This window comes from Malania oleifera, chromosome 13 (assembly GCF_029873635.1).
Source record: "Malania oleifera isolate guangnan ecotype guangnan chromosome 13, ASM2987363v1, whole genome shotgun sequence".
Classification (NCBI taxonomy): Eukaryota; Viridiplantae; Streptophyta; class Magnoliopsida; order Santalales; family Ximeniaceae; genus Malania; species Malania oleifera.
In genome coordinates, this window is record NC_080429.1 from 76,557,544 (window position 1) to 76,701,722 (window position 144,179).

At 37.3% G+C, this 144,179-nt stretch overlaps 1 protein-coding gene and 1 long non-coding RNA gene across 5 annotated transcripts; one reads left to right on the plus strand and one right to left on the minus strand.

Moving 5' to 3' along the window:
• The first annotated feature begins 3,555 nt into the window (after positions 1-3,555).
• Positions 3,556-58,772, plus strand: LOC131146797 (carbon catabolite repressor protein 4 homolog 3-like). Of its 4 annotated transcripts, XM_058096583.1 has the most exons (14): positions 3,556-3,946; positions 6,109-6,272; positions 6,831-6,896; positions 7,021-7,073; positions 7,180-7,261; positions 10,371-10,444; positions 18,648-18,738; positions 45,006-45,098; positions 45,197-45,229; positions 45,390-45,502; positions 56,961-57,069; positions 57,154-57,239; positions 57,351-57,435; positions 58,469-58,772. In XM_058096583.1, the coding sequence occupies exons 1-14, from the start codon at positions 3,658-3,660 to the stop codon at positions 58,517-58,519; spliced, it is 1,389 nt and encodes a 462-aa protein (XP_057952566.1). In that variant the 5' UTR covers positions 3,556-3,657; the 3' UTR covers positions 58,520-58,772. The 4 variants fall into 4 exon arrangements, with proteins under 4 accessions (XP_057952566.1, XP_057952568.1, XP_057952567.1 ...); XM_058096585.1 differs by lacking the exon at positions 10,371-10,444 and having other exon boundaries at positions 18,652-18,738; XM_058096584.1 differs by lacking the exon at positions 10,371-10,444 and having other exon boundaries at positions 3,564-3,946; positions 7,180-7,264; positions 18,652-18,738.
• Positions 58,773-113,817: 55,045 nt separating this feature from the next.
• LOC131146411 (uncharacterized) lies at positions 113,818-117,840 on the minus strand. The gene is made up of 2 exons (XR_009134370.1): positions 117,668-117,840; positions 113,818-114,178 (listed from the first exon to the last, which is right to left on the minus strand). It is a non-coding gene; the product is annotated as an uncharacterized LOC131146411 (long non-coding RNA).
• Positions 117,841-144,179: the final 26,339 nt, after the last annotated feature.

Below are 144,179 nucleotides of genomic sequence, written 5' to 3' on the forward strand. Positions count from 1 at the left end.
TTATGTTTTTCGCTGCGTATGCATTGATTTAAGAATTATCATAATTTAATCAGGTATAACGCACCGGATCGGGTTTAAGGGTTCGGGGCGTTACATGGGTAGTTGATTCGGGTTGAGTTTGGTTGAATTGGATCCGAGTTAGGTCGACTCGGATCTGAGTCTCTTTTAAGTCTTTTGGGTCATGTTGACCCAGGTTTTTTGGGTTGGTTTGACCGTGATATTCAGGTCAAAATTCGAATTTATTTGGGAATTTTGATAGGATTTTTGGGCAGATTTTCCTTTATTTTATTTTATTTTATTTTATTTTAGATATTTAGAATTTGTTTTTGTTTGGGGAGGAACTTTGAGATTAAATTTGAACTCTACTTGGCTGAGATTTTGGGATTCTGATTTTGAATTTTAACTTAAACCAATCCTAGGCAGATAAAAATTTTCAGAATTATAAAGCCTTTTCTTTTTAAAAATTATTTATGTTCTTAAAATAAGACAGAATTAGGAAGGGGTACTTACCTCTTAGGTCTCTTACTCCTTATCCACTGCCTCTACTTGAGTTCCTTTCTACAACCTCTAAATTTTGTTCTTGTTCCCCCTTCTAGGGGTGAGCAAACGGTCGGTTCGGCCAAATTCGGTTAATTAACCGAATTAACCGAAATTTTTGGTTAATGATTTCTGATAACCGAACCGACCGAACAAAGGAAGCTCACCGAACCGAACCCGACCGAATTACCTTTTTGGGTAATTCGGTTAACCGAATTTAACCGAAATAATTTGAAATTAATTATTAAAAACAGAATATAATTATAACTTTTTTACTAATTCGAGCTTAATTAAGCATCTCATCTATTAATTTTATTAATAAAAAAAATATTTTGATATTAAACTATAAGAGTAGAATCACTAGAATCATTAATTATCAATTCGGTTAATTCGGTTAACCGAATTGATAATTTATATTAACCGAACCGATAACCGATTAACCAAAAATTGGTAAAATCATAACCGAACTGATAACCGATTAACCGAAAATTGGTAAAATCATAATCGAACCGAACCGACCCTATTTCTTGACCGAACCGAACTGACCGAAATTGATCGATTAATTCGGTTAATTCGGGTTTCCCTAAATTATGCTCACCCCTAATCCCTTCTTCTGCTTCTGTATTGCTCTTCAAATGCCTTTTACCCTAAAGATCTCCCAATGCCTCTTCCTTTAGAACTCTTTTTCTCTCAGTTTTCTTTTTGGCCCACTAAGTTTCTTTGTCTGCAAGCTTCTTTAGAATCTACTGCAATTTTTCTTCTGATTTCATTCTCCGTATGCTCTCCTCTCAACGACTTTTGGAGTCTCCCCCTATAATTTTTCTTCACTTCTCCTATTTATAGGTTAAAAGTGGGGTCAGGGCCTTACTACCTTCGGATTTCTTTGGGCTACTGATTTTTGAAGGGCTGCTTACAGGAGAAAACCTAGGGGGCTAGGCTAGGATTTACTAGTGGTCTAAAAACAAAAACAAAAACCCTCAATTGGGTTTTAAGCTAAGCGAGGACCAATTCAAAACATGCCTAAATGGGCCTGAAATCAAACCCAAGCCCACAGTGGGCCTAAAGTTCACAATCAACCCACCTGGGCCTAAAGATTGGGCTTCTTTTGGGCTGCTATTACCCTGAGCTTGATTCTTTTGTGTGCACAGGGTGCAGGAACCCTGGAAGGCGGGCCTGGTCTAAGGCTTTAGTTTTTGTTTTTAGTTCAACACACTTACTAAAATGTGGTTCCAAAATGATCCCTACCTAGCAAAAATACCATCTATAAAGTGTGGGAAAAAGGTATGAGACAGAAAAGGCTAGAACTTGTATTTTTCAATTTGGAGATCTCGAATTTTGTATAGTCCACGCCCAATGAGCCTCTAATTAGGGTTTTGCAATTTGCAAGTTCAAACCAATTTAATTGACCTAATTGAATAATTTTGGTCTAAATGGTTAGGTTTGGCTTAAGTTTTCCAAACCGAATTCGAGCAAAATCAAACTGACCGAAAATCAAAAGTTTTGCAAAAAATAAAAATAAAGATAAAACTAATAAGAAAACAAATTTAAAAGATATTATATATAGATTAAATTTTCATACTAATTCTAGCATGTATGGTTTTATTAGTCTCCATATTAATATAAAATAGGATTCTTGTAATTTTAATTATTTAATAACATGATTATTTTTAAGGAAAAAAGAAGAAAAGAAAAGAAACAACATAAATTTTTGTCATTTTGATTTTTTATCATTGTCAAACTAACTAGTTCGGTTGATTTAGTGATCGATTTCTAATGAACTTTAGTTCAACTTGATTTTATATTTTATCCCTGAATCGACCGATTGCACAACCCTACGATTCTAATAAAGTCAATTTTTTTTTATAAAAAAAACTAATAATTCTTGATAAAAATCTCACATGACATTGTTGGTCTTGTGTGCATCATTAGGTTCCATTTACTTCTTTATCTCATTCATGTTTTTGTTATCCCCTCCAACTAGCATCTCAAGTTCATTAAATAAGTGAGGACTCTCCCCTTATAAAATTATGAACAACCAACTAACTTGTTGGGATGACACATAACATAATGAATTCATCGAAATGTCCAAGACACTTTCTTTATAAACAATAATTACAATGAAAGATAAAATGTCATTATATTAGTCTAAACACTTTCTTTATAAAAGTACAAACTGGTATGCAATCTGAATTTTTTTTTTTTTCCAAAATTCATCTTTTATTTTAACGATGTTCTCTATCTTTTGTTTTAATTTCAAAGCTTTTACATTTGAACACCCAAAAACACTCCTTTTAAAGGTTTTTACTAGATGACAAAAGTATTGATATTCCTTTCCCAGCCTTTCTATATTTCTTCTTAAAAATAAGCACACATCAATGATAGTTGTTCTTAGAATGGGTGGCAGTGAAGGTACCAACTAACTAGTCATTTATAGGTGGGTGTTGTTCTTTGCATGCAATCATACTCTCCAACTTATTCTTTAATTTTTTCTGTGTTTTTTTAATATTATCTTTTAAAAATAATAATAATAAAAAGATGACTCTACATTTTTATTTTATTTTATTTATTTATTCAATCCATGTGTTAATTCCCTTAATTGATAGAACTCGAATTCGAAGTTTTAATAATTTGAAATTGAAATTAATTTGGTTACCGATTTTCAATTGTGTAGAAACTAATAACATGGTATGAGTTATATGATATAACAATCTTAAAATTTTTTCGAACACTTTTAAAAAATATTTTATTCTTTTTTTGTAAATTGATAAGTTACTCTATTAGCTATAATCATTTTACACATCGTTGAAACTTAAAAAGTAATGAGTTGACACGTATGATGTAAGTTTAAATTAGTTTTGATACTTTAAAAATATTAAACAAAAAATGATTATTATGATTTAATATTTTTATTTTCATTAGTTAAAAGCAAGATAAAAAATAATTTTAAAAGTGTACTTATAGTTTAATTAACTCAATTGAGAGACACTCAATAAGAATAATTCATTTTAAAGAAAGAATATCTTAAAAGTCATAATTAAAAAATGGAACGGTGTAAGTATTCATCCAGTGCCATTGCTCTCCTTATCCGATACATCTCGGTGAGGAACAGCGTCTTCTTCGATGGGCTGCGCCCACACCAGCTGGCCCTGCGCGCGCGCGCCCATGGCCGCAACCACCACCTCCACAACCAGCTCCGGTTGGAGCTCCCTCAAACGCGAATCCATCTCCTTCCACAAACCCATCCTCGTATGCTGCATCGACGGTCCCGCGGACTTCTCCGCCTCATCGTCCTCCGCACGATCATACAGCCGTCGCTGGTACAATCCCCTCAGAAGAAGGAGACCGCTCGATCAGTCTCTGGAGATTGTCCGCCATTGGGTGGAGTCTGGTCTGCCCCTTTCTCCACGTGGTCGGTCTTCTTTTTTTCTTTGCTTTTTCTTTTTCTTTCTTGTTCTCTTCCCCTGTTAAAACTGTCAATTGCGCCTTGTTTGGTTGCCGAGAAAATGTAGGTAATAGAAACTGAATTGCAGATTTGAACTTGCGCCTTTCAGCATTTGAGAGTTGAGACGCGAGAAGTATAGTAGTATTCTTTGGTTCTTATGTTGGAGTTACTTCTCCTGTTGTTTGAGCTAAATAGGGGACTTTAAAAGGCAAGAAAAGTACTTCAAGAATGTTAGTTGAACAACTACTTTGACCTGCAACTTTCATGAAAAAGAAAACCAAAGAAAACACAAGAGTCAAATTTTTGGGGCTGTTAGTTATCACTATGTATCATGGAAACAAAAAACCAAAAATGAAAACTGAAGATCCCAAATTAAAACCTGAAAGCTGGCAACTTATTTGGTTTATATTTCCAAAACTAAAACAAATTAAGAACTTAATTGAACTCATGTTCATTGTTGTCTTCAAATTGAATAGCAATTCTAGAATACGATTAAAACAATGAAAAAATCGCAAGATCACAAATTAGAAAATATCATAATAAAAATATAAATTTATTTTTAAAATTAATGTAAGTATTATATTTTAAACTTACATGTATGTCCGGATGAATGATTCTATTTTATATGATTGATAAAAAATGGTAAAATTATTTTTTGAATGAATTTGATTTACTTTTCAAAATTTTAGAAATTTTAGAAATATTTTATTTTAATTATATTTTTAATTCACATGATTGTTTATTTTATTTTTATTAAATATTCTGTATGATATGATTTAATCCACAAAAGTAAGTTTTGGATATTAAGTTCTTATGAAAATATATTGCTACAACAACTAAAAACCATAAAATTTGGCTTACCAACAACAAAAATAGAAAACTAATAATGTAAACAAATAGATTTTCCCTACTTTTTTCTACACGCTATGACAGCAGAAACAATAACTTTAGGGCCATTTAGGTGTGGAAAATAGTTTTCATTTTCTAGTTTAGTTTTCCAAAAAATTTAGCTAATTTTTTATATACAAGATTTGTATGAAATGAATGAACAACAAATAGTTAAGACACCATTTTCGTGTAGAAATATTTTTATATTCCATTTCTAATTTTTCAAAATTACAAAAATGTCACCTTCTTTTCCAATTTTCCAAATTTATATATGCTCAGCTTGGAACTCAAAAAATACTAAGGAAAGGAAAATATGAAGGAATTCGTGTTTTCATGTTTGGTTATTGAGGAAAATGAAAAAGAAAATAAAATATACACCAAATCAACAAACAAAATTTTGATTCTACTCGTCATTAATATCTGACTTTTTCATATTTGCAATCATATTAAAATAAACTTTCTTTTTTAATAGTATTTAACTTAGAAGGAAAACACAGTGGAAAATGAGTTTCCTCCTCCTTTTCCTTTCCTTTCCTTATCCTGAGTAAAATCCTTGATCCAAATGGACCCGTAGAAAAGTTGGAAAAAAAAAATATATATATATATATTTTAGATTTTTAACTCTTATTTTGCATATGGGAGCATGCAATTCAGATCTTGGACTTTAATTTGTATGGATTATGTATAGAATTTCTTCTAAATCACACAAATCTAAATTCAAACCCCAAAATCCATGATCTCAAATATAACCTTATATAATTTTTTGAAAATTGAAAAACAAGTTTTCTTTTCTGTAGTTATTTTGAAATCTAGAAAAAATAAAATGAAAAACTATTTTGCACATTTAAACAAATTCTTTATTTTCTACCTTTTTTAATACTACTCTTGAAAAACTATAAAATAAGCTAAAATTTTTATAATTCTTTGAAAAACTAAAAATAAGAGAACAGAAAAAGTTTTCCACAGCTAAATAGGCCCTAAAAGATTTTGAACAATCCCTTATATTCTTGTTTTTTTCTTCCCTGTTTTCTCACCAATTGAATGTAGGGTATATATTTTTTTCCATTTACTTAAGATTGAATTAAATAATTTCTTTGCGCTATTTCATGTTGATTAATTTAAATACATATCTGAATTTTTTTTATGTGTTTAGATTTATTTGCACTTAACTTTTTAGTTTTAGCTGTGTGAATCAAATAATGCTTCGTATAGCTGTAATTAATGTATTTTGCTTGCTTCAGAGAGATTTACGGTTGTGTCCTACAACATTTTGGGTGATAGTAATGCTTCAAAACACAGAGATCTGTACTCAAATGTTCCTTCACTTTACATGAAGTGGAACCATCGGAAGCAGGTCATATGTGAAGAACTTATTGGATGGAACCCAGATATAATATGCTTGCAGGTAAGTCCAATATTTGTTTTGTATTGCCTTTCACCTTAAATACTCATCAACTTAAAAAATTCAAGTATGGATATTGGGTTTATATTAAAAGTTATGTATACATTGTCAATATTCAATTTGACACATCCCCAATCGAATATATAGTATGAGAGCATTAAAGTAATTAGTAAAATCAATGTGTACCTTGCACCATCAAATCCATTGACATGATTCCTTGGTTGGGGCTCTTGAGTGTGTGCATGCGTGCAGGGACCAAACTGCTGTCTTCTTTCTTTCTCTAGCTGCAGCTTGATGGGAAACCAAAATAATGCATTAAGAGGGCAGGGACCTCTTCGTTGTATTTTTAGTATGCCATGCAAACTCTGCCCATCACAGACCACTTCCCTACGAGGCCTGCCCTGAATCTAATATAATCAGTTTAAAATCCCAATGCTGAATATGGTGATCACTTACCATTATGGGTCTATGTTAATAGTCTGAAGTTTTTAGACTTTCAATCTTATCAATATATATAGTTCCAACAGTTGAGACTTCTGGATATTCTTGTGAAATTAATAGGAGGTGGATAAGTACTTCGATCTTGCAAACATCATGATAAAAGCAGGATACATTGGTTCTTATAAGGTTTTCTCCTCTACTCTTTTATTTTATTTTTCTATGAAGCTGCAATTTCCAAACACATCTGATCATATCAATGTCCACTGGTGTTGGTATGAGAGAACTCTAAGTCAGTTTTTTGCAATGGTAGAGACGGACGGGCAATGCTGTTGATGGTTGTGCTATGTTTTGGAAAGCTGATAAGTAAGAAGTAAATTTTTAGTAAATTTCTTGTTTTTTCTAATTTAATTTCTTGTCCCTGTTGTTTGGGCTGATTTAGATTGAATGGACTCTTGCTTTACTGTTTCAGATTTCGGTTATTAGAGGGAGAGAGTATTGAGTTTAAGGGATTTGGTCTTCGTGATAATGTCGCCCAGCTTTCTGTTTTTGAGGTAGTGATACGTGAGAAACACTGATGTTTTATGGTTTATGTTTTTAATTGAATATTTTGGATCATTGCTTAGTTGAAATTTTCATTCATATGCTCAAATTCTGATTCAAATCTGGAGAATAGAGGGCAGAATCAACTGTTAAACATTTTACATAAATCCTCATGCTTTGGCCAACATCAAGGAGGAAGATATTTCTTTTATGCATAATCTCTCAGCAAGCAAAATTCTAGGGACAAGCTTCCTTCTTTTAGTTGATATTTTGTTTACTAAAGTTAGATAAAACTGAAATGAAAAAATAGTTATCCTTTTTTTTTTTAAATAGTAAATATTGCACAAAAAGCTGTTGTTTTTGTAATGCCGTTTCAGCAACTTACTATATCTATCACTCAAGCACATCTACTTTATAAGGAAGTTTATATCAGTTATAGAGTTATAGTAGTTTTCATAAAAATACTACTATTCCATTGAGATTTTTGTTAATGAGATTGTTTCGTTGAAATTATTACTGTGTGCTTATGTTAAAATGACACGAGATTTTCCTACTCGAGGGAGTGGGGGCCATCACGGGTTCCTTACCTCAGACTCGCGAACGGAGCTGCTCGGTGTACCGGACCCTCGGAAGCAGCCATCCACGGCAGTTGGGAAATGGACACGTGTCCGTACTGCAAAGGATAAGCACCAGAGAAGTGTTGTTCTCATCCAGCCACGTCGTTTCTCTCTCCCTATTTGACCAGCCAAGCCCTCCTTCATTTTGAACCATTTTTTTATTTTTCGTTGCGGGCCCACATATAATAAGCTCACATTTTTAAATTTATTTAGTTAATACAGAAGATGATTTGTCATTTTTTGCAATTAAAATATAATTTGTAATTTAAGAAGAACTAGTTATTGGACGTGCGAGATTTAGATTTCTAAATTTTAAAAAATTGAAAATTTGTAAAAATAAAATTAAGAGTTATATAAGCTATTTCAATTTAATTAAGAGTATTTTGAAAAAATTATATTGGTGGTTAATCGATAACTAATATAGGGGCAAGTTCGGCATTCTAAAAAAAATAAATTAGAAACAAAAAAAAATTCAATTTTATAAGTCTATGATAATACGAATTCACGTGATGTGTTTTGCTGCATCTTAATTTAAATTTTAGAAATTTTATTATTTAATTGTAGTATTACAAATTTTTCGTGGCGGGATATGGTCCTTCGGATAAGATTCGTGTGAGCACGTGGCGCGAGGCCAACGGTAACTGTCTTCGGATTTCTTATCCTTTTTTTTTTTTTAATAGTAAATATTGCGCAAAAAGCTGTTGTTTTTGTAATGTTGTTTCAGCAAATTACTATATCTATCGCTCAAGCACATCTACTTTATAGGGTTACAAACAAGCCAAACTTTGGCTAGCTCGAGCTCTTGTCAAGCTCAAATCGAGCTTAAAGTGTGTTGTTCAAGCTCTGCTCATTTAACATATTGTAGAAATCCCTAAGATTATTAGAGGATTCCGAGAATAAAGGGTCAATAATACGAGAGCTTGTATATGGAGTTATTGGGCAGATTTTATGCATTTATTTTAGGAATTCTTTCCTTGTTAATATGCGAATGTATTATATATAAAGAGATGTGGTTGTACAAAAATTAATTTCAAGAAATACAGAAATTATTCATTATGATTTCATGGTATCAGAGCTAGAAGAGTAAACCTAGCTATCAATGGCGGAAACCGCCGGCCAAAGCAGAGGCTCGATGACCTCTGAATCTCACGAAGGGGAGAACGAAGCCATCTCCACCGTAGGCTTAACATGACTTGACAACTTGTCCTTCTAGCTAATGGTGGAGAAGATGAATGGAGAAAACTACCGAGAATGGGCACAATCGATCAAACTTGTGATCGATGATAAGGGAAAGTTGGGGTTTCTTACCGGCGAGGCACGGAGATTTGCCCCAATAGAAGCTGCTGCCCTTCGGAAATGGAAATCGAAGAACTCCATGGTCACGGTGTGGCTGATAAACTCCATGAAGCCGTCGATCGGGAGGGCCTATCTCTTCCTACCTTCAGCGAAGGATGTCTGGGACGTCGTTCGTGAAACCTACTCCGACGCCAAGAACTCGTCTCAGATCTTTGAGCTTAAGACGAGACTATGGCAAATAACGTTACAAAGTATTATATGGAGACGTCGGCTCTTTGGCAGGAACTCGATATGAGTTTCGAAGAAGAGTGGGAATGCCTGGGAGATAGTGTTCGATATGAAAAACACCTCGAAAATGAGCGGGTGTTTGAGTTTCTTGCTCGTTTAAATTGGACCCTTGATGATGTCCGTGGAAGAATTCTGTGTCGTCGTCCCTTACCATCAACACGCGAAGTGTTCTTAGAAGTGACACGAGAAGAAAGTAGGCGTAAGGTGATGCTGAAGGAGACAGTCTCTATTAATCATACGACCAGAAATGTCTGCCTTGGTAACTCGAGGGACTATTCCATGATCTAGTTCAAGACAACAGAAAGGGCGTCCCTTGTGTGAACACTGTCGAAAAACTAGCCACACTAAGAAGACGTGTTGGGAGATACATGGGAAACCAGCTGACTGGAAGCCACGGCAAGGCAACAAAAATCGTGGCTACCAAGCCACTGTTGACAAACAAGCCGAAAGACCTCAAGGGGAGAAAAGTAGTAATAATTCCAATTCAATTGGTGCATTTAACTTTGAGCAGTTGGAACAACTTTACAACATGTTCTCTACCTTTCGGATTTCGGTTCAGTCTTCCACAAATATTTCTTCAGGTTCTTTAGCCCAAAGAGGTAAGTTTTTGCAAGCCTTGAGTATAAATTCTAGACCCAAAATTCCTTGGATTATTGATTCTGGTGCCTCTGACCACATGACCGATGCCTATCATATTTTTTCATCATATTCACCGTGTGTTGAAAATTTGATAGTTAAAATTGCAGATGGATCACTCTTGTCTGTCGCAGGCAAAGGGACTATCTGATTCTTTGACTCCATCACACTGGAGTCTATTCTTCATGTTCCTAATTTATCCTGCAACTTACCATCCATTAGCCAGTTAACAAAAAATTCCAATTATTCTGCTAAATTTTTTCCTTCTCATTGTGTTTTTCAGAACCTATCATTGGAGAAGACGATTGGCAGTGATAAGGAATATGAGAGAGACTCTACTACTTTGAGGAGGCTACTGTGAGTGAACAATGTCAAATTGCTAGCTGTGATTCTGCATCTGTTCCTAAGGATAGTAATATTTTGTTATGCCATTTTAGAATGGGTCATCCCAATTTCTAGTATTTAAGACTGTTATTTCTTTCCATTTGTTTGAATAAAACATCCTTTTACTTTCAATGTGAAATTTGTGAAATTGCAAAACATCATCGCACTTCTTTCCCAAAGTCCAAATACAAACCAACCTCACCGTTTACTATGATTCACAGTGATGTATGGGGCCCATCTAACACTCTCAATTGTACCCACACAAAATGGTTTGTTAATTTAGTGGATGATCACACTTGTATTTGTTGGGTATACTTGTTGAAAGACAAAACTGAAGTGCGTTCCGTGTTTATCAATTTTCATTCCATGATTTAAACACAGTTTCACACAAAAATTCAAATTATTCATATAGATAATGGCACTGAATATTTTAATCGTATTATGGGAAATTATTTACAAGAACATGGATTAATACATCAAAGTTCATGTGTTGATACACCCCAACAAAATGGGGTTGCCGAACGGAAAAACAAACATACCCTTGAAGTAGCTCGTGCATTGTTGTTTACTACTAATATGCCAAAAATGTTTTGGGGGGATGCCATTCTCATAGCTACATATCTCATCAATAGAATGCCTAGTCGAGTTTCCTCTTTTGCTTCTCCTCTTCAAAAATTCTAGGCATTTTTTTCCAAACTCCCGAGCTCAAATCTCTCTCTAAAAGTGTTTGGTTGTACTGCTTTTGTCCATATACATCATCGACATAAACGGGATCCACGTGTTCTCAAGTGTGTCTTTTTTGGCTATTCTCCTACCCAAAAAGGGTACAAATGTTATGATCCCGTAGCAAAAAAGGTATTCGTTAGTCTCGATGTCACTTTCTTTGAAACTACTCCTTACTTCCAAAAACCCTCGCTTCAGGGGGAGACTGTGGTTAGTAAAGAAGCTCAAGTTTTGGATATCAATACCTTTATTACTGCAACTGAACCTGTCCCAAACACTGAACCTGTTACTGCACCTGTCCCAAACACCAAGCTTGTCTTGAAAAATGCTCCTAACCTACCAAATACAGAAGAAAACTTGAATTCAGGGGGAGATGCAGGAAAACAATATAACAAGGAGATACTTGTTTACTCAAGAAAGCCAAAATTAAAGGACACAGAGAATCTCATTCCTGAAGCACCAAAAGAGTCGGAATTGGTGATAGATCCAAGCAACCATGAGTCTTCATCCACTCTTGATCAGGTAATGTCTTCAAGTAACCTTGAGTCCTCCTTTGATAAACCTACACAGGATGATCTCAATTTACCCATTGCAGTCAGAAAACAAACTAGGTCATGTACTCAATATCTTTGGTCAAAATACATGTCTTATAAAAGCTGGTCTATAGAATATCGTGCTTTTACTTCTAACCTTGAGAGGTAAAAATTCTAAAGAATATCCAGGAAGCCTTGAAGATTCGTGAATGGAGGGAAGCTATAATGGAGGAAATGTGGGCTCTGGAAAAGAATGGAACTTGGGACGTTATGAATTTGCTGAGAGGGAAGAAGCAGTTGGTTGTAAATGGGTCTTCACAGTGAAATATAGAGCTGATGGGGCAATTGAACGCTATAAAGCCCGACTTGTTGCAAAAGGATTTACACAGACTTTTGGCATTGACTACACGGAGACATTTGCACTAGTGGCAAAATTGAATACAGTTTGGGTCCTCCTCTCCTTGGCAGCTAACTTGGAATGGCCACTGCAGCAACTCGACATTAAGAATGTGTTTCTAAATGGCAAGTTTGAAGAAGAAATCTACATGATGATGCCTCTAGGTTTCAGTAAGAGAGGTGAAGAAAACAGGGCATGCAAACTCAAGAAGTCCCTATATGGACTCAAGCAATCTCCTAGAGCATGGTTCGACAGGTTTGCGAAGGTGATAAAAAACCAAGGATACTGACAAGGGCAATCGGATCACACTATGTTTTTCCATCTGTCTGAAAGTGGTAAGAAAACAATTTTGATTGTGTATGTTGATGATATAATCCTAACTGGAGATGATACACTGGAGATGGAAAGATTGAAGAAAGTCCTTGCTGCTGAATTTGAAGTTAAAGACGTGGGACAAATGCGATACTTCTTAGGAATGGAAGTTGCCAGATAAAAAAAGGGTATCGTGTCTCTCAACGAAAGTATATCCTTGATCTCCTAACCGAAACTGACATGCTTGGATGCAAACTTAGTGAAACCCCTATTGAAGCAGTAAAGAGAGTTGAAGACTGCGGAATATCGGTTGAAAAGGAGAGGTATTAGAGTTTGGTTGGGAAACTCATCTATCTATCACATACCAGACCCGACATTGCATTTGCAGTTAGTGTGGTAAGCCAACACATGCATTCATCCAAAAAGACTCACCTAGATGCCGTGTACAAGATCCTTAGGTATCTCAAGGGCTCTCCGGGCAAAGGACTCTTCTTTAGGAAGTGTGAAAGTAAGGAAGTAGAAGTTTTCACAGATGCAGATTGGGCAGGATCAGCAGAAGATAGGAGGTCTAACACCACATATTGCACCTTTGTATGGGGAAATTTGGTGACTTGGAGGAGTAAAAAATAGAATGTAGTGGCCCGAAATAGTGCGGAGGCTGAATTCAGGGCAGCTGCACAAGGGATATGTGAAGGATTGTGGTTACGGAAACTCTTGGAGGAGTTACGTGTCATGGTAAAGTTTCCTATCAAACTCTACTGTGATAACAAAGCAGCCATTAACATCTCTCTCAATCCAGTCCAACATGACAGAACCAAACATGTAGAGGTGGACAGACACTTTCTTAAGGAAAAGGTTGAAGAAGAAACCATTTGCATGACCTATGTTCCTACCAAAGAACAAACAGCCGACATTTTCACCGAAGGACTACCTCGACAAAGTTTTGATGATTTCACATACAAGTTGGATATGATCGACATTTAAGATCCAACTTGAGGGGGAGTGTAGAAATTCCGAAGATTATTAGGGATTCCAAGAATAAAGGGTCAATAATATGAGAAATTGTATAGGGAGTTATTGGGCAGATTTAATGCATTTATTTTAGGAATTCTTTTCTTGTTAATATGCGATTGTATTATATATAGAGAGATGTGGTTGTACAAAAATTAATTTTGAGAAATACAGAAATTATTTATTCTTATTTCCCAAATATATATATATATATATATATATATATATATATATATATATATATATGTAACTCAATCTTGGTTCAAGCTCAACTCAATTAAAGATTTTTTCAAATCTATAAACGAGCCGATCTCGAGTATAGCTTGAAAGCTCAATTTTTAGCTCAAACTCAACTAGTTTCAAATTAATAAACGAGCTGATTTGACAAACAAGTTAAAGATAATTGACAAGTAGTAAAGATAATCTAAGAGAAAATATATTTCAAAGTTAAAAAATCAAATATGGCACAAGCCTAATAGCAAGTTAGTCCACGAGCTAGTAATGAGCTAGTAAATGAGCCAGTCCATGAGGGGCTCAATAAGCTGAAACAAGCCTGCTTTTAAGCCTAGCAAACTAAGTATGATCAGATCGAGCTCAATCTGTTAGTTGAGGAGCTTGAAATTTGAGCTTGATTGTGGCTTGTTTAACTTATAAATGAGGTCGAGCAAGCCATTATCAAACCGAACACAGAGTAGCTCGCGAGCAGCTCAGCTCATTTGCAGCCCTCCTACTTTATTGACATTAAATTTCATCCTAGATTGTTGAACAGACTACCTTCTTTAATTGAAAATTTCATTGAATAAAGGCTTTCAAAAACTTGAATTTCTTGAGCACACAGCAACCTTTGTTTGAATGGCCTTTCAGATAGTGATCTTCACTGGCCTGTGAGCAAATGAGTTATCTTTTACCTAGTTCACCATGTCTTATATTTGCATACTCTATTCCCCTATTGCTTCATGGCTTGCCTTGCTGCCTTCTCACACTGGCATTGTAAGGATTTTCCAATGTATACAAAAACACAGAAAGTTTATGCTGATGCCCAAATTTCTGACTTCATGCAATGGAATTAGAACTAGACAGTGAATTTGTTGATCTGTGTTTAAACAAGAACAATATAAATATTCCCTTCTAAAGCTTGATATTATCTTCATGCTATCATTCCTCAGGGTTAGTGTATGTGCTTTTAAGTATGGATAGACTCTAGAACCTCTGTATTGTTTAGCTTAGATGTCCATAGTTTTTTTTTTGAAAAACTATTACTATTATTATTTTAATTTCCTGGGTGCATATGTATTGCTAAATTTAGCTTACCTTCTCAATTGGGTTGATCTAATGTCTGACTTCTTGGGTACTTAGTACTTCACGAAAATGTCTCAAAAAAGAAAAAGGAGTATATTCATTCCTATTACTCCAATTCCTACCACTCCTAGAATTGGAGTAAAATTCTATAATGTCATGTTTTTAAATGTCAGTGCCTTAATAGAATTTAAAATGCCGAAGGCTTGATCTTGCCGCTAATTTAAATTTTTCTGAATCAATTTATACTTAAAATTTGCTGAATCTTGTTTAATCAATATTATTTCCCATTTTTATTTGGAGAATATGCAATGGACAAATCACGCAACAATCTTGATTATTATAAGTTCCAAAAGTGCCACCTGAACAACAAAAATAAAAAACAAAATTAAAGAAAATAAGGTGTCAATACATGTTCTACAGGGCCTCCATTGAATCTATGGCTGGTGTAGTGCCTCATGTCTTGTCCATGAGTAAAGAGGAGATATCATGAAACATTCAATAGAAGGATCCAACTCCATTTGAGCATAGCAGATCCTTGTTAACTGTGTTGAGGCTTTGTTGGCTTAAATTGACTTATCCTGCTACTGAGAAATGGTAACTTTGTTAAATTACTAGAAGAAACTAGTTTTTCAAATATGAATGTATTTGGAGTCGTGCTACAAAAAACTTTTTTTAATTTTTTTTTTTTTTTGAGATCACCAAGTCCAGAAAAATTTTAAGATATCAAAACTTTGAAATGATTATGGGGCCAAAAAATGATGAAAATCTATTGAATTTTATTTAAAATTTAAAATATTATTTACTGGTAACCAAGATTCCTCTGTGTGGGATGTTTGGCCAGGGAATGTTTGCATGTATGTTGGAAACCAGAGCTTGGAAAGTGAGAAATGTTGTGCATCTTTGTGGATTTATTGATATAGAGCAATAGAAGTTTGGGTATACCAATTATAGAAAGTTTATATCTTGTTTTTCTAATTTACGTGCTCAGTTGTTGCTTATGAAAATCAAATACCTTTTTTTTTTAAGGAAAAGGTAGGAAATAAAAATACTTAATGACTAATTAAACAAATATTCTATGTTATCATTCTGGACGTGTTAGAGTAGTATGATTGGTTAAGGGGTTGATGGTGATCAAGAGGGATTAGGTTGAGTTTGGATGATGTACATATCTCTCACTTACAGATTTCTACTAGTAACATTTTTTTCTTTTTTGAGGATATGGATAGTTTCTCTAACTGTTGACTCTTTTCTAAATTCTGAAAACATTTTCAGGTTGAGTATTTACATGTCCAATGGTGGGATTATAGGTTTGATATTGACCCCTTTGTTCTTTCCCATTATGTGCCAGTGGCAGGCTGTGGCATTTTGTGCTGGCCTTCTTTTAGGTGGCAATCCTTCAACTATTTCTTTTTGGGAGTTGGGACTTGGTGGTGGAGGTGTCTATGAGGTTGGATAGATGGAGAGGTGCTTACTTACATAAGGGGGTCACCATTACTTTAATTCAGGCTTGCCTTTTTCCATCCTTTATAATTATTCGCCCTTCTTAAGGATTTCAATCTTGTTAGTTAGACAAGTCGATAAGGAATTTTTTATGGTCAGGGGCTAGGTAAGAGCCTAAGAGGGAACATCTTGTTTGCTGGGAGATTGTTTAAAAGGCTCTTGACTGAGTTTGCTGGAGGTTTCTTGGTATGGTGTCGGAGAAGAAGGGTATGGTTGTAAGTGGCAAAGTTGGATTAGGAACTGCCTTTCTCTTATGGTGTTTTAATTTTCTTTTAAGTTAATAAGGAGCCCAAGGCTTGCTTTAAAGCTTATAGAGTGGAGACGAGGGATCCTTTATCGCCTTTCCTTTTGATCCTTGCTGTGGATGTATTGAACAGGATAGAGGGGTGGACTGGGGTGTAGGGTAGGGGATTGAAGTGGGGTCTGAAGAACTGTCTACTTCTTATTTACACTCTTCTTTTTTCTTTGAGAATCTGAACAGTTTTTCTAATGCTTTAACTAATTTGCAAATATTTGAGAAGGTTTCCAGTTTGAGAATCAACCTAAGTCTGGGTTTCAGGTATTAATGTTGATTCTAGTGTTCTTACCCATTATGCCTCACTAGTGAAGTGGTACTTAAGATAGGCGGCTCACTTATCTAGGTGTTCCTTTGGGTGGAAATCCTAATTTCATTTCTTTTTGGGATTTGTGTTGAGAAGGTTTCTACCAGGATAGGAAGGTGAAGGGTTTCTTATTTTTCTTCAGGATTTATTAGGGTAACTTTTATTTGATCCTGCCTGTCATTTATTCCCTTGTATTGGTTATCCTCTTTCAGGATTCCAGTGTGTGCAGCTTGTAGATAGAAAAAAATAATGAGGGATTTTTTATGATCTGCTGCGGGTTTTAAAGAGGGATCTGGTAAGCTGGGATATGGTCTTCTGTCTGAGGAGGAAGGGTTGAGCCTAGGCAGTTTGGTGATTGAAGCATCTCCTTAGTGGAAAGTGGTTATGATGTTTTCCCTTAGAAATTAACATCTTGTAGCATAAGGTTATTCATGGTAAGTAGGGTCTTCAACAAAGTGAATTGGGTGCTGTAGTTGGGCTGAATGTTGTCTATGTTAGTCCTTGGAAATTTATTTCTCATGTTTCACATTAGTTATGAAATTGCTACTGGCCTGAGGATTTTTTGGGAGTATCTCTGGATTGGGTTAGCTGCTTTCTTTTGAGCTTTTTCTCAGCTTGATTTCTTATCTAGCCTCTAATGTTCCCATTGTTAATTTCCTTCTTATGCAAGGGGATTTATTTTCTTGGAATTTTCATTTTATTTGTAATTTGAACAATAGGGAGACTAATGATCTTTTTCTTTTGATGAATTTACTTGATTTTTTGGTCTGGGTACTTCTCTTCCAAATTGTACACATGTTCTTATAGTCATCCTTTTCAAATAGACTCCTCCATTTGGAAACCTAAGGTTCCTTCCAAGATCAAGGCCTTTTGTGAACTGCAGCCCTTCAGAGCATTAATACAAATGGTGTCCTTTAGAGAAGAAAGTCTAATGTTTTGTCTCTAGATGTTTGTGCTCTTTGTTGTTAGGGAGGTGAGAATGCTTCTCATTCATTTTGGCATTGCTCTTTGTCTTGGGAGATTGGAGTAAATTTTTTGGTGTTTTTGGGGAAGAGCAGGTTTTGGCATTTGATGTTGGAATGTTGTGAAGGCTTGATATACATTATTGGCGCACAACCTAACAAGAACTTTTAGGTAAACTGGTACTCTAACATGGTACCTGAGCCATGGTTGCCAGGAGGGCCTGGTCTCTAGTACTGTTGCCTGTGTTTATTGGTTTGTTAAGAATTAACTTGTTCCTTGTAATGGGTGTTGTTTATTGGGTATTTATCTCTCCACGTGCAATCAGTCTGCACATGTGGGGGAGTGTTGAGGCTTGATATACATTGTTGGCCCACAACACAACCTAGCAGCTTAAGCTTTAACATAAAGCGGTAACCCAACAGAACGTAATGTCAAATTTTCTTGGGTCTTCTCATTCTATTGATCATTTATGGAGTAGGGCGGTGTTTGGTGTCACTCTAGGTTTACAGACAATGGTTAGTTTACAGGTGTTTCTTTGACTGACTTGCAAAGGGAGTGACATGCAGTTGTTCTTTAGCCTTTTGGATTTGTGTTGATTGTTTTGTTTTTTCGTTTTTTGTTTCTTGCTTCCTTTCTTTTTGGAGTATACCTTATTCTCCTTATTGCATATTCTTTTCTCCTTTCTAATATAGTCTGTGTGTGAGTGTGCTCAGAGACACAGGCCCACACACACCCCAAGCTTCTAATTGCAATGTGTCTTCTTTTCCTTGAACAATTCACTGGAATTATTTTTGCTTTATATTAGATTGCATGCTATCTTACTTCCTTCAATACAGGCAGACGTGTAAGGCTGAATCAAGGAGGGTACTCATTGGTAATCTACATGTGCTTTACAACCCAAGCCGAGGGGATGTTAAATTAGGTCAAGTAAGTCCTTTATATTGCTATCCAATATGTTATGCGTGAACCAACATAAACATCTTTCGTATGAAATTGAGCAGTAATGAGGTGAATGTAATATTCTTAATTTTATGAGTGTACCATTTTTCTTGAAATGCATCAAATGCTTGAAAACTGCATGCTTTCTCAGCAGCATAGACTATTTTTGTGCAGTAATCAGGTAAAATTTTGTAGGATTTGTAATTAAATATTTTATTATTAAAATTGGACCAAGTTACTACAGAAAGTAAATTACAAGGAACAGAATTTTTTTTTAAAAATTCTGGAAATTAAATGCAAAAACTGACATTGAAATTATTGAATACCTGCAGAGAAATTGCATTTTGGCTGTTGCATCCTCATAAATTTGTTCCCAACCTCCCTTTTAAAAAAAAAGAAGAAAATAAATAAATAAACATAACCCAGAGTAAAAGCCTAAAATGCCAGCATAGTAAGAAACAAGCTTGCTTTGGATGAGACCTCCCTGGTTTGCTGTAGTGGTGCAAGCTCTCAGGGCAACCTGGAAACTTCACCAACCTGAACTTCATTGAGTTGGTTTAGTTCTTTTGAGGGTTAATTTCTTTCTTGTGGTTATGTAAGTGAAGAGCTCTGGTTGAGAGGCTAGGTAAATGTATGATTGCCATTATAATCACCTGACTCCATAGGTTACGAAATAGTCCCCTGCTGAAATGTGTTTTAAATTTATTGAGTGTGAATGTTATATTGTTATTCAACGAAAATTGAACTTTATTGTGTGCGATGCTCTCCCTCGACGATCCCATCTCTCAAGTCCTCAAGCATGGCAATGCTCTTTCCGACACTCTTCCACCTCCTCCTCTTAGTCTTCCTCACCACCTGTGGAACTGTAGTATTGCTGCTCCTGTTCTCGAGGCTGAACCCTAGTCGACTGATCTCTTCTTGAAGCCGTACCTTCCTCTTCATCCATCCTTCTTCTCTTTGCTCGAAGCCGAAACCTAGTCAACCTTTTCTTGAAGCCGACTCTTGCTCGACAATCATCCTTCTCTGAGTTCTCTTGCTTGACCATCAGGAGAGTCTTTCTCCCAGAATCGATCAGAGGCTTCCGCTACAGTCATTGCACGTGAGAATCCACTTGATTACAACATCATGACCCCTCCTCAAACTCGATTCCCCTCCTTTTAACCAGAGAGGCTGCAAGCTCCTCTACTGCTTCGCTTCCTGCCTCAACCTCTTAATCCAGTGCTCTTTCGAATTTTTTGCCAGACATTTCCGTCTTGCTTGTGCTCGATGCAGGGATGGGAGAGTTTGCTACATTCAAAACTGTGAGAAAAGTCTTGTCAGTCGTACGTTTGGACTGAGCGACCTTTCCCATAATGGTATATGCAGGAAAACATGTCTCATATGTCATTTTGGATATGGAGGAACTCATGTGGGTCCTAAAGATTCTGGGTGTGCTCTGTGAGGCCAACGAAGGGACTGCTGCAAGTGGCCATGGCACCAGATTCACAAAGGAAGAAAACAAGGTGAGTTTGAAGATTTTTGAAAATGGCAGAGGCAGGTTTGTCTGCATGGAAAAGGACAGCTGCAAATGCCTCCTTGATGTTCGTATCCAGAGCGTGATCAGCAAAATTTTTTTTTTGGGGGGTGGGGGGGTAGGGAGGGTGTCCTAGTAATTTATCAAGGAATTCGTCAGGCCGCTGGGGAAGCTTCTAAATTTAATGGGAGGTCTTTCGGGAAAAAGAAAGGATTTGATGAGGCTGAGCCAGACACTCTTAAGGCCCAATACACATGGGAATAAGATATCAAAGTCAATGTGAGTTATCAAAGACAAAAGTACTGAACTAACAAGGGACGGAGGGAAAAGTCTGGTCCAAGATCCAAGAGACATAGCTACCTAGACCTGTGGAAGAAGTTGGGGGGGGGGGGTGGTTAAGAGTAGATTGCGCAGGTCCTGTGGAAAGATAGAGTGCAGAAGTCTCTAGGGAAGGTGAAGGTCGAGAGACCATATGCAGCGGAGCAGTTTTCTCCATGATCAGCAGGGGGCAAGCTAGCAATCCGTTTTCTCCTTCGTTATCAGTTCCAGGGGAGGAGAATGAAGAAGAAGAACTGTACTATGACTTGGAAGAAAAGATGGGCAGCACAGCTGAGTCTGAAAAGGAAGTTTTGGTTGATTAGATTAGAGCAGATCTCGAAGCCACAGAAGACGAGGGGTTAAATCCGCTTTTTGATGAAAACAGGAGATTTTGAGGGGGAGGAGATACTTAACAGCACAAGTACAGTTAGGACCCCACAAAAATCGGAGAGAGATTGTCTTCAGCTGGATCCTAAGAACGCTCAAGCAGGTATAAATTTTATTAATCATAATTCTGATCATTTGTTAGCTTTAAATAATGAGGGACCTTTCTCTTTTGATCCAGCATTGGGCCCAATATTTCTCCTTTGGTTAAATTGATTATTTCTTCTAGTGGTGTTTGGGGGGATGAGTCTGGGAAGGGTGATCTTCTCAAGGATGTCTGTCTAGAAGTAGTATAGGTATCCTCCCTTCCTTCTCAACACTTTCTTTCTTCAGATACATTATGCCAAAGGGAGGTTGCTCAAAGAAGGAAGGGCTGTGGTGTTTTTGAGGGCTGTAAACTCCTTGGGAGAACTTATTGTTGGAACCACTAGACCATGCTAGAAAACATGATGAGGGTGGGTTTAAGCCCTATGACCTACGAGAGGAGGAAAAGAAAAGTCGAGAAAGAGCTAAAGCACCTTGTTTCTTTGATTAACTATGAAGAAGGTAAAGGGTTAGGGAAGGGGGTTAAGCATGTTAAGTTATGAAGATTATTAGTTGGAATGTTAAAGGGCTAGGAGGGGACTAGGAAAACGATTCTGTTAAGGAAGTTTGGTCAAGTACTCCTCGAACATTGTCCTTGTTTAGGAAATCAAACTGGAAACTATAGATAGAGGGGAGGTAGTTAGGAGTATCTAGGGTGGTTGTTGAAGGGATTGGGAATGTCTACCCTCGTATGGGTTGTGCTGTTCCTTATTATTTCCGTTGATGTTTATTCATAATAATGGCAGTTTTTTTGGGTAATATATAGGGTCTTTCCTCTTATTTAATATTCTTCAAGGAGGCTACTCATAATTTCAGAAAAAAAAATTGTTATAAAATTCTGATCTGTCTGCTTGGCTCAGTTTGCAGACTTTTGCCTTCAACCACTGGTTGGGCAGTCATACCATTCACTACTTCTAGTTTAGACATGAATCAAAGCATATCTTGTTGATTCTGTCTTCATCATCTCTTTATATTTCTTTCAATTTCTTCCTTGTTCTCAAAAATTGTCATCTAGGTTTTGAGTGTCAATTAGGGTTTTCCTCTTTTTCTTATGTTCATATTGTGGCTGCACAGCATACTGTTTTAGATGCTTATGTTTGCTTCAAGATGTAATGAATTGTAGAAGACAAGCGCTCCCCACCCCCCCCCCCCCCTGGGGCGCCCTTTTTAATCTTGAGAACTTAGGGACTGTTTAGCATCACTATAAAAAATTGTGAATGCAAAAAAATGTAAAAACGAAAACTGAAAGCGCAACCTGTTTTGTTAGTATTTCCAAAATTAAAGCAAAATAAAAACCTACTTGAATGCATTTTCATTTGTCTTTCAATTAAATAATGGTTAATAAATATTTTACTTGATTTTATTTTTAAAACTTTTTTTAGTGTGTCCAACTTCTGTGTATGAAGTTTGAAAATGGTGAAAATATTTTTCCAACGATTTTTATTGTTTGTTCAAAATTATAAAAATTTTAGGGATATTTTAATTATAATTTTTTTTTTAAATTCATGTAGCAATTTTATTTTAAGTTTTTTTTTTTTCCTTTTTTTTCCCCATTGAAAAATTGTGTGCATGTAGATTTAATCTAAAGAAGAGGGGATGGTGCTAGGATTTTCATGCTAAAGGGGTTGAGATATAAATGATATCTCTCAAGTTTATATATATATATATATATATATATATATAGTAATAAAGACTAATTTCTATTAAAAAATACAATATTATATTTATAAGATAACATAAAAATTGAGAATTCTATTTAGTTGTGCTCTTTGTACTTTCATAGTACTAAAACCATTAATTATTGTATTTGTTCTAAATTGCTTAGAAATTTCTTGTTCAATATATAAAGCTAGATAATTTCTAATAAAATCATTTTCACCTTGCTACAAAGCGGAGTGTTGACAATATTCTTTGCTGAAAAAGCATATTCTGTAGATGTTATTGAACTGGAAGAGTCAAATCAACTTATTGATGAGTTGATACATCATTGATATCTTAAGAATTATCCTTGAATCTGAACTTTTAGATTAGATCCTTTGACATTGAAACAAAATTTATGGCATTTAAGATATCTCGAGAATGATATTGCAAAGCTTGACAATACATCATACATAAAATAAAAATGAACTCAGACGATCTCGCTTTACCATAAGCAGCATGGGCTTCTCTCTAAGATTAACGAGATGCACTACTTTTTGATGTTTTGAAGAACTACATCTCTCGCACTAAACCCTTGGCTATTGATTCTCTTCAAATGAGAACCCCATTGAATATCATGAGGCACTATAGAGTGCCAATTTGATTCATAAGAATCACAACTCCTCCAGTTTCATTGTCATCTATAGAAATTAATAAGAGATTTCAACTACTTGAGCATCTTTTAATTCATCATAATCTTTGTAGGAAGCATCACCAAGGTTAACATAAAACAAGTTTAAAAAAAAAAAAATTGACGCACTTCAATTACTTGTTTAGCTGCTTCAGCTAATGTTGATGCATAAAACAATGAACATTGTACGCGTTTTTACAATCATTAAAACCAATGCTTGTACTGCATTTGGTTCACTGCACAAATTATTTGCTTGATCATATCCTTGCCCTCAAAGATTTTGTGTATCTAAATTCTAATGAGAAATAACATTCAAAACTGCATTCTTCAATGTTTTTCAGTCACATGAAAAAATTCTTCCTCACAAATCCTTTTCTGACAACAAATCTTAAAATAATTGCCATTTGCTCCCTTTTGGAATCATCCCTTGCTTAACTTTTCATTACGAATTTCCTTATGGATAGCATCACACATCTTAGGGTATTGTCATATTGTGCTTTTATTGGTGGACATTTTGGGACTTGGGAGGAGCAAGAATTAAAATGTGGTGCTAGATCAAGTGCTAAAGCTGAATAAAGAGCCGTTTATGCTGGATGGGAGCTTCAGTGTGTTTGATTTATGCTCTCTGAGATGCAGTTTCAGGTGAAGGACCTTATGGGTATGGTCATGTGCTACAATGATCAAGCTGCTATCTATTTGCGAATAATCAGATCTTCCATGAGAGGACAACTGGACAAAACACATTGAGGTGGACTGCCATTTCATTTGTGATTTGGTCGTGTCTAAGAAAATTGTGACACCCTATGTCAATTCAAGAGAGCAAATAATGGCTGTTTAACTTAGGCCATTGGAAAAATCACTGTTTACAGAGGATACCTCTGCTCCAGATTTTTTTTTTCTGGGGAGGGATTATTATTGTTATTATTATTATTATTATTATTATTATTATTATTATTATTGTTGTTGTTGTTGTTGTTGTTGTTGTTTTCTTTCTTTTCTTTTCTATTTTTAAAAAAATTGAGGGACTTTTCTGTTTTTTCATATTCTGCCTGGAAGCTACTTGAAATTTGAGCAAATTTATATTATACAACTCTAGTCAGTCCACTTGGGTTGGTGACTTTTTCTTGCAGCTTTTACTGGTTGGTTGTTCTACCAGTCTGTCAGTCAGTTCAGGTTTGTTGTGTCGGGCACCCCACTTGTGCCAAACACCAATACTTCAACTAGTGCTATATAAAAACTAAAGTAATGCAGAAACTAATAATAAATGACAGTAAAAAAGAAAAATAAGACAAGAATTTAATGAGGTTCGGTACAGAATTACCAAAGTCCTCGGGTGTCACGAGTTAAGCTTGTTCAGGGCATTATGCTTGCCTGTGACCGCTTATCTCGTGTGCTTGGGATGGGTTTCTAGGTTTCCATCATGTAAAAACTAGTGTAGGGTTATTTTCTGCTAGTAGAGTCTTTGTAAGCCAAATAAGGCAGTATGACTCCTCAGTCACTTTGATGTTTCCTAGTGCCAGGATGATAATTACATAAAAACCTCTTTAGGGGAGGGTGAGTGTTCATTAGTCATTATAAAACTCACTAGGAATTGTCAACGTGCTTAGCCTACTTGCCTCCCTCGCTAAGTACAACATGTCAACGGAGGATTTGTTAATGAATTACGTTTGCTTCAATATTTACTGCTTGGTTGCCACGGCTTTCATGAATTGTTTATTATTTCCGCTGCTATCTGATTGAATGTTAATGAAAGTGCTTTGTGGATGAATGTTAGGAAATGATAGGCTGGCTAGTTAAGCAAGAGTGCTTTCACTAGTGCCGCACAGCCCTTCACAACGGTGTGAAAAGAGTCAGACCGTGACATTTGGTATCAGAGCCAAGTCGGTGACACTTGGTGAGAGCCCAAGGTTTAGTTGCTACGTGAATTCGATTGCCTTCGTTGTTGGATTTGGGAAGCTTTGGTAAGTGACCATGGCACCAAACAATGCTGAGAGGATCAGCGTGCTGGAAGCACAGGTTGAGGAAACAACCAACACTATGGCCGCGGAGGTGGCCCAGATGAGAGAACTTGTTGATGAAGTGATGGGATCACAAAAACATCAAGTAGGTTTGATAGGCGACATGTCAGGGGACTTTTGCCACACTGTGGAAACTTTGCAAGTCCGGATGGCAGATCTGGATGCAGAGGTAAATGTGATGGTTCTTGCTATGGGGAACTCCAACACTCCGGGAGTCAGCAAGACCAAGGTGCCAGAACCCAGGACGTATGGGGGTGCCCGAGATGCCAAGGAGTTAGAGAACTTCTTGTTTGATGTGGAGCAGTACTTTCGCATTGTGAGGATGGCCTCAGAACAGGCAAAGGTGGATACTGCGACCATGTACTTGGTTGGTGATGCCAAACTGTGGTGGCGTACCAAGTACAGAGAAATTGAAAATGGAAACTGTGTAATTGATAGTTGGGCAGACTTGAGGAGAGAGCTCAAGGCCCAATTCTTTCCTGAGAACGTTGAGTATAATGCAAGGAGAAAGCTGAGAGATCTCAAGCATACGGGGTCAATCAGCGAATATGTTAAACAATTTTCTGCTTTAATGTTGGATATTCGGGATATGTCGGAGAAGGACAAGTTGTTCTATTTTCTTGAGGGGATGAAACCATGGGCAAGAACTGAACTTCATAGACAAAGGGTTCAAGACTTGTCAACTGCACAAGCGGCTGCAGAACGCTTGACAAACTACGCTGGTGATGAGATCGCTTCGTCCAAACGGTTTGGCGGAGAGGGAAACAGTGGAAAGTCTTTCAAGAATGGCAAACCCAAGGGTGGGGGAGCCGACTCTAAATCATCAACCTCACAGGAAGCTTCGTCGTCTCAAGGGTTCAACACACCTAATGGAAAGGGGAAGAGTAAAATTGAGTGTTTCTTGTGTCGAGGTCCTTATAGAGTTTTTGAGTGCCCTCACAAAGCATCACTTAATGCCTTACAAGCTTCCATTGCAGAATAGGCAGTGGAAGACGATGGGGAAGAGGATGATGCCCCAAGGGTGGGTTCAGTGCGGTTGGTGAACGCATTGGAAAAGCAGACAAAAACACCGAAAGTTATATGAGCAAGAGGGTTAATGTTTGTGGACTTGAGGATAAATGGGAAGAGTACTCGCGCTATGGTGGATACTGGAGCTACTCATAATTTTGTTTCGCAGTTGGAAGCAGGGAGACTCAACTTATCCTTAGAGAAGGATACAGGACGCATGAAAGCAGTCAATTCTGTAGCCCAGCCTACTCTGGGAGTAGCCAAGCAAGTGGCTATAAAGCTTGGACAGTGGGAAGGTCATGCGAATTTCACAGCGGTGCCATTGGATGACTATCCGGTCATTCTAGGAATGGAGTTCCTAATGGGGACGAGGGCAGTGCTGATGCCTTCGGCTGGTTCCCTGTGTCTGATGGGAGATCACTCGTGCATGGTGCAAGTCGTTGCAACGAAAGGAGATGACGGGAAGTCCCTTTCAGCCATACAACTCAATGAAGGATTGGGTCAGGGTGAGCAGACACGTCTAGCCACGGTGGTGGTAGACAAAGAAGTAGGCCAAGAGCTGGAGCCTATGACCATCCAAGCGGTGTTAGATGAGGATAAGGAGGTGTTGTTGGATAAGCTGCCTCAAAATTTGCCTTCACGATGAACTGTGGAGCAAGAGATCGAGTTGTTATCAGGAGTGAAACCACTTGCTAAAGGGCCATGTTGGATTGCGCCTAGAGAGATAGTAGAGTTGGGGAAACAGCTTGATGAAGTGGAAGCGGGATGTGTTCGCCCTTCCAAAACACCATTGGGAGCATCGGTGTCGTTTCAGAGGAAACATGAAGAGCATCTACGGAAGGTGTTCGACAGGCTGAGGGGAAACAGTCTGGATTTGAAGAAGGAGAATTTCTCTTTCGCTCGGTGGAGCAACAAATTCCTTGGTCAAGTCGTTGAACAAGGTCGTATCTGGAGGGGTATGGAGAAGGTAAGGATGATTCAAGAACGGAAGATCCCCACGACAGTGAAGGAGTTGCGTTCCTTTCTTGGCCTTACCGGATACTACAGGAAGTTCGTTGAGGGGTATTCGCGGAGAATGACTCCAAGGACAGGACTACTGGGGAGGTATTATTGGCCGCACACGCGGGATGATGTGGTTGATTATACCAAAACTTGTCTCACTTGCCAACAAGACAAGGGAGAGTGGAAGAAGTATGGTACTTTCATGACCGCACCAAAGTACTGTTTGGCAGAGGGGACGACACAATTGTTCCTCGTGACTATTGTGAAACATTGGGGTGTTCCCCAAGTTATTATTTGTGACCAAGATTTAATGTTCACTGACAACTTCTTAACAGAGTTTTTCAGGATATTCAGGTCACACCTTGACATCTCTTCGAGTTATCATCGACAGACAGACGAATAGATGAAGAGATTCAGAGAGCTGCTAGATGAGTACTTGTGCCATTTTGTCAATGACAACCAGAAGAATGGCATGCAACTATTTGATGTGGCTCCGTTCTGTGGCAACGCCCAGAGGCGCTCAACAACCAACAAGAGCCCTTTTGAGCTTGTTACAGGCCAGTTGCCGCTGTTACCTCACACAGTGGGCGAGCCGTACAGACGAAAGAGTCCTAGGGCGTACATCTTCACCAGCGAAGGGAGAAAGAATGTAGAGTTTGCCCAAGCCTATCTGGAGAAAGCTTCTAAGCAGATGAAGAAGTGGGCAGATCAGGAGAGAAGACCGCAATTTCATGTCAATTGCCTTAAGGCATTCAACGCCAACACCAACAACCTAAGTAGAAGTCAGTCAAACAGCGCAGAGTTGAAGAAAGTGCAACCTGACAGACATGATGTTGAAGAGATCTTTGCAGACAGAAAGTTCATATCCTTAAGGAAGAAGCGGCAGAAGTTCCTAGTGAAGTGGAAGTGCCTAGATGACAAAGAAATCAGCTGGATTTCTGCGGAAGATATGAAGTCATTCGTGGACAAAGTTGAAGTGTACCTACCGCCAAAAGTCTACGAGGCCGTCGACCGCATAAGTGGGGGAGAACGTGACGAGCTAAGCTTGTTCAGGGCATTATGCTTGCCTGTGACTGCTTATCTTGTGTGCTTGGGATGGGTTTCCATCATGTAAATACTAGTGTAGGGTTATTTTCTGCTAGTAGAGTCTTTGTAAGCCAAATAAGGCAGTATGACTCCTCGGTCACTTTGATGTTTCGTAGTGCCAGGATGATAATTACATAAAAACCTCTTTAGGGGAGGGTGAGTGTTCATCAGTCATTGTAAAACTCACTAGCAATTGTCAACGTGCTTAGCCTACTTGCCTCCCTCGCTAAGTACAACATGTCAACGGAGGATTTGTTAATGAATTACGTTTGCTTCAATATTTACTGCTTGGTTGCCATGGCTTTCATGAATTGATTATTATTTCCGCTGCTATCTGATTGAATGTTAATGAAAGTGCTTTGTGAATGAATGTTAGGAAATGATAGGCTGGCTAGTTAAGCAAGAGTGCTTTCGCTAGCGCCACATGGCCCTTCACAACGGTGTGAAAAGAGTCGGACCGGGACATCGGGCGCCGACGATCAATCCACTACTTCTTGACAAAGTACAACTTTGAGGTGTGTTTTACAAAAGGAGAGTTGAGCTCTTTATGTAGCTTCAACCTCAAGTTTAAAAAACACTTCTCACCAATGTGGGACAAACAAAGAAAAAATTCAAAACAACTTTTCTACCAATGTGAAATTTTTCTACCAATGTGGTATAAAAAACAACAAATCTCCACCTTGATGATAAATTCAACAAAATTTTCAGTCACCAACATTCTCTAGAGTTCTACGTCATCGGCGCCTTCCAAGAATATTCAAGCTTGCAGGATATTGATCAAGTCCAAACAATGTTTGAACTTGATTGTTGTCATAATATGGGTCAACATATCTGCAGGATTTTCAGCTGTAGCAATCTTCTGAAGAAGTATCTTGCCTCCATCAATAATATCCCGCATAAAATGAAACCGAACGTCGATGTGCTTCGTTCGTGCATGGTAGACTTGGTTCTTTGCCAAATGAATAACATTCTGGCTATCACATAACACAACAATGTGCTTTTGAACAACTCCCAAATTTTCAAGTAAACTCTGCAACCAAATAGCTTCCTTAACAGCCTCTGAAGTTGCTATGTACTCTACTTTTTTTGTAGACAAGGCAATGGTAGACTGTAAGGTAGACTTCCAACTCACTGGACCATTAGCAAATGTAAAAACATATCCAGTAGTTGATCGATGTTTATCCAGATCATCTGCAAAATCAGAATCCACATATCAAACAACACATTGATCAATAGTATTATTTTTCTTAAATACTATACCAACATCAATCGTATTCATAATATATCTCAAAATCCATTTCACAGCTTGCTAATGTCCTTTACCCGGATCATGCATATACTTGCTCACCATACTAACAGCTTGTGAAATATCAAGTCTAGTACAAACCATTGCATACATCAAACTACCAACAACACTTGCATAAGGAACCTGTGACATATACTTACGTTCCGCGTCTAATTTAGGAGATAAAGTTGCACTAAGTTTGAAATGAGGAGCAAGAGGAGTGTTTAGTGGTTTTGACTGCTCAAACATGCCAAAACTCTGTACTACCTTCTTCAAATACTGTTTTTGAGACAAACTAACTCTTCCTCTCATTCCGTCTCTGCGAATCTCCATGCCAAGTATCTTCTTTGCTTCACCAAGATCTTTCATCTCAAACTCATGATTTAACTGACTTTTCAACTTGTTGATTTCTTTCTTGTTCTTAGAAGCTATCAATATATCATCAACATGCAAGAGTAAATATATAAAAGATCCATTTTGTAGTCTGCGAAAATAAACACAATGATCATGTTTATTTTTGATATACTTCTGACCCATCATAAACTGATGAAATCGTTTGTATCACTGTCTTGGAGACTGTTTTAAACCATACAACAATTTACCCAATTTACATACCCAATTTTTTTTTCTAGCAAACTGAAGTCCATCTGACGGAGTCATATAGATTTCCTTTTCCAAATCACCATGTAAAAATGCAGTTTTTACATTGAGTTGAACTAGTTCAAGAGCAAATTGTGCTACCAAAGCCAACAAAATTTGAATGGAAGAATGTTTAACAACTGGAGAAAATACCTCATTATAATCAATGTCTTCCTTCTGTGCGTAGCCCTTAGCTACCAATCTAGCTTTGAAGTGAACATTATTTGCATCTGGAAATCCTTCTTTCTTTACATAAACCCATTTGCCACCAATTGCTTTCTTACCCTTGGGTAGCTGGGCTAGCTCCCAAGTCTGCATCTGATGAAGAGATTGCATTTCTTCATCCATCGCTCTTTTCCACTTGTCTGATTTAGAGTTCCTCATTACTTCTTTGAAAATGCAAGGAACTTTATCATCCACAACTGGAAGTGCATAGGCCACCATATTAGTATATCGAGTAGGTTTTCGAATTTATCATCTTGGCCTCTGAGAAACAATTGTTTCTTGTTGCTGTGAAGATTCTCGAATTGAAATCTCTTCTTCTTGTACACTATTCCGCACCGTAACTGGAGAGTTACCTCGTATAGTCTCATTTTTCACTGGGTTTCCCAAAATTGTCTCAACCTCCACCTCTTGTTAGGGTACCACTGGTCTTCTCTAAACTTGTGACTCCTTGCGTATTGTTTTCTTCATCATCGCAAGTTCATCAAAAGTCACATCCTTGCTTAAAATCATTTTTTTTGTCTCTAGACACCAAAGACGGTATCCTTTGACTCCTGCACTTATCGCAAAAAATATTGCTTTCTTGACTCTTGGATCCAACTTAGATTCTTTAACATGATAATTAGTCATAGTACCAAATACATGTAAAGAATCATAATCACTAGCAGGCTTTCCAGACTATACCTTATAGGGTGTTTTCCCCCCTATTGCAGATGATGGTAGACGATTGATGAGATGACACGCATATCTAACAGTCTCAGCCCAAAACCTTTTGTCTAACCCAGCATCAGACAACATACATTGAACTTTCTCCAGCAAAGTCCGATTCATGCGCTCTGCCACCCCATTTTGCTGTGGTGTATCTCTAATTGTGAAGTCTCGAGCAATATCTTCATCCTGACATACCTTCATAAACGAGTCACTCCTGTATTCACCACCATTATCTGATCTGAGCCATTCAATCTTTCTGCCAGTTTGAGTTTCAACTAATTTTTTCCACTTAAGGAAAATATCACTCTTCATTTTTATGTTTCATAGAATACACCCAAATTCTCCTAGAAAAATCATCAACAAAAGTGACAAAATAATGCATACCACCCAATGAAGCCGTTTTTGTGGGCCCCCATACATCTGTATGGATGTGGTCTGAAATACCTTCAGTTTGGTGGATTGCAGTGCCAAATTTCACTCTAGTATGTTTTCCTAGAATACAATACTCAAAAAATTCAAGTTTGCACACCTTTGCACCCTTCAACAAACCTTCCTTAGCTAATTGTTGCAAATATTTTTCTTCAGCATTTGCCAATCGCATATGCCATAACCTGGTTGTATCTGAACCTGCATTTTTCTCAGAAAAAACAGCTACTGAGCTAATAACTGTACTACCTTATAAATAATACAAGTTATTTTTCCTTATTCCTTTCATCACCACCAGCACACCTGATTTAATCTTTAAGGTTTCATCTTTCAAAGTGATAGTGAACCTTTTAGATTCCAAAGCACTCAATGAAATCAGATTTTTCTTTAGACTTGGAACATACCTAACATCAGTCAAGGTTTTAATAGTTCCATTTTGACATTTCAACTGTATTGATCCTATTTTAGTTGTTTTGCAGGTATTATCATTTCCCATAAAAACAACCCCACCATCTAATTCTTCAAAATTAGAAAACCATTCCGAATTGGGACACATGTGATAGGAACAACTAGAATCCAAAATCCACTCACCAGAATAATGTGACGAAGATGTTCCAATAAGAGAAAAATCTGACTTGCTTCCATCATCATTGGCTATATTGACATTAGAATGTGCTTTGCCCTTATTCTTCTGCTGCAATTTAGGGTAATCTTTCTTCCAATGCTCTCTCTCATGACAAAAGGTGCATTCATCTTTAACAGGTCTCCCATGAGATTTACTCCTCATTCCAGGCTTACGACTCTGAGAACCTCCCCTTATTGTTAGTGCTTCTGTGGTTTCCTTATGGACCTTCTGATCCTTCTTTCTACATTTAGTACTAATCAATGTAGTACAAACAACATCAAAAGTAACTTTATCTTTCTCATACAATAAAGTGGTGGTCAGATGTTCATAATCATCAAGGAGAAAATTCAGTAACAGTATGACTTTATCCTCATCTTTCACCTTTTCATCCAAATTTAACAAATCGGCCAAAATTTTATTGAAAGCATTTGTGTGGTTATTAATCGAAATACCTGGTTGATACTGGAAGCGAAACTATTTCTTTTTCAAATAGAGCCGATTTTCCAGACTCTTGGTCATAAATGTATATTCCAATGTCTTCCACAATTTCTTTATAGATGTCTCCCTCATAACACAATATTTCTGATTTTTAGCGAGACACAAACGAATCGTACCACATGCCTGACGATTGATCTTTTCCCAATCTTTATCACCCATATCCACTGGTTTATCATCCAAAGTAATATCTAATTCTTGTTGATACAGGATGTCCATCACCTCACATTGCCACATACCAAAATTATTGGTACCATCAAATTTCTTCACCTTAAGCCGAGCATCAGCTATTGTCTTTGACGATGATGTCGAAGCCGAAGGGGTTGGAGTTCGTGTGGACAGTTTCTTCTACTGCTGCACTAGTTTCTGCCATCTTCTATATATTCAATAGCAACCAAGAAAGCAAAAAGCCTAGGATGAATAGTACGTACCAACTGTGTCTATTCTGTTTTATCTTATGAAATTCCACTTTGACCAGATTGACCTACAGGGAGTGACTGAGCTGTAATGATCTCTAAGCACTCGCTTAGACAAGGCCTTTCTTAGGCATCAAACGTGGAATCAAGGATCCTAACAGAAGAACACCTCCGTATCGACACTATTCAACCTAGCTCTGATACTAATTGTTGTGTCGGGCACCCCTCTTGTGCCAAACACCAATACTACAATTAATGCTATTGAATATATAAAAACTAAAGTAATGCAGAAACTAATAATAAAAGAAAGTAAAAAAAAACAAGATAAGAATTTAACGAGGTTCGGTACAGAATTACCTACGTTCTTGGGTGCCGATGATCAATCCACTACTTCTTGACAAAGTACAACTTTGAGGTGTGTTCTACAAAAGGAGAGTTGAGCTCTTTATATTACTTCAACCTCAAGTCCAAAAACCACTTCTTACCAATGTGGGACAAACAAAGAAAAAATTCAAAGCAACTTTTCTTCCAATGTGAAACTTTTCTACCAATGTAGGACAAAAAACAACAAGGTTTAAGAAAATCGGAAGTGAACTTGGGTCAGTTGAGGCAATAATTTCCTAACCATGGCAGAGTTGAACCTCTTTGCTGCAGGGAAATCTATTGTGGGTAGTAAATCATTGGACAATACTGATGATACCTTGAGATAAATTCTTCACTGCATGTTGTCAGGGTGTTGGCTGTGCCAGCATTTTCCTAAGTTTTCATAATTTTACATGTTTTCGGAGTGTTGACTGTGTTCAGAATTGAAGAATTGATCTCAAAATGTGCACTTTGATACTGTATGAACCATTATCTAATGCAGTGGTAAAGTATGAACTCAAAACATACAATGTGAAACTGTAGTTATCATCTAGTGCAATCGTAGAGCCCTCGGATCTTACAACACAAGTGCAAGTGCACTGGATCAAGCTTTGAGAACAACCACTCTATGAAAAAATGATTAAGGTTAGGATCATATCTACATCACCCTTCCTAATACTCTGCTTAGTGAGACAAGCACTGGGTAAAAGCCCTCTACACTGCTGAATGTGTTGGGCATGTAGGGGGTTAGTGTCCAACATGTGTTTATTACAACCACAACCATTTGCAGAAGTGCCTATGCCACTTACTACTTTGTTTGTGTCAATTGACTCACTCTAAAAATGAGCAATGCAAAGGCTATCTCATGTATAGGAGTTCAGTCCTGTAATAATTAGCCCAAGGGCCAGATTGTCTCCTCAGGGAATGCAGTTTAATTCCAAACTTCATGTAATCCCAAAGAAAATAAGAAAAGAAATTTTTACTGAACACAGTTCAGATTTAGTTCCTGGGATTTTTGAGATTTTGTGACGAAATTAAAAAGAAACAGGACATAAACTACGGACATCTCACGAATAAAATTAATGACTAGAAACTAATAACGATAAATAGACCACGGGAAAAATTAACACAATTAATATCCCTACTCAGTGATCCATTCACATAATAAAATAAATGATAACAAAATTAAATGCGGAACACAATCATACGTTTAACCATTCAAACAGGAAATAAATCCTACATTCGAAATTTCGGACAAAAACCTAAAGATCAAAACTTTATTGACCAATTTAAGTATTCAACCACAAAATCATCAGTTAAACACCAACTAAAAAGTTAAACTTAACCCAACAAATATTTAAATCCTAAAAAAAAAACTTTAAATAAAACAAAACTGAAGTTAACAATAATAATAACTTAAACAAAGATTTTAAATGCAAGAGAGAGATTGAAGAGATTAAACAAAACTTTATCTAATAAAAGGTTCTTAAATTAAACAAACTCTCTTAAACAAATATTTAATCCAAGCTTTGAATTGAAATAAACTAAAATCTTAATAATGAAAATAAATTCTAACAATATTTAATTCAAGGAGAGAGAGGGAGTAATGAGATGAGAGAGAGAGAGAAAGAAGAAGACAAGCCATGAGGAATGGAGAGAACCCAAAGAGCTGCTGCACATGGCCTCCAAGGCCCCAAAAAGAAGACCTCCCCCAAAGAAAAAGAAACCATACCTTCAATCCTAAAGAAATAATAAACTAAAGAGCTTCCCTTTGTTGACTTTTCAAACATGCCATCAAAAGCCCCAAAAACTTGACTTTTCAAAATTGCCATGAAGAAGGAGAGGCCCAGCGCACGGCTCCAGCGCCTCTTTGCATGGCCTCCCACGTGGTTACATCATGGGCCTCACATATGGGCTTTTCCTTTTAATTCAAAAGCACGTGGCCTGTCCTGCACTTTCAAGCCCGATTTTGACCTTCTTGCAGCCCGTATCTCTCAAAACTCTCAACATGAAAGTTGTAGAGAATTTTCTTGGCTTTCTATATCATCATGAATCACCTCAATCGGAGTTTGAATGAGAAAGTTATGCCCATATTACAAAACAATGTCGAAATAGTCCATAAAAAACAGCGTATGGTAATTTCATGTCTGATATGATCTTGATGCAGATCTTGACGCAGCTAATATCTCTCAAAACGCAAAACATGAAAGTTGTAGAGCGTTTTCTTAGCTTTCTACAGCATCTTTAATCATCTGAATCGGAGGTCGGATGAGTGAATTATGCATAAATTACAAAGTAGTGTAGAAACTGTCCATAATCGCCCAATTAGTTTCGTTTTGCGCTTAACGCCTCCATTTGCATCATTTTATTCTTTATCCTCCATGAACCCCACATATGTGGCTCTTTCAATGAAAAGCTACGGCCCTTACGTGCACGGTTCACTTTGCATGTATGGCCTGGTTTCTCTCACGCATGACCCGCGTACATTTTAATTTCAATTTTAATGTCCAAAAACATCCTGCAATAATAAGATACCAAAAATCCATAAATCATCGAATAAAAACCCAAATATTATAAATTGAGCTCACTGTTAAAATATTGAACAATTTGGCATTTAATTAAAATTATAATTTTTAATGCATGATTTTAAATGCCTAATTATGTAACTTTGACGCGTAATCACATGCCCATTTTTGACCCAAGTCTTTTACAATAACCATTGCGCTTAACAGAGGTTTAAGCCCCTTTAGGGGGCTTTAACTACAAGTCTGCAATTCAAGGCCTCTTAGGGCCTTCCAGGGCTTTATTGTGTCTCAGGGCATTCCAGGGTTTTTCACTATGTCTCAGGGTTTCTTAGAGTTTCATTGGGGGCCATAGGGGCCCTCATTCTATTTAATTGGGTCCTTGTTGGGCCTCAAGAGTGCTCTCAAGAACTCCGCCCTCCCCCCCCCCCCCCCGAGAGGGGGGAAGAATGTAATTTTCGTTACCCGCAGGGACACTGGGATTTTTTATTTTTCACGCAACACTAGCAAGAAGGGGAACCTCATGGAGGAGAGGTGAAACTCAAGCAAGAAAAAAAGAGAAGAGAGAAAGAAAGAAGTGAGAAAAGAGAAAGAAAAAGAAAAAGAGAAAAAGAAAGAAAAAAGAGAAAGAAGAAGAATGAGAAAAAAGAAAAAGAAAGAAGAATGAGAAAAAAGGGAAAACAATAAAGAAAGAGAAAGAGAAAGAAAGAGAAAGAGAATAAAAAAAAAAAGAGAAAAAGTGGGGAAAAGATAAGAGAAGGGGACATGGGAAGAAATCCTTGGCCGAGCTCTGTGCTCCCCTCCTCTGCTGCCTCTGCTCCCAGCCGCTGCCTCCACCACCATCCTCTCCTCTGTCTCCATCTTGCATGCGTGTGTGTGAAGGGGTGTGCATCACCTCTCGCACTTCCATTTTCTTGGGAAAATCTGCATTTTTCCCTGTAATAAACGGGCCATTTGTCCTTAAATCACAGCCTTCCTCAAGTTTCAGGTCCTTCAAGAAGGGCTTCGGGTCTTATAGAGGTTTGATTCTTTAGTAAAAAATATTAAGATTTTGGTTTGTTCTGAACTGTGTTCTTTGTTCTTTAGGTTTTGTGGGCCCTTTTTTCTGCTAGTGTTGAATGATCTTTGTGTTGATCTTTTGGCTTTGATGTATTTGAGTAATTACATCTGCTGATGGAATGATGGCCAACTGACTAGTTGAGTTGTTCAGGCTGAAAGCTAATTTGTGGAATGAAATTCTACACAAGGGGACTTGATTTTAATACGGAGGATATTGATGTTAATGACTTTATCATGGGCATTCGTATGGATGCAAAATCTTCATTGGTTGGGTTCATTTGGCAATAACGAGGATATTTTGATCCCGGTATTTGTTGTGAGCGATGAGGCTTCCCATTTGATGACTATCCTAGATCCGGGATTACGTTGTATTCGTCTGTTTTTGTTTGATTACATGATTGGTTTAATTTATCCTCCCTATAATGAATCTCAAAATGTGACAAGCGTCAACGTGTGGATGTCGCATCAATATGGGGTTAAAGAATCTTGGGTGAATCTCAATTCCTATCAGCAAAATGAATTGTAAGGATTGATTACTGTTTATGATTGTTGGTGTTTGTGATGAAAGAATAATGTTCTATAGAGTTTCAATGGATCTCTGGGGCCTCTTATGCATGTTGAATACCTTGTTAAAAGCCCCATTAGAGTTTGAATGTAGCCGTAATCTGCATTAAAAGTGATATGTGTTGCTTAGTGTAGTTTGAATGTGTGCACATTGGTGATGTTTAAAAAGCCCTGATTGACTATAGACTTTGTTCATACATCCTAGCATGTTTCCATTATTAATCTAAAAGCAGTTCCTAACCCGGCTAATTATGGGATGATGGGATGGTATGGTGTCCTCTTCCCTCTCAACCCTAGGCAAGGGACAAGCGCTCCCCTTGAACCTATATGGGCGAATGGGAATTGTTGCTTGCACTATAGGAGTGAGAAGCTATGGGCAAATTTGGAATTCCTTTCTTCAAAAATTTCCCTTTTTTCAAAAAAAGTCCATTCAAATTGTTTCTTATTATAACCAATGATGAGTTTAGTATGTTTTCAAAAACCTTCCCTTTTTGTCAAGCATCTCCCCTCAAGGAAGAAATTCCCCCTTTTCCAAAAATGTTAATTGTTTTCATAAATGTTGATTGCCTTTTAATCAAAGATACTCTATCCTATCAAAGCATTAAACCTAATTGACAATCAGAGATTTCCTAGTCTTCAATTAAGAGTTGACTCTATCCAAAGCATTAAACTCTAATTGTCAATCAGAGATTTTCAAAGTCTTCAATTAAGAGTTGACTCTATCCAATCAATTAACTCTAACTGTCAATCAGAGATTTTCAAAGTCTTCAATCAAGAGTTGACTCAATCAAAGCATTAAAACCTGATTGAGAGTCAGAGATTTGCAAGTCTTCAATTAAGAGTTGACTTAATCGAACCATTAAAACTCCTAATTGACAATCGAAGATTTTCATATTTTCAATCAAGAGTTGACTTAATTAAAGCATTAAAACCCTTGTTTACAATACGAGATTTTCAGAGATCCTCAATTGAGGGTTGACTCAATCAAACTATTAAAACATGGTTGTCAAATAGGAGATCTTCAAACCATTCTTTGATGATTGACTTCAACCAAATTCAAATTCCGATTGCCAATTAGAGGACTTTGCTAATTCTTTAATGACTAATTTATTTCAAATCTCCATTAAGACCTAATGTCAATTAGGAGATTTTCAACTCCACAAGCTTTGAATTCTCTAATTTCAATCATGGGACTGGGATTGCATATTCATTCAATTTAAAATTCAATCAACAAGCCCCATCCACCTCATCTAGTCCATGATTGAAATAAGATATTTTGATGTTTTAATTTCAAAGGGAAGAGGCATCTTTGAATTTAATCATAGCAGTTAATCAAAACTCTTTTTCATCTTTTCTTCTATGTTTTCAAAATTTATGGTTATTTGGGGCCAAAACCCCCTTTTCAAATAGGAGCATGTCAGAGATTTTAACCTTGTTTTTTGGACTGTTGGATGGTGATACTTCACTGAATGACCCGAAAAGGGGATTTTCTTCCTTCATTTATTCTTAGTTAGGACATACACACACATAGCGATATCCATTCTTAGAACGGGTGTTGGTAGTGTGTTGGTGGACTAATCCCCCTTAGAATAGTAAGTCTACCGCCTTCCCTACACAAAAATGTACTCCCAAACCCTTGTTCTCTGAATTGTAGACCTTTTTAGGGTTTTTTCCTTTGTTTTCCCTAAACAAAAGAAATAATAAAGGTGGCGACTCTGCATCTATAACCTTTTATCTCCTCGAGTCATATGCACACCCCTATTTAACTTTTCTTGTTAGGAGGGATGTCCATACATAACAACTCCCATTTGTTGGCATCCACCCCTGACTAGAATCTGTTGGCGACAGTTTGTATTGGCAAAAAGTGCATCCTGCATTATTGATCTCCTGGGGTTGTGGATGTCAGTCAAATATGGTGCCATAATTAGTCTCTAATTATGGCATGATTTTACATTGTTGCTGTAAATATTCTGTGATTACTAGGCTGATTGCGGTTCATATTCTGTAATTAATAGGCTGATTGCAATAGGCTGATTGTAGTTGATATTTTGTAATTAATAGGCTGATTGTAATTGTCTTATTTAGGCTCCTAGATGGCTGTAATTGCTGATTTTCGGCCTTTTAATTGACGTTTCTATTTGGTATATAATACGAGAACCCTCACAAAGAGAGGGATTCAATCCAATTGACATGGTAGAAGAGCTTTATCTCAATTAGGGTTGTTCTAATTTTTTTTTGGTTCTTTTCCAATGGTTCTGTTGGTGTTGATATGTGGTGTTGATTCTGTTTGCTTTAGAATCTTTGGTGGTTGTCGGTGTTCCGTTTTGTCACACGAATCTTTGGTGGTGTTGATCTTTGGTGTTTGCCGATTCAAGTTTCTAGAGGTTCCACCAAAGGCTGTTGACACCCGAATCAGGTTTTATTTTTTGTGATTCAATTTTTTGTGATTCAATTTTTTGTTGGGTTTCATCATGTCTTCTAGTGATTCCTTTGGGGTGCGTTTTACTAGAAAAAAATTACTTTGCCTGGGAATTTCAGTTTCGTTTATTTGTTACATGGAAAGAATTGTGGGGCTTGATTGATGGTGGAGCCTAAGGAGTTGGCCAAGTGGAAGGTCAAAGATGCACGTGTGATGTCTTGGATTTTAGGGTCGGTTGATCCTCTTATTGTGCTCAATTTAAGGGCCTATAAGACTGCGAAGACTATGTGGGAGTTCCTGCTGAAAGTTTATCACCAAGATAATACTGCATGTCGATTTCAGTTGGAATATGAGATAGCTGGTCACATTCAAGGCAATCTCTCCATTCAGAAGTATTTTTCTTGTTTTCAGAATTTATAGGGAGATTTTTCTGATGTGGTTTATGCGAAGGTACTTGCTGCATCTATCTCTACTGTTCAAGCTGTTCATGAGCAGAGCAAGAGAGATCAATTTCTGATGAAATTGCGCCCTAAATTTGAGGCTACTCGCTTAAATTTAATGAACCGTGGTCCTTCACCATCTTTGGATGCTTTTTTGGAGAATTACTATGTGAGGAGCAGCGCCTTCTCACACAGGCTGAGTTCTAGCAGGATGCTAACCTAAATCTCGTTGCCTATGTAGCCTACGAGAGAGGGAAGGGTAAGGATATGTGCAAGGTCCAATGTTTTGGCTGCAAGGAGTATGGTCATATTGCCGCCAACTGTGCAAAGAAGTGTGCAACTATTGTAAGAAACAAGGCCACTTTATCAGAGAATGTCCCACTCGACCTCCAAATTGTCATGCCATTGCTTATCAGGCTACAGTGAACACTTCTTATGCTCAAGGGATGTCCTCAACTTCATCTTCTGCCGTTGGATCCTATAGTCTTACCCCTGAAATTAGGGGTGAGCCTAATTTGGGGAAACCCAAATTAACCGATTTAACCGACCGAAATTGGTCGGTTCGGTTCGGGTAAAAAAATCGATTCGGTCGGTTCAGTTGGGGTTTATCTAATTTCGGTTAATCGGTTTTCGGTTCGGTGACCAGGAAATATAAATTCGGTTAACTGATTTAATAATTACTTAGATTTCAAGCATAAATTAACTAGGGTTCTGTTTAGTGGTCCGCTCCGTACTCTGCAGCCGCTGTCCACTCCTCTCCACTCTCGAGTCTCGACTTCTCCTTTGGTCCTTCACTCCTTCTCGAGTTCTCGGTTTCTCCATCTCCACTTCCCAATTCAGCAGTTCTCCAGTAGTCCAGTTCTCCTCTTTAGTTCGGCTCACCTGAGGTCCCCATTCCCTTCAACTCGCCTGGGTCCCAGGGCTGCTGTTGCTGCTACTTTTGTAACAAGAACTCTTGGGGGAATATTGTGAATCATGTAGGACAATTATTTGCAATGGATGCTGCTGCTATAACAAGAACTCTTGGGGGTATATTGTGAATCATCGAGGACAATTATTTGCAATCCATTGGCCAGGCTGAGATATTTGGTGGAGATTTTGTTTTTGTTTTTTTTTTTCAATGACATGCCCCCCCTCTCTCTTGCTCACCGCCTGTGAGAATGCAGAGGCAGGAGTATGCCCGGTGTCCTGCATCAGGTGATACAAAGGCTGTTGAACAAAATTCACACCTGGGCATCCCTTGTTGTTTGATGCATCTGCTGTGATGTGTTTGTTAAAATGGATAGATGCAAAATATCCTCGTTTTTTAATAAAATTAATAAATGAGCTGCAAAGTAAAAAATTTATAATTATGTTCTGTTTTTAATAATTAAGTTTAAATAATTTTGGTTAAATTCGGTTAACCGAATTACCCGAATAGTTAATTCGGTCGGTTGAGGTTCGGTTAATATCTCTTATTCGGTCGGTTCGGTTAATGGAAATGGTTAACCGAAATTTTTGGTTAATTCGGTTAATTAACCGAATTTTACTGAACCGACCATTTGCTCACCCCTACCTGAAATGGTCCAGCAAATGATTATGTCAGCTTTCTCTGCCTTGGGGCTTCAAGGTAATACTTCGCATAAGTCTTGGCTTATTGATTCTGTTGCATCCAATCATTTGACCAAATCATCTAATGCGTTGTGCAATGTTCGTCCATATCATGGTTCATCGCAAATTCAGGTAGCTAATGGGAGTCATTTAGCTATTAATGAAATAGGAGATATTAATCCTTCATTCAAAGATGTTTATGTATCTCCTAGACTGTCTAATAATCTTATTTCGGTTGGCCAGTTAGTTGAGAAAAACTATGATGCCCATTTTTCTCGTGATGGTTTTGTGCAGGATTAGGTGTCGGGGAAGACACTCGCGAAGGGGCCTAAAGTTGGCAAACTCTTTTCACTGTAGTTTTCTATTCCTAGTAGTTAATTTTTGGCTTGTATGACAGTTAATACTCCGAGTGAAGTATGGCATAAACTTTTGGGCCATCTAAACTTTGTTGTGTTGTCTCATATGTTAAATTTTGGTTTGTTAGACAATAAAGACATGTTTCTAAACACTACTTTGTCGTCTATTTCCATTCCTACATGTTTTTCAAAAGTTGTTAAACATGAATGTTGGCGAAAAGTGATGGATGAGGAACTTCAGGCTCTCCAGGACAATCATAGCTAGGATATTGTTCCTTGCCCCTCTACTATTAAAGCCATTGGTTGTCAATGGGTTTTCTCAGTTAAGCTCCGCTTTGATAGGACTCTAGACAGGTACAAGGCACGCTTAGTTGCACTTGGAAATAGGCAAGAATATGGAGTGGACTATGAGGAGACATTTGCTCGTGGCAAAGATGACTACAATGCGTACGATTCTTTTGATTGCTGCCTCCCAAGGCTAGCCACTTCATCAAATGGATGTAAAAAATGCTTTTCTTCATGGTGATCTCAAAGAAGATATTTATGAGTCCTCCTCCGAGTTTGTTTTCTTCTCCGTCTTCTGCGGTATGTAAGTTAAAGCAATCTCTCTATGGCTTAAAACAGGCTCCCCGAGCGTGGTTTGAAAAATTCAGGTCTACTTTGCTTCGTCTCTCCTTTGTTCAAAGCCAATACGACTCTTCTTTGTTTTTGTGCAAGACTCCAACTGGTCTCGTTCTCTTACTTGTATACGTGGATGATATTGTCATTACTGGCACCAACTCCAACTTGATTGATCATCTTAAACATAATCTTCAGGCTTCTTTTCATATGAAAGATCTTTGCCCTCCTGAGTATTTTTTGGATTTGGAAGTGCACACGGATTCTTCAGTTATATTCTTGAATCAACACAAATTTACCCAGGATTTGATTGGGCTAGCCGGTCTTCAGGATTCGTTTCCGGTGGATACTCCTATGGAGGTCAATGTGAAATATTGAAGTGAGGAGGGTGATCTTCTTTTGGATCCCACTATGTTTCGACAGTTGGTAAGGAGCTTGAACTATTTGACTATTACTCGGCTTGATATTTCCTTCGCTGTCTAGCAGTGTAGTCAGTTTATGCAAACTCCCCGCCGCCTTCATTTAGCTGTTGTTCGTTGTATTATTCGATATCTTCGAGGGTCACCTGGTCATGGGTTGTTCTTTCCAACTATCTCTCCGCTTCGCGTTGCCACTTATAGTGATGCAGATTGGGCCAGATGTCCTGATACTCGGCGGTCTGTCATGGGTTGGTGCATGTTTCTTGGTGATTCTTTGATCTCTTGGAAAAGTAAGAAACAAGCTCATGTTTCTATATCTTCTACTGAATCCGAATATTGGGCAATGTCTGCCGCATGTTCTGAGATTGTCTGGCTTCGTGGGCTTCTAGCTGAGCTTTGTTTTTTCTCAATCCGATTCTACTCCTCTTCATGCTGATAATACTAGTGCTATTCAAATAGTTGCTAATCTTGTTTATCATGAGCGTACGAAGCACATTGAAGTAGACTGTCATTCTATTCAAGAAGTCTTGGACACTCGGATTATATCTCTGCCTCATGTTTCTACTCACCTCCAGATAGCTGACATCTTCATGAAGGCTATGGCACGACAGCGCCATCAGTTTCTTGTGGGCAAATTGATACTTCTGGATCAGCCAACATCAATTGGAGGGGGGATGTTAGTCAGATACGGTGCCATAATTAGTTTCTCTAATTATGGCATGATTTTATATTATTGCTGCACATATTCTGTGGTTAGTAGGCTGATTGTTGTTGATATTCTGTAATTAATAGGCTGATTGTAATTGCCTTATTTAGTCTCCTAGATGGCTGTAATTTCTGATTTCCAGCCTTGTAACTGACGTTTCTATTTGCTATATAATACGAGAACCCTCTCAGAGAGAGGGATTCAATTCAATTGACAGTGGAGGGTGGTGGTAAATGTATAGAGTGGTTCTTGTAATTTCTTTTAACGATATATTTTTTTTTTGAATATTTGAATGTGGGATTAGAAACTATAGTTTCTACCTGTTATCCAAGTATCATATTACTAAAATTATTTAAATAGACTCAAGCTGTTCCATATGTATTGTGGCTTTACTTTTTCAGATTTTTGCTGGGTTGGCCCACATTAATTTACCGGTGAAAGATCTGTCAATACCTTACAGAGATAATTTTTGTATCTTAATTCAAAGAAAAAGGTCAACATCATATATTAAAAAATTTAAAGCAAAAAGAATGCAAAATTTTCACATTGGCCCTTATTTTGCTGCGCCCCCCCCCCCCCCCCCCCCCACAATTTGCTGCCTAACTTTGCTTGTGTGCTTAAATTTTTGTTCTGTCCAGATTCGTCTTCTTTCATTGAAGGCTCATATCCTTTCAAAGAAATGGGGTAATGTACCCGTTGTGCTTGCTGGTGATTTCAACAGCACTCCTCAGGTGCAAATGTCTAAAATTAAATTTTCATTTAGTTTCTGTTATCCTTTTGCAAGTATATTTCTTGTAATAATGAAGTTTTATATCCTGCCTACTGACAGAGTGCAATTTACAAATTCTTGTCATCATCTAAGGTGAAATTTCTCTGAATTTTACTAAGTCATATAAATTCTATCTGGATTGATGGTTATTGAAACCCATTCTCTGCAGTTTGGTACCAATAACAATAAATATCAAGTATAATTGATCAGATCACCTTCTTGCTTGAAATTAGATGTGTTTTTTCTTTTGCAGTTGAATATTTTGTTATACGATAGAAGAAAACTATCGGGTCAAAGAAGTTGTCATCCAACCCAAGCTTTTGGTGTCAAAAGAGAACTAAGGAGTCCTTTTATTTTGATGAACAGGTAATGTCTTTGTAAATGCGTGAAATTATCATTTTGTCTTGGATTATGAAATGGGTCGCATTGAACTTGCATGCACAGAGTCCGTGGTATGCAAACCTAAAATCTTCGTTGATGGAAACTTGGAGTCTGACATGTCACTTTTTATGCGAGTTCTTCTCCATTCAGGAGAAGGCAACTTTGGTGGACCTTAGGAAAGGTGTTAGAATCCTTACTAGAGAGGATTTGATGAACTATGTTAAACGTTTCCATGAATCGGTGTTGGACATCCAAGAAATCAGAGAAGAGCAAGAGCTTGTAAGGCTAGGGGATGTTCATTGAATATTGGGTGCTCTTGGAGAAGTTCTTGTCATCTTTTGTTACTCAGGTAGAATCTGCTATGAGGACCAATAATGCACGTTTGGCATGTAGGAATGTAATGGAATCGAGTAGAATGGAATTAAATTTATCTCTTGATTTCATCATGCTCTGCATTTAAATTTTTGTTCCTTTGCTACCCCATTCCATTCTGCAAACCAGACATAGTTCATCCAGTGGTAGAAGAATGACAATGCCTGCTTGGGGAATAGACCTGGTGAGCACATCAAAGGTAGGGTGGACAAATTAAACAAAAAACCTTGGAGTGGTGGACCTATTGGGAGACCTAATCCCCCACCCTGCTTTTCCTTATAACATGAACAAGGTGCACACTCTCCTTAATGAGTGGCCCCCCTGTTGTCTAGCACCAGCCTACCAATGAAGAGGAGGTTGATCCAAAGTGTTGCTGATTCTATTTAAAATGATGTTGAAGAGGATCTTATATGAGAAAGATTTTAGATGGTGAGCACCTAGTAGAGGGGGACCATAGTTACACAGATTGTTGAACTGTGATCCGGATTGTGCATCCCAATACGAGGACGTTTGTGTTCTAGATCACTTAGGGTAACAATCCAAGTTACAGAAAGTGTCTACTCAAATGTATTCAGTGTTCAGTCAAATGAAAATGTTTTTGAAAAATTGAGAGAATTCCTTATTTTTCTAAATTTGTATTATGAATACAAAGCAACTCACTTTCTAAAATCTAGGTCTGAATTTGTATCATGGACCCAAAATCTGATCATATTTCTTGCTTTCTTTTTGCTGGAAAAATTCAATGGTATAAACAACTCCTATCTTGACTTACCTCGCATGGCTAGGTGTCACGGTCCGCCTTTTTCACACCGTTGTGAAGGGCCGTGCGGCGCTAGCTAAAGCACTCTTGCTTAACTAGCCAGCCTTTTGTTTACCAACATTCATCCACGAAGCACTTTCATTAACATTCAATCAGATAGCAGCGGAAATAATAATCAATTCATGAAAGCCGTGGCAACCAAGCAGTAAATATTGAAGCAAACGTAATTCATTAACAAATCCTCCGTTGATATGTTGTACTTAGCGAGGGAGGCAAGTAGGCTAAGCACGTTGACAATTGCTAGTGAGTTTTACAATGATTGATGAACACTCACCCTCCCCTAAAGAGCTTTCTGGGCCATTCTCACTCTGGCACTAGGAAACATCAAAGTGACCGAGGAGTCATACTGCCTTATTTGGCTTACAATGAAATAAATACTGGAAAATAACCCTACACTAGTATTTACATGATGGAAACCCATCCCAAACACACGAGATAAGCGGTCACAGGCAAGTATAATGCCCTGAACAAGCTTAGCTTGTGACATTCTCCCCCACTTATGCGGTCGACGTCCCCGTAGACTTTGACGCTAGGTACACTTCAACTTCGTCTACGAACGGTTGCATGTCTTCCGCCGAAACCCAGCTAATTTCTTCGTCACCAAGGCCTTTCCACTTTACTAAGAATTCCTGCCTCTTCTTCCTTGAGGATTTGAACTCTCTGTCTGCAAGGATTTCTTCAACTTCACGTCTGTCAGGTTGCCCTGTACTCACTTCTGCTCTGGCTGACTGATTTCTGCTTAGATCGTCGGTGTCGGCGTTGTACGGCTTGAGGCAGCTGACGTGAAACACAGGATGCACTTTCATCCAAGTCGGAGGGTCGATTTTGTAGGAGACCTTCCCGACTTTGGCCAAGATGGGGATTGGTCCTTCATATTTGCGAAGTAGTCTCCTATCTCGTCCTCGTAGTGACCTGACTTGTTCAGGATTGAGCTTAACAAGCACCAAGTCACCTACGTTGAAGTGCTGCGATCTTCTCCCCTGATCTGCCCACTTCTTCATCCGCTTAGTAGCTTTCTCGAGGTAGGCTCGGGCAATCTCAGCATTTGGTTTCCATTCTTTGGTAAAGACGTACGCCCTGGGACTCTTTCCTCTGTACGGCTCATCCACTATGTGAGGTAACAGCGGCTGCTGGCCTGTAACAAGCTCAAAAGGACTCTTGTTGGTCGTGGAGCACTTTTGGGCATTGAAACAGAACTGAGCCACATCGAGTAGCTGCACCCAATTCTTCTGGTTGGCGTTGACAAAGTGGCGCAAGTACCCTTCAAGTAGCCCATTGAATCTCTCCGTCTGTCCATCTGTCTGTGGGTGATAACTCGAAGAGATTTCTAGTTGTGAACCGAGGATTCTGAAAAGTTCTGTCCAGAAGTTGCCAGTGAATCTTGAGTCTCGGTCACTAACAATGTCGTGGGGAACACCCCAATATTTCACAATGTTCTTAAAAAATAACTGTGCTGTCTCCTATGCCGAACAGTACTTCGGTGCGGCTATGAATGTACCATACTTCGAAAACCTGTCTATAATAACAAGTATAGACCCTGCGTCTCCCACTCTGGGCAGGTTGGTGATGAAGTCTAATGAGACACTTTCCCACGGTTTGGACGGTACTGGTAAGGGCTCCAACAGCCCAGCCGTTTTACTCCGCTCAACCTTGTCTTGTTGGCAAGTGAGACAAGTTCGGGTATAATCAACCACATCATCAAGCATGTGCGGCCAATAGTACCCCCGCTTTAGTAAGGCCAAAGTGCGCTGCCATCCTGGATGTTCGGCCCACATGGTATCATGACATTCCTTCAGCAATGTCTTTCTCAGATCACCTGCTCGTGGCACAAAGAGCCGGTTACCATGGGTTATCAGCAATCCATCTTCCATCCAAAACTATCGTGCCTTCCCTTCTTTGGTAAGTTTCATTAAGTTCTGCGCAACTGGATCTTTGGCTAAGTTCTCTTTGATGCGTTCCCGCATCGTTGTGGTAACAGTGCTTGAAGTCAGATGTGTTACCATTTGTAAGGCCGCCAGTTCGGCCTTCCTACTCAGTGCATCCACGACTTGGTTCAATCGCCCCGCCTTGTGCTCAAATGAGAAATCAAATTCTGCCAAGAATTCTTGCCATCGGCCTTGCTTGGGTGTCAACTTTGGCTGTGTGAAGAAATGGCTAACACCTGAATTATCTGTTTTCACCACAAACCTTGCCCCAAGTAAGTAATGCCTCCACACACGGAGACAATGTATCACTACTAACATCTCCTTCTCTTGAGCTGTGTACTTCCGCTCCGCTTCACTAAGCTTACGGCTTTCGTACGCAACAGGATGTCCCTCCTGTACCAAGACTCCTCCAAGGGCGAAGTTTGATGCATCTGTCTGTACCTCGAAGGGTTTCATGACATCCGGAAGAGCCAGAACCGGATCTCTCATCATGGCATCCTTCAAGTCATCAAAGGCTCCTTGGCACTCCTCTATCCAGTTCCACCCATGACCCTTCTTTAGTAGTTATGTCATAGGGGCCGTTCTTCGTGAATACCCCTCTATGAACTTCCTGTAGTAGTTGGCAAGGCCAAGAAAGGAACGCAACTCTTTCACTGTTGTTGGGATCTTCCATTCTTGAATTGCCCTTACCTTCTCCATATCCATTCTAATATGACCTTGGTCAATCACATAACCAAGGAATTTTATGCTTTTCTGAGCGAAAGAACACTTCTCCTTCTTCACATATAGACTGTTTCCCTTCAGCCTATCGAACACCTTCCGCAGATGCTCTTTATGTTCCTCCAGAGTGGAACTGTAGACAACGATATCATCCAGGTACACCACGACAAACTTGTCAAGGTATTCACGGAAAACCTGGTTCATCAAGGTGCAGAATGTTGCAGGTGCATTCGTTAGCCCGAACGGCATCACCAAGAATTCATATGCCCCATACCGTGTCACACAAGTAGTCTTCGGCTCATCCCCATCAGCAATTCTCACCTGATAGTAACCTGACCTCAAGTCAAGTTTAGTGAAGTACTTGGCATGACTCAACTGATCCAATAAATCAGCAATCAACGGAATAGGATACTTGTTGCGCACTGTCACCTTGTTGAGCGCGCGGTAGTCTACACACATCCGCAGGCTCCCATCGTGTTTCTTCTGAAATAGCACCGGTGCTCCAAATGGTGCTTTGGAAGGGCGAATATATCCCGCTTCCAATAATTCATCAAGTTGCTTCCTCAATTCTGCCAACTCTGGAGGCGCCATCCGATATGGCCCTTTTGCAGGTGGTTTCACCCCTGGAAACAACTCGATCTCATGCTCCACACCCCGTAGTGGAGGTAGTTCATGAGGTAACTTATCTGGCATCACCTCCTTGTACTCATCCAACACCGCTTGGATAGTTGTAGGCACCAGTTCTTTGCCTACTTCTTTATCTACCACCATCGTGGCTAGATATGTCTGCTCTCCCTTCCTCAGACCTTTCTTGAGTTGCATGGCTGAAAGGAACTTCCCATCGTCTCCTTTCGTTGCAATAGCTTGCACCATGCACGGGTGATCTCCCATCAGGCATAGGGAACCAGCCGAAGGCATCATCACTGCCTTCGTTCCCCTTAGGAACTCCATTCCCAGAATGACTGGAAAGTCATCCAATGGCACTGCTGTAAAATTCACATGACCTTCCCACTGCCCAAGCTTCACAGTAACTTGCTTGGCTACTCCCAGAGTAGGCTGGGCTACAGAATTAACTGCTTTCATGCGTCCTGTATCCTTCTCTAAGGATAAGTTGAGTCTCCAAGCTTCTGGTTGCGAAACAAAGTTATGGGTAGCCCCGGTATCCACCATAGCGCGGGTGCTCTTCCCATTGATTCTCAAGTCCACAAACATTAGCCCTCTGGCTCGTGTAGCCTTTGGTACTTTCGCCTGCTTTTCCAATGCGCTCACCTGCCGCATTGCACCCATCCTCGGGGTCTCATCTTCTTCCCCATCGTCTTCCCCTGCCTGTTCGGCAATGGAAGCCTGTAAAGCATTAAGTGATGCCTTGTGAGGGCACTCAAAGACTCTATGAGGACCTCGACACAAGAAACACTCAAGTTTACCCTTTCCCTTGGGTGTGTTGAACCCTCGAGACGACGAAGCTTCCTTTGAGGTTGATGCTTTATAGTCGGCTCCCCCATTCTTGGGTTTGCCTTTCTTGAAAGACTTTCCATTGTTTCCCTCTCCGCCAGATCCTTTGGATGAAGTGGTTTTCTCCCCAGCATAGTCAGTCAAGCGTTCTGCAGCAGCTTGTGCGGTAGGCAAGTCTTGAACTCTTTGTCTATGAAGTTCAGTCCTTGCCCACGGTTTCATCCCCTCAAGAAAATAGAACAACTTGTCCTTCTCCGACATATCCCGAATATCCAACATTAAAGCAGAGAATTGTTTCACATATTCGCTGATCGACCCCGTATGCTTGAGATCTCTCAGTTTTCTCCTTGCATTATACTCAACATTTTCAGGAAAAAATTGGGCCTTGAGCTCTCTCTTCAAGTCTGCCCAACTATCGATTACACAGTTTCCATTCTCAATGTCATAGTACTTAGCACGCCACCACAGTTTGGCATCACCCACCAAGTACATGGTTGCAGTGTCCACTTTCACCTGTTCCGAGGGCATCCTCACAGCGCGGAAATACTGTTCCATATCAAACAAGAAGTTCTCTAACTCCTTAGCATTACGGGCACCCCCATACGTCCTGGGTTCTGGCACCTTGGTCTTGCTGACTCCCGAAGTGTTGGAGTTCCCCATAGCAAGAACCATCAGATTCACCTTTGCATCCAGATCAGCCATCCGGGCCTGCAAAGTTTCCACAGTGTGGTGAAAGTCCTCTGACATTTCACTTGTCAAACTTGTTTGATGTTGCTGTGATCCCATCACCTCATCAACAAGTCCCCTTAGTTGGGCCATCTCGTTGGCCATATTGTTGGTTGTCTCTTCAACCTGTGCTTCCAGTGCACCAAGTCTCTCAGCAGTGTTTGGTGCCATGGTCAACTACCAAAGCTTCCAAAATCCCACAACGAAGGTAACTGAATTCTCGTAGTAACTGAGCCTTGGCTCTGATACCAAATGTCACGGTCCGCCTTTTTCACACTGTTGTGAAGGGCCGTGCGGCGCTAGCTAAAGCACTCTTGCTTAACTAGCCAGCCTTTTGTTTACCAACATTCATCCACGAAGCACTTTCATTAACATTCAATCAGATAGCAGCGGAAATAATAATCAATTCATGAAAGCCGTGGCAACCAAGCAGTAAATATTGAAGCAAACGTAATTCATTAACAAATCCTCCGTTGACATGTTGTACTTAGTGAGGGAGGCAAGTAGGCTAAGCACGTTGACAATTGCTAGTGAGTTTTACAATGATTGATGAACACTCGCCCTCCCCTAAAGAGCTTTCTGGGCCATTCTTACTCTGGCACTAGGAAACATCAAAGTGACCGAGGAGTCATACTGCCTTATTTGGCTTACAATGAAATAAATACTGGAAAATAACCCTACACTAGTATTTACATGATGAAAACACATCCCAAACACACGAGATAAGCGGTCACAGGCAAGCATAATGCCCTGAACAAGCTTAGCTCGTGACACTAGGGCTTGTATGAGCTTGAGATGGAAAATTGATAACAAAGAGAGAGAAATACCAATGTTCTTTAACTCTTTTAAGAGAATATTTGATTTTGGGAAGTACACAATATTTTGGAAAATGGAGTTATAATTGGAGTCCCTACCATACTAACATTTGAGTTGTAGTTGGATTCTTGTAAAATGGACTTACAATTGGTCCTCTACTTTCAGTAATAGAGGGAGGGAACAGTCTTAATGCTATTCATTTTTTATGTTATTAGTCATTGACTCAAGCCCCTATAATATTGAAAATTTTAATTAAAAACTTACTCGTGTTGTTGATAGTTCAATGTTACTACTAAAAAATGTGTACATCAATTTGCATTGAAAAAAGGGAAAAAATCTGCAATTGCTTCTTGTTATTCGTTTACAACTTAGACAGTTATATTGAATAAGGAAGAGAGGTGGAATGAGAAAGTGTATATGAAGGAGTGGAGGTGCTTGGGGTGGCAGGGTCCAAGTCTCAGGTTTTCCAATGCACTCCCAACAGACGGAATCCATTCTTCTTCAAGTTTTTCCAAGACACTTCTAAGATCAACCAAAATCTTAGTGGTAGGAGTTGGGAGGAAATAAATGCAGGGGAGGATGTGGGACTTCAAGGCCTGTTTTCATAAGCAGAAACTTCCTAAGGAGCAGCACACCCAAGCTTATTAAGCTCCTTAAAGTAGTAGGATGTCTTTATTTGGGCTTATGAGGAGATACTAGATTTTGATGAGAAGTTTGAATGCATAAATGAGAAGCTGCTCTAGGGGGTAGGCCAGTCGAGCAGTCCTGACAGGTTTTCTGATTTGAAGTGGAAATTTATATTAAAGAAGAGATTTACAAGCTCTTCGAAGTTGGATTTATTGAGCTAATCCAACACCTAGTGTAGCTGGTAAACATAGTTCCAGTTAAAGAAGTAGAATAGTCATATTTGGGTGTGCATGGAATTTAGAGACATCGACAAGGCTTGTCCCAAGGATAATTTCGCTCCTAATACTGATACCTTGGTAGATGCATCCATGGGGACTGGAAATGTTCTCTTTCATGGATGGTTTCAGTGGGTTAAATTTTAGATGGTTCCAAAGGAGAAATACCACATTCAGGCTATGCATTTTATACATTGGGCTTTAGGATGTGGGAGCAACCTACCAAGGCTATTACTGTGACATGACACGTGATATTAAGGAAGACTCTGGATGAGTCATACATGTGGAGAATCATCTCTGGCTGAGATCCGTCGCATCATTTTGAATCCTGTTGAAGGAATATGTTCCATTCAAGTGAGGAGGTGAGCATCAGGAAGCCTTCGCTAGAATAGTGAGAATCCTAGCTGTTCTGGCCATTGTAATCAAGCCATTCAAAGACCTTCCCATGAGATTCTATCTCACTTCAACCGAGAATTCTGTCAGAGCGCCGTGGGCACAATAAGTGGGTGAGATGTGACTCCCAATTGATTATTTAAGCAGGTCTTTACAAGGGAGTAAAGTTACTGTGTGATAGAAAAGTATTGCCCATCACTTCTCCTTGCCACTCAGAAGCTCTGACACTATCTTCTAGCTGGCAAGCTACTTTTGCTAAGGAAGATTGAGTACCTCCTCACTTGGAAAATTCATTTTATAGTAATTGGACAGTAGGATATCACAATTGTTCCTCCCAAGCTATCAGATCTCAAGCTCTTGAAAACCTTTTGGCTCAATTTCCCTCTTGACATGGTGAGGTCATATCAGACACCATTCTTGGAGGATTCTTAGAAGAGCCCCTGGTTGTTGCAACTAAGAGCCAGGAGTGGGACCTGTACTTTGATAGCTCTTTTTTGGATAGTCCATGCTCTGCATATTCAGAGGATGACTCCTTGATGCAGGGGCAGCATCAAGGTTCTGCAGCTATAGGATAATTTATAAGAAATCCTCTTTACATGAAATTGCACATAAACCCCTAAAACTACGTTACATTACAAACATACCCCTACTTTACACAAATATTACAAACAACCCCCAAATACACATAATCCTATTCTAATTAATATTAAGCACATAGTAAACTACTAATTAAACCCAACAATTATCAATCCAATTTTTCTTCGTAATCTCCAGCATGGATCTTCCCAAGAGTCTGGTTTCTTGTCCTACATCAACTCTCCCCTAGTTAGAAAAAATTCAGCCTTGAATTTTGAAATGTTGGAGGATCAAAAGGGAGAGGCAAACTTGGACTTTTTGAAAGCCAATGCTTGAATGAGACAAGAAATCGCATTCCATTGGCAGCACCATAGACTTGACTTGAGAATTAGCATCAATGAATTCATCAGGGATGACAAACTCTATAATAGACTTTGGATGTCTTCAAATACTTCCATTACCTTGCTTGTAGTGTCTTCAATTTGAGTAACTTTGACATGATCACTAACCTTAGATTCTTTGTCCTGGTTGGTTGGTAGAGTAGGCTTCAAAATGATTTTCTTCCCATTGTAGTGGAATACGTGTTTCCATGTCCTTGAGTTGCACCCAAATCATCTAATCAATTAGAACCAAGGAGTACATGGCCAATCTTCATAGGTATGTTGTCACACCGAACATTATCAAAGTAAGCACCAATTTGGATAGGAACCAAATGTCTTTCATAAACATTTAAGGTAGTGTTATAAGGCTTTGGATGGGATTTTGGATGAAGTTGCATGCGAATGACTCCATTTATGGAAACCACATTCATTGGACATCTTCCGTCAATGATGATTTTGCAAACCTTTTCTCCACATTTGAGAAAGGTATTGAAAAGCTTGAAATTGTGCCCAAAGTTTGGCAGATGGCATTCCTTTTTCCTATAATTTGTCACCATGTTGCCGAATTTATGCATATACATGCTGCAGCTATATATCACAACCCCTTAATACAATTTCCCACAAGCCTTACTCCCAATTTCTTAAAAAAACTATCTTTAATTCACCTTGATATTGATTGTCCTGCTGAAATGAAACTAATTCACAAAGAAAACTCACAAGCAACAAAAGCTGATTTTTGATGCTGGCAGTGGCAATTTAGGGTTTCGTGCCAAAATTATTGTGCTTGCTTGCAATATGTTGTGTCCATGACAAAATATCTCCTAGCAGGTCAAAATGTCGTGGAGAAAATCCAAATCTCGTGGCTGAAGCAATTTTTCACGAGACTGGAAATTGTAAAGAACTGTGGAAGCTTCCTATTCGGAGGTCAACGGCGCACGGGGCATGTGCGCTTCCGGTGAGGCACCTCCAGCAATGAAACTTTGGTTGAGGAGTGTTCATGGATGTGGATTTTAGAAGTGGTGGCAGTGTGTTAAAAAATCACCAAATGTTAAGGATTGTAGGGGGCCAACAGCCAGAATCCTTTTGATCGGCACGTGAGCCTGTTCCGGTGATTGGAAGGCGATGAAATTATAGGGGAAGGGGCATTGGGGTGTTCCTTCTTTGATGGTGTGGGTGGTGTTGTAGGATGGTAGCTGGAAAGTGGTGTTTGAAGAAATAGGGACACGGCTGGAATTTTATGAGAAGTTCAGAAACTGCAGAACTGCTTTTTGGTCTTTTTTTTTTTTACTGAAATTTCAGAACAGACAACCAGAAGTTATAATCAGAGAGATAGGAGGGAGGAAGAAGCATGGAATGAAAAAGAGACTAGAGAAGAAGATAGAAGAAGGGAGAAGAAGAGAAACAAAGAAGAAGAAAGAGGGCAGAAGAGAAGAGAGAAGGGGATGAGCAGAAAATAGAGGGAAGGGGCTGTCCAGCAGCAGAGTGAACAGAGAAAGGGAAGGAATGGAGAAGGCAGAACTGAGATGGGGGAAGAAGGGAATAACAGGGAAGAAGAAGATTGGAAGAGGAGGAGGAAGAAAAGAGAAGGGGAGTGAAGGAAGAATGGGGGACTGAAATGGAAGAATGAGATCGTGGTTGGGCTCTGACACCAAATGAAGGGGCAACATCAAGGTTCGGAAGCCATGGGAGAATTTAGAAGAAATAGAAGAGAGGAAGGAAAGGGAAGGGAGGAGAGGAGATACCAGGGGGGAATTCATGTTCAATTCCAATTCAAATTCATCAATGACTTCCTACAACATGGCTTTCACACACTATTTATAAGAAAACCTCTTTACATGAAATTACACAAACTCCTAAAACTACATTACATTACAAACTTGTCCCTATTTTACACAAATATTACAAACAACCCCCAAATACACATAATCGTATTCTAATTAATATTAAACACATAGTAAACTACTAATTAAACCCAACAATTATCAATCAAATTCTTCTTAAGTAGTCTCCAACATGCATCTTCCCAAGGTCTTGCTTCTTGTCCTACATCACTCCTAGCATTGAAGTATTGCTGGATTGATGAATAAATTCATCTTTCCAGCTAGGTTAATTTTGTACTTTTCAAAGTTCTTCATTAGTTTTACTATGTTTACTCTTAAAATTTTATTATTTTGGCATACGTCTATTTACTATAGTACTAAGGTGTTCTATTTGGGTATAAAATATCACATATAGATGCATATCGCATGGTTACTCTATAGGGGCCTGTTGCTCGATGCACCTTATTTCAGATTGTGCAAATATATGTGACTTATTTCAGTAGAATATTAACTTTATGTGCTTAAATGTTCGTTTTTTCAGTCTTTTAAATTTTTGGACTGATGAAGAGGTTAAAGTTGCAACTGGCAATGCCGGTTGTGAAGTAGCCACACATCCTTTACAGCTCAACAGTTCCTATGCCACAGTGGAGGTATTAAGAGTTTTTTTTACCCCTATTATTTCCATCTTCTATATTTAAATAATTTGAGATATTTTTAACAACAATGTTTTTAAGGGTTCTTTGAGAACTAGGAACTCCAACGGTGAGCCTTTGGCAACATCCTACCACTCAAAATTTCTTGGAACTGTTGACTATTTGTGGTAAATAACTTCATTTGAATTCCACATTAATGATTTATATTGCTGCATTGTAGTGGTAGTAATGAAAGTGACGCTGATGCTGATGATAAGCAAATGCTTCTATTTCTTTAGGTATTCAGATGGTCTTGTACCAGTAGGAGTTCTAGATACTCTTCCAATTGAAATTCTTAAGAGGACAGGTGGCCTTCCATACAAGGTATAATAATTCCAGGCTATGTTAAGGGGTCTTGGACTTTACAATGGAAATAACACATGGGGGTGTTAGGAATAGGAAGTTTTGGATAAATTGGCTGCCTCACAGAAGTTTGATAGAATTGCCTTTTGTATGTATGCCTTCATTGATTCCTAGTGAGACCATGGCACCATTAATTCAGCTTAGCTTCAACTTGTGAGTGAGTGAACTACAGAACCCTAATGTTGACCACTACGGTCTTGCTCTCCAACTTCAATATGGTAGGACAGAGCTGGGCATGCTGTCTCCATGGCCTATTGACTCAGATGTTTTGGATAGGAGAGGGGACCTAGCCAGCAGTTTTAGTAATTATGGGCCCTCCTGTCAAGGTGCACAACTGTAATATACAGGCCTTACACAGTTACACCTAACAACGCGAAAACACAAATATAGGCCCAACTATGTGGATCACCTTGTGAATTAGTCTTGGACTTCATCCATTCAACATGCAGTCTGTTTTTTACAAAAAATAAAGTCAATCAACGAAAGCCCACTGGGTCTGAGTCTCATCAGTTGAATGTCAAAGTAACTCATCTCATGTTTATTCACAAGCTGTTAGATTAATTTTAGTTGCCAACAAGCAAAGAGATTTCCACATTCGCTGTATCTTGAAATCTCTCTATAAGCATTTTAAACACAACTTTTCATCATGAGTTGGCAGGGTGCAGTTGGCAGCGCTCAAAATTGATGCATCGAAAACTGGTTTGTATGCATCCTAAATGTGGTTTCCTCACTTGTAGCTGTATGAATGGAACATTAAATTTTGGGTGGAAAATGATGACATTTGTTGGGGCATTTGTGACTAGCATTCAGTTCGAATTAGTACATGCTAAGAACAGGTTTTCTAGAACTGGAGACCTGTTGCCTTACTCATATTCTGATTCTTTCCACTTGAACATTGCAGTCTAACAAGGTCTTCTTGTTACTAATGAAGAGTTGATGTGTTTATATCTGTATAGGCATTCCAGTCTGACCTGTTTATTTATGTTCTATGCAGAAACTGGGCAGTGATCACTTGGCCTTGGTTTCTGAGTTTGGCTTTGCTTAAGAAGCTGAAGAAGACGACAACTATTACCTCTCGGGCACATGTATGAAAACAACATCAGTGCTAGACATGTCCACATCTGGAAAGGATGAGGATTCAAGTATAACAGACATATATTAGGTCAACCGTAAAATTGCTAGGAAGATGTTCAAATTGATTCACATGGTGTTTAGAAAAACGAATTTAGAGTTCAGAACTTGAAGTCAAGTGAATTTGGCTATTTTTCAATACAAAATTATCTGAGGTTTTATTCATAGTCGCACAATCTCAAATTCACAACAATACCAAATTTGTGTTTGCAAGCATTGCAATTGTTGCATTTGTTGCTCAATTATAGGGACAATTAAGTGAAAAATGTTCACGAGCTCATCTCAGAACGAGTATGAATATGGGAAACTGGGCGTGCGGATGCAGGTAAAATTGGCATCTTCAAGATGTTTTCCTTGCCGGCAGAGTTCACATCTTGAATAGTTTTTTATGGCTAGCTAGTCAAAGGTTGATGCTATCAGCCTTTAATGCTCTAGCAACATCAGCCTTGGCTTGTCAGGACAAATTCAACCTCATCTGGGTGATTATGTTTCAATAATGGACGTCCATATTTTCAGACAAACCTGCTAAGGAACTAACTGTTGTTCCTGCTCCCCCAACCCACTCCAAACCTCTCTCTCTCTCTCTCTCTCTCTCTCTCTCACGCGCACACACAAACACCCACACACTCTCAGCCGACCTTTTTCTCTCACGCAGTTGTTCTCCTCCGAACAGTGATCAAGATCACTCTCTTAAGCTTGGGAGCATGGCATTGGAATTTTAGATTTGTGCTTATTTAAATTTAAATGAAATATAGCAGGAAATTTTATTAAATATCTATTAATTCACGTATTCAAATTGAAGTCCGAAAATTATATTTTCAAATATTATTTTATATTATTTAATTATATATTTACCTAATTTTCCTATCAAAATGATTATAAGGTCATAAAATGGTAAGCAGTTAAGTAACCATTTTATGTTATTTCATTGAAAATGGCCAATAAAAGAGTTAGTGGATTGGAATGCTGGGTGAAGCCTTGTAATTTTGAGTGTGGGCTATAGTCCCCACTCACGTGACATAAAATTCTCAGCAGATTTTATTTTATTTTATTTTATTGTAAGTGTCCACTCAATTTATTGCTGAAATTTATCTGAACGACTGTTTCATTATTAAAGGAAAAAAATGAGAAGTAAATTTCACAGAAAAGACAGAATAATAGCTCCTTATGAGCAGCTTTAGTTTAGACCATCTGATTTAAATGAGGAATGCAACAGGTTTCTTAAAATTTGCTCAATTTCAATCTCTGAACTTTTAGGTATGAACTACAAATGCTATTTTTGACATTAATTTAATATTTTTACAGCTAAATTCCTTATTAGAAACAACATCCCCAAATTCCTTTCAATATTCTTAGAAAAAATTTATCTTGATTTCATAAGATTTTGAAAGCCTTTGAGTTATTTTATTAAAATCTCTAATTTGAGAGGAACCCTAATTTTTGAGCCATTATCAATTCCTACAGTATGTTAAAATGGAGGGTTTTTTTTCCTCTCTTTCTTTAGAATTGAGTACAAATATATATAGATACAGTGAGGAACTTTAGGGAGCAATTCTAGGCTATACAATGATTGTAGCTGAAATCGTGATTGACCCTTGAAGTATGGGATTTTACATTAAAATAGGTTCCTATAATTTCTCTAATCTAACAGCTCACGCCAATGCTCCCCTCAAGTTGGTGCATAGATATCTCTTATGCGCAACTTGTCAAATGTGTCGTAGAAGTTCCTTGTGGACATTGCTTTCGTGAGTATATTCGCCAATTGGTCTTCTGATTTGATAAATGGGAATCAAATAATTTTTTCTTCAAGGTTCTATTTGATAAAATGTCGATTCACCTCAACATGCTTGGTGCGAACATGCCGGACAAAATTATGGGCGATGTCAACTGCTGCCTTGTTATCACAAAACAAATTCATTTCAGAGTTAGGAGCAAAGTCAAAATCAGGTAGCAACCTTCTAAGCCAAAGAAGTTCAGAATGACCCTTAGTCATTCCTTGAAATTCAACTCAACTTCAACGCTGGATAATGTTACTACTTTTTGCTTCCTGCTTCTCCAAGTAACAAGATTGCCTCCTACAAATGTGAAGTAGCTCGATGTAGATTTCTAAAATGTTTCTTGCCCACTCAGTGTTCGTGTAGCCTTTAACATTTAAATGATTATTCTTTGAGAACATAAGCTCTTTTCTAGGACATGACTTCAAATAACGAAGGATCTGCATCATTGCATCCATATGGTCTTCACTAGGACAGTGCATGAACTGACTCAATACACTTACAGCGTAAGCAATATTTGGGCGGGTATGAGATAAATAGATGAGATTCCTGACTAACCATTGGTACCTCTCTTTGTCCATTGGCACCTGATCTGAATATTCTCCAAGTTTATGATTCTAAACAATTGGAGTGTTAGCTGGCTTACACTCTAGTAATCCTACTTCTGACAACAAGTCTAGTACATATTTTATTTGAGAAAGAAATATGCCTTGTCTTGACCTAGCTACTTCAATCTCCAGAAAATAATTGAGTCCTCCCAGGTTCTATTGGGAATAAAGAACAAATTCCTGAAACCTGTGAGAAACAAAATAGAGGAAAAATAACGCCAAAGAAAAATCAATCTCACGCACAAGACAATATTTACGTGGTTTGGCAATTTTGCCTATGTCCACGGAGTTGCAGGGATTTCAATATTATCAGGAAAAAAACACAAAGAGTGCGGCGATACAATGCTCTCCCTCTCGCTCTCTCGCAGGTACAATGACGTCAACCCTAATCACTCGAAAGCAATCCTTTTTATATGTTGCGCCTAGGGTTCCGTTCTGAATGGGCTTCAAGCCTTAGAATTGAAATCTCTAATTAAGTAGAGGTCGGGTCATCATCCAAATTAAAACACAACTAGGCTCCACAAAAGCCCAACAAGTTCTTCATTTCAAATTTGGTTGACAATTTCTCTTAGAGTCTAGAGATCTCTTCTACATCATCCCCGACAATAATCATGTCATCTACATAAACTATTAGAGCTGTCACTTTTCCTAATCAATGTTTTAGCTAGAGAGTATGATTCGAATTGCTTTCTTGAAAGCCATATTTTCTCATAGCCAAATTAAACTGACCAAACCATGCATGAGGTGATTGTTTCAACCCATACAATGCCTGCTGCAACTTATATGCAACCTTTGCCTCAAAGGAACCAATGTATCTTGGTGGAATGTCCATGTACACTTCCTCAGCGAGATTGCCATGGAGGAAGGCGTTTTTTACGTCAAGCTTGTGCAATGTCCAATCTAAATTTACTGCAAGAGATAATAGAACTCTAACAATATTTAGTTTGGCTATAGGTGAGAAAGTTTCCTGATAATCTATGTCATATGTCTGTGTATATCCCTTTGCCACCAGCCTCGCCTTATATCAATCGATGGACCCATCCGTTTTGTATTTAATGGAGAAAATCCACTTGCAACCCACAGTCTTCTTTCCTTCAAGTAGTACGACTAATCCCTATTTTTATTTTTCTGCAGAGCCTACAATTCTTCCTTTATAGCTTGAGCCTATTTTGGATATGATAAAGCTTCTTCAACACTACTGGGGATATGACATGAGGAAAGTGTATGCGCAAATGCCTTGAGAGGTTCGGATAATCTTTGAGTAGACACTGGCTATTGGATACTTGGATCTTCTTTCTTGTACATCCGGAGAGTATCGATTTGGTGGCTTGCCACGATTGTGTCTGAAAGGTAAACATAACCCATAGATGTATCCATGGCATTAGTATGTAAAGGTGTGGTAGAAGAGCTTACCTCAAGAATAGTCTCAGAAGAAGGGTAGTTGGGTATTGAGGAGTGGGGGGATTCATCTTTAGATTCCACATTTTCCGATGATACAAGTTAAGCTCTTGGAGACATATTAACTCCTTCAACTTCTAGATACATATAAACTCCAAAAGAGGTCTAAACACCCAGTTATATCATGTCGTTTCCATCATTTGGATGTGCTAGATTGTCTTCAACATCCATCCCTTCACCACCCAACCAATTCTGACCAACTAATCAATTCTTCTCTTCATCTTTGAGCTCCCCCTGAAGAGTGGAATTGGATGCCGGTGATGGAAAGAAGGTGTTAGACTCTAGAAAAGTAACATCCATGGTGATATAGGTACTTTTGGTGATGGGATCATAGCACCGATACCCTTTTTTATGTAAGCCATACCCCAAGAATAGGCACCGGACCACGCATGGATCTAACGTAGGCGTTGATTCTTATGAAGGTGTACAGAAGCAACACAACCAAAAATTTGGGGAGGAATCATCAGAACAATAGGTAATGGGACATGATTAGAAAGAACGTTTAATGGAGTTTGAAAGTTTAAGACTTTTGTAGGCATACGATTTAGTATATGCGTGGTCATGGCAACAACATCATTCCAGTAGCAACTAGGCACATGTGTCTCGATTAATAAAGCACATGCAGTTTCTAAGATATTTCGATTTTTCCTTTCGGTAATGACATTTTTTTTTGTGAGGTCTGAGAACACGAGGTTAAGTGGAGAAAACCGTGACTATGGAAGTATGCTTGAAATTGCTAATTAATATATTCACCTCCATTGTCAGAATGAAGGATATGAATTTTAGCTGAAATTTGTGTTTGAACCATGATATGAAAGGATTGAAACACACCAAATACTTCATCTTTGTTGTAACGACCCGAAATTCATTACCATTTTTTTTATAGATAATAATTAAAATTAAATTTGCTCTGATACCCTTACATTATATACTATAACATCTTAGGCCCCAAGTAAGCATTAAGGAATCCCTGATCATGTACACACCTACGTAGCGGAAAACATAAACTATACATCCACATTTACAATACCAGAATTCAGTAATTCTTCCCAAACCATACATACATATATATACATCACCCCGGTATCATCTACACAAAAATACAATCTCCTGTATACACATACCCTACAAACAGGGTAGTGTAATCACCCTCTCTATCTGTGAGCTTGATCCACTCGCCTAACTAGATCATCTGAAAAATATTAAATTATTGGGGTGAGACAACGCTCAGTAAGAGGAAATATGCTATTACTAGTGTGTGGCATTAGAGCTACATAAATACTATACTAATAAGTAACTGAAAAAGTGAAAATTGATAAGACAATACACAATACATTTTATATCTATTATGGTTTAAAATACATTTGTAATATCTGAGTTTCTACTTATTCATACTTCTATTATTGTAATATGTCTGCTGATAATTTGTAAATTTGTATACATATACATAACTGTGAAAATACCCTGGAAAACTGTACGCCATGATTTAACCCCTCATGACAGGATTGTCCGGCCCGTAGGCGGGACTTAACTCTGGTTGACCTACTAGGCAAGTCAACTGTAACTCTACCTATCCTCAGCCCGACCAATTTGCAACCTCTCCTAGGCACGGTAATTGTATCTACCTCGTCAAACCGGTCACCTCAACCCAGACTTCTGGGGAGCCTGCAATCCCTCCAGGCATGGTTGATGGAAACCTTCCACACACTATCTAAGATGTGTGGTTGCACTCTGATATGTAATAGTAACGATACCGTGCTCTGCTGTCTGAACATAAATTGATTCATCAGGGTTTGATACTGTATATACTATTTTCTATATATATCTTACTCTTTCATAATGATTTTAAGATAACCATAACACCAAAAACTATTCTAAAAATACTATATTAACTGTTCTATAATATCTTAACTTTATAAACTGTAATAACTGATCTGTAATATCTGAACTGCATAAACTGTATATTATAGTGTTATGGCTTTAACACTTTGGAAATCATGGTAATTTGTACATGCTATAAAATATCTGTCTATGTATACACTGTAATTCATAATTCTGTAAAATCTGATAAAACATATTTTTGCATGCGTACTGTAAATCATAGTAGTCTGAAAACTGTATAAGTCCTATATTGATCTAATACTCTCATGCCACACAACTACATAAATAAATATCCCATATATGGATAACTGTATTTCCTGATATACAAATAATTTCTGAACTGAATAATAATCTAGAAAAACATATAATTTATTAATAAATATTTTAAAATTTTTAGCATAGCATATTTCCCTTACCTATCTGATTAGGAGGTTTACCTCCAATTCAACTCTTACGCCCTCGGCGTACCAACCTCAAAATCCTATAACTACACACACACACACACACACACACACACACACACACACACACATATATATATATATATATATATATAAATTCCCCAGAAAATCACCACACATATTTCTTGAACCTGCCTATTGACAATTTCTTAAACTTTAATATACTTGGGCTCTTGGAAAAATATTTGCTGAAGTCCTCAACCCATGCCTGCAAGATCCCAAAAACACCTTAACCTTGAAAATATAACACCCTAATTTTATTTCACAAAACACTAGTATATTCTCATACAACACCAAATCTAAGCTTAAATAAAACCAGTAATACTAGAAATACCTAAATAATCTTCTTATCCTGATTTTGGGATGGTGCCCAAATTTCTCAAATCAACATTCTGCTCCGACTAGGTTATAAAGAATCTCCCCAGGATCACCGTGGTAGCTTCTGATCGTCGAACCAGGGAGAAATAGGGCCGGATTTGTAGAGAGAAGTGAGACAAACTGAGTTAGAGAGAGAAAGAAAACATGTAAAATGAATTCTCTCACTGCTAACCTAATTTTTGCATATTTATAAACGTCTTAACATGTGGATTCATCGATGAGTCACGTCACCTCGTCGACGAGACCAAGAATACTGTTCGTCGACGAACATCTAACTCTCATCGATGAGTTTTAGGCCTTAGAATCAACCCCTCGATAAATTCTCGTCGACGAGTCACGTGTCCACATCAATGAGCCCAAGAAGATTGTTCGTCGATGAACTCTCTGTATTCGTCGACAAGCCCCTATAGAGCCTTATTGAAAAATTCTTCTCTCTCCCTTCTTTATAATTTAATTTTTATAATTATCCAGGTTACTACTTTTGTGTTTCAATAAGTAAAGCCATGTCATTCGAGTGCAATCGTCGACAAAAATTACAAACCAACGATGACCAGAAGATGTAGTTACTAGCGAAGGACCCCATACATCGGAATGTATTAAGGCATAATGAATCACAGTTTTATTCATGCTCATGGGATAAGGAACTCTATGACTCTTGGCTAAAATGCAAGTATCACATTTAAAGTTTGAGTGTGTTACATTGGAAAATAATTCTAGAAATAAGTGCTTTAAATAACCAAATGATGGTTGCCCCAAGCGATGGTGCCATAGCCAAATCTGCCTTTCCTTGTTTCAAACCGTATGGTGCATATGATTATCTTTGCCCGGACTAAAGTCATCCTTGTAGTATAATCTCCCCCTTTTAGTACCATGCCCAATTATCTCCTTGGTGAGAGTATCCTGAAGAAGAAAAAAATTAGGATATATTAATACCACACAATTGAGATTTATTGTAACTTGACTTATAGACATCAATTTATTAGTTAGAGATGGTAACGTATGTGACAATGAGAGAGAAGGAGATAGAGACACAATTTCAGCCCTTGCAACTGGGTAGGTGATCCCATTAGCATTAGCAATACGATTTCTTCTCGATGGAGTTGTATGAGAGAAATCGTTGGAGTCAAGTGTTATGTGGTTTGTAGCTCCAGAGTCGAGAATCCAGTTGACATCATCACTGTGATTAGAACTAATAAGTGCTTGACTACAGTTACCTGGATCATTAAGACGCGTAGAAGTATGTGAAGATTCCACTTGGGAGGTGAGGGATAGTGATTACGCCCAAAGAATAATGCGGTAGTTATAGCACAGCTTTGGGGTGTCAATTCCACAGGGAGATGGAAAAAGGAACACAAATGGGCAAATAAAAATAAAAAGAATAGTAAATGATTTTTAAGGAAAAACAAATGATTTCTTTTTAGAAAAATTTAAAACTAAGATTATTTTTGCAGATGGAAAATCAAGTTTGCATGGAACAATACATCATAAACCCCTCTCACAAATCAGATAATCAATCTATTTTTAATTCATTGGTTTTCTCAACTGGAAATTTCACATCTGAAATCCCCAATCGGAAGATATAGAATTACAAATCTTTGATAAATTCAAAAGTAAGTTTTCTAAATATTTTTTATCTCGTTAAAAACTCAAAAGCTATTGACTTTGTTAACAAAATCTAATGACAACAATATATCCGGAGACAATATAGCAGTAGAGGAGTAATGTAACAAAATTAATAGTTTGTCTTGAACATATTCATGGATCCTTACATTCTATGGAAACAGCATGACTGAATCCATGAAGAGATTTAGATATATGATTATTCAAGCACGAAATAAAACAAATAACAATTAATGAACAATAAATAGAAAATATAAAAACATTGAAGAACAACAATATGGATTAAAAACGAATTGAAATACCTTTATTTGATCAAGTTCATCCCTAGCCAAGGCTAGGGAATTAGTTCTCATCGTAAGATGAAAGAAAAATAAACTCTTAAGAGAACCTTTACAAAACCCAGGCCCCAGTCATCCTCTTTCTTCATACAAAGTTTTGCTTATATATCTCCCTCTTAAAACCCTAAAAAATGGAATAAAATTAAGAAAAATGATTAAATTATGGAAATATGTCCAGGCTATCTCCTAACGAATTTCGGACTTGGATGGACTTGGATTGCGGCCCACTTTTGACCTTGTAAAAGTCCGAGTTAGCAAAAGGCTATTTCAGGATAAATTGTAGCCCATTATGTAAGGTTTTCAACGCAACTTGAATCATTCAAAACCGATATCAGATGAGATAGTTATGATGAAAATATTGAACGGTGCGAATCTTTTTAACTTTATTCCTATGATAAAAATCATTGAAAATTAATTAGAATTAAAAACTTTATAAAATGAAGATCAAGTTAGAAACTTACCACTAACATATTCGAATTGTCCTTATAAATTAGCAAATAAATATGAAGAAGTAATGTTCAGAGTGTACTTTTATGCACTTATCACGCCCCCCAACCAGTTTATTGCTAGACCCTAGCAATTGAAGCAAAATTAAGCAAGAATATTCAAACACTCAAAATAAGGCATTCTCAAAACATCAATAGTGCTATTGAAGTTTGTTCATCAAAACACTCAGAATTCGTGTGTGTGTGTATTTTGAAAGCCAATAACCATCTTACCATCAAACCCAAATACATACAATGCTGAGAACAACCTAAACAAAAGTTTTGACTTCAAATCTCACAAGGGTATATAATACTCATTGAAGAATCACTCCAAGATTTTAGAAGGGTGGCCCACTCAAATGTATAGAAAGAGTAAATGCATGTGAATAAAGGCATAAGACAAAATTGATCTCACGGAAAGAATATCATCTATTGGGAACTCAACCAATCATTCCACCAAACCCACTTAGGATCAAAAGATCGATTGAAAGGGTTGTAATGAGGCTAGGGTTAAGCTGAAAAGAACAAAGGATAAGGAATTCAAAAATGGATTGAAGTAAATACTAAGGGTCTTCCAAAGATTGTATAATATACATCACTTCCCAACAATTTACTCTCTTCTTTCAATTGATTTCTTTTCAATTCAACACATTCTTCTTCCCATTATTTTCTTCTTTTTCATTATTATTATTTTTCATTGATGAAGCTTGCAAGCAACAATACAAACCATCTCAATAAATTTCTCATTCATTTTTCTCTTCTTTTTTTTTTTCTTTTTCAAACCAACAATTTATCCCCCCTAGCAGATACTCAAATATAAAGGGTAGGAAAATATTACTTTCAGGCTTAACTCCAATATGGAGTGGGTACGAAAATATATAGGTTAACAAAGAAAAAGGCTTACATTTTGGCTCAAAGTAGCTTCTAATGGGTAAAATCACGGTAGGCTTGAAAGGCTCAAACTTTATCCTGCATTGACCTTTATCACTTCCTAAGTATAATCAAGCAAGCATACTGCAAACCATGTAATGACATTCCCAAAAGATAACCAAATAACAAAAATAATGAGACCATGCAACAAAATAATGTCACAGAAAAAAAAGATAATAACATCGAATATGATAAATCCTCTCTAAGGAATGAGAATGGCTCAACTGCTCACAGGTGTTTTAAGTCTCAACTTAAGTTTGATTGTTCTTTGATTGTATGCATTCGACATCCATCAAACCACAATAGTTTACATGCACTTAAAAAAATTTGAAGTGCCTAAATAAATAACTAAGATAGCACAATTGACTCAACTGAATACTCTATAGTCATGCTCAAATATCCAAGCCAAATTCATGTAAACAACGCATCTTAGAATTTTGTCATTCCAAGCTTGTGGGGGCCACTTTTCAATGAAGAAAACCACTACAAAAAGTCTACAGTGTGGATTTTATTGGCCTATCTTGTTTAAGGATGCAAACACTTATTGTCGCTCATATGAAAAGTGTCAAAACTTGCCAATCAATTAATACTTTAAGGCATTGACCATTTACTTTAAAGATCCGACCATCCTTAGGATCCTCTATTTCTACCACCCCACTTGCAAAAACATTCTTCACTACAAAAGGGTCGGTCCACTTAGACCGAAGTTTTCCTGGGTGCTTATGTAGTCCAGAATCATATAAGAACACTCGATCATTAGGCTTAAACGTTTATCTCAAAATATTTTTATCATGAAATGCTTTCATTTTTGCCTTAAAGATTCTGGAGTTCTCATAAGCATCATTTCTCAATTCCTCTAACTCGGTCAACTGAAATTTTCTAAGTTTACTTACTTCTCTCATGTCAAAATTGAAATGCTTGATAGCCCAATAAGCTCGATGCTCGAGCTCCACAGGTAAGTGGCAAGACTTTCCAAAAACAAGCCTATAAGGTGACATATCTAAGGGAGTTTTTAAAGCTGTACGGTAGGCTCAAAGCGCATCAACTAATCTCAAAGACCAATTTTTGTGATTCGGGTTGACTATTTTTTCTAAAATTTGCTTAATTTCCCTGTTTGCAAGTTCTACCTGTCCACTTGTTTGGGGGTGGTAGGCAGTAGAGATCTTATGTACCACCCCATATTTTTCATCAAAGCCTTAAAAGAAAGGTTGCAAAAATTTGTACCTTAGTCACTAATGATAGCACGTGGTGTACCAAATCGAGATAACACATTCTCTTTGAGAAATTTAATTACCATCCTATTATCATTGCTCCTACAAGCTGCTGCCTTTACCCATTTTGACACATAATCTACTGCCACAATAATATATTGATATCCAAAAGAAGGAAGAAATGGTCCCATAAAATCAATACCCCAACAACCAAAAATCTCAATCACTAAAGTTGGGTTTAAGGGCATCATATCACAATGGGACATAACACCTGACTTTTGACACTTTTCACATAAGCAACAATAAGTGTTTGCATCCTTAAACAAGGTGGGCCAATAAAATCCACACTGTAGAATTTTTGCAATGGTTTTCTTCGTTGAAAAATGACCCCCACAAGCTTGGGAATGACAAAATTCTAAGATGCTAGCAATCTCCTCATCAGGGATGCAACCCTTAAAATTTGGTAAAGGCAATATTTGAAAAGAAAAGGGTCATCCTAATAGAAATTACGTACCTTGGTCATAAACTTTCTCATGTCTTGAGTGCTCCAATCCATTGGTATCTCACCTGCAGCCAAATAATTCACAATATGAGCAAATCATGGTAGAGAAGTAATAGAAAATAAATGCTTATTGGGAAAATCATCCCTGATTGGTAGGTGGTTAGAGGTGTTCTCAAATGTGAGCCTCGAGAGATGGTCAGCCACTACTTTCTCCTCTCCCTTTTTGTCTTTGATGATGATGTCAAATTCCTACAAAAGTAAAATCCACCGTATTAGTCGCGCCTTAGCATCCTTCTTTGTAAGAAGGTACTTAAGGGCTGCATGATCTATGAAAATAATAATAGGAGAACCAATCAAGTAAGCATGAAACTTATCCAAAGCAAACACTACAACTAGCAACTCTTTTTCAGTAGTGGAGTAATTCATCTGAGCACTATTTAGAGTTCTACTAGCATAGTAAATAACAAAAGGCTTCCCCTCCCTTTGTTGTACAAGAATGACACCTACAACAAAATCACTAGCATCACACATGATCTCAAATGGTAAAGTCCAATCAGGGGGCTAAATTATGGGTGTTGAGGTAAGCTTTCCAATTAGCATTTTAAAGGTCTTGTGACAAGCTTGTGTCCACTCAAATGGGGCATCTTTAGTTAGAAGGTCACATAGTAGTCTAGATATGGTGGAAAAATTATGTATGAACCTCCTATAAAAGCCCGCATGACCAAGAAAGGATCTCACATCCTTTACTGTCCTAGGTGTAGGTAAATTAGAAATTAATTCAATCGTAGATTGATCAACCTCTATCCCCCTAGAAGAAATAATATGCTCTAAGACAATACTTGAAGATACCATAAAGTGGCATTTTTTTCAATTCAAAACCAATTCCTACTCCTCATAATGAGTCAACACTCTCTCTAAATTCAATAAGCATGCATCAAAAGAAGATCCAAAAATAGTCAAGTCATCCATAAAAACTTCCATGCAATTTTCTGTTAGCTTTGGTGCAATCCCAAGAGGGGGGGGGGGGGGTGAATTACCGCCCCCTTAGGCCACGCCTGGAATACAACATATTTCTCAATAAAATCAAATGGTATAGTAATTATACTTTCATGTAAAGCAAATATGTACCCCAATGCGCACAGTATAATCAATATACTACCAAGAGATAGGATTTGATAAGCTCATGTAGTTTATGTGTCTACTCTCAAATAATTATATGAGCGATGTAATTAGTGCATGAGAGTGCAAATGATATGATCTTTGTATCACATAATATATTCAATCACAATGCACAAGCAAAGATCATAAGCACACTTCAAATATCTTAACCAATATTTTTTTCAATATAAACCACAAGAGATATTCAAATAATGGTTTGTAAAAATATTTATTTGATCTTTGTGATAAAATGATAATCTCAATGAAAAGGTATAGCAACAAAGATCTTTAGCACGCAAGCAAATATCTCAAAATATTTCTCAAGAATAAGCACAAGAGATATTTGAAAAATATTTTTGCAACCAAAACACAATATGAACTCTTGAGTGTTGCAATGGAAAATGCAAAACTCAGAAGCTCTAAGAAATTTTCCTACGGAAGGCCTATTTATGAAGCTCGCTAAGAGAACTTGAAGCTTACTCTCTATGAAAAATAATTCTTAATCAGAACAACCAAGGGAGAGTTTAAGCTTGGTGAGATAAGCACAAGAATACTCTTACAAACAAGTATTTTCAATATAAACGAGTAAGAGGAGGAGTATATGGCTTGAATACGCAAAGATGGGCTTTTTGAGATTCAAAGGATATTTGCTAATTATTTTGTTAATTTCTTGTTAATTTTTGCAAATGAAGGCCTATATATAGAGATAGAAAAAATTATAGCCGTTAGGACATGTAGGGTATTATTAATATTGTTTTAAACCAATTCAACCCTAATTAATCCCGTTTAAAAAAGTTAAATGCTGTAAACATTATGGGCAACCCGAGAGGTTCGGTAAACCAGAAACATTTTCGGTTGACCTAAGTTCATATGGTTCGGTTGACCAGGCCGAAAATGAACTGGGAACATGATCGACCGGATATATGTGTCAAGGGCAATTTTTTGAGGTTCGGTCGACCAGGAGAAAAATGAATTATGGTCTCGGTCGACTGTAAAGGGCGATTTTTCCAAACAGCACAGTTCGGTCAATCGGGAAGAAATAAACTAGATGGTTCGGTCGACCAGGTAGTTGGGACATCTCCCGAGGACCCTCGGTCGACCAGAGCATTGGAGTACATTTTGGGCTTGGTTGATCAGGTGGTCAAAAGGTTGACTCCCTAGGGGGTTCGGTCAACCAGGTATAAATGAACTATATAAGTTTGGTCGATTGGGCTATGGTCAAATTGTTGACTCGGTTAGGGTTCGATCGATCAGAAGGTAATGAACTGGGAAGTTTGGTCGACTGGGCTTTGGTCAAATTGTTGACCAAGTCAGGGTTCGGTCGATCGGCAGGTAATGAACTGGGAATTTCGGTCGACTGGGCCATGGTCAACTTGTTGACCCAGCACCGGTTCGGTCGACCGGGCACTTTACTATAGGTAAGATCGGTCGATCGAGTGTGTACATTCTGTGCATTTCGGTCCTATTTCAAGCATTTAATCACCCGAATCAAATAATCAATCATATGTATGCATGAGTGAGTGTCCTAGGGTCATTTCTAAGACTTTTTCAAGACCCCGAAAAAATCCAATGTCGGTCGACCTAAGGTCCATCTATGGTCTAGAGCTTATTGATCCTACCATGTAGGTAAGACATTAATTATTACAAACCATATTCCTATTTAAATATTACAGACCCAAATAATAATGAAATACAATAAATATGATCTTCATGGTCTTCAGGTCTTCACTTCATATGTCATTTGCGTGAACCATATGATACGTTCGATTGGTTCTGCACACAAACTCATCAATCCATTAAATACCAGAGTATTTTTTATAATCAAAATAGGGTATGACCCATAGGATCAACATTTTCAACCATGTCACTAAAAATGCTCATCATGCAATGTTGAAAAGTAGCAGGTGCATTACACAATCCAAATGGCATTCTAAGAAAAGCATAAGTACCAAAAGGACAAGTGAAAGTGGTTTTATCTTGGTCTTCTAATGCAATTTCAATTTGATAATAACCAAAATAACCATCCAAGGAGCAATAGAATGGATGACCAGCCATACGCTCAAGAATTTGATCAATAAAAGGAAGAGGAAAATGGTCTTTCTGGGTGGCAGCGTTCAATTTTCTGTAACCACTACACATCTGCCACCAAGTCACAAGTTTTTTTGGGACTAACTCTCCCAGGTCATTCTTCACCACAGTAACACCTGACTTTTTAGGAACAACCTATGTAGGACTTACTCATTCACTGTCAGCAATAGGATATATGATTCCTGTATCTAATAGTTTCAACACTTCATTCTTCACCACTTCTTTCATAGTGGGATTAAGCCTATGCTGGGGGTCTCTACGAGAGTTGGTTCCTTCGTCCATTTTAATTTTATGAGAACAAACGAGGGGACTAACTCCTTTTATATCAGCAATGCTCCAACTTAACCCTAACTTATGCTCACCTAGGGTTCGAATTAATTTCTCACTTTGAGACTCAGATAATTCATATGAGATAATTACAAGGAAAAGTATCACCTAGACCAAGAGAAGCATGTTTTAAACCCTTAGGCAGAGGCTTCAATTCAACCTTGGGTGCTTCCACACTTTAAGGAATTGGTTTTTCACCTTTCTCAGGAAAATCCTCAAACTTTGGTTGTCATGCCCGAGTGCCATTATCCTGAGTTCTATAAAAAATAGCACAAATATCAACTACATCAGATGGATTACTAATAGAATTAAACTCAGAATTAATAGGAAAATACTCAAGGGGATCAAAATCACGGGCTGTAGAAACTCCCCTATCCATAGATGATTCTTATGCTGAATGTTGTGATATGTCATATGTTGAATCATCTGTTGATAATAATGTTAATGATGCATGCAATGATTCTAGTGAAAAATACTGCAATATATTGTATGAAGAATCTTTTGATATTCCTTGTGATAAGTTTGTTGACAAAGCATGTGTTGATTCATATGGTAGTTACAGAGATAAATCTTATATTGAATCATGCAATAAGTCTAATGATAAAAGCATGTCTTTGTGTGAAGAACTAGAATGCACTTTATCTAAACTACATAAGCTTCTAGTTCAAATGTCTAAATAGAAAATAATTTTGAAGAATAAAAATAAGAAAGTGGCAAATCAATTAAAAGATCTAAGAAAATATCATGCCACCTTAAAGAAGAAAAAGGTTAAGAAGATATTGAAAATTATTTGCCTAAAGAAAGAAATAAAGGATGATAAACCCTTAGGAATTAAAAGAAATAAATCTTTAAAAAGGGTTCATACTTCAAGTCCCATAGTCATAAAAATGCCTTAATGAGTAAAAGCCGAATAAATAAGCATAATCTTTCACGAGCATTCAAAATTTGCTTAGTACATACCTGCTTGTGTAGAAGCACTTTATTTGTACGCCAAATTTTAGTTGATTGTTGTATTCTAGGCATGGGCCTGAAGAAGGAGACTAGCCCTATTGAACAGCCCGGATTGGCTTAGACCTAGCTAGAAAAGTTAGGTGCACCATCCTGGTAAGGTGCGGTTGTAGGTTGAGGTCAGCCTCGTTAATTGACCTAATTGTAACTGGTGCCGCTCCACCCGTTAAGTGAGCATTAGTTGAATCCTCGGGGTTACGAGCTAGAGGCAGGGATGTAGGCACAGTTGGTCGAACCTTGATAACATATTGTGTGTGCACTATTTATGTTACCGTAATTTATATTCCTACACATGTATGTTATAGTGTGAATGTTGTGTATGATTTAATTTCCGTATCTTACATTTATCTGCGCATTTGGGTTTATGTGTATATAGATAGACCCTAGGTTGAGTATTACTATTGTCAAATTAGTTGAACCTAGGAAGAATTTTTTAAATACCCAATTCACCCCCCTCTTGGAAATACACCAAAGTCAATAGAGTCCATCGAATTGATCAGCCATCCCTTGACAATTGCATTTTCAATTTTGTAACCTCCTGAAAAATGGATTAGTTTCCTGAGGCTAGGTAGAGTCTCCATTGATATATCCCAGCTTTTCTTTGTTAGAGATATATGTCTCAACAACTTGGGACCATAATTCATAGTTAGAGCCATCTAACTTGATGCCGATTGGAGTAGTTGAAGAATCAGCAAGTAGTGGGTGTGGCGAGGTCTAGGCTTTGGTCAAGATTTTCGTCATCTTGGTCATTAGATCGTTAAGAAAGGATTCGGTCTGGGGTTTGTGAAGTTGTATCAAATTAGCGGGTTTCGCCATGGATTCCACGTGGTCTGAAGGTGCGAATTTGGAGGCTGTGAGGCGGCAGCTGGGCACAAGGGAAGAATCCAGAGGAGAAGAAGGAGCTAATTCCGGCGGTGTGAAGGGTTTTTGCTGGTCACGAGATAGTTGGAGCAGAGGTCCTGGGAACTTGCTATGATACCATGTTAAAATGGAGGTTTTTTCCTCCCTCTTTCTTTAGAACTGAGTACAAATATTTGTAGATGCAGAGAGAAATTTTAGGGAGCTATTCTAGGCTATGCAATGATTGTGGCTGAAATCGTGGTTGACCTTTGAAAAATGAGATTTTACATTAAAATAGGTTCCTATAATTTCTCTAATCTAATTGCTTACGCCAACATAGTATACCATCATCAATTCTTAATTTAAAAGCCTTAAATGACCAAAATTTCACTTGTCCACTCTAATGTATAAATTCATATTATAATAGTTTATGATTATAAAGAATAATTATAAAAAATTCACTTTTAAAATATATTAAAAAATTATAGATGTGTTGTGCAAGAGAACCTCAACTTCCCCCCCCCCCCCAAATCAATCCATTGATTGAGGCTTTAAATATGCCACTAATATGACTGTCGTCCAAAGAAAATAATACTATTCTTATTAATAGTGAACATATTATAATATATATATTAAAGATTACTTGTATATGATAGACATCCTAAATTAACTTAACAATAACCTTTATAGTAGTTGAAGTTTGAGGTCACAGAGATGTTTAGTCGATGGATCTGATATCATGGTTCATGTAGATGTCAATAATGAGTTCTATATAAAAGCTCATCAACTTATTCAACAACCATGTTCATCAACCTCAAACTCCCAAGTTATGAACTTGAATATATATAGGTTATTCTTTTTTCAAAAAAACAAAATATACTATCATAGTTTATCCATGTAAATGGTGATATATCATAGATAACCTCTACTCTCATTTTGATATGAGATGTGGTATGTTTGTTACACCATCATTTATTTTGCTATAGCTAGATTATTATACATAGTCGGATGATAAACACTATTGAACACAACAATCAAATCAATAAGTCAACAAATAATATACAACGTTCCCATTATAGACCTAAATGTTGCTTTTTCCATAAATGTTTCAAACATGGATCTAAATGCTATCAATAATATGGCTAACAAAGGAAGTGGTTGATTTACTAGGGGTGATATTCAAAGAAGTGTGGCAAGTTGGGTCCTAATATGGATGACAACAAAGGCTTTGATCTAGATAATGACAACTTGAAAGAAAACCTTATTGGAGAGCCATCAAATGCCCCACAAGTCCATGCTACACCATATTATACTTCCACACATATTGATCCATATGCTTTAACTCAACAATATGAGTTGGGGCATGATACACTCGTAGCATCGTGGTATCCTCCCTAAAAGTTACACAATACGTTAATAAAGGCAAGCTTGAACTTTTTGTTCTAATTTGAATATGATGTGAAATCAAGTGTACAAAGTTATAGTTTTAGCAAGATGAATGAGCTTTAGAATTTATTAGGCATAAGGAAAGTAATTGTTTCATAGGATCTCTGTGTTTTGTTGCATAAATCACATTGTAAGTTTGAGATTATATGGTATGAGGGTTCTCATGTATCCATGCATAGGATGATGTCCCAAGACCATGCCTAGTAATAATAATTGAGAAGTTAGTTAAAGACATCACTACAATAGGGTTAAGTATCATAGTTAAAGGTCATTAGTTAAGCAATCCTAGTTAAAAAAATGTGGTTGGGTAAATAAAAACCCATTGAAAATGAGCTTGGTGGTTGGTAAAAAGTCTTCCAACTACAACTGAACTATATGCATGTCATGACCAATTCTAATCCATAAGTTTAGTGGGTATATGATGTAGTCGATTTCACTAGATTAATCATGTTTGATTGCATATTTTGGGCCTTTAGCTCATCTATTAAGGGCTTTCAACACCATGGATGAGTTATCACAATTTACAAAGTTATAACAACTAATGTGACTTACCTATATGGGCACGAGAAAGTACAAGGACAAGGTGTTAATCACCAGCGGTGTTGATGACAATGAATAGATATTCCTAATAGTGTTAGCACAATTGTGGATAAAAAGTCAATGATCCATATGTATACAATTGACATCCTTCTAATGCATACTATTGCTTCTACATTTGGTGTGGGACAAGAAATTTCATCAAATATCACAAACTCATAAGCTGTAGGAAAAACGAGATCACCCAACATAAGCGAATACATGAGTTCTTAAAAATAATAAAGGGAAGTGAAATAAAGGGAAGAAATAAAGAATGTTGTGCCAACAATTAGACAATAGAAGGAAAAACCCTTCGATAGAGCCTTAGAGTGTTCGCCATGTATTTAGGGGCCTACCTTTTGGGATAGAAGCTCCGTCCTTCACTGATCAGTCCTCTTATTTCTTTGTTTTCCTCTTTGTATTGGTGTTGTTTGTGTATTTATCTCATCGTGTAACTGATTCTTTGCATTCTATTTATTCATTGCAGTTGCATCAGTATTATGAACATGTCATTGCAACATTTATAAATGATCAAAGTCCCTTAAAATGGTTAAGTCTCCTTTAGAGGTAGCCGTAGAAGCTGAGAAAATAGTCCAGGCATTGGCTAAAAAAAATCAGGTTTAAAAAGGGATAATTTGTCAGCACGATTAGTGTTTGTCTTGTCGGCTATAGCAAATCTAGATGTACATATGAACCAGTTGAGGGAATTGAGGTCAATCTAATCTAATTGGGATAGTGACATACAGAAGCAATTCTTAGTTACATATGGCTAGATAGTCGACCTTTTATTCATTGGCATAGACCAAAAGTTTCTTAAAGCTATTATCTCCTTTTGGAATCCCTCCAACTACTGCTTTATGATGAAGGACAAGGATCTGGAACCAATTATTGAGGAATACACCACTTTGTCTAATATGAAACCAAAGGGTTGTTGCAAGCTTTATAACAACAACCAGAAGTGTAATCTACGGATATAATTGGCACGATAATTGAAACTGCTAGCTGAATAGGTTGACAAAATGATGCAATAAATGTCACGACCCGATTTTTCCACCAATTTTTTTTTTTAAAAAATAATTATCATCATGATCATCATATCAAAACCCTGATACTATATATCATTAAGATTCGACCCGAGGTAGGATACCAAGTAATCAGTCCATCATATAAAATACATACCTAACAGCGGAAGTCCATATTTATATACCATTTAGAATACAAATAACCAACGTACTAGACACCCATAAACATCTTCAAAAATCCATAACATAATCCAAGAAATTACACAAACACATTCCCCAACACAAAAAGCTTACCCTGTCTATTAGGGCACTAGCTCCCCTCTATCTCGGACCTCTATCTCCTAGCTTGTTACGATTCCCTAAAATATTTAAATATTTGGGTGAGACAACTCTTAGTAAGACTGAATAAATTATTCACAGTGTGTAGCAGTGTGAGTTCAATTACATTATAACACATTCCATTTTAATAAATATAACAACTGGGAGAATATATATATATATATATATATATATATATATATGGATGTAAAACATATTTTCAAAGCTCTCATATCATATACATACTTTCTCATTTCTCAAAATCATGTTCACATTTTCTTTCATAGACTATTCTTTCTCATGTTCATATTTCAATAGCGTTCATAAGCTTTTCTTTCTCATTCTCATTTTCATATTCTAGCCCATGGATATCCTCATATAAATATCTCAACTTGTCTATAACCCGTGGTTGTTCATTATTGCATCTGTAATGAGTAATCATAATCCAACACATGAATATTCGCTAGTAATAAAATCCACATCATGTCTACAACTCATGGTTTCCCTGAGGATATTCTCCACGCCATGCTTCCCCTCATGGTCAGGGTTGTGCGGCCCGAAGGCTGGATCTAAACCGCGGTTGGTCTACCCGGTTAGATCAAAACAATGTAACCACGTGTCTGTAGTATGATTAGCCTGCCTATTCCTGGTCTGAACGGCAGGTGGCAAAACTACCATTCTCATTGGCCCAATCGACTGCCACACCACACTCTCCATGAGACCATGTGGTTGCACTAACACCTCGCTAGCAACGGTACCATGCCCTTTATCAACAACAGCCCATTAGGGTACTCATTTCCACATTTCGAATTCACATTTCGTTATTCTCAATTCAGTATTCACAATTCAATAATCACATTCAATATTCACATTCATTTCATCACATCAGTGGTATTCTCATCATTTTCTGTACACATTCCATTCTCATAATAAATATCTTATTTCTCATATTTCAACATTTCTCAATAAAAACGTATCAATACCACATTTCATTATTTCCCAGAAGATTGCACACACACACACACACACTTCTTCATTTTTCCATAAAATCATTCTATATACCACTTTTCATCATTTCCATATAACAATCTCATTTCATCACAATTATGTATATAAAACATAATTAAATTTCCATAACTTCATTTCTGTATAAAACAGTTCAGTATATATATATATATAAATTTCATTTTTCTAAACTCAAATCATATATCCAAATCTCAATTACATTCCCAGTATAAACCTCTCAAGCCACACAATTTTCGTCTAATATTTATAACATATTAATCACAGGTAAAATACCATATTTCATTTTTCACATACTTTAAGTCAACAATTTCTTTCCCAAAAATAACTGTTATAATTTATTACCCTTACCTGGCTTACTGAGAGGCTTGTAAACACCCAAATCCTATGCCCGCAGCGTTTGAAACTCAAAATCTTAAAAATCACATTTTTCCCTGATTACTCAACTCATCTCCCAAAACAATTCTTATTTAGCACTTCCTAGGTTACGAATATTCCAAATAAATACGTAAATCATAAAATAACTTACTTACCCTGATTTTGGGATGGTGCCCCAAAACTTCAAATTGAAAATCTGCTCCGGCTAAGTTGTAGTGAATCTCTCCACGAACCTCGTGGCGGTTCCCGATCGTTAATCCGGACTATAACAAAGTCGGAATCGAAGAGAGAGAGAGAGAAAGGGAGAGGAGAGAGAGAAAATCATGCTAAAAATGAGGGTTTACATATTTATAAGCCGGCGTTCGTCGACGAGTTCAAGTGATTCGTCAACGAACACATGAAGGTGCTTCGTCAACGAGGAGGTTAGTTCGTCGATGAACTTGAATTTCTAGACTTTCGGTATCTTTTCATCAACAAGACACATGTACTTCGTCGATGAGTTCTATAGGGACATTCGTCGACGAAGACCCTGGGTTCATCGACGAATCCCTGCTGATCCCCCTTTTTCGTTTTCCTTTCTCTTTCATTTCTCTTCTTTTATTACTTTCATTAATTTAATTTTCCGAGTCTCTACATTCCCCCCTCCTTATAAAATTTTGTCCTTGAAATTGCTACTCTTCACCTTTTCTTCCTTACAAAAAACATCCCAATTTTATTAATTACCCTCACTTATGGTGGAGGAATACCATGGTTACAAAGGAGGGTTCTGGGAGATTACAATCATTCAAAGAAAATTCTCCCAAAACTATTCATAATCAAAACAAAAATACTACCTATCCTATACTATACAAATCAAAATACATGCCTTTACTTTTACTCGGACTGACTCAACTCTAAACTCCACTGTAAGATGTGAATATTTTTGGCGCATCTATTCCTCTAATTCCCAGAAAGCTTCGTCTATTGTATGACTGTGCCATAACACTTTTACCAGTGGAATCCTCTTTGTACGCAGCTTTTATTCCTTCTAGTCTAAAATCTGTACTAGCATCTCTTCATAAGATAAAACATCATCAAGCTCCAATACCTAATGACTAATCACATGGGAGGGATCTATGATGTAATTCCTCAACATGGAAACATGAAATACATCATGGATTCTATATAAGATTGGTGGTAATGCCAACCTGTAGGCAATTGGACCCACTCTCTCAAGAATCTCAAATAGTCCAATATACTTAGGGCTCAACTTACCCTTCCTCCCAAATCTCATAACCCCTTTCAGTGGTGCCACCTTTAGAAATACATGATCTCCTGCATCAAACTCTAACTCTCGTCGGTGAGTATCTGCATAACTCTTCTGCCAACTCTGTGCTATTCTGATCCCGTCTCTAATGATTCTAACTTTATCACGAGTCTGATGTAGTAGCTCTGGTCCCAATACCTATCTTTCCCCAATCTCATCCCAATATAACGGGGATTGGCACCTCCTGCGATATAGCACCTCATATGGTGTCATCCCAATGCTGGCCTGGGAGCTGTTGTTGTAAGCAAACTCGTCCAGTGGCATGAACTGTATCCAACTGCCTCCTAAGTCCAGCACACAAAGTCGTAGCATATCCTCTAGTATCTGTATCGTCCTCTCTGTTTTCCCATCTGTCTGAGGATGAAATATTGTGCTGAACATCAACTGAGAACCTATGGCCTTCTGCAAACTCCTCCAAAACTGAGACGTAAATCGTAGGTCCTGGTCCGATACTATGGACACTAACATGCCATGCAGTCTAACTATCTTTTGAATATACAGATCCGCTAATCTACTCATAGAGTAGTTAATTCTAATAGGTAGGAAATGAGCAGTCATTGTAAATCGATCTATAATTACCCAAATGGTGTCCTTTCCATATAGTTTCGGCGGTAATCCTGTGAAAAATCCATCGCTATATGTTCTCACTTCCACTCAGGGATGTGGGGTGGCTGTAATGATCTCGTTAGTCTCTGATGCTCAGCTTTCACCTGCTGGCATGTCAAACACTGCACTACAAACTCAGCGATCTCTCTTTTCATATTACTCCACCAAAAAGACTCCCAAAGATCCCCATACATTTTAGTGCTACCAAGGTGTACAATATACAAGGATCGGTATGTTTTCTCTCTAGAATAACTTTCTTAATTTTAGGGTCAACAGGTACACATAACCTGGTATGGAACCTCAAGGCTCCATCATATGAGATGCTAAAATCTGCCTCTTGACCATCCTGTACTTTTCACATACACTCTACTAACTCTGTATTACTTCTTTGAGCTGCTTTAATTCTTTCCTATAGGGTCAGCTACAATATTAGATTGGCAATAAATGCCTAATGATCGCCCTCTACAAGTTCCACATCGAGCCTTTCTAAATCCATTTGGATCAGATGCTGCATCACCTCTGCGGATACTGATGCTCCCACTTATTTTCAGCTCAAAGCATCAGCCACCACATTAGCTTTTTTCGGGTGATAATTGATGGTGCAGTTGTAATCTTTTATCAGCTCCAACCACCTCCTCTGCCTCATGTTTAATTTTTTTTGTGTGAAAAAGTATTTCAAACTCTTATGATCGGTGAAAATCTCACACCTACCCCCATACATATAGTGTCTCCAAATTCTTAGTGCATAAACCACCACTGGTAACTCCAGATCATGGGTAGCGTAATTCTTCTCATATTCTTTCAACTGTCGAGAGACATATGCTACCACTCTCCCCTGCTACATTAGCACACATCTGAGCCCCTTATGTGATGCATCACTGTAAATTACGAAACCTTCTTCTCCTAAAGGAATCATCAACACCAGTGCAGTGATGAGACGCTGCTTCGACTCCTAAAAGCTTCGTTCACATTCGTTGGTCCACTTGAATTTCACACCTTTTTTGGTCAATTTAGTCAAAGGACCCGACGCCCTCAACCAATCTGCTGTAGTACCGAACAAATCCCAAAAAACTTCTTATTTCCTGTACATTCTACGGTCGTACCCAATCTACTACCGCCTCAATCTTGCTCGAATTTACTGAAATACCAACCTTGGACACCATGTGTCCAAGGAAGGTAACTTGTTCCAGCCAGAACTCGCACTTTTTGAATTTTGCATACATTCTTCTTTCCCTCAACACCTGAAGCACTATCCTCAAATGTTCCTTATGCTCCTCTAAGCTCTTTGAATACACCAGTATGTTATCAATAAACACCACTACGAACTAATCCAAATACTGGTGGAATACCCGATTCATTAAATCCATAAACATTGCAGGCGTATTTGTTAGTTCAAACGGCATAACCAAGAATTCATAGTGGCCATACCAAGTCTTAAGTGCTGTCTTTGGAATATCCTCTACTCTGTCCTTTACCTGATGATACCCAGATCGCAAATCTATCTTTGAGAAAATTCGTGTCCCCTGTAACTAATCAAATGAATCATCAATGCGGGGAAGCGGGTACTTATTCTTGATAGTTACTTTAATAATTTCTACGTAGTCGATGCACATTCTCATTGACCCATCATTCTTTTTCACAAACAATACTGGCACTCCCCAAGGTGACACGCTGGGCCGAATAAACCCTTTGTCTAATAGTTCCTACAATTGTTCCTTTAATTCTTTTAATTCCACCAGTGCCATTCTATACGGCGCTTTCAAAATCGGCGCTATCCCCAAAACTAGATCAATTGCAAACTCTACCTTTCGATTAGGAGGTAGTCGCAGCAAATCCTCGGGAAAAATATTAGGAAAATCCCTCACTACTGGGACTCCCCTTCTGGTACTTCCTTCACATAAGCCAAATATCCCAAACAGCCTTCTAGCAACAATCTCCTCACCTAATTGGCAGATAGCAACTGTGGTAGGGTGCACACACATGATCCCACGAATCTATACTCTTGTCCTCTTGGAGGTCTAAACACTACCTCTCTTTGATTGCAGTCAATACTGGTATAGTGGGCAGCTAGCCAGTCCATCCCTAGAATTACCTCGAACCTATGCATCTCTAAAACTACCAATATAGCTGGTAAATACCTCCCCTCTATACCGACTAAACAGTTCCTGAGTACCTTCTTACATATCCCTACAGTCCCTGTCGACGTAGCCACTAACAAACTAACATCCAACTGCAAAGTTTCTAACCCACACAACTTAACAAATTCTCAAGCGATAAAAGAATGAGTTGTCCCTGAATCAAACAAAGCAGTAGCTTTAAATGACATATTTGAAACAGTACCTATCACAACATCTTCTGCCACCTCAGCATCTCTCGATGTCAACGCATAGACTCGTGTTGGGGCGGTATTCCTTTGCTGACCACCTCGGGGTGCCTAATGACCTCCTCGATATGGTCTAGAAGCGGGCACATTTACTGGTGGTGCTCGACAGTCTCTCGTCATATAACCAAGCTGATAACATCGGTAAAAAACTACCTCTCTAACTCGGCACTCTTCGGGGTGTCTCTTAAAGCATTTGGGACAGAGAGGAGGTATCGGTCTACCTTGAACCGCTCAATCTCCCATTCCTGGTCTCCTACCACCTCTGCTATCTTGTCTCCTCCAAGGGCCCCGGCTGGACCCTACCTGAAAGTCTGGTGGCGCAGATCTCTTTCCTTGACTCTACGCCGTAGCACCCCTCTGCAGGCCACTCTCAATCACCGTGGCTCTATCAACAATATTTGTAAAATTCTAGGCCTGGAAACCCACAACCTACTCATATAATCCCTAGTTCAAGCCATTCGTAAACTTCCTCGCCTTCTTTTCCTCATATGATACTAAGTAAGAGGCAAACTGAGACAGTTCAATAAATCTGACTACATACTGTTGTACCATCATATGCCCCTGAGTAAAATACAAAAACTCTGCCGCCTTTGCCTTTCTGATGGTAGCAGGGAAGTAATGCTCGAAAAATAACTCCCTGAAGTTGCTTCAGGTCACCGCTACATGCTCCGGTCTCTGCTCCTCTAACAGTCTCACTGATCTCTACCAGCATTTTGCGACTCTAATTAACTTAAATGCAGCAAAAGACACTTTATGCTCCTCCGTACAAGGAAGCATTGTCAACACGTCCTTAATATCCTAGACCCAATTCTTAGCCACTACTGGGTCAGCCCCTCTAGAAAACAACGGAGGCTTCAAATGTGTGAACTGCTCAATTATGTAGTTCCTCTCCCCTAAACCCCTAGCCATCTCTGTCATCACCTGCTAGGTGACGCAATGTAATATTGCATCAGAGTCTCCGCCACCCATAATAAAAGGCCTTGCATCATCACCTCCAGCATGTGCACTACTACTTCCAGGCTCCATCCTGAAAATGATACAAAATAGTCTCATAATTCTATCCTCATAATACCGTTAATATGCTTAACAAACTAGGATCCATAAAATATCCTACTATAACCATTTAACATCCTCAATCCCAACTTAAAATCCAGTCCTACCACCTAAAAACAAGAACTAGCGATAGTTTACTATGGTTTTCCTAAAGTCGTCATCCCCGGAAAAAAGCAGAAACAACCACAGAACTCCTGCCTCTAGGTCGTAAGATAGAACCCTAAATTTCCATCTTATACTCCACAATGACTGACTCATATCCCAGTCTACCCATCCTCTACTCCCATTAAAATTCATTCCTATACTCTGGTATTGTATTCTATTGTTTTACTATAGTCTGCAGAACCTAACAACCTAGGCTCTGATACCAAACTGTCACGACTTGATTTTTCCACCATTTTTTTTTAAATAATAATAATCATCATGATCATCATATCAAAACCCTGATACCATATATCATTAAGATCCGACCTGAGGTGGGATACCAAGTAATCAGTCCATCATATAAAATACATACCTAACAATGAAAGTCCATATTTACATACCATTTGGAATACAAACAACAAGAGTACTAAACACCCATAAACATCTCCAAAAATCCATACCATAATCCATAGAATTACACAAACACATTCCCCAACACAAAATGCTTATCCTGTCTATCAAGGTACTAGCTCCCCTCTATTTAGGAGCTTTATCTCTTGACCTGTTACGATTCCTTGAAATATTCAAATATTTGGGTAAGATAACTCTCAGTAAGACGAAATAAATTATTCATAGTATGTGACATTATAAGTTCAATTACATTATAACACATTCCATTTTAATAAATATAACAGCTGTGAGAAAATATGTGTGTGTGTGTGTGTGTGTGTGTGTGTGTGTACTCATAATCATATATGGATGTAAAACATATTTTCAAAGCTCTCTTATCATTTTCATATCATATACATACTTTCTCATTTCTCAAAATCATATTCACATTTTCTTTCTTAAACTATTCTTTCTCATATTCATATTTCAACAGCTTTCATAAGCTTTTCTTTCTTGTTCTCATTTTCACATTCTAGCCTATGGGTATCCTCATATAAATATCTCAACGTGTCTGTAACCCATGGTTGTTCATTATCGCGTCTGTAATGAGTAATCATAATCCATCATATGAATATCCGCCAGTAACAAAATCCACATTGTGTCTGTAACTCATGGCTACCCTGAGGATATTCTCCACGCCATGCTTCCCCTCATGGTTAGGGTTGTGTGACCGGAAGGCTGAATCTAAACCACGGTTGGCCTACCTAGTTAGGTCAAAATAATGTAACAACGTGTCTGTAGTATGATTGGCCTACCTACTCTTGGTCCGGACGCCAAGTGGCAAAACTATCCTTCTCACTGGCCCAATTGACAGTGTTAGAATTGGTGTATTCCCAAGAGCAGGGGGTGAATTGGTTATTTAAAAACTCTTCCTAGGTTAAACCAAATTCCAAAAGAAGTATTATACAAACCTAGGGTCTTTCTATATAATCACAAACCCAATCAAATATTCAAACAATAAACATAAACATACAGGTGTAGAAAGTAAAATGTCGAAAATAAAAACTAACACTAAATATGTTATTGGGGTTCGGCCAATACTGCCTACGTCCCCGCCTCAAGCTCACAAGTAAGAGGATTCCACTATGGCTCACTTAACTGGTGGAGTAGCACCTAATACAACACCTTAACGGGATAGTGCACTTAGCTTTCCTAACTAGGTCAAAGCCAATCCGGGACTTTTCACAAGACAAGTCTCCCTCTTCCGATCACACATTGGGAATACAACAGATATAACAATTTGAGCACAATCAACATGTACAATTACAGTGCTTCTATAATAAGCAGATATGTACCGATGCACTCAAACAATAACCAATGCACTCATAGATAATAGTATTTATGCTCAGGTGAGATTGGTCAAGTAAAAATATCAACTCACAACAATTTGTGTATATCAATGTGTGTGTGAGTAAGACCTTTGATTCAAGATATTATAATTAACAAATAATCAAAGGAACTTAAGAAACCTAATCAAATATTCTCAACAAATATGTTTCAATATAATGCCCAATAAAGATTAGGATAAAAGCTTGCAAAAATATTATATATATATATATATATATAAATACGTAATCTTTAGATACTTGCAATGAATGTAGAGATCCGTAGAATTATGGTAATTAAATAATAAAAGAAAAGAGAGAAACATGAAAATTTTAAAAGGGATTTCAGTAGGGTCTCGTCGACAAGTGCTCGTCGACGAGTAGGGCTTTTGGGCTTGTCAATGGGAACGCATGTCTCATCAACGAAAACTTACCAAGAGGCTTGTTCCAGAACTTAAAACTCGTCGACGAGAAGAAGGTGTTCGTTGATGAGCTCCCTTCATTGACTCGTCGATGAGTCCACGTGGACAAACTTTCTATATAAGGCCGAAAATCATTTTTTTCTATGAGAATTTCAGGCAGAATTTCCTCTCTCTCTCTCTCTCTCTCTCTCTCTACATTTTCCCCACCTTCTCTCTACGATTCCGGCTGTGTCTCTCCTCAGTTCGATAATCAGAAGCTACCAGGTGATCTTGGGGAGATTCTCTACAACATAGTCGGAGCAAAATGTTGATTTGAGAAGTTTAGGAACCATCCCAAAATTAGGGTAAGTAGATTATTTGGGTATTGTCAGTATTACCAAGTTTATTAGTGTCTAGATTTTGTATTATATGAGAATATACTAGAGTTTTGTGAAGTAAAATCAGGGTATTATATTTTCAGGAATAGGGTATTTTGGGGACCCTAATGGGTGATATTTATGGAACCTAGATAAAATGATAAATGGTTTATAATCAAGAAATTATGCATATGTGGATTTGGGGCAAATATATATGTGATAATTATCTAGGTGAATTCAGTTGTTTGATTGGAAAATTATACATGTGTTATCTCAGGATGTTGAAATTATGAACGCGGGGTGCGTGAGAATGTAAATAGCATTTAGTATTTAGATAGTCAGGTAAGAGAAATATGTTATGCTAGAAATTTTTGGTATGGTTATTAGTAAAAATTATAAGTTTTACCAGATTATTATTTAGATCATAAAATATTTGTGTAAATAGTAAATACAGATTTCAGAGCATGTGATTCTAATTATTTAATTGTGTGGCATGAGCACATAACAGATTAGTATAGTATTTATACAGTTTACAAATACTATGTTTTACAGTATATTAGCAGAAAATATCATGTACATGTTCTAAAGAATGATGAATTTTCAGTATACATACAGATAGAAATTTTACTAAATATTCAGAAATTAACATGATTTATAGTATTTCCAAGATACCAGGATTTACAGTATATGTATAGAAACATATATTTTCAAAATTTTTAGAATACCATGATTTTAGAACCATAACACTCGGATACTCAGATATTCAGACAAATATTCAGATATACAGATATTAAATATTCAGTTAGTTATTCAGATTTTCAGATTATTCAGATTAGTTTTACAGTATTATGGTTATTTCAAAATCATGGTAAAATAGTAATATAGAAATATCAGTTACATATATATATATAGTATTAGACCCTTATGAACCATATCAGTTTTAGAGCACCGTACTGTAGCTATTTTCAATTCAGAGTGCAACCATATAACTCCAATAGTATGTGGATTTTCAGTAGTCGATCGTGCCTATGTTGTGGACAGGCTTCTCATCGGTTAGGGTTGAGGAGGCTGATTTGACTTTTGGAGTTCAGTTGACTTATACTGGTCGGCCAGCCAGTGATAGGTCCCGCCTGCGGGTCGCACAACCCTATCATTAGGGGTTAAATCATGAATTTCAGTTATCCATCGAGGGAAATTTTCTCAGCTATTATATATATATATATATATATATATATATCCAAATTTTACGGAAATTGTAGATATACCTATGAATATTAGAAGTATTATGAATAGTATATTCAGAAAAACAGTTATGTTAAGCAACATAGGAATGAGCTATACTGTGTATTATCTATATGTGTTTTCTTAGAGTTAGTTATTTACAGTACTTCTAAATTAGATTTTACAATTATGTAAACTCATCTGCCACACACTAGTAATAGCATATTTCGTCTTACTGAACATTGTCTCATCTTAGTGATTTAACATTTTTCAAGTGATCCAGTTAGATAAGCAGATCAGGCTCGCAGATAGAGGGGACTACAGTACTGCCCTATCTATAGGGTGAGTGTTTTTGGGAAGTCATTTTTGAGTAGTCCCTAGGTCCTGGGGAGGGCATTTTGGGAATGGTTATGTATGCATATTTTGGGGAAAATTTTAACACTTTGGTACTGTATATATTGATGTGGTTATATGTTTTGCTTTCCACTGCATAGGTAGTTTATTGAGTTCCAGATTCCAAGGGCCCTATCTGGTCTATGATGATAAATTGGTTTATATTAGAAGGTATCAGGGCAATGAGATTTTACAGTTCATATATGTGAGAAAAAAAAATGGCATGAAAATTAGGTCATTACAATGAAGGTGTAAGACCTTAAGCAAATCTAAAGTTTTCCTAATCAATATTTATCAATATAAAATACTATGGGAAAAACTCTCTAAGCTAACTCTCAAAAATAATTTTCAAAATATTATGCAAGATGAGAGTTGTATGCTTGAAAATGGATGAAAATATGCACAATACTTAAAAGTTCAAACTCCCTTTCAAGTTGAAATCTATTTGTGAAAAAAGGAGTATGAACAAATGATTCTCCTCAAGAATAGTTTTCAAATCAAAGAGTGAGGAGAGTAAGCAATTATATTTTGAAAGATTAAAAGAATTTGATCAAAATGAGTAGTATGAGCAAAAAGAATTTCAGAGAATTTTATGGCTAATGAGTTTCCTAATCCATGGCAAATCAAACCAAATGAGGGAGTGTATTAGACACTCCAAAAAATATAACCGTTTGGGAATCATTCAGTATTTTTGAGAAAGTTTAATTGAGGTTAATAAAAATCAACCCTGTTTTACCTCAATAAAAATTGGGCAACCCGACCGTATCACAAAGTTCGGTCAACCGTGGCATTATTGAACTGAGATTTCGGTCACCATAATATGGCGATTTTGAACCCTCCGAGGTTCAGTCGACCAGGGAAAGTTTGATTGACGAAATTCTGAGGTTCGATCGACTAGGTCAAATTTTAGCTAAAGGTTTGGTCGACCAAGTTGTTGGGAATCACCCACGTGTCAGTTTGGTCGATCGAGCAGTTCAAGTTCATTTCAAAAATGGTCGACCGAATAGCCAACCTTTTAACCCTAATATATTCGATCGACCAAGGCTTCTATGTTGGTTCAGGTTCAATCGACTGAACACACCTAAGGTGTGCATTTAAGTCTTGATTTTTATCATAAGTCACCCCTGTTCGTATGGGTATAACTTTTAAGTTATGGGAGACTTTTCGTGTGAAGTTTAGGGACCTAAAAATAATCTATGGTCATTGAGAGCTAACCCTAAAAATTTGGCATCGGTCGACCGGGTGCCATATGGTCATTTGGTTCCCTATGGTCTATCTACGGTCATGTTGAGCATAAATACATATTATGCATGTGATGTAGTTATTTCAACCATAAATTATTACAGACCAAATAATGAAACAAAAATATATATACAATTAAGAAAAATATCTTCTTCTTTTGCTCTTGACTTTTCATGGAATCAGCCAGGATAATGTGCTTTAAGTTCTTTCTGGCTTCCACTTCACTTTCATGTGTGTGATCTGAATGATTAACCTGTTGAAGTACTTAGGCACACACATTAGTAACATGTAGTTTGTCATAATCAAAACCAAGGATCGAACTCAAAAAGTCAACAGGTTGCCACGCCACACTCTCCACGAGACCGTGTGGTTGCACTAACACCTTGCTAGCAATGGTACTGTGCTCTCTATCAACAACAGCCCATCAGGGCACTCATTTCCACATTTTGAATTCACAATTATTCTTAGTTCAGTATTCACAATTCAATAATCACATTTCAGTAATCACGATTCAGTATTCACATTCATTTCATCACATCAGTGGTATTCTCATCATTTTCTGTGCACATTCCATTATCATAATAAATATCTCATTTCTTGTATTTCAACATTTCTCAGTAAAAACATATCAATACCATATTTCATTATTTCTCAGTAGATTGCACACACACACACACACACACACACACACACATTTCTTCGTTTTTCCATAAAATCATTCTATGTACCACTTTTCATCATTTCCATATAACAATCTCATTTCATCACAATTATGTATATAAAACATAATTAAATTTCCATAACTTCATTTCTGTATAAAACAGTTCAGTATATATATTTCAGAAATCTCATTTTCCTCAACTTAAATCATATATCCCAGTCTTAATTACATTCCCAGTATAAACTTGTTATATCATATTTCTCATGCTACACAATTTTTGTCTAATATTTATAACATATTAATCACAGGTAAAATACCATATTTTATTTTTCACATACTTTAAATGAGCAATTCCTTTCCCAAAAATAACTGGTATAATTTATTCCCCTTACCTGGCTTATGGAGAGGCTCGTAGACACCCAAATCCTACGCCCGCGGCGTCCAAAATTCAAAATCCTAAAAATCACATTTTCCCCAAATTACTCAATTTATCTCTCAGAACAATTCTCATTTAGCACTCCCTAGGTTTTGAATGCTCCAAATAAATACTTAAATCCTAAAATAGCTTATTTACCCTGATTTTTGGATGGTGTGAAAATCTGCTCCGGCTAAGTTGTAGAGAATCTCCCCACAAACCTCGTGGTGGTTCCCGATCGTCAATCCGGGCTATAATGAAGCCGAAATGGAGAGAGAGAGAGAGAGAGAGAGAGAGAGAGAGAGAGAGAGAATCATGTGGAAAATGAGGGTTTATTTATTTATAGGCCAGCGTCCGTCGACGAATTCAAGTGATTCATCGACGAACCCATGAAGGCACTTCATTGACAAGGAGGCTAGTTCATCGACGAACCTAAAATTTCCTGAAATTCCCGGACTCTCGGTATATTCTTATTGACGAGACACGTGTACTTCATCAACGAGTTCTATAGGGACATTCATTGACGAAGACCTTGGGTTCATCGACGAATCCCTACTGATCCCCCCCCCCCTTTTTTTTTTTTACCTCCTCTTTCATTTCTCTTCTTTATTACTTTCATTAATTTAATTTTTCGGGTCTCTACAATAAACAAGTATTAAGATGGAGTCATATGAAGCCAATCACAGAAGGCAATCGCAATCCAGTAACTAGAGGAAAGGCTTTTACACTTGTTATTTATGAGTTTGTCATTTTTCTTGTGTCCCTTGGGGAAATTGATAAACCTGTGGTGGCTTTCATTTCTTATCTGAAGCAGCAAGTCAATCCAATCCCTACAATCATGGCAGAAGCCTTTAAGTCTTTCAACTATTTTCGACAAAAATGTGAAGGTAGACTCAGATGTTATGCCCAATTGTTCTTTGTTTGGTTCCTAAGTCATTTTCCAATTGATGAAGGTCGCTTCACTCTAGGTTTCCTATTAAAGTGATCCTTATTTAAGAAGCTTGAGAATTCAAAAAAGAAACAGATGGGATCTAAACAAAATTAGGTGGAATACTTGAAGAACTTACCTGATGTGGACATGGTCTAGAGGGTTCCTAGGAAGAATCATTTTGACCTGATCTACCAGTGCAGAAATCTAATGTAAGTACCTTTTCTTGGAACTTGGAGTGGAATCGCTTGCTCAAACTCCTAGAATTTTTTGAGAAGCAACTTCGTCATTTGACCTTACAAAAGAAGGCTATTATCCAGCCAAGTTAGACAAAAGTAAAGATGTGCATTCAAGTAGAGAAAGAGATGGTGATTCTAAGGAAGCATAACCAATCGCTAGAGGAAAGACTTCAGCAAATCACAAAAGAGATAGAGGACATGGTAAGGATCACACCATTACCATTGAAGAGGTACAGAGACAAGTGGAAGAAGGGCAACTGGCCCTTGAAAAACTAAACTTATATATCCGGGGAATACACCAGTGTATGAGTGGCATGGTTGATCAGGCTCAGACAATGGTTCAGACCCTCTAGATATACGAAATGATTACTAAGAATATATCGGACTTGCAACAAGCTAGGGATTGCTATTTTTTATGAGAGAAGACCTTGAGAAATTGGCTATGATATATTAAGAAATAAATAAGTGGCAGTTTTCATTTTTTGTCTTTTGGTTTTGTTTCCAACCAGTGTAATGCCACCTTTGATTCGATTAATAAAAAGGGATGTTTGATGTCTTAGATCTTTGGCAATGATGTGCACATTTCATTCCATGATATCATATAGGAATTTTTAGGTCTATTATCATGTTAATTTATTGTGTCATACATATCATATACACATACTCATGCATGACTTCCATTGTATGATTGTCATTATAAAGCCCTATTTTCATCCATATAACACCAAAAAATGGTCTAAGACAATGGAGGAACATTTGGAAAATAGGGCTGGTTTAGAACAAAGTTAATAGGAAGTTCACCAAGATTTTGAAGCATTGAGAGAATATATGAGTAAACTTATAGAGTTGCTGGTAGTGCCAAATAGGGGCGAAGGAGTCCAAATAGACTCAGCATATCCTAAAATTGTCTAGAATGAAAATTCGATATATCCATCGGGGTTTACTCCCACGAGGGTTGGCCCTCCTCCACAAGTACATGATGCGCCCATGCCTCCTGTAGATATCAAGTCTCATATGCCTCCCCTCTAGCAAACAAGGGTAGACCCTATGCATTATGCTTCAAAAGGAACCTCTAGGCTAGTAGAAAGGAAAGAGCAAGAAAACTAAGTTGCTAAGGCATCAAAAGCAGAAGAAGAAATAAAAAATAAAATACGAGCAAATAGAAGAGAGGCTCCAAACAATAGAAGGGACATAAAGATTTGGACCTATAAATTCTTGTTTGGTGCTAAATGTTGTGATACCTGCAAAATTATAGATGCCTAAGTTTGAAAAGTATAATGGAATGAAGTGCCCTAACATGCACAACATAATGTTTTGCAATAAAATGGTCACTTATGCACATAATGATATGCTTCTCATCATTGTTTCCAAGAGATTCTAATAGGAGCACTATTGAGATGGTATTTGCAATTAGACAAAGCCCACATTAAACATAGCCAGATCTAACCAATGTTTTCATGAGCCAATACGAACATGTTACGAAATTCACTTTATACAAAATGAATTTATAGGGAATGAGAAGAATACTGGGGAAAGTATCTGTGAATATGCTTACAGATGGAGAGAAATAACCACTCTCGTATAACCCCCCTTAACAGGGGATGAGGTTGCCACTATTTTTTTAGGTACCTTGCCCGTAGTTTATTATGAATGATTGGTTGGAAATATGTACTCCAATTTTGCATGGTTGGTGAAGGTAGGAGAAAGAATTGAAGCCAACATTAATAGTGGTAAGATTGCTGATGTAGGAAGTGAAAATAACCAAAGAAAATCTAGAGTAAAAAATAAGGAAGGAGTAGTCTAGGATGAAGAAGGGAAGTCCCCTCGAAGAAAGAATATGAAGGATAAAGAGGTAGTCTATAGCCTAATTCCGTAAACTCATTTCAGCCTATTAGCATCGCTTCAGCTATTGCCATCTAGATGAGGCAACGTAATAAAGAGAGAAGAGAAAAGAAAACCAATCAACCAATTCCAATATCGTATATGGAGCTCTTCCAACAATTAGTGGCAAGGCACTTAATCGTCCCGATTCCTCTAGTAAATGTGAAGGAGTCATATCCAAAATGGTATAACCCTAACACCACTTGTGACTATCACGTTGGAGGGTTAGGCCATTCAATCAAAATCTATTAGCCATTGAAACATAATATGCAAAGCTTAAGAGAAGTGGGATGGATAGATTTTGGCGACAATAAAGAAATCACAATGAAAGGAAACAAATTGCCCAATCATATTAGTGAACCATCTGTTAATGTCGTTGACTATGAAGAAAGAAGGATGTTAGTGGAAGAGGTGAAAACCCTATTAACTAGAATATAACTGGAAATGAGTTCTGTGAGAATTATGCCTTAAAAAAGATTCTACGCTTACTAGAAGTTTAGCACCGCTATGGAAGCAAGGAACCTAATTTCTTAGTATAGGATTGCCCATATTTTTAACAGTTACTACATAAAATGATGAACCAAGGAGAGGTTGAGATTGGGGTAATGTAGCTAAAAGAAGAAGAAGTCAACACTCTTGATGATATGAAGGAGTTCATGAAGAATCATCCTCAAACCACTTCAAAACCCATCATTTTCTAGTCTTGTAAAACCAGACAGCTTAAGGAAGCCGTCAAGTCCAAATTGACTATTAAAGCCTCATAGTCATTTGTATATAAAAGTGACAACTAGATTCCTTGGGTATACAAATGTAAGGTGGTCATAGAAGAGGAAGATAGGTCTTTAAATGAATCCTCAGGCAATATTGATGGTGTTGTAGATATCACAAGAAGTGGAAGATGCTATACTCCTAGGGCTTTAGGGCAAATTAGAAGTGAAAAGGGGAAAATGCCTGCGAAAGGTCTAATGGAAAATACTTAAGAGGTGCGGATTGATATTTAGTAGGAAGTACTACATCTAGTTCAAGAACCTACAACACATAAAGATGTACATGAATTTTTAAAGATCATTAAACACAACGAGTTTAGGGTTGTTGAACAACTAAATAAGCTATCTTCGAGGTTCCATATTCTGTCCTTGTAATTAAACTCGAAGCCCCATAGAGAGGCATTCATGACTGTATTAAACCAAGCTCACATCCCTCACAACATCAATGTTGAAAATATTGACCACTTGGTAGGGAACATCACAATAACTAATTATATTACCTTTATAGATGATGAGATCCCATCTGAGGGGAGGGGTGGGGTCATGCCAAAGATTTTCATATCATTACCCAATGCAAGGATCACTTAGTAGCAAAAGTCCTTATTAACAATGGGTCTTATCAGAATGTCATGTGTATATCAACCTTGCAAAAGTTGCTGATTGACATTTTCTACATGTAACCAAGCAACTTGGTGATGAAAGCTTTTAATGGCTCTAGAGGGGAGGTGGTTGGCACAATTGAGGATCCGCTTTAAGCGGGCCCTATAATTTTTAAGGCTTCTTTTTAGGTAATGGATATAGTCTCTTCCAAACATTGTTTATTAGGAAGGCCCTGGACGCACATGACTGGAGTTATGCCCTTTTCTCTCCATCAGAAGGTGAAATTCGTTGTTGAGTGGAAAATGATCATAGTAAGGGGTGAAGAAGACCTTCTAGTATCCAAACCATTGTCAACACCATACATTAAGGTGGTATAGGAGTCAAAGGATTTATCTTTTCAAAATTTTGATGTGGTGAATACTATGAATAATCAAGAGGGATCGCCAATGCCGACCCCAAGAATCTCAAAGGCTTCTGAGATGACAGCAAGGGTATTACTCCATAACCACTATATGCTTTGGAAAGGCTTGGGGTAGCAAGTTGTAGGGAAGGAAAACCCCCATTATAGTTGAATAAATCAAAAGAGTGACTCGGCTTGGGGTACAAGCCAACACAATCAGAGAAGAGATAAGTCTAAGTTGAAAAAAGGGACTAGAGGTTGGATCAATTATATGGGAAGGAGGAAGTCCCAAGCTAGCTGAAATCTTCAAAAGCGGTTGGTTTATACTGCCATATCTTTAAAGCATTGTAACTAAACAACAATATTTGCCAATATATCACAATTGTCTATTCAAATGATCAAATCTAGTGACACAGTGGAAGCAGATGGTAATTGAGTTTACTTAGTTGGTTTTAGTTAAGCAATTGGAGTTCTTTCCATTATGTTGTTAAGCTGATGTAATGCTCTTAATTTCTCTTTCAATGAATTCATGGAAGTTTGCCCCTAGAGAGTTATGCTTTTTGTGACTTTTGCCTTCTATTTTTTGTTTTTCGAAAATGTAATAAGGGGTTTCTACCAACCAAAGCACTATTTTTAATGAACATATTTTCTGGAAAAGTAGTCTCTCGTGCATTGCATCATACCATTTCATATTGCATGAATTGAATATGAAATTTCTTCTTTTGTGCTATGTTGACCTTATATTTAGATTTGAGGACAATGGCTTCACTTCGCCTAGTAGCTTTGTCCCAAAATTTGATCCTAAAAACATCGCACCAAAAATTGAGGGAGAGTCAGATGAAGGTGATGACACAGATATGCTAATTGAAATGTAAAAAATGTTAGAATGGAAGGAAAAATAGACAGTGTCGAGCAAAGATCTGACTAAAGTATTGAATTTGGGCAAGAAAATGAAAAGGAGGCCAAAATAAGGAAGTTGTTATCTGAGGAAGATTTTACCTATTCACATTGATCTTGGGGGAAATGGACTCCAAACTATGAGGGACCTTATGTGGTCAAAAAAAGCTTTTTGAGGGGGAGCCTTTGTAACGACCCAAAATAAAAAATAATAATTAAAAAAAAATTATTATTAATTAATTAATTATTATTACGAAAATTAATTAAATTAAGAAATTTGAGGATTTTGGATATATATATATATATATATATATATATGTATATATAAAGTATATATGTAAGTATATATATATATATATATATATATATATATATATATATAATTATATATATGTATGTATATATATATATATATAATTATATATATATATATATATATATATATATATATATAGGTATATATAAAAGTTTAAAGTATGGATAAAGGAAAGAAAAAAAAAAAAAAAAGGGAAAACTAAAAGGCTAAGTTTCTGGATAAGCAGGAAGAGGAGAAGAAAAAAGAAAAAAAAAAATTCATGAGCAGAACAGCAAGGAAAGAAAGAAAGGAAAAGAGAAAAAAAAAAAAAAAAAAAATCTCTTAGCTCACGCTCTCCACTCCTCTTCTCTCTACGATTTCGCGGCAAATTCTCGCCTAATTGAAAATTCAAAAATACCACTAGACTCCATTCTTTGCCGTCAACATATCTAACGAAGTGAATTTGTCATAGGAGCAACGTGGGCATATCTCTTGGGGTAAGCCAAATTTTCATTCTTACCTAAATTTTTCTTAAATTTTAAGCCAAATTGACGATCGGACACCACTAGGAGAATCTAGGGATGATACTCTACAAAGCTAGCGGAGCGGATTTCTCGTGGGGTTGTTGTAGAAATAGCCCAGAATTAGGATAAATAGGTTATTTAGAAATTAATTGGTATTTAATTATTGTAATTGGGGAAAGGTTAAAATAATATTTTATTGGGGTTGATTTGATTGAATCAGGGTTCGGGTGAGTGCTGTGGGTATAATTTTGGGAGCCCTGCAGTCGTGGTTCAAGGAATCAGGTAAGGGGGAATAAAATTATATCAGTATTTTATTAAGGTGAAGTAGTTATTTACGATCATATGAAATTTATTATTTATCTATATGATTTTCAGAATAGCCTGATTACTGGGAAAATGATGATTTTGTTTAAGGTTTATATTTGGGATAATTGCATGTGATAATAAATTCGTGTGACATGAGAAAAATTTTTCCTAATAAACTGAATATGAATTTCTATGGTATTTGAGCTTGCATGAGGGGTTGTTTAGAATGATTATGACATGATGAATGAATTTTTATGTTTGACTCCCGTGTGGAAATTTATTGATCCGTTGGGATACTGTGTCGGAAATGAATTGATCTGTTGGATTCTTGTGTGAAAATGCATTGATGCATCTATGTGAACTAACTGGTTTGGTTATTCGTATGCATCTCAATATAACGTTGGCATGAGGAGGTTGTTATATTGCCTAGATGTAAATCATGATATGACATTGGCAGGTCGAGGAGCTTGTCATATTGTCATTTATATGGGGTAGGACATTGGCAGGTCGAGGATCTTGTTCTATTGATGTGTGACGGGTAGGTCATGGGGATTGGATACTGGTGAATAGTGGTGGCTGTGTGGGCCACATGTTGCGGAAGCTAGAGTGGTGCCTATGTAGGTCACGTTATATCCTGTGTGGATAATGACGCCTGTGTGGGTCATGTTATGTACCCTGCGTGGGTAGTGGTGCCTATGTGGGCCATGTTATATCCTGTGTGGATAATGGCGCCTGTGTGGGCCATGTTATGTACCCTGTGTGGGTAGTGATGCCTGTGTGGGCCATGTTATATCCTGTGTGGATAATGACGCCTCTGTGGGCCATGTTATGTACCCTGTGTGGGTAGTGGTGCCTGTGTCGGCCATATGTAGATAAGAAGTACGTAGGTGCATGTGTGGGCCACGTACTAACATGTATGCAGTTGCTCTGTGTGGGCCACGTACTAAGGACATTGGAAGATGAAGTATGAGATGCATGATTCCTGTGTAGATGTGTTGTGCGCATGTGAATTTAATTATAGCATAAAAATAATGGTATAGCATATTGTGAATGCATGTGTGTGCAAGCAGCGAGGTAAACATACCACCGGGGGCTTGTTGAGAAAGGCGAGTGCTCTGCTAGATAGTTTTTTGGTTTTAGTGCAAAGGGATGCTACTTGTATGGGCGGGTAGACGTCCCGATCCTCGAAAACCTTTGCCTTTAAAATAATAAAGATGTGTATACTGGTGGCGAGATAATTCTTCACCTGAGGGCTTAATGAGTAAGGTGAGTGCTCTGGTAGGTAGTTTTTAGTACCAGAGCAGAGGGAAACTACTTGCATGGGCGGGTAATCGTCCCTATCCTTGGGGACTTTCGCCTGCATAAAAATTATGTACTTGTGCATATTGGATGTGTGTATGACATACGATGTCGGGAATGTTATTAATGGTACATTTTCTTAGTTGTTATTGATATTATGTGAGAAGCAGTTTGTTTTGATATGTAAATATTAAAACTCATTTGTCACACATTGTTATAATTTATTCCACCCTTACTAAGAAGTGTCTCACCCTAGTGGATTAACAATTTTTTAGGTTCTTTTGGAAACCGGGTTTGAAGGCTTAGGCTGGGATTATTTTTGGTGGTTTCTTTTTGGGGTATTGTAAGATACTGATATATGTATAGATATATTTGTATGGGATTATGTTTTAAATACTGGTTGTGGATATAGATATCTGGATGTTGTAGTATTTGTTTTTGGGTTGCTATATAGAACTCTGGTATTTATTTGAGGTTATTTATTTATGTTCCGCTGCGTGCATGTTAATTATGGTATCAGATACATGTGATTGGAACACGTGACACCCGGGTCCCACTTGGCGGGTTTGGGGCGTCACAGCCTTGCTGTTATCAGACATGGATGGTGATGGTTTACCAAATTCTATGAATTTTGATTCTGTTAAGAAATATTATGTTTGATGTATCAATTTATGAGATTGAAATAAATGCAAATTTCTTTCTTATTCTCTTTGTATAATGATTTTTCTTTAAGTTAAATTGATAGCATTAAGGACTAAAGATGGGTGGCTTTCATTTGGCTGACTATTGATTTCATAAAGGCGCCAATTTAATTTTAAATCCCCTTGCTAGCCCCTTTGAACCAAAAGCAAAAAGCCATGTTTTTCAAAATTTAGTGAACTAATAATAACCTAGGTTAGGGGTCTTTTTAAATGACAATTCAATAGAGGTAGTGGTAGATATCGAGATGAAAGTAGGCCATATTTCTACTATCTTAAGAAATTACACTCATCCATTGCCAACCCATTTGAGCCTATTTACTTCTTCATTGCCTATCATGAGGTCACCCTCTACACTAGAGCAATTTTAGGCTAGGATGATAAAAAAGAAAAGATAAAGTGAAAATCCAAAGGAAATGAAGGCGGATGAAGAATGAGTTAAGTTAAAAAAATGAAAAAAAAAAAAAAAAAAAAAAACAAAGATTAGCAAAACTCCTTTAGCCAAGAAGAGGAAATATCAGTCGTGAAATTGAAAAAAATGGTGGCAACCTCCGAAAGGTGATCTTATGACCCAATTGAAATCTCAAATCAAAAGAATTCGAGTTTTATGATCCTTTCTTCTATAACCCACAACCATGCATATATTACGGTCCTAATAAAAGTCCTAACCGGATTGATTAATTTACCTTTGCCTTAATTGAGTTGTTAGAACAGAACAAGAGTCCTAAACTATGTAATGACCTAATCTCGTAATGGATACGTAGGTAGCTTATAAGAACCTAGTCCATGAGTGCGGTTGATACGAAACTAAAAGGGGGCCTTAAGAAAAGGGAAGCTTGGGGATTTTGAGCCTAGTTACGCATCTTTTCTTAACCTTAAAACCCATTGTATTTTTTGTTCACATTTTAAAGACCACCTTGAGGTCCTAAAATATTGGCAAGGATACTCATAAGATAGTTTGTTGTGCACAAAGATTAAAAAAAAAAAAAAAGGATGATGTGATTTGATGAACCCCCACTTATCTCGATGGGGGCAAGGGAAGGATATAACTTTGCGATAAAGTATCACCTTGATGTGGTGGAAGTCATCTCCCCCAATGATTTTGAGATTGCAGCCTTTATTTAGAGCCAACTTCCGACAAAAACAAAATATGGTGTCAAAAGATTGGCATTAAAATAAAAAAGGAGGAAGAAGAGCTTTGCGTTATCAACAGATAACCAAATTTCAAGATTAAGATTATGGGTTTATGATAGTAGTCAAGGTAAAGCCATTGCCTAGCAAAAGAATGCACAAGGAAATATGGAGAATATAGGTTTGATAATATTTGATTGAGTTTTTTGAAATATTTTACCTTTCTTTTTTGTTTAAATTGAACACATAGTTTACAATAAATTCATGAGTTCGTTCCTAGATGTCAACACTGGATTCTGGTCCAAGGTGCGTGCCGATAGATGGAAAATGCTATTATGCATGGTGATACCTCGAGTAAGTTGGTTAAAACAAAGGTGGAGTAGAGTCAAGTAAAAATAAAAGATGGAAAAATGCGGAGTCACCACCGTTATAGTTTTTTTTATAGGGAAAACAAAGGAAAAAAAAACCTACAAAGGTCTATGATATAGAGAACAAGGACACGGGAGTACGCTTGTATGCAAAGAAGGTGGTAGACTAACCATTCTAAGGGAGATTAACCAACCAGCACTTTACAGTACCTATCCTAAGAATGGTTACCACCATATGTGTGTGTGTTGTAGAGACCCGAAGAATTATAGTAATTAAATAATTAAAGGAAGGAGAAAAGGGGGAATTTCAAAAAGAGTATTCAGCAGGGTCTCGTCGATGAACGCTTTATCGTCGATAAGCGCAAAGCGTTCATCGACGAACAGGCTTCTTGGGCTTGTCGACATGGACGCGTCTCTCATCAATAAGATATTACCGAGAGGGCTGATTCTAGGGCCTGAAATTCATTGACGAGGGGTAAGTGTTCATCGACGAACTCCCCTCATGGACTCGTCGACGTGGTGACATGTCTCGTCGATGAATTTCAGCAAATATGTTGAACTCGGGGTTTTAGCAAGAAAACTCATGCAAACTACCTCTCTCTCTCTTTAAATTTTGTCTCCCCCTCCTTTTCTCTAGATTTTTGGCTTCGTCCTTCGCTGGTTTGATGAACGGAAGCCACCACGCTACTCCTGGAAAGATTCTCTACAAGTGTGCTAGAGTAGTTTGTTGGTTAGGCCAACTTAGGCACCATTCCAAAATCTGGGTAAGTTGGTTATTTTGAGTTTATAAGGTATTTGGTATTTCTGGATTGAGAAAAGTATAGTGGATGGAATTATACTAAAGTTTTGTTGGGGAAAATGTAAATTTCAGGGTGTTGAGCTGGGAACACCACAGATGCAGGTTTAGTTAATTTTGTGGGCTTCTCAGTAAGTCAGGTAAGGGGATAAACTAGGTAAGCATTTTTCATGAAGTTATTTATTATTATACGACAATTATTTTCAGAAAAAATATGTATGATATGGAACTATGTTTGGGAAATGCTATTGTTGAATAGGGAAATGGTTTTAATATATTTTATCAGGAAATATGATTTTAGTTCAGATTTTATGTTAGAACATTACTTACACTTGTGTGGCATGAGTATGATTTTTCCATGAAAATTATGTTATGGCAAAATATTACGTTTTCTTCAGAATAAGTATGTTATGGTAGTTTTGAGGAAAACTATAAAAATAGTACAGGAACTATGATTTTTAAATAATATGCTAATAGTATAGAAATATCATGATACAATATGTTATGTTTTATGCCAGCGCAGATGCCGTGATTTATATGATAAGATATGCCGACGCAGATGTCGTGATTTATACGATATGATATGGCCAGTGTAGATGCCGTGACTTACATGTTATGATGTGTCGGTTCAGATGCCGTGATTATGTATGATCTATTAGATTTCATGAAAATACTATCATGTCAGATATTATTATAAATATGAAACAACCATGTATCAGTATTTGAAATGTACTATATGATATTAGAACTCGGATGACTTAGTTTAGTTTCACAAAGCATGGTACCGTAGCTATATGTTCAAGTTCATGATTATGTTTGTGCTACCACACATCTCAGATAGAGTGTGGGAGATGGCAATCAATGAGGCTTCATGGTAGTGCAAGTGTCCCACTGGCAATTCAGACCAAGTGAGGGCAAGCCCATCGTACTTACAAACTTATGTTTGACTTAGCGTGGTTGGCTAGCCATTGCTAGGTCCCGCCTTCGAGCCGCACAACCTAGTCATGTGGGGGTAAGACATGACATCAGCTAACTATCCATCTAGGGTATTATTTCACATATTGTACAGTTATATAAGATGATTTACATGTTACAAAAATATAGCATGATATGTACGTTACGACTGATTATGTTTATTCAGAAATTAAACACACATTTGTTACAGATATAATTTATGTATAGTATATATTTACTACACGGAAATACCTATGTTGCCACACACTGATGTTAGTTTATTTTCCTTACTAAGAGGTGTCTCACCCCAACATTAAAAACATTTTAGAAAATCTAGGTAGGAGGGCGGATAAAGCCCTGCAGTAGAAGAAGTTGACTGAGCTACACCGTCAGAAGGGTAATTAGTTGAGCTAGGGTTAGATGAGTTTTTGGATTGAGACCCTAGGATATCTTTTTGGGTCTTTTTGTTGATGATTGTATATATTTGACAGATTCAGTAGAACTCTGGTATGGTTTCTTGTGTTGTATGGCATATATATAATTTTGTGTTTTTCGCTACTTAGGTATTAGAATTGTATGACAGGTATATCCCTGGTACCCATGGGTCCAAGTTGATCACGACTATGACTGTTTAACAAGATATCAGGATTATTATGTATGTTATTATATGGGAAAAAAATATGGCAAAATAGGCAGGACGTTATAGTTTGGTATTAGAGCCTAGGTTACTAGGTTTTGTAGACTCTAGAGTGTAGCGGAAACAATACCAGAGTATAGGAAAAAGATTTGAGGTTTTGTTCTGTAGTTCTGAGACAGAACTTCCATGGTGGTTTCTGTGTTTTTCCTGGGGTGACGATTCCAAGAAAGCCATAGTTAACTATTGTCGGGTTGTGTTTCTAGAATGTAGGATTGGATCTTGAATTAAGATAGGGATGTCAAGATAGAAGGGATATCATGAGTTTTGGTTAGATACGTAAATTATAAGGGTATGGTCCCTAAGTCATGTTTATTGTCTTTTTAGGATGGACCCTGGTAATGGCAGTACTCATGCGAGCGGTAGCATGGGTGCAGGGCCCTTGGGTGAAGGTGGGGCTGATTTAGATGTGGTACTACACAATGTAGCTCAGCAGGTCATGGCTGAGATCACATGGAACTCCAGAGAGTAGGGAGGCCCGTCTGCAAGCCACAGGTGTACGATAGAGAAATTCATCAAGATGAACCCTCCTGTATTTTCAGGAGGAGCTGATCCTGCAGATGCTGAAAATTGGATGCAAGAAATTGAGAAAGTTTTGGTAGTGCTACAGTGCACGGAGGAGCAGAGAGTCTTATTTGCCTCTTATAAATTGATAAGAGAGGCCAAGAGATGGTGGACTGTTATAAAACTATTAGGGAACAAAGGGCGGTGCCTATAGCTATGACTTGTTGCCAAATTAGAGAATTGTTTTTTGACAGATATTTCCCAAGCACTGCTAGAGAAGCTAAAGTAGAGGAATTCCAAAATTTGAAGCAAGGACAGCAAACAGTCCAACAGTATGCGGCGAGGTTTATAGTGTTGTGTCGTTTCGCCCCGTATATCATTCCTGAAGAAGCAAAGAAGGCGAGACAGTTTGAAAGAGGTCTGAGGCGAGAAATTTATAAGCAGGTAGTAGTGTTGAAAGTGCAGAACTTTTTGAGTTGGTAGATAGAGCAGTTTTGGCTAAGGCCGGTGAACGAATGGGTGTATAGGAGTAGGGATAGAAGAAGAGATCTATGCCTTCAGGATTCCAGTAAGGATCTAGTAGGGGGTAGTGGAGGAGAGGAAATTATGGCAGAGGACAGAGATAGGAGACCAGGGGCCGCGAGGTTCAAGAAGTGCAAACCTACCCTTTATGTCAGACATATGGGAATAGACAATTGGGAGAGTGTCGAGTGGGGAGAGGTGTCTACTATTGCTGCGGTAGACTAGGACATTTGGTGCAAGATTGCTCTATACCACTTGGTGCTACTCCTACTCCCAAACCTTACTGGGGAGGTTATCAGCCACTCTATGGAGGCCAGCAAAGGAATGTAGCTCCGGCGAGGGTATATTCTTTTATGTTGGGAGATGCGGAGGTAGCAGGCGATGTCGTGACAGGTACCCTTACTGCTTTATCATATCAACCTATTGTTTTATTTGATACAGGTGCCACCCATTCCTTTGTGTCTATGGGATACGTTAAATTTTCTGGTGATAAGATACTAATATTAGATGTTGAATTATCGGTAGCAACACCAACAGGGTCAGTGGTGAGAAGTCACAGGGTGCTCAAGGGCTATCCAGTAGAAATTCAGGGAAGAGTATTGCCAGCTAACCTAATTATGCTAGATATACATGAATTTGATGTAATACTGAGTATGGACTGGCTGGCTACTAACCATGCTAGTATCAACTGAAAGAGGTGATATTCAGACCACCAAGGAAGTAGGAATTCAGATATGTGGGATCATGGGTGCATTCCCCACCTCAGTTAGTGTCAACCATGCAAGAAAGAAGACTACTTCTTGATGGATGTCAACAGTTTATGGCTTATGTAAAGGAAATGATAGAAAATGAATTGAAGCTTTTCAATACAATAGTGGTAAAGGAGTTTTTAGACGTTTTTCTAGGGGAATTACCCGGGTTGCCTCCCGATCGCGAGATAGATTTTACTATCGACTTACTTCCAGGGATAGCACCGATCTCTAAAGTTCCTTACCGGATGGCTCCAGTAAAATTGGGAGTTTTAAAGGATCAGTTGTAGGATTTATTGAATAAAGGATTTATTAGACCTAGTGTATCACCCTAGGGAGCTCCAGTTTTATTTGTGAAAATGAAGGATGGGTCTATGAGGATGTGCATAGATTATAGAGAAATAAACAAAGTAACAATTAAGAACAGGTATCCTCTACCCCGTATAGATGATTTATTTGATCAACTCTAGGGGACCCAGGTCTATTCCAAGATCGACCTCAAGTCAGGTTATCACTAGGTAAAAGTTAAATCTAAAGACGTCTCAAAAATGGGTTTCAGGACCAGGTATAGGCAATATGAATTTCTAGTTATGCCTTTTGTTTTAATGAATTCTCCTGCTGTATTCATGGATTTGATGAATAGAATATTTCACCAGTATTTAGACCAGTTTGTTGTGATTTTCATTAATGAGATACTGGTCTACTCGAGGAGTTTTGAGGAGCATAAGACGCACCTAAGGCTAGTACTTCAGATGCTCAGGGAAAAGAAATTGTATGTCAAGTTTAGCAAATGTGAATTATAGATAAAGTTGTGTTTCTGGGGCAGGTTATATCAAGGGATGAAATTTCAATAAATCCCTGCAAGATAGAGGCAATGATGAATTAGGCTAGGCTAAGGAACGTTTAGGAAATCAAGAGTTTCTTGGGATTGGCGGGATATCATCATCGGTTTGTAGAAGGATTCTCTGCACTATCAGGGCCTATGACATAACTAACTAGAAAGAATGCTAGGTTTGAATGGGACAATAGTTGTGAGCAGAGCTTCTAGGAATTGAAATAAAGGCTCGTCACTGCACTAGTATTGACTTTTCCATCGGGAGGTGATGGTTACGTGATCTACTGTGATGCATTTTAAGGGGGCTCAGATGTGTTTTGATGCAACAAGACAGAGTAGTAGCATATGCCTCTAGACAATTGAAAGAATATCAAAAGAATTATCCCACCTATGATCTCGAATTAGTTGCAGCTGTGGTGGTTCACGCATTGAAAATTTGGAGGCATTGTCTGTACGGAGAGAGATGTGAAATATTTTTAGAGTAAAAAGTTTAAAGTAATTATTCACATAGAAGGAGTTGAATATGCAGCAAAGAAGATGGTTAGAACTCATCAAGGATTATGATTGTACCATCAGTTACCATCCAGGTAAAGAAAATGTGGTGGCTAATGTGCTGAACCGAAAGTCCATGATAGCAGCATTGTCAGCAGCAAAAATTCAACACCTAATCCAAATGAACTTGGAGAGGCTTGGCGTGGAGTTAGTAAAGAGTGATCACCAAGCATTTATTGCCAACCTGGTGGTGCAGCCTACCCTACAAGAGAGGATTAAAGCAGCCTAGAAAAATTACGCATAATTGATGGAGTTAATAGAGAAGGTACAGGAAGGACAGGGGGAGGAGTTCAATATTTCTGATGACGGGGCTTTGAGATTCCATACCAGGCTGTGTATGCCTACAAATGTGGATAACAGAAGGACGATTCTTGAGAAGGCTCACAGATCCTTATACACGATTCATCCAGGCAGCACTAAAATGTACAGGGATCTACGAGAGTATTTCTGGCGGAGTGACATAAAGAGGGAGATTCTGAGTTTGTACAGTAGTGTTTGACATGCCAGCAGGTAAAGGCTGAGCACTAGAGGTCGGCAGGTCAGTTACAACCACTTTACATCCCGGAATGGAAGTGGGATCACATTTCTATGTATTTTGTGATGGGTGTACCATCGGCGCGATAAGGATAGAATGCTATTTGGGTAGTTGTAAATTGACTAACGAAGACTACTCACTTTATTCATATCACAGACTGGCAGAAATATATATATTTAGGAAATAGTACAATCACATGGTGTGCCAGTGTCTATAGTATCAGACCGAGACCCACGTTTCACGTCATGATTTTGGAGGAGCTTGCAGAAGACTCTTTCAGCACAGCGTTTCATCCTCAGATGGACGGGCAGTTGGAGAGGACAATTCAAATATTAGAAGATATGCTACTGGCATGTGTGCTGGATTTTGGAGGTAGTTGGATGTATATGTCGCTAATAGAGTTTGCATACAATAACAACTATCAGGGCAACATCGGCATGACACCTTTCAAGGTGTTATATGGTAGGAGATTTCCTTCTCCACTATACTGGGACACAATGGGAGAGAGACGAGTATTGGGACCAGAATTAGTACAGCAAGCATACGATAAAGTCCAACTTATTAAAGAGAAAATCAGCGCAACTCAGAGTCGGCAGAAAAGCTACACAGATACTCGCCGTTGGAAGTTGGAATTCGAAGAGGGAGACCATGTATTTCTAAAAATAGCACCACTGAAATGTACTATGAGGTTTGGGAGGAAGGGTAAACTGAGCCCTAGGTTTATTGGCCCATTTATTAGCCCATTCAAGATACTTGAGAGAGTGGGGTCAGTTGCCTATCAGCTAGCTTTACCACCAGTTTTATCCAGGATACATGACGTATTTCATGTTTCTATGCTGAGGAAATGTGTCCTAGATCCCTTTCATGTGGTTAGTTATGTAGAGATAGAACTCAAGGATTCACTGGCTTATGAGGAGGTACCAGTACATATCTTAGACAGGAAGGAGCAGGAATTGCACAGTAAGAAAATTCGATTAGTAAAAGCCCTGTAAAGAAATCACGCAGTGGAAGAAGCTTCTTGGGAGCTTGAGGATACAACAGAAATACCCACACCTATTTAGTGGAGACCAACAGTAATCAGGAATAATACAGATAAGTATGTTAAGTTTCTTTTGTGCAGGTTAGTCAGTACATGTAATGATTTTTGGTTAGTAAGTAGTATTTTTGTTTTGGGAGAGTTTTATTTTATGTATTTGTAATCTTCTAGAACCCGAAATGTAACCACGGTATTCCTCCACCATAAGTGAGGGTAAGTAATAAAATAAGTAGCTTATTGTCCTCAAAGGATGGTGTTCAATACAAATAGTAAATTTCGAGGACAAAATTTTATGAGGAGGGGAGAATGTAGAGACCCAAACAATTATAGTAATTAAATCATTAAAGGAAGGAGAAAAAGGAGAATTTCAAAAAGAATATTCAATAGGGTCTTATCGACGAGCGCAGAGCGTTCGTCGACGAACAGACTTCTTGGACTCGTCGACGTGGACGCATCTCACATCGACGAGACATTACCAAGAGGGTTGATTCCACGGCCTTAAATTCGTCAACAAGGGGTAAGTGTTCATCGATGAACTCCCTTCATGGACTTGTCGATGTGGTAACGTGTCTCGTCGACGAATCTGCACCTTATAAATATGTTGAACTCAGGGTTTCAGCAGGAAAACTCATGCAAACTATCTCTATCTCTTTATGTTTTGTCTCCCCCCTCCTTCTCTCTATATTTTCGGCTTCGTCCTTCGTCGGTTTGATGATCGGAAGCTGCCATGCTACTCCTGGAAAGATTCTCTACAAGTCTGCTGGAGTAGTTTGTTGGTTAAGCTAACTTGGGCACCATCCCAAAATCTGGGTAAGTTGGTTATTTTAAGTTTTATAAGGTATTTGGTATTTCTGGACTGAGAAAAGTATAGTAGATGGAATTATACTGAAGTTTTGTTAGGGAAAATGTAAATTTTAGGGTGTTGAGCTGGGAACGCCACAAGTGCAGGTTTGGTTAATTTTGTGGGCTTCTCAGTAAGCTAAGGGGATAAACTAAGTCAACATTTTTCATGAAATTATTTATTATTATACAACAATTATTTTCGGAAAAATATGTATGACATGGAACTGTGTTTGGGAAATACTGTTGTTGAACAGGGAAATGGTTTTAATATATTTTATCAGGAAATATGATTTTAGTTCAGATTTTATGTTAGAACATTACTTACACTTGTGTGGCATGAGTATGATTTTTCCATGAAAATTATGTTATGGCAAAATATTATGTTTTCTTTAGAATAAGCATGTTATGATAGTTTTCAAGAAAATCATAAAAACAGTATAAGAACTATGGTTTTTAAATAATACGTTAATAGTACAAAAATATCATGATACAATATGTTATGTTTTATGCCGGCGCAGATGTCGTGATTTATACAACAAGATATGTCGGCGCAGATGTCGTGATTTATACGATATGAAATGGCTAGCGTAGATGTGGTGACTTACATGTTATGATATGTCAGCGCTGATACCGTGATTATGTATGATATGTCATATTTCATGAAAAACTATCATGTCAGATATTATTATAAATATGAAATAGCCATGTGTCAGTATTTGAAACAAACTATGTGATATCAGAACCCGAATGGCTTAGTTTAGTTTCACGAAGCACGGTACCATAGCTATATGTTTAAGTTTATGATTATGTTAGTGCTACCACGCATCTCAGATAGAGTGTGGGAGATGGCAGTCGATAAGGCTTTATGGTAGTGCAGGTGTCCCACTAGCAGTCCAAACTAGGTGAGGGCAAGCCCATCATACTTACAAACTTATGTTTGACTTAGCGTGGTCGACCAGCCATTACTAGGTCCCGCCTTCAGGCCGCACAACCTAGTCATGTGGGGGTAAGACATGACATCAACTAGCTATCCATTCAAGGTATTATTTCATGTATTGTACAGTTATATAAGATGATTTACATGTTACATAAATATAGCATGATATGTATGTTACGACTGATTATGTTTATTCAGAAATTAAACACACATTTGTTATAGATATGATTTATGTATAGTATATATTTACTACACGAAAATACCCATGTTGCTACACACTGATGTTAGTTTATTTCCCTTACTGAGAGGTGTCTCACCATAGTGTTACAAACATTTTAGGAAATCCAAGTAGGAGGGCAGATAAAGCCCCGTAGTAGTAGAAGTTGACCGAGCTACCCTGTCAGAAGGGTAAGTAGTTGAGTTAGGGTCAGATGAGTTTTTGGATTTAGACCCTAGGATATCTTTTTGGGTCTTTTGTGGATGATTGTATAGATTTGACAGATTTAGTAGAACTCTGGTATGGTTTGTGGTATTGTATGGCATATATGTAATTTTATATTTTCCGCTACTTAGGTATCAGAGTTGTATAACAGGTATATACCTGGTACCCATGGGTCCAGGTTGATCACGACTATGATTGTTTAATAGGATATCAGGATTATTATGTATGTTATTGTGTGGAAAAAATATATGGCAAAATAGGTAGGTCGTTACATGTGTCCTGTCTAGGAAATAAAAAAGGAATAGAAAGAAAGGAAGGAAGGCCCCCTTTTGGTCATCTAGTGAAGAATCATTGTCCAAAAGTCCAAACAACGGAGTTAAAAACCTTAGCATGCTTTTGTTTGAAAAAGGGAATTGGCCTCATAATGTCCTAAATTTTGAAAACATGAGTTAACATAGAAGAGATGATGAAAAATGTTTTGAATGATTACCTTTGATTCAAAGATGTCTCTTTCCTTTGGAGTTATGGTTCGGGAAACTTAACATCAACATTTTTTTTTATTTTAATCATGGATTTGATAAGATGGATAAGGTTTTTTTTTTCTTTGATTGAATTTTATTAAATGGGGGCTTATTGCCCTAATCTAATGATTGAAGTTAGAGCATCAATGTCGAGGGAGTAAAAAATATCTTGATTGACCTTAAGTCTTAATAAAGAGTTTAAACAAATCAGTCATTAATGAAGAGTTGGAAATCTTGAATTGACTATCAGGGTTTAATGTTAATGTTGGGTCAACTCTTAATTGAGGTTTTGAAAAAAAAAATCTTGATTGACAATCAGAAATCTAATACAAAAATGGAGTCAACCCTTGATAAAGGATTTGAAAATTCCTTATTAAAAATCAAGGTTTTAATGTAAAGATAGAGTCAGCTCATGATTGAAGACATTGAAAGTCCCTAATTGAAAATCAGGGTTTTAAAACAAAGATAGAGTTAACCCTAGATTCAAGATTTGAAAGATCCCATATTGAAAGTCTGAGTTTTAATGCTAAGATAGAGTCATCTCTTAATTAGGAATTTTGAAAATCGCTAATTGAAAATTAGGGTTTTAATGCAAAGATAAAGTCAACTCATGATTGAGGATTTTAAAAATCCCTGATTGAAAATCATTTAATGCAAAGATAGAATCAACCCTAGGTTGGGATTTGAAAAATCCCTGATTGACAATTAGGGTTTTAATGCAAGGATAAGGTTAACTCATGATAGAGGATTTTGAAAATTCCTAATTGATTATCAAGGTTTCAATGTAAAGATAGAGTTGACCCTTGATGACGATTTGAAAACCCTTAGTATCAATTAGAGTTTAATGCTCTAGATTTAGTCAACTCTCTGATTAAAGGTTTCACATTTTAATATTCAATTATGTTGATTGGATCGAGTATCCTTAAGTAAAGGCAATCATTATTTATGAAAATGATTTGAAATTTTTGAAAATAGAAAGCTTTCATTTTGACAAGAAAGGAAGGTTTCTTGAAAAACTGCTAAAATTATCATCAACCATCAAAGGAAAGAATTTGTTAGCTTTGGTGTATTCCCAAGAGGTGGGTCAATTGGGTATTAAAATTTTGTCTTACCTTACTTTATCCAAATCAGCAGTATTACGCAACCTAGGGTTTGTCTATGCAATTATAAACCCAATCAACACATGTACTACATATAATGAATCAAACATACAGCATACATGTGCTGAAAATAAAAGTGCGAAAAATAAATTTACAGAAATATAAAGAACACGCACGATATGTTATCGGGGTTCGGCCAACTATGCCTACGTCCCTTCCTCTAGCTTGCAAGCCCAAGGATTCCATTAATGCTCACTTAATGGGTGGAGTGGCATCAGTTACAACCAGGTCGATTAGCGGGGGCTGACCTCAACCTACACCTTACCAAGATGGTGCACCTAGCTTTCCTAACCGGGTCTTTAACCAATCTGAGACTATTCAACAAGGCTAGTATCCCTCTTCAGGCCCACGTCTGGAATACAACAAATATGAATTTACGTACAAATAAATGCTTCTTACACAAGATGATATGTACTACAATACGCACAGTATAATCAATGCACCTCAAGAATGTATGAACTATAAGCTCGGTGCTCTACGTGTGCAATCAACACTTAGTATAGTGATTATCTCATGTCAAGCACATAAGTGTTTATACAAGCTAATCTTTGAAACTAAGCAATGATAAACTCTCAATCTTAGTTTAGGGTTTCAAAGATTCAAACTAATAGAAATCCAGAATATCTCAAAAATAATTTTCTCAATAACAATGCACAATAAGATATTCATATCTGAACTTGTAAAATATTTTTGCACACCAAAAATTATAAGCCCTAATGAGTCTTGCAATGACAATGCAAAGACCCACTTAACTATAAGATTTTTCCTACACAAAGATTTATCAAATAAAATTGGGGGAAAAATCAAGCTAAACCCTCAATATGAAAATCACAAGCAAAGCAAGTGAGGGTTTCCTAGCAATTTAAAAAATGGTTAATAAAACACTCACAAAGTAAGATTTCTCAAAGGAATGAAGGTATTTGAGTGTTATGGACTTTGTAGGAAAAAATAGGATTTGGAATTTTTTCAGAGAATTTTGGCTTAATCCTATTTGCTAATCTTGCCTTAATTTTGCAAATGAAGAGATATATATAGACATAGGCAAAATTATGACCGTTGGGGACTCCAAGGGTATTATTAAATTTTTTTTAAAAACCATTAAGAAAATTAACCATGTTTACTTAATTTTAACCCTGGTAAAAATTAATTTAACTTGAGATTCGGGTGCCCGGTCTAAGGTTCGGGTGCCTGAATAGACTCAATAAAAAAAAAACATTTTAAAGAGTTCGGTCACCCGAGTCTAGGTTCGGTTCGTTGAACAAAAGTCAGAAACATTTGACGTGCGGTTCAAGTTCCCGATGCTAAGTTTGGTTAACTGAACTGACAAGTTCGGTCACCCGAAGCTTGATCTGAACTATGAGGTTTGGCAGCCCAAGTTGGTGAGAAGTCCCTTTCTAAGGGTTCGGTCACCCGAGGGAGATAAGGTCATTTTGGGTTCGGCCGCCCGAAGCCTAGTCAAACCATCGACATCCCAACGGTTTGAGCACCCAAGGTGATTTGAACACCTGGGGTTCGATTGCCCGACCTCTTAGAGGATTTTCAATTAAGTCCAATTTTTTCTTCAATTAATTTCCCTGATATTTTAAGTGATGTTGGGGACTTTCTTATATGCAAGTGCTGGGACCTAGGGTCTTTTCTAAGGCCTTTTTAAGCACGCCAAAAAACCTGGTGTTGGTCTTGAGCTTATAAGTTTTGCATGCATGATATGCAGATTATTACAGACCTTTTTGAAATGAAATTATTACAGACCCAAAATATATTAAAACAAATAATGAATATGTCAGGTCTTCACTTCTTTTCAGGTTGCCGCATGCCATTATATGAACTTACCAATAAGAACCTGCACACAAACTTGGCAACCATTAAATACTAGAGTATTTGTCATTATCAAAACTGGGAATGACCCATAGGGTCAACAGAATTTAAAAGCGGTTTCTAAAAAGGACATTTAAAAAAATAGGATTCCAATTTTGCCCTTAGCATCAATCCCATGGTACAAGTGTTGACTCCCATTCGCTCATACGAGCTTAATGGAGAGCACTTATCCCCTCCCTAGGGTTGAAAAGGGACAGGACACCATATGGTGAAATCTCCCCTACCATCCCATAATTAGCCAGGTTAAGAGACTTTGAACAAAACTTGGAGACATGACAAAGGACACAAGAAACCCTAAAGAAAAGAGGGTATTCAACTAACATGCAATAACAAAAGCTACAATTAATAACACACATGTATACATGAGTAAGGAAATGTTAATTAGCATTAAAGAGAGTTCTTAAAAGCATAATCAAGCTTAAACATCCATTCAATATTTGCAACGGCCCTCCCATAATTGGTGTAACCATACCTTATGGTAATGACAACTTCTAAGAGAGATGTCCGCTTACCATAGGGTATCCTACATTATCAAATCATATCACCCCTCAAGAAGATCATTATTTCAATGTAGGGTCTCATGCTAACCATTCAAATAAACAATATGCATGAATTGATGGGTGAAACTGTTCATGGTGACCTCAAACTACCATTAGAACCAAAGCATTTTTCAAGCTATACCACATGTATCAAATATTAAAAGAAACGAGTTAGCATTCAAATGACCACTATGCATGCAAAAGGAGCTTTTAATCACAAGAATGAATTGATAGAAAACAAACACATGTTAATGTCATTTTATTAAGCATAAAAAGCCATATCATCTGATAAAGTAGAACAAAACCAAGATTCGCAATATGCAATGTATTGGCTTTTTAAAACAAGCATGCATTAATGAGCAAACTAATATGTACTAACCTCATTGGCATGTTCCATGCCATATCATGTGATAAAACACAATGCAACCAAGTTAAACATCAAAATTCGAGAACATGTAAGGAAATAATCAAGCATTTAAAAGAAATCAACAACTTATTGTCGTAACATTTAGGAAACATCCATAAAAAGGAAACCAACAACACATTGTGGTAATATATGAGGGAATATGAATCAAAAGGAAACCAAAAACACATTGTGGTAATATAGAAGGGAGCATGAATCAACAGGGAAACTAATGACCCATTGTGGTAATATAAAAGGGAACATGAATTAAAAGGAAACAAGGAAGAATGGAAAGAGGGCTTAGCTACCACAGGTTGTGTAGGCAGCCTAAGGTTTTTTTTTTTTTTTTTTTTTTTTATCTTCATGTATGGCTAGGGTTTCATTGGAAATCCTAGCTACCATCTCTCAACCTCCTCTCAACCCTAGCTAGTGCCAGCCCATAAAAAACCCTCATAATCCGACTCATACTGCTATTTGCAACAACCCTTTCTGTAGTGTACCCGAGTCCAACACAGCCCTAAAGACCTTTGTTTTGCCGTATATCAAACCTTAACACAACCCCTAAAAAAAAAACTGATAGCCCCTTTCTGCTGTTGTTTACCCAGAGCCAACACACTCTAAAAGCCACCTTTTGCTGCTACATAACCCCCTAAAAAAGCATACAACGACCCATCCTTGCTACTGCATAAATACCCACAACACAACCCTAAAAGACACCTTGTAGCCCTTATTTTCTGCTATCTAGCTGAAGAAAACAACACAACAGCCTTCAAAAGTAGCTATAACTATTGTTTCTCCTCTTAAAAACCCCCTAAACAACACCCACAAAACCCTAGTAGCTACCCTATTCTGCTGCTATTACTATTGTTCTTAGGTATCCACAAAAAACATAAGGAAATCCTTAAAAACCTCCATAGCCCTCCTATTTTAACTTTGACTATATCACACAAATGAACTCAACCAAAAAGACAAAAACACCATAGCATAAAAGAAAGAAAATAAGCACACAAAAGGAAGAACCTACCCTAGGATAGCCGAAGGGTCTCCTTGCTTCTTCCTTTGCTTGCTTTCCTCCTTTCTTCCCGCCCTTCTAATGGTCGTAGCCTCCTTTATGTTTTCTTCTTCTTTCTTCTTCTCTTGGTCGTGGCCCTAGTCCATGTCCCTCTCTTTTTCTTTTGTTTTTCTCTCCTTATGTTCATAGCTCCATCTGTAATCCTCCCCTTTTTTATATGGCCATAGCCTCCCCCTAAAGACAAGAAATTAATTAATTTAATTGACCACTAAAATAACAAAGTAAGAATTGATATTTAAATCCAACATTAACTACTCAAACAATGTATTTAAACAACATTAAAGTAAAGAGACAAAATAAGAGAGAGAGAGAGAGAGAGAGAGAGAGAGAGAGAGAGAGAGAGAGAGAGAGAGAGATAAATACAACAATACTTTGAAGATAAATATTCAATGCAATAAATGATTCAAACTGCACATTAAAATATCTATGGAAAATGACAAAGAAAAATAAATAATAAATGAACAAAACTACTTAATTAAAGAGAAGAAGATATATATATATATATATATATATATATATATATATATCTTCTTCTCTTTAATTAAGTAGTTTTGTTCATTTATTATTTATCAAAGAGAGAGAGAGAGAGAGAGAGAGAGAGAGAGAGAGAGAGAGAGAGATGAATAAGAGGTCGTGTGGAGTTTGGGTTACCCCAAGGGAGAGGCGTAGTCTCCACCAACTCTCCAAAGAAAACCTAAAAAAAAAACCCGACTAAAATCTTTTTATTCAATGCCCTTTTTTTTCCATTCAATAAAGCCCTTGCTGCCCCTTGAAAATTGGCGCCTTAGCAGCCCCAAAGGGACCTAGCGTATAGGCTTTCTTCACATTGTTAATGACCAAGTCACATCAGCACTTTATAAGGCCTAGCTCAACTTTAATTCCCCCCAAGCACGACTTCTCCTTTACATTTAATCTCTCCAAGCCGGTCTTCAGCACCCAGCGTCCCTTTTGCATGGCATGGTCGTGTGGCAGCCCTCCCTACTTGGCGTGTTGTCTTCATGGGCTTCAAACCCACTCACATGGTCACATCAAAGCAGTCAGCCCAGCTTCTTTCTCAAATTCACATGCACACCCAATGCACAAATTCTTCCAGCTTTTGTATTAGGACCTAGCATAGCATGGCCCATTAAATGTCCACGACCTCTCCTTTTCTTTTCCTTTACACATGGTCTAGGAAGTTTAATTTTGCATGCATGTACGGTCCACTCCTAGCTTCATTTAATATTGCATGGCATGACTTCTTCACACAACTCACGTACATGGCCTCTCTTTGCGTGCATGGCTCAGCTTTAATTTCTAGAAATTATCCTGCAATAATATCCGTAAATTTACTGCAAAAATAGGATAATTAACTCAAATGAACTCAATGTTGAAATACTAAACATAACTAGGAATTTAATTAAAATTATAATCTTTAATGCATGATTTTAAACGCCTAATTACTCAACTTTGACGCGTAATCACACCCCCTAACTAACATTTTGCTAGTTTTTAACAAATAACGTGAATGCAATTAGACTAGGGAGGTAGCAAACCTAATTCGAATACTATTGAAAATCACATGCCATGAAATATGCTTAACGAGCTTAGGAACACAGGGAACAAATTCATTCAAGTTAAGTATCAACTAAGAGATTTATACACCAATTAATAGACCAACCAAGGTACTGGAAAATAACAAAGCTCACGTGTCATGAGAATAAGGCTAGAATTCTAAGATTGACTACTAATAGACATTAACAGTTTCAATCACAAGAATTAGTCTGAGATAACCACACGATCTTATTCTAATTCAAAACCATTGTATTGACGACTTTCACACTATTACACTTTAAAAGGCACCCACTTTCTTGTTTAGTTAGGATCTCGGTAGTAGGTAGCCATTTCCAATGCATGAATGTACAATGGTGGCTTTTACACTGCTACACTTTAAAAGGTACCCACTTTTTTATTTAGTTAGGACCCCGTTAATAGATAGCCCTTTCCAATACACAATTATTTTCCTCTTTTTGATTTTTTTTTAATTTTTGCAATTGATCCCTAGCTTGTTTCTTATTTCCATTTGCTTCAAACTTTTTATTTTTCTTTCTTTTTCTTTTTTTTTTCCTAAGAAAATAAGATATGGTACATTAAAGTCCCAAACAACTGAAGTAAACATCAACCAAAAATGAACTAGGGTAGTCTTTCTAAGTCTTCTGACCTGTGCAGTGTGTGTAGGAAGACTTTTAACATCCTTCCCTTGGTTGAAACTAAGTGAAATGGATAAAATTCTTGCTTGATTTAAACTTTGATTGCAATACATCTTACATGTTCCATATCCTCAAAAAAAAAAAAAAAAAATTGCATGTAATGTTCACAAATAAAGAATTTAGCATACTTTGAGCTCAATGACAGTACTTTTCAAGGGTGGACCAACTGTCTAAAATATGCTCACATATCATGCAAATATCACATTAAAACTCATTAGATGGAAGCACACAATATGACATGCAAATGCTCTTCCCCCCCCCCCCCCAACTAAAATGTAGCATTGTACTCAATGGTTGAAAGGAGAAGCAAAAGAATGATACTGAGGGAAGTAGAAGCGTACCTCGACAGAGAAGTAACAGAAAAGAAAAATTGAAACTAAGGGAAAAAGTACCTGAAAATAAACTAAAAATAAAACAAGATAAAAAAAATGAAAATAAAGGAAAGAAAAACATCACAGTGTGTCTGGAGGAGGCTCGGGAGGAATTTCATCTGGTGGGTGCAGGTTTATAAATTGAACTAGTGAGTCTCCAAATTTGAGTCGCCCCAATGAATCAGTCTTGTTACCTGCACAAAAGTTAGCCTCAAATAAATTAATGCCCTCCAAAGTGTCAAACAAAACCTATGCAAATTGACTTTCTTGTTTTAACAAGAAAGGATCTTTATGCAGTGTATTTTCCAAGAATTTCACTTCTTTAAGAACTGGTCTTTGAGGCAAAGGTGTCAGAGCAGTTACTTTCGGTTATTCAGAAGAATCAACATTAGAATTTTTACCTAGTTCCTTGAAAGTTAAACTCTCACCATTCTGATAATCTTCTTTATCGAGTGTACCAATCAATTTACCACTGCGAAGATTTTTTTTGGCATTGCAATCCCTAACATTTACTTTAGTAGAGGATGATAGCTTCGTAGTTACAGATTGCACTTGAGTATCTGGTTGGGCTTGAAATGGGGATTCATCTATCTCTAATGCACTCAATGTTGTGTTCAACCTAGTCAAGTCGGTGCTTATCTCGTTGATGGCTTGAGAAGTCTGAGAGTTGATCATGCGCTGATTCTGCATAAATTGTTGCAAGCTGACAGTTAGCTGTTGTATGGGGTCTTCCATTCCCCTTCTTTGCATTGGAGGAGGCTGATTTGCAAAATGAGAGGGTCCCGAACATTGGCCAGCTATAGTATAAGGAGCATATTGACTTTGTCCCTATGTAGATGACCCCACTTGGCCATTTTTTTAGTTGAAATTTGGATGACTTCTCCAACCTGCATTGGAAGTATTAGAATGAGGTCCAGAAGAATTCTTAGAAACCATATGCACTGGGTTATATTGATCAAGCAAAACTTCCTTAAAAGCACGAATTGTTGGGCATGCATTAGTCACTTGCCCTAGAACCTCACATATGCTATATTTTTCAGAAGATGATGGTCATACATGCATTCACTTTACTTTCTTAAGCTCAATGGAATCTAACCTTTTAGAAATCAATGTAAGTCTGGCATTAAAATCATCAGCCTTTTTCAGTTGATATTTATCACCCTCACTAACATATTTTTTCTTTTCAGATCTATTATACACATCAGAGACATCCCAATATTGGGCATTTTTAGCCAAATAGTCAAAATATTCAAAAGCTTCCTCGGGCCCTTTGTTGAAAAACTCACCATTGCACATGGTTTTTACAAATTGCCTCATCTTTTGTTGCAACCCCTCATAGGAAAAACTAATGACCCTCCAATTCTCATATCCATGGTGACGACATGCATTTAAAAGGTCTTTGAAATGATCCCAACAATGATAAAATGTTTCCACATCCTTTTGGAAAAATTTCATAGTTTGTCTTTTCAAGACATTAGTTCTCTACATGGGAAAAAATTTCTTTAAAAACTTAGTTTGCATTTCTTGCCAAGTCCCAATGGACCTTGGTCTTAAGGATTTCAACCAGGTCTTCACCTTGTCTTTTAACAAAAATGGAAACAGTTTTAATCTTATGACCTTTTTAGTGCATGTTCTATCCATGAATGTGGAACACACTTCTTCAAACTCTTTGATATGCAAATAGGGGTTTTCAGATTCAACGCCATGAAAATGAGGTAGCAATGGAATCATTCCAGGTTTAAAATTAAAAGCATTTTCTTTCAAAGGTAGAATAATGAAAGATAGGGTGCTGGTCCTGATGGGCTGCAAGTATTATGCTGGCCTAACATGGCTTTCGAATCTCATTTTGATGATAACAAATGAAGGTTGGTTTAACAATTGTTGTTAAGTGATGACGTTTCAGAAATGCTTAATTGACAAAGTTTAAAAGATCAAAGGAAATGCAAGTTCAAGATCACTAAGTACTACAAAGCCACACTTATCTTCAAAGTGATCCAAAGGAAGCTCAAATGGACCCAAAATGATAAAGGCAAGTGGAAACCTAAATTTGAATCAAGCTCAAAGTCTAAGAGGATTCAAAGCAAAGACTTGTAGGAAGACTACAAGCTTAGAGTGATTAAGGCTTTAGGATAACCTATGTAAGTACTTCATACTAAATATCATTTGGAAATGGTTTTAAGCTCATTAGGGTTTGTCTTGGACTTAGAGACCTTGTTTTAAAATCCCCAAAAATGTTTCTATAAGTAAAAAGTAAGAGAGCCAAGTGTTTTTGAAAACTGAACTAAAAAAAAAAAAAGAAAATATAATTGTTCAGGCAATGGAAGAACAAGCTCAGGCACCTGAAGATTTTCCCTAAGCGACTGAAGAATAAGCTCAGGTGCCTGAAGATTTTCCTAATGAATTTTTGAAGAGACAGTGTAGGCTTAGGCGATTGACCCCAAGACCTCAGGCACCTGAACACTGTTAATGGCTATATTTTTTAAAAGTTTTAAAATTCAAAATTAAGTTTCTTGGGCCTTTCAAATTTTGAAAAACTTGGGAAACACTCCAAGTAAACTTGGGCAACACGAATTAACCTTTTTAAGCCTACAAATATATGTTTTCTCTAATCAAACTGTGACGCCCTGATTTTCATTCCATTTTTTTCAATAAATAATAAAAATTAATCAAACATTGGCCACATCAAAAACCCCAATACCATTAAGCATAACCCGACACAAAGTATGTGATGAGTAAACTCGCATACAAACAACCCTAATAGCGGAAGTCAATATTTTTAACCATTCAGAATACAAATACCCAGAGTACTATACATCCATATATACACATATCTAACACATTCCCAAAAATCAACCAAAACTCTAGGAGAATCTTACATCCCTAGCTCAATAGTTACCCTGTCTATCAGGGTGTCGGCTCCATTCTATCTAGGAGCTCTATCTCCCGGTTTGTCACGATTTCCTAAAATATTAGATATTTGGGTGAGACACATCTCAGTAAGACAGAATAAATTATTTGCAGTGTGTGGCAATACGAGTTTAGTTATATCATAAAATACTCATTTGAAGTGCTTATATACTTTGAGAAAATATACCGATATGTGTTCATACTCATATAGATATAAAACACAAGATTTTATAAGCTTTAATTCCATTTTCAAATTCATTCACAAGAAACCCATGTTTATTAGTGAAGGTTCCCGAGGATAGGGGAGGTTACACGCCTATACATGTAGCTCCCCTATGCTCTAATATCATTTGTAATCCTGTCCGATTAACTCATGTACGGTTAAAAATAATACTTATTAGGGCACTCACTTTACTCAGTAAACCTTTAGAAAAAGAGTTTTACTTCGTCTTATTTATTTATGTTATTAAACTCACACTCTTTCTTTTCCTTTCCTTTTTTCATTTCCATTTCATCATCTAACACATGAGTGTCCTCGATAACCAATACATGCAAGTCTGTAACTCATGGTTGGCTTAAGTGTATTCTCCATGCCATGCTTCCCCCCATGGTTAAGGTTGTGCGGCCCGAAGGTTGGATCTAAACCGCAGTTAGCCTACCCGATTAGATCAAAATAAACAATCCATATACCTATCTATAGTACGAATGGCCTAGCTAACCCTAGTCCGGACTTTAGGGGCAAAATTACCCTTCTTACTGGCTCATTCGACTGTCATGCCACACTTTCCACAAGACCGTGTGGTACCGTGCTTTCTATCATAATTCGTTCATCAGGGTTCTCATTTTCACATTTACACATTCACATTATAGTATTCCCATTTCAACATTCACATTTCACTATTCACAATTCAGTATTCACATTGCAGTATTCGTATTGTAATATTCCCATTTCAGTATTCACATTTTCATATTCTCATTTCAATATTCCCAATTCAGTATTCACAATAGGTTCTCATTTCACGTATTTCAACATTTCTCAGTATAAAACATATCGTTATTTCATGCTACCACATTTATCATAAAAATCATTTCTATACATATATATCATGTTCCATCATTTTTCCAGTAAACATATCCATGTTACATATTCCATCATTTCTCAGAAAATACTCTTCGATATATCACTTTTTCATTGTTTCCCAATAAAACAATTCTCTTATCATTACAATTCAGTATATAAACATCACTAGGTTTCTCTTATATTTCTTTCTGCATAAAAACATTTCAACATATGTTTATCTCATATTCTCATAATTCACCATGCAGTTCACACAAATCAGTTTCAAACATGTTCTCAATATAACTCATATGCCACACAGTTCTGTCTGTTATTCATATCATAATATATACAGTTAAAATATCATATCACCATTTTCACATATTTATTAAACCCTTAATTTCTAAAATACTTCTATAATTTAGTCCCCTTACCTGGCTTACTGAGAGGACCACTAACACCCTAAATCCTACACTCCACGGCATTCACAGTTCAAAAGCCTGAAATTCATATTTCCCCAAATTAATCAACTCAATTCCCAAAACAATTCTCAATTAGCACTTTCTAGGTTTTGAATACTTCAAATAGTCCATTAAACCCTAAAATACTTCACTTACCTTGATTTTTGGATAGCGCCCAAGAACTCCAAATTGAAAATCTGCTCTAGTTAAGTTGCGGAGAATCTTGCCACAAACCTTGTGGTATCTTCCGATTGTTGATTCAGCCTAAAATGGAGCAGAAATCGAAGAGAAAAAGAAAGAGGACCGAAACCCTTCTGTGTGTGTGTGTGTGTGTGTGTGTGAGAGAGAGAGAGAGAGAGAGAGAGAGAGAGAGAGAGAGAGAGATAAAATGAAAGAAATTACACTGAAAAGGACTCGGGGTCTATTTATAGACCAACATTCATCGACGAGTTAAAGTGATTCGTTGATAAGCCCATGAAGGCACTTCATCGACGAGGAGGTTGGTTCGTCGACAAACCTCAAATTCTCTGAAATTCTTCGACTCTAGATATCTTCTTGTCGATGAGACACGTGCACTTCCTCAACGAGGCCTATAGGTACATTCGTCGATGAAGACCATTGAATCGTTGACGAACCCCTGCTGATCCCCTTTTTTTCCTTTTCCTTCTCTTTTGTTCACTTTTTGAGTCTGATTCCTATTTTTATTATGACAAATCACAGCATCTCATTTGTATGTTTAGTCTTTGAACAAATTTATGATATAGAAGGTACAAATAAGGGATGAAAAATGAAAGTTAAGGAGTACCTAATCGAGCACAAATTTTGGTGTATTCCATGGAGTATTAAGGAGTAGAAGCATGGAGATTTTATTTATTCTTTAAGTTGTAATAGTAATTAGGTTTCAATTTGTGTATGCATAATCATATGATTTGAATTGAAACTTATACAAAATGATCAAGACCTTAGATTGACCTTAGGGCCTTAAACTTCTCATGAAAACATTTTTCCAAAAGAAGTTTTTTAAAAAATAAACCCCTTCATGTTTCTTCTGTCGCATTGATGAGCACATTTCTCTATCAATATCTCCTTATCTTAAAAAGTGTTTAACATAGAAGTTGTGGGATTTTCTCTTATCTTTCTGTTGATACCAAAAACGTCTAATTTAGAGTTGTATAGAAAAATTTATGTTTGAAAAACAAAAGGATGTCCACGCAGAAAGCGCCCCAATGAACGAAAAACAACTAGTTTTCAAATTAAATTATATTTTAATACCCTAATGGCCATAAAACAACTAGTAATGGGTTTTCCTATAAATACAAGCCTAAACCACTTGAAAAATGTTAGAAAACCCATTTGAGAGCATTCTTGCATATTCTCTCTTTCCCAAACATATTTTATACTCGATTTTTGAAGATCAAAACTTATTTCTCCTACTCTTCTTCTTGAAAATCTTTTTAGGGGAATTATTTTTGGGGATTACAAGAAAGGTTTGAGCTTGAGCATATATTTATACCAATATATATTTCTTGAAAGCCTTCTTGCCATTTGATGCTTTTCAAAGGTCAATCTTTAAGAAATTCACTCTTCTACTCTTTCTTTAAAATATCATTTTTGGAGAAAATTCTTATTGAGTATTAGAAAAAGCCTTGAGCATATTTTAACTCATATATTAATTGCTTGAGAGGCTTCTTGATTTATCAAAGGTCATTTGAAAAGAAAATCATTTTCCATTCTCTCACTCAATTAATTGCAAAATATTTTTGAGAAATTTTATCATACTCTACCGAGCTTCATTTGAAAATCATTTGAGAGTGCATTAAGAATTTTATTTGTACAAATCAGCTTATTTGAGAAGCATTTTACTTATACGCAAAATTCCATATCATTTATATTTACAGTTCAGGTTGTGAACCGGGAAGAGATAGCTATGCCTCGTGTAAGCAGTGGATTGTAAAGAGGTAGCTACGCCTCATGTAAGCAGTGGATTGTAAAAGGAAGCTTTACCTTGGTAAGAAGCGAATTGTAATGGGAAGTTCCATCCCAGTTTTAAGGAGCAGATAGTGGAATCCTTGGGTGGTTTGCCCAAGGCGAGGACGTAGGTAGGAGTTGCCGAACCTCGTTAAAAACTATGTTTGCGCTCCCTCTTCCCTACTCTATTTAATTTCCGTACTTTACTTTTCGCACTTGTATGCTTATATTCAATTTGTGCTGAATGTTATAATTATTTTAAATATTTGCATACATTATTATTTGTGGGATTCATGCTTGTTTAGAAAAATCCTAGGTTGTGTTATACTGATTGTGGAATTAAAATAAGGATAAATTGACCTAGGAAGAATTTTGTAAATACCCAATTCACCCCCCCCCCTCTTGGGATTACACCATAACTCTCATCTTTCATTTCTTTTCTTTTATTACTTTCATTAATTAAATTTTTCGGGTCTCTACATTCTCCCCTCTTTATAAAATTTCATCCTCGAAATTGCTATTCATCACCTTTTCATCCTTACAAAAAACATCCTAATTTTGTTAATTACCCTCACTTATGGCAGAGGAATATCATTGTTACATAAAATGGATTTTGTGAGATTACAATCATGTACATCAAAAGGAACCTTCCCCAAAACCATTCTTATCCTAAAACCAAAAATACTATCTATCCTACATTACACTATTCAAACTCACATACATACCTTAATATTTACTTTTATTCTGTTTGGCTCAGCTCTAAACTCCACTAAAGAGATGTGGATATTTTTGGCACATCTGTTCCTCTAATTCCCACGAAACTTCCTCAACTACATGATTGCGTCATAACACTTTTACTAGTGGAATCCTTTTTGTACGTAGTTCTTGTTCCTTCCAGTCTAGAATCTGCACTGGTATCTCTTCGTAAGATAGGGCATTATCAAGCTCTAGTGCCTCATAACTGATAACATGGGAGGGATTTGGGATGTATTTCCTCAACATGGAAACATGAAATACGTCATGGATTCTAGATAGAACCAGTGGTAAAGCTAACATGTAGGCAACTAGACCCGCTCTTTCAAGAATCTTGAATGGTCCAATATACCTAGGGCTCAATTTACCCTTCCTCCCAAATCTCATAACTCCTTTCATTGGAACCACTTTCAGAAACACATGATCCCCTGCGTCAAACTCTAACTCTTACTGGCAAGTATCTGCATAGCTTTTCTGCCGATGCTGTGCTATTCTGATCTTGTTACTGATAAGTCTGACTTTATCTTGAGTATGTTATATCAGCTCTGGCCCCAAAATCTATCTTTCCCCAATCTCTTCCTAATGCAACAGGGATCGGCACCTCCTACTGTACAACGTTTCATATGGTGTCATCCCAATGCTAGCCTAATAGCTGTTGTTGTAAGCAAACTCGACCAGTGGCATATACTGTACCCAGCTGCCTCCGAAGTCCAACACACATACTCGCAACACATCCTCCAGTATCTGTATCATCCTCTCCATCTGCCCGTCGGTCCGAGGATGGAACGCTGTGCTAAACGATAATTGAGAACCCATGGCGCCTTGGAAACTCCTCCAAAAACAAGATGTGAACCATAAGTCTCGGTCTTAAACTATAGACACTAGCACACATGGAGTCTAACTATCTCCTAAATGTATAACTTTTCCAGTCTGCAAATAGAGTAGTTAACTATGATAGGTAAGAAATGGGCAGTCTTTGTTAATCAATCTACGACTACCCAAATGGCGTTCTGTCCATGCAATGTTGGTGGTAATCCAGTGACAAAATCCATTGCTATATGTTCTCATTTCCACTCAGGGATGTCGAGGGGCTGCAATGTTCCCGCTGGTCTCTAATGCTTAGCTTTCACCTGCTGGCATGTCAAACACTACTCTACAAACATGGCGATCTCTCTTTCACATTGCTCCACCAAAAAGACTCATGAAGATCCCTATACATTTTTGTGCTACTAGGGTGTACAATATATAGGGATCGGTGCGCTTCTTTTAGAATAACTTTCTTAATCTCAGGGTTAGCAGGTACACACAACTTGGTACAAAACCTCAAGGCTCCATCATCAAAGATACTTAAATATATTTCCTAACCATCATGTACATGATCTATAAGCTCTACTAACTTTGCATCACTCCTCTGAACCATTTTAATTCTTTCCTGTAGGGTCGGCTGTAATATCAGATTGGCAATAAATGCCTGATGATCGCCCTCTACAAGTTCCACATCGAGCCTTTCTAAATCCATCTGAATCAGATGTTGCATCACCACTATAGATACTGATGAACCTACTGATTTTCGGCTCAAAGCATCAGCCACCACGTTAGCTTTTCCTAGATGGTAACTGATGATGCAGTCGTAATCTTTTATTAGCTCCAACCATCTCCTTTGGCTCATGTTTAGTTCTTTCTATGTGAAAAAATATTTCAAACTCTTATGGTTAGGGAAAATCTCACACCTACCCCCATAAAGATATATCTCCAAATATTTAGTGTGTAACCCACCGCTACTAACTCCAGATCATGGGTAGGGTAATTCTTCTCATATTCTTTCAATTGTCGAGAGGCATATGCTACAACTCTCCCCTACTGCATCAGAACACATCCAAGCCTTTATTGTGATGCATCACTATAAATCACGAAATCCTATTCTCCTGAAAAAATCGTCAACACAGGTGCAGTGATGAGTCATTACTTTAACTCCTGAAAGCTCTATTCACAGTCGTCGGTCCACTCAAATTTCACACCTTTCCTGGTCAATCTAGACAACAGACCCGACAATTTAGAGAAACCCTTAACAAATCTATGGTAGTGCCCAGCCAAACCTAAGAAACTTTTGATTTTCTACACATTCTTAGATCGCACCAAGTCTACTATTGCCTCGATCTTGGTCGGATCCACCAAAATACCACCCTTGGATACCACGTGTCCAAGGAAGGTAACTTGCTCTAACTAGAACTCGCACTTCCTGAATTTCGCAGACATTTTTCTTTCCCTTAGCACTTGAAGCACTATCCTCAGATGTTCCTCGTGCTCCTATGGACTCTTTGAATATATCAATATGTCGTTAATGAATACTACCACAAACTGGTCCAAATACTAGTAAAAGACCCTGTTCATCAAATCCATAAACATTGCAGGAGCTCTAAATGGCTGTCTTCAAAATGTCTTCTGCCCTGACTTTCATCTGATGGTACCCAGACCGCAGATCTATTTTCAAGAAAATTTGTGTCCCTTGTAACTGATCAAACAAATCATCGATGCGGGGAAGTAGGTACATATTCTTGATGGTTATGTTATTAATTTCTCAGTAGTCGATGCCATTCTCATCGACCCATCTTTCTTCTTCACAAAAAATATTGGCGCTCCCCAGGGCAACATGCTAGGCCAAATAAACCCCTTGTCTAACAGTTCCTACAACTGTTCCTTTAATTCTTTTAATTTCACCGGTGCCATTTTGTACGGCGCTTTCAAAATCAGCACTGCGCCTGGAATTAGATCAATAGTAAACTTTACCTCACGATCAGGAGGTTGTCCTAGCAAATCCTCAGGGAAAACATCAGGAAAATCCCTCACTACCGAGATATCCTGTAGCCTCAACTCCTTTTTTGATACTTCCTTTACATAAGCCAAATATCCCTGGCAATCCTCTAACAACAACCTTTTTGCCTAAATGGAAGATAACAACTATGGTGGGGTGCACACACATGACCCCACAAATTTGTACCCCTACCCTCCTGGAGGTCTGAATACTACCTTTCTTTTATAGCAATCAATACTAGCATAGTGGGTAGCTAGCCAGTCCATCCCCAGAATCACTTCGAACCTATGCTTATCCAAAACCACTAGGTTAACTGATAAAGACCTCCCATGAATACATACTCAATAGTTCCTAAGTACCTTCCTACACAACATTACTGCCCCAGTTGGTGTAGAAATGGACAAACTAATGTCTAATTGCTGAGTTTCTATCCCAAAAAATTTAACAAATTCCCAGATGATAAAAGAATGAGTCACCTCTGAATCAAACAAGATAGTAGCTTTATACGACAGTATTGAAACAATACCTATCACGACATCTCCTAGCACCTCTGCATCTCCCGGTGTCAGCGCATAGACTCGTGCTGGGGCATTATTCCTCTACTGACTGCCTTAAGGTGCCTAATGACATTCTATGTATGGTCTAAGAACAGACGCGATAGCTGGCGGTGCTCGGCAGTCTCTTGCCATATGCCCAGACTTATGGCATCGATAACAAACAATCTCCCTAACCCGACACTCCCCCGGGTGTCTCCTATAGCGTATAGGACAAAGAGGGGGAATCTATCTGCCCTGCACTGCCCAATCTCCCACTCCCTGTCTCCATCCTCCTCTATTATCTTGCCTTCTCTAAGGCCCTTAGCTGGACCCTGCCTGAAAATCTAGAGGCATAGGCCTCTTTCCCTAGTTCTATGCTGCAGCGCCTCTCTGTAGTCCATTCTCAATCACTGCAGCTCTATCCACTATCTCTGCAAAAGCCTAGACTCAGAAGCCTATAACCTGCTCAAACAAACTCTATCTCAGGCCCTCCTCGAACTTCCTCGCCTTCTTTTCCTCATTCGACACCAAATACGAGGCAAATTAGGATTGCTCGACAAATTTGGCTACATACTGTAACCGTTATCTGCCCCTATGTCAAGTGCAAAAATTTTGCTGCCTTCGTGCTTCTAATAGTAGAAGGGAAGTACTGCTTGAAAAAGATCTCCCTGAAGTAGTTCCACGTTACCACTACAAGGTTAAGTCTCTGCTCCTCTAGTAGTCTCGCTGATCTCCACTAGCATTTTTCCTCCCCTGTCAACTTAAATGTCGCAAACAGCACCTTCTGCTCATTTGTACATGAGAGAACTCCCAACTTGTCCTCTATATCCTGGACCCAATTCTCAACCACGAGTGGGTCAACTCCTCCGGAGAATGATGAGGGTCTCATACATGTGAACTTCTCAATTGTGCAGCTTCACTCCCTTGAACCTCTAGCCATTTCCACCATCACCTATTGGGTGACGCTACGTAGCAATGCATCAAGGTCTCCGCCTCCCATACTAGAAGACCCTGCATCATCACCTCCAGCATGTGCACTGCTACTCCCAGGCTCCATCCTGAAAATGGTATAAAATAGTCTTAGAACTCTATCATCTCAACATCACTAATACACTTAACAAACTAAACTCACAAAATATTCCACTATAATCATCCATCTACCACTCAAAAACAAGAATCGACAATAATATCCCTGGTTTTCCTAAAATCGTCACCCCAGGAAAATCACAGAAACAACCAAGGAACTCCTGCCTCCAGGTCACAAGATAGAACCCTAAATTTCCAATCTCATTCTCTAACAACAAATGATGCATATCTAAATCTACCCATCTCTTATTCTCCTCACAATTCATTCCTATACTCTGGCATTGTATTCCGCAGTTTACTAAAGTCTGTAGAACCTAGCAACCTAGGCTCTAATACCAAACTATGACGCCCTAATTTTCAAACTATTTTTTTAATAAATAATAAATATTAATCAAACATCGGGCACATAAAAAACTCTGATACCATTAAGCATAATCCGACCTGAAGTGGGTGCTGGGTAAACAATCATACAAACAACCCCAATAGCGGAAGTCAATATTCATAATCATTCAGAATACAAATACCCAGAGTACTATACATCTATATATATATATATATATATACACATATCTAACACAATCTCAAAAATCAACCAAAACTCTAGGAGAATCTTACATCCCTAGCTCAACAGTCACCCTGTCTATCAGGGTGTCGGCTCCCCTCTGTCTCGAAGTTCTATCTTTTGGTCTGTTACGATTTCCTGAAATATTAGATATTTGGGTGAGACACATATTAGTAAGACGGAATAAATTATTTACAGTGTGTGGCAATACGAGTTTAATTATATCATAAAATATTTGAAGTGCTTATATACTCTAAGAAAATATACCGATATGTGTTCATACTCATATAGATATAAAACACAAGCTTTTATAAACTTTAATTCCATTTTCAAATTCATTCACAAGCAACCCATGTTTATCAGCGAAGGTTCCCAAGGATAGGGGAGGTTACATGCCTATACATATAGCTCCCCTCTGCTCTGATATCGTTTGTAACCCTACCCGATTAACTCGGGTATGGCTACAACTAATACTTATCAGAGCACTCACCTTACTAACTAAGCCCTCAGGTGGAGAGTTTTACTTCGCCTTATTTATTTATGTTATTAAACTCACACTTTTTTCTTTTCTTTTCTTTTTTTCATTTCCATTTCATCATCTAGAACATGAGTGTCCTCGGTAACCAATACATGCATGTCTATAACTCATGGCTGCCCTGAGGATATTCTCCACGCCATGCTTCCCCCCATGGTCGAGGTTGTGTGGTCCGAAGGTCGGATATAAACCATGGTTGGCCTACCTGATAAGATCAAAATAAACAATCCATATACCTTTCTATAGTACGAATGGCTTGCCTAACCCTGGTCCGAACTCCAAGGGGCAAAACTACCCTTCTCACTAGGTCATTCGACTGTCACGCCACACTCTTCCCGAGACCTTGTGATTCAACTTATCATCCGCTAGCATCAGTACTGTGCTTTCTATCACAATCCATCCATCAGGGTTCTCATTTTCACATTTACACATTTACATTCCGGTATTCCCATTTCAACATTCACATTTCACTATTCACAATTCAGTATTCACATTGCAGTATTCGCATTACAATATTCACTTTTCAGTATTCACATTCCAACATTCACATTTTCATATTCTCATTTGAATATTCCCAATTCAGTATTCGCAATAGGTTCTCATTTCACGTATTTCAACATTTCTTAGTATAAAACATATCGTTATTTCATATTGCCACATTTATCATAGAAATCATTTCTATATATATATATATAAACGTGATAAATAAATATATATATATATATATATATATATATATATATATCATGTTCCATCATTTTTCCAATAAACATATCCATGTTACATATTTCATCATTTCTCTGAAAATACTCTTCGATATCACTTTTTCATTGTTTCTCAATAAAACAATTATCTTATCATTATAGTTCAGTATATAAACATCACTGGGTTTCTCTTATATTCTTTTCTACATAAATACATTTCAACATATGTTTGTCTCATATTCTCATAATTCACCACGCAGTTCACACAACCTAGTTTCAAACATGATCTCAATATAATTCATATACCACACAGTTTTGTCTGTTATTCATATCATAATATATATAGTTAAAATATCATATCACCATTTTCACATATTTTTTAAACCCATAATTTCTAAAATACTGCTATAATTTATTCCATTTACCTGCCTTACTGAGAGGTCCACTAACACCCTAAATCCTACGATCCATGGCATTGGCAACTCAAAAGCCTAAAATTCACATTTCACCAAATTAATCAACTCAATTCCAAAAACAATTCTCATTTAGCACTTCCTAGGTTTCGAATAATTCCAATAGCCCATTAAACCCTAAAATACTTCACTTACCTTGATTTTGGGATGGTGCCCCGAGACTCCAAATGGAAAATTTGCTCTGGTTAAGTTGCAAAGAATCTTTCCACGAACCTCGTGGTATCCTATGATTGTTGATTCGGCCTAAAATGGAGCATAAATCAAAGAGAGAAAGAAGGAGGACCGAAACCCTCGTGAGAGAGAGAGAGAGAGAGAGAGAGAGAGAGAGAGAGAATGAGAGAAATTATGCTGAAAATGACTCGGAGTCTATTTATAGGCCAGCATTCATTGGCGAGTTAAAGTGATTCGTTGACGAACCCATGAAGACATTTCATTGACGTGGAGGTTGGTTCATCGACGAACCTAAAATTCTCTTAAATTCCTTAACTCTCGGTATCATCTCATCAATGAGACACGTGTACTTCTTCGACGAGGCCTATAGGGAGATTCGTCAACGAAGACCATTGATTCGTCGATGAACCCCTGCTGATCCCCCCATTTTCCTTTTCCTTCTCTTTCATTTCTTTTCTTTTATTACTTTCATTAATTAAATTTTTCGGGTTTCTACACAAACTTACCTCAAGCAATTGAAAATCTACTCTTAAGCTAAAGCTCGCTTGCTCTCTCAAAGTTCTCTTGCTCAATCTTTCAATCTAAATTGTTGAGTTATTCTGAAGTGCTGGTTATTCTTCTCTAAGCTCTAAACATCTGAATTGCTAATTTATATCTAGAGAAGTATATAGGTGAATTTGCTCTTGAGCTTCAATTCTATTTCTTTTGATATTTTTTATTGAAGTATATAGTGATTTCAATTGTACTATCCAGCTTTATCTGAGAGCATTCTTTGTACAAAAGAAATTGTTTCTTGTTTCTTGTTTTTTTTAATGGTTCAGGTCATTGGATCGTTGTAACCGAGTGTGGGGTGTCGCTAAGAAAGGGGGCTCCACCCTAAAGGAGGGCTGTAAATGGTTTGTTTTGCCCGCAGAGGAACGTGTTAGTGGAATCATTAGGTGGTCTTGCCTAAGGCGAGGACGTAGGTTGGGGATAAGCCAAACCTCATAAAAAATCTCGGTCTCACTCTCTCTACCCTTTTCTCTTTAAATTTCACCATATACAAATTGTGTCTCAAAGTGCAGGTTGCTAAAAATTGAGATTGAGAAGACCTTTTAATCTAAGAAAGTACGTTGGTTAATGTTTTTCGAAAACCTTAAAGGGAGTACGTTGATTAACCACTTGCGGAAATCTTGACTTAAATGAGCAAATAAGCATTCATTCGTACAGGGCTACAAACTAAAATTTGGCAAACTCTGAAATAATAAAGTGCTGCAAGCTTTCACAATTTGTTTAAGTTTTGATTGGTTGATTTTTTGTTGATTGGTTTGTGATTGAAGTGTTGATTGTGATTCGTTTGATTAAGTATTTAAATTCAAAACAACCCTTGTAAGTTTACAAAAGGTTGAAAATTTGTAAAAACACTTAAAAGATTTTTATAAACCCAATTCACCCCCCTTCTTGGGACTACACCTTGACTTTCAATTAGTATCAGAGCCTAGTTATAGCAAATCCTAATTAGAAGCTATATAAAGGTCTAAATGGCACACCTAGGTGTTTCCCCTTCTGCTAAAGGTCAATCATCTACTAGACCGCCTATCTTTTGTGGTTTAAATTAATCATTTTGGAAACAAAGAATGAAGATATATATTCAAACCATGGATTGGAAAGTATGGAAGGTTGTTACATATGTTGACTACATTCCTGCTAAACTCGTAGATGGTAAAAAAGTCCCTAAAGAAGAAAAAGACTTGACCGACAGTGACTATAAAATGATGCAAGTTAACTCTGGTGCCGTGAATGCACTATATTATGCTTTAGACGTTAATAAGTTTAATAGGGTCATGGCATGTAAGTCAGCTAAAGAAATTTGGGACAAGTTAGAAGTAACCTATGAAGGAACTACAGATGTTAGAGATAGTAGAATTGACATGTTCACGAGCGAGTATGAGGCCTTTAAGATGAATTTGGAAGAAACTATCACTAGCATGTATACTAGGTTCACACAATAAATTCTTTAAATGCTTTGGGGAAAAATTATTCAACTTATGAAATGATTATTAAAATCCTTAGAGGACTTCCTTTAATATGGGAACCAAAAGCCACAATAATAACAAAAGGTAGAAATCTGAAAAATACCTCCCTTGATGAGTTAATCGGATCTCTTCTCACATATGAGATGACAATGAATGAAATAAATTTAGAGAACAATAATAAAAACAAGAAATCAATAGCCCTTAAGGCTAGTGAATAAAGTTCTAGTAATGAGGATGAAGACAATGGATTATGAAGAATTAGCCTTTATCACTAAAAGACTTGGAAAATTTTTCAGGAAGAATAGAAAACTTCCTCGAAAGTTTAAAGGATCAAAAACTAACAAAGGAGAAACAAACACAAAAGAAACTAAGAACGATCCACCTACATGTTATAATTGTAAGAAGGTTGGACACATTAAACCCGATTGTCCACAACTAAAGAAGGATAAGAAGAAGAAAAAGAAGGCAATGAAAGCTACGTGGGATGACACAAGCTCGAACGAATCGGAGGATGAATCAAGTAAACAAGAAGTTGCCAACATGTGCTTTATGGCACACAATGCTAAGGTAAATTCTTATTATATTTCATCAGAAGAATCTAGTGGAGAGTCTAGTAATAATTCATGTGATAGTATGCCCTCATACAAGGAAATCCAAGACGAATTATTCAACTTACACAATAGGTTCATCAAAGTGTCTAAAAGAAACATAGCCTTGAAAGAACAAAATGAAATCTTAAGAATCAACTAGAAAGTTCTAAATCAGCTGAAAAATAAAAAGATTCTCATATTGATGATCTAATGAAGAAAATTAACAATATGTCTCAAGAATTAGTAAAACCTAAGTAAATGATGAAAGCAAGAAAGACCTAGAAATAAGTTATCTTAAAAGAAAAATCGAATAAAAAGATAAAATCATTTACAACTTTACTAGAGGAAAAGAGGATTTTTAAAAATGGTTGGACAACAAGGATGATTAGTAACAAAAAAGGAATAGGTTACAAGGGAATTGAAAACAAAAAGAAGAAAAATTTATTTATGGGATATTTTGTTAAAGAAGCAAGATACTATGCAAGCACATCTTCTACAAATATACATGAAAACACTACTTGTTACTTGTGTAGGAATAAGGGACATATAAAGTTCAATTGTCTACTTAAAAAGAAATATGTCAAAATCAAGAATGAGTGGAAAGTAAACACTAAAACTAGGCATGACTTAAAAAGAATTAAGAAGGTTAGAATTCCAAAAGTAACACCATGAATCCTTCCTTGTAGGTAAACTAGGCATGACTAAAAAAGAATTAAGAAGGTTTGGGTTCCAAAAGTAACACCATGAATCCTTCCTTGTAAGTATACTTTAGGACTACTCCATCAAAGGAAAAATGGTACTTGGGCAGCAGGTGTTCAAGACATATGACAGGAGATAGAACAAGTTCACCACCTTAGTTCAAAAAGATGGAGGTATGTGACCTTCAGTGACAACGCCAAAGGTAAAATCATCAAAATAGGTAAAATTGGTAAAGAACCCTCACTTACAATTGATGATGTTTTGTTAATTGATGGATTAAAGCATAATCTTTTAAGAATTAGTCAACTTAGAGACAAAGGTTTTGATATAATCTTTAAGCAAGGTAAGTGCATAGCTCAAAATCCTAGAAAACATGAAATTCTATTCACAACTTATAGAGTAAATAATGTATATTGTATAAACCTTGAAAACTTAGTCTCTCAAGATGTAACATGCTTGGCTGCCAAGAATGAAGCTAGTTGGCTTTGACATAGAAGACTAGGACATGTAAGCATGGACCTATTATCAAACTTATCTAGAAAGAACTTAGTTAAATCTTTACCAAATACAAAATTTATAAAAGATAAAATTTGTGATGCTTGCCAACTTGGAAAACAAATCAAAATAAGTTTTAAAAAGAAGATACATATATCTACTAGTAAACCCTTAGAACTTAATCATTTAGATTTGTTTGGTCCTACTAGAACCCAAAGGATAGGAGGTAAGCAATATGCCTTTGTAACAGTTGATGACTACTCTAGGTTTACTTGGGTATTTTTTTTAGCCTCCAAGGATGAAGCTTGTAATATGTTAATAAATTTATGTAAGAAACTTCAAAATGAAAAAGGATATAATGTTTCAAATATAAGGAGTGATTAAGGAAGAGAGTTCAACAACAAAGAAGTTGATAAATTTTGCAATGAAAATGAAATTAATCGTAATTTTTCAGCACCCAAAACTCCACAACAAAATGGAGTTGTTGAAAGAAAAAATAGAACCCTTCAAGAAATGGCTAGAACAATGTTAAATGAGCATAATCTACCTATATACTTTTGGGCTGAAGCGGTAAACACCACATGCTATGTAATAAATAGAGTTTCTATAAGATCAAATTTGAATAAAACTCCCTATGAACTTTGGAAAGGTCGAAGGCCTAACATCTCTTACTTCCATGTTTTTTGATGCAAACACTATGTATTAAATGATAAAGATGATTTAGGTAAATTTGATGCAAAAGCTAACGAAGGTATATTCTTAGGATATTCATTAAAAAACAAAGCTTTTGGAATATACAATAAAAGAACTCATACAATCTTGAAATATTTTCATGTAACTTTTGAAGAAGAAAGCCCATTCAATAAACCAATAAAAGTTGACGAAGTTCAAACTACTCAAAAACAAGAAGACTTAGACATAGTAAAAGCAAAAGTAGAAGAAAATGAAGAAAAATCAAATAATGATGCTGTTGAAAATACTGAATTACCAAAAGAATGGAAATATGTAAAAAATCATCCAAAAGATCAAATAATAGGAAAACCATCACGAGGTATAACTACAAGATCCTCTTTGAAAAATCTATGCAATCACTATGCTTTCCTATCTCAAGATGAACCAAAGAATGTTGAAGAAGCTTTAAGTGATGACTCATGGATAATTGTCATGCAAGAAGAATTAAATCAATTTGAAAAAAGTAAAGTATGGAAATTAGTTCCCAAACCGAATAACCATTCAATTATAGGAACTAAGTGGGTATTTAAAAATAAAAAGAATGTAAATGGAATTGTAGTTAGAAATAAAGCTAGACTTGTAGCTAAATGATACAACCAAGCAGAATGATAGATTATGATGAAACATTTGCTCTCTAACTAGAATGGAAGCAATTAGAATGCTTTTAGCTTATGCATCTCATAAGGAATTCAAATTGTATCAAATGGATGTAAAGAGTGCATTTTTAAATGGATTCATTAATGAAGAAGTATATGTAGAACAACCACCAGGCTTTGAAGACATTCAAAAAACTTGAATATGTTTACAAATTAACGAAGGCTTTCTATGGTTTGAAACAAGCTCCTAGGATTTGGTATGAAAGACTTAGTGGATTCTTACTAGAAAAGGGGTTTTCTAGAGGTAAGGTTGACAGTACTTTGTTTATCAAAACTAAGAAGGATGACATGCTCATAATCCAAATTTATGTAGATGATATTTTTTTTAGTGCAACTAATGATAATCTATGTAAATAATTTGCTAAATGTATGCAAGAGGAATTCAAAATGAGCATGATGGGAGAGTTGAACTACTTCCTAGGATTACAAATCAAACAAGCAAAGAATGAGACTTTTATAAGTCAATCCAAATATATAAAAGATATGCTTAAGAAATTCGATATGGAAAATAGTAAGCCCATAGGTACCCCCATGAGCACTTCCATAAGCCTCGATAAAGATGAAAAAGGGAAACCGGTGAATATGAAATATTATAGAGGTATGATGGAAGTTTGCTATACCTAACAGCTAGTAGGTCTAATATAATGATTAGTGTATGCATGTGTGCACGATTTCAATCGGCACCTAAAGAATCACATCAAATAGCTGTAAAAAGAATCCTAAGATACTTGATAGGAACAATCAATTTAGAACTTTGGTATCCTAAGGACACCGGATTCAAAATTATTAGTTATTCGGATGCCGATTTTGTAGGGTGTAAGATAGAAGAAAAAGTACAAGTGAGACTTGTCATTTTCTAGGATGATCTCTAGTGTCTTGGTTTTCTAAGAAACAAAACTCCGTAGCCTTATCCACAGATGAAGCTGAGTATGTAGCACCTAGGAGTTGTTGTGCACAAATCTTGTATATGAAACAAAAATTAAAAGACTATAATTTAGAATATTCCACCATTCCAATTAAGTGTGATAACACAAGTGCTATAAACATCTCTAAAAATCCAATATCACACTCAAGAACTAAACCATTTGACATGAGACACCACTTTCTAAGAGATCATGTTCAAAAAGAAGACATCCTACTTGAATTTATAAATACAAATGACCAATGGGCGGATATCTTCACAAAACCTTTTCTCGAAGAAAGATTTATATCCATTAGAAGAGGACTTGGGTTGTTACATAGTAGGGAAGTAATTTAGGAAGGTTTTATATTAAGAATAAAAAGAATTTTTAAAAAATTCAAGACTTCAGGCTACTGAGCTTGAAAGTTCAAGTGCCTACACTGAATGTTTTTGGACCTCAAGCGCCTGAGCCAGCTAGGGGTGTACACGGTTCGGTTCGGTTCGGTTTTTGCCAAAACCGCCAACCGAACCGAAATCCTCGGTTTTCAAAATAACTGAACCGAAACCGAACCGTATACCGTCAGTTTATGAACAAACCAAACCGTGAACTTCCCGGTTCAGTTCGGTTATTTTCGGTTTTACCGAATTTTAAAATATCAAAATAATATTAATACTCGGGCCTGGGAGCCACAGCCCATCACGACACAGAACTCCTGGGCCAAGGCTTTAGTTGCAAAGCCCAAACCTTGAGACATGTTAAAAGAAGGATCCATATAAAATATATAAGGTGGGATCCTAGTTCATTTCCCATTTCCAAACGATGTGGGATGGCTAGCAGGTTCCTGTAGCTGCATGTGCCTTCGCAGATCTGCTTGCCCTTTTTGCAATTCACCGGTGGCCACCGGCCTCTCTCTCTCTCTCTCTCTCTCGCAAACACACAAACACAAACAGAGATGGAGGTGCGCACTGTGCACTGCACACCAAGACGGTGAAGAAATCTTCTTGGCAGCCGGCAGGTGATCGAGAAATCTTCTCGGCAGTCGCATGACCCTAGATTTCCACAGCAAGTTCTGGATCCGTTTCACCAACAAGAAGATCATCCAAGAAGTGGCCATTATCCCCTCCAAGCGCCTCCGAAACAAGATCGCCGGCTTCTCCTGTTCTCCACCCACCTCATGAAACGGATCTAGAAGGCAGAAGGGTTCTGTGTTGATTGTGTTCTGTCCGTCGTGTCCATCGTGTCCGAGGCATCTCTCTTAAGCTCGAAGAAGAGGAGCGCAAGCGTCGCATGGAGCCATGGACTTCGTCCCAGAAATCTCCGCCATCTAGACCGACCAGAGGTGGATTTGGAGGTGGTTTCTCGCCGGCGACTGGCGATCCAACACGGCAACACCAGCAGCATCTATAATATATAATTATATAATTATTTTTATTAATTCGGTTTTCGGTTTTCTCAGTTCGGTTTTGGTCCCAAACCGAAACCGAAACCGAAATTTTTTATATTCCAAAACCGAAACCGAAACCGCAAACCGAAAAACCGAACCGAAATGTGTTTCGGTCAGGTTTCGGTCCGATTTTCGGTTTTTCGGTAAATTTTGTACACCCCTAGAGCCAGCAGACCTCGGGCAGCTGAGGTGCTACTGCCTGTTGAGATTCCAATTCTGTAAATCTTCAAGTGACTGAACTTAATCTTCAGGCACCTGAAGTTACGGGATCTATATATTTTAAAACGTGAAAACCCTAACTTCAAGCTACTGAATCCTGCTCCAACACTCACCCGAAGTTCCAACCTTTGATCTTCCTTGCTTCCTCACTCAAAATCCCTTGAATCTAAGCTCCAACTCCTTTTCCTACACTCTTTCTCTCAGATTCTAAGGTTCCTCTTGGCTTATTTCTTCCATTCTTCAAAAATCCAAGATGCCTCGCACCAAGACTACAGAAAATCGAGGATCTTATTCTGAAAGAGACGATAACAACATCGAGCAATGGCTAGTCACTCCCCAATCGAAGCTTCGTTATCGTTCTACTCTATGTTTGATGGACCTAATCTTTGGTGAGGTGATCAATGCCACCTTCTTCAATTCTGAATTTTCTGAAATATTGTTTATGTTTAGGAACATCAATTGGAAAAATTTTGTTGTTTATCAAGCCAAAGGAATGTACCCCAACCTAGTCAAAATCTTTTATGCAAACATGATCCATGGTGAAAATGTTCTAACCACTGAGATTAGATGCAAGAAAATTGTTTTGACTCCTCAAATCCTAGTTCCCATTTTGCATATTACCCCGAGTGAATTTGAATGTCCCGCCTTTGCTCAAACTTGGATTCTAGAGCAAGGCTTCATACCTGAAGAGTTTTTGCCTCTAATTATGGTAAACGAACCTGTATACTTTGGCCATCCACCTATGTATAAACAACTGAACCTTCAAGCCCAAATACTTCATAAAATCATCTCCAACAACATCTTACCTAAGGCCGGCTCTTATGATCATCTTTCCTATGTCAGCTACTTTGTTTTATGGTGTTTACAAAAGGGAAAGAAGCTTGATCTTTCTAGCCTCATTTTGAAATGGATGTGGGCCAAGTTAGAAGCCACTCAAGTAACTCTTCCTTATGGAGGTGTGTTGAATCTTATTTTTGCTTAGCTTGATATTACCACACCTTTTAAGTTGTTCATCAAATGTACTCGCTATGATCTTTTTTCACCTCCACAATCCTCAAGAAAATGGGCTATGAAAAGCACGATCAAGGTTGGTTCTTGAAAGGAAGAAGACCTCAAAGAGCACCAGTTGTACCTCCTCCTCTTCTTCCTCCAGCTTAAGACCAAGGACCTCTTGCTAAGACACCTTCTTGGTTCATTCCCTTCCATCACGAATTCTCTACTTTTAGCAGGGATATGCGATTAGGACTTCATTCTCTTCAGGATAATGTCTTTTCACTTCACATAACCTATTCGAAACTTGATCAGCGCCTCACTCGTATTGATAAGTATCGTGCTAGCTCATCCAATGGTGTTGATCCTATGGACACTAGCTCTGCTCCTCGGAGTGATGATGAAGATTTTGATGAAGGAAGTGAGGAAGGTGATGAAGAGGAAGCTAAAAAGGAAGATGATGACGCTGATAACTGATTTGTTTATCACTTTGTGTTGTATTAAGAACTCTCTATGTATTTGCTTTGTCTTTTGTTGCTTTGTTTGTTTTTGTTTTTCAGCTTGGCTTGTAATTCCATTACCTATGCTCTTATGTAATATGACTATGATCTTAATGTGCTAAACCACTTTGTGTCTATGCCCCTTAATTCTTTTTGAATGATGTCAAGGGGGGAGACATATTTTGGAGAGCAAAAATGAGAAGTATTTGCAGAAAGCAATCTTTTAATATGAGCACATAGAAAATATGTAAAGCATATAAAATACACGAAAAATGAGAACATGGAAAGCATATAAAATCTTGGCATATAGCATGGGGGAGTAAAAGCAAAAATGAACATAAGAACTTAATAAATGCATTATATGATGACATGAGCTATAATGAAATATACTTGATTGTGACTTATTTTTGACTTTACTCATACTTAAAATCATCATTTTTCATATTTGTTAAAAAGACATCCTTATTGTAAGGGGGAGCCTTTTCAAAGGTTCTTTCATCTTTGCTCCTTATTTGTCATCATTAAAAAGGGAGAGATTGTTGGCCTAACATGGCTTTTGAATCTCGTTTTGGTGATA

Bases quoted from the DNA above. Each gene is read 5' to 3' on its own strand.
- LOC131146797 (XM_058096583.1), top strand. From the start codon at position 3,658: ATGGGCTGCGCCCACACCAGCTGGCCCTGCGCGCGCGCGCCCATGGCC. The intron at 3,947-6,108 runs GTCGGTCTTCTT...TGCTTGCTTCAG, and splicing joins TCTGCCCCTTTCTCCACGTG to AGAGATTTACGGTTGTGTCC. The intron at 57,070-57,153 runs GTATTAAGAGTT...AATGTTTTTAAG, and splicing joins GTTCCTATGCCACAGTGGAG to GGTTCTTTGAGAACTAGGAA.